General features: G+C 33.5%; 16 protein-coding genes, 2 long non-coding RNA genes, 1 other non-coding gene and 2 pseudogenes across 40 annotated transcripts; 9 read left to right on the top strand and 12 right to left on the bottom strand.

The window, feature by feature from the left end:
- Positions 1–7910: 7910 nt before the first annotated feature.
- On the bottom strand, positions 7911–13685 carry LOC105765230 (signal peptide peptidase-like 2). Its single transcript, XM_012584221.2, has 14 exons — positions 13010–13685; positions 12291–12449; positions 12076–12187; positions 11703–11822; positions 11291–11442; positions 10999–11181; positions 10793–10827; positions 10245–10401; positions 9613–9666; positions 9347–9439; positions 9070–9212; positions 8622–8692; positions 8327–8410; positions 7911–8241 (listed from the first exon to the last, which is right to left on the bottom strand). The coding sequence occupies exons 1-14, from the start codon at positions 13154–13156 to the stop codon at positions 8108–8110; spliced, it is 1644 nt and encodes a 547-aa protein (XP_012439675.1). The 5' UTR covers positions 13157–13685; the 3' UTR covers positions 7911–8107.
- A 5380-nt stretch (positions 13686–19065) lies between these two features.
- On the top strand, positions 19066–35233 carry LOC105765228 (uncharacterized). Of its 2 annotated transcripts, none has more exons than XM_012584218.2 (19): positions 19066–19294; positions 19584–19701; positions 19868–19970; positions 20112–20213; positions 21618–21799; positions 23923–24118; positions 25826–26083; positions 26855–26998; positions 28637–28715; positions 29908–30021; positions 30104–30276; positions 30917–31035; positions 32255–32378; positions 32489–32560; positions 32796–32922; positions 33021–33135; positions 34229–34419; positions 34519–34631; positions 34840–35233. In XM_012584218.2, the coding sequence occupies exons 2-19, from the start codon at positions 19622–19624 to the stop codon at positions 35113–35115; spliced, it is 2568 nt and encodes an 855-aa protein (XP_012439672.1). In that variant the 5' UTR covers positions 19066–19294; positions 19584–19621; the 3' UTR covers positions 35116–35233. The 2 variants fall into 2 exon arrangements, with proteins under 2 accessions (XP_012439672.1, XP_012439671.1); XM_012584217.2 differs by having other exon boundaries at positions 19865–19970.
- Positions 35234–38798: 3565 nt separating this feature from the next.
- Positions 38799–42482, bottom strand: LOC105765229 (UDP-N-acetylmuramoyl-L-alanyl-D-glutamate--2,6-diaminopimelate ligase MurE homolog, chloroplastic). The gene is made up of 6 exons (XM_012584219.2): positions 40548–42482; positions 40317–40433; positions 40046–40221; positions 39577–39722; positions 39127–39324; positions 38799–38998 (listed from the first exon to the last, which is right to left on the bottom strand). Exons 1-5 carry the CDS (start codon positions 42421–42423, stop codon positions 39306–39308), a joined length of 2334 nt encoding a protein of 777 aa, XP_012439673.1. The 5' UTR covers positions 42424–42482; the 3' UTR covers positions 38799–38998; positions 39127–39305.
- A 5445-nt stretch (positions 42483–47927) lies between these two features.
- On the top strand, positions 47928–52644 carry LOC105765226 (uncharacterized). 3 transcript variants are annotated; one of them, XM_052625752.1, is made up of 7 exons: positions 47928–47952; positions 48725–48970; positions 49149–49213; positions 49414–50983; positions 51064–51206; positions 51327–51516; positions 51607–52644. In XM_052625752.1, exons 2-7 carry the CDS (start codon positions 48784–48786, stop codon positions 52197–52199), a joined length of 2748 nt encoding a protein of 915 aa, XP_052481712.1. In that variant the 5' UTR covers positions 47928–47952; positions 48725–48783; the 3' UTR covers positions 52200–52644. The 3 variants fall into 3 exon arrangements, with proteins under 3 accessions (XP_052481712.1, XP_012439669.1, XP_012439668.1); XM_012584215.2 differs by having other exon boundaries at positions 47939–48060; XM_012584214.2 differs by lacking the exon at positions 47928–47952 and adding an exon at positions 48117–48617.
- Positions 52645–55136: 2492 nt separating this feature from the next.
- On the bottom strand, positions 55137–56388 carry LOC128035398 (uncharacterized). Its single transcript, XR_008191847.1, has 2 exons — positions 56022–56388; positions 55137–55570 (listed from the first exon to the last, which is right to left on the bottom strand). It is a non-coding gene; the product is annotated as an uncharacterized LOC128035398 (long non-coding RNA).
- A 6426-nt stretch (positions 56389–62814) lies between these two features.
- LOC105765225 (kinesin-like protein KIN-14J) lies at positions 62815–69932 on the top strand (annotated as a pseudogene).
- Positions 69933–70589: 657 nt separating this feature from the next.
- TRNAV-CAC (transfer RNA valine (anticodon CAC)) lies at positions 70590–70663 on the top strand. The gene has a single exon. It is a non-coding gene; the product is annotated as a tRNA-Val (tRNA).
- A 723-nt stretch (positions 70664–71386) lies between these two features.
- Positions 71387–73980, top strand: LOC105765223 (PHD finger protein MALE STERILITY 1). Its single transcript, XM_012584207.2, has 3 exons — positions 71387–71702; positions 72121–72409; positions 72514–73980. The coding sequence occupies exons 1-3, from the start codon at positions 71387–71389 to the stop codon at positions 73874–73876; spliced, it is 1968 nt and encodes a 655-aa protein (XP_012439661.2). The 3' UTR covers positions 73877–73980.
- Positions 73981–74121: 141 nt separating this feature from the next.
- LOC105765224 (serine/threonine-protein kinase BSK7) lies at positions 74122–79958 on the bottom strand. Of its 6 annotated transcripts, none has more exons than XM_012584208.2 (12): positions 79634–79937; positions 79452–79540; positions 78833–79042; positions 78526–78746; positions 78013–78148; positions 77630–77763; positions 77451–77556; positions 76957–77042; positions 76199–76387; positions 75693–75845; positions 75263–75376; positions 74122–74934 (listed from the first exon to the last, which is right to left on the bottom strand). In XM_012584208.2, the coding sequence occupies exons 3-12, from the start codon at positions 78912–78914 to the stop codon at positions 74689–74691; spliced, it is 1467 nt and encodes a 488-aa protein (XP_012439662.1). In that variant the 5' UTR covers positions 78915–79042; positions 79452–79540; positions 79634–79937; the 3' UTR covers positions 74122–74688. The 6 variants fall into 6 exon arrangements, with proteins under 6 accessions (XP_012439662.1, XP_012439664.1, XP_052481455.1 ...); XM_012584210.2 differs by having other exon boundaries at positions 79733–79808; XM_052625495.1 differs by having other exon boundaries at positions 79452–79937.
- An 8994-nt stretch (positions 79959–88952) lies between these two features.
- On the top strand, positions 88953–92606 carry LOC105765221 (AT-hook motif nuclear-localized protein 5). 2 transcript variants are annotated; one of them, XM_052625337.1, is made up of 5 exons: positions 88953–90102; positions 90207–90274; positions 91102–91233; positions 91634–91792; positions 91884–92028. In XM_052625337.1, the coding sequence occupies exons 1-5, from the start codon at positions 89664–89666 to the stop codon at positions 91899–91901; spliced, it is 816 nt and encodes a 271-aa protein (XP_052481297.1). In that variant the 5' UTR covers positions 88953–89663; the 3' UTR covers positions 91902–92028. The 2 variants fall into 2 exon arrangements, with proteins under 2 accessions (XP_052481297.1, XP_012439657.1); XM_012584203.2 differs by having other exon boundaries at positions 88971–90102; positions 92028–92606.
- Positions 92607–92804: 198 nt separating this feature from the next.
- On the bottom strand, positions 92805–95270 carry LOC105765222 (probable glutathione peroxidase 8). Its single transcript, XM_012584204.2, has 6 exons — positions 95108–95270; positions 94371–94447; positions 94187–94248; positions 93868–93986; positions 93443–93610; positions 92805–93318 (listed from the first exon to the last, which is right to left on the bottom strand). Exons 1-6 carry the CDS (start codon positions 95159–95161, stop codon positions 93292–93294), a joined length of 507 nt encoding a protein of 168 aa, XP_012439658.1. The 5' UTR covers positions 95162–95270; the 3' UTR covers positions 92805–93291.
- Positions 95271–95853: 583 nt separating this feature from the next.
- Positions 95854–101805, bottom strand: LOC105765210 (cysteine--tRNA ligase 2, cytoplasmic). Of its 6 annotated transcripts, none has more exons than XM_052625336.1 (11): positions 101531–101805; positions 101124–101327; positions 100340–100742; positions 100191–100254; positions 99593–99754; positions 98734–98904; positions 97640–97921; positions 97405–97530; positions 96756–96974; positions 96542–96658; positions 95854–96454 (listed from the first exon to the last, which is right to left on the bottom strand). In XM_052625336.1, the coding sequence occupies exons 3-11, from the start codon at positions 100567–100569 to the stop codon at positions 96185–96187; spliced, it is 1641 nt and encodes a 546-aa protein (XP_052481296.1). In that variant the 5' UTR covers positions 100570–100742; positions 101124–101327; positions 101531–101805; the 3' UTR covers positions 95854–96184. The 6 variants fall into 6 exon arrangements, with proteins under 6 accessions (XP_052481296.1, XP_012439641.1, XP_012439639.1 ...); XM_012584187.2 differs by having other exon boundaries at positions 100340–100641; XM_012584185.2 differs by having other exon boundaries at positions 100340–100576; positions 101503–101804.
- A 2022-nt stretch (positions 101806–103827) lies between these two features.
- LOC105765218 (uncharacterized) lies at positions 103828–104575 on the bottom strand. Its single transcript, XR_001124806.2, has 2 exons — positions 104476–104575; positions 103828–104214 (listed from the first exon to the last, which is right to left on the bottom strand). It is a non-coding gene; the product is annotated as an uncharacterized LOC105765218 (long non-coding RNA).
- Positions 104576–107544: 2969 nt separating this feature from the next.
- On the bottom strand, positions 107545–109443 carry LOC105765215 (probable phospholipid hydroperoxide glutathione peroxidase). Of its 2 annotated transcripts, none has more exons than XM_052625340.1 (6): positions 108897–109443; positions 108694–108770; positions 108489–108550; positions 108284–108402; positions 107863–108042; positions 107545–107776 (listed from the first exon to the last, which is right to left on the bottom strand). In XM_052625340.1, the coding sequence occupies exons 1-6, from the start codon at positions 109131–109133 to the stop codon at positions 107699–107701; spliced, it is 753 nt and encodes a 250-aa protein (XP_052481300.1). In that variant the 5' UTR covers positions 109134–109443; the 3' UTR covers positions 107545–107698. The 2 variants fall into 2 exon arrangements, with proteins under 2 accessions (XP_052481300.1, XP_012439653.1); XM_012584199.2 differs by having other exon boundaries at positions 107545–107763; positions 108897–109438.
- Positions 109444–109970: 527 nt separating this feature from the next.
- On the bottom strand, positions 109971–112707 carry LOC105765214 (glutathione S-transferase T1). Its single transcript, XM_052625339.1, has 7 exons — positions 112538–112707; positions 112368–112441; positions 112222–112282; positions 112080–112133; positions 111608–111687; positions 110975–111180; positions 109971–110413 (listed from the first exon to the last, which is right to left on the bottom strand). Exons 1-7 carry the CDS (start codon positions 112600–112602, stop codon positions 110201–110203), a joined length of 753 nt encoding a protein of 250 aa, XP_052481299.1. The 5' UTR covers positions 112603–112707; the 3' UTR covers positions 109971–110200.
- A 3386-nt stretch (positions 112708–116093) lies between these two features.
- LOC105765220 (serine racemase-like) lies at positions 116094–117906 on the top strand (annotated as a pseudogene).
- On the bottom strand, positions 117473–118727 carry LOC128035541 (glutathione S-transferase T1-like). The gene is made up of 5 exons (XM_052625341.1): positions 118580–118727; positions 118404–118477; positions 118196–118256; positions 118056–118109; positions 117473–117682 (listed from the first exon to the last, which is right to left on the bottom strand). The coding sequence occupies exons 1-5, from the start codon at positions 118642–118644 to the stop codon at positions 117667–117669; spliced, it is 270 nt and encodes an 89-aa protein (XP_052481301.1). The 5' UTR covers positions 118645–118727; the 3' UTR covers positions 117473–117666.
- A 105-nt stretch (positions 118728–118832) lies between these two features.
- LOC105765212 (serine racemase) lies at positions 118833–120932 on the top strand. Of its 5 annotated transcripts, XM_012584192.2 has the most exons (8): positions 118846–118982; positions 119064–119130; positions 119254–119439; positions 119513–119599; positions 119697–119927; positions 120011–120084; positions 120196–120382; positions 120574–120932. In XM_012584192.2, exons 3-8 carry the CDS (start codon positions 119276–119278, stop codon positions 120818–120820), a joined length of 990 nt encoding a protein of 329 aa, XP_012439646.1. In that variant the 5' UTR covers positions 118846–118982; positions 119064–119130; positions 119254–119275; the 3' UTR covers positions 120821–120932. The 5 variants fall into 5 exon arrangements, with proteins under 5 accessions (XP_052481298.1, XP_012439645.1, XP_012439644.1 ...); XM_052625338.1 differs by lacking the exon at positions 119064–119130 and having other exon boundaries at positions 118833–118982; positions 119196–119439; XM_012584191.2 differs by lacking the exon at positions 119064–119130 and having other exon boundaries at positions 118833–118982; positions 119192–119439.
- Positions 120933–121000: 68 nt separating this feature from the next.
- LOC105765211 (uncharacterized) lies at positions 121001–124246 on the bottom strand. The gene is made up of 6 exons (XM_012584188.2): positions 123806–124246; positions 123159–123727; positions 122492–122681; positions 122332–122396; positions 122039–122249; positions 121001–121948 (listed from the first exon to the last, which is right to left on the bottom strand). Exons 1-6 carry the CDS (start codon positions 123977–123979, stop codon positions 121580–121582), a joined length of 1578 nt encoding a protein of 525 aa, XP_012439642.1. The 5' UTR covers positions 123980–124246; the 3' UTR covers positions 121001–121579.
- A 3344-nt stretch (positions 124247–127590) lies between these two features.
- LOC105765217 (heavy metal-associated isoprenylated plant protein 39) lies at positions 127591–128373 on the top strand. Its single transcript, XM_012584202.2, has 2 exons — positions 127591–127994; positions 128076–128373. Exons 1-2 carry the CDS (start codon positions 127934–127936, stop codon positions 128300–128302), a joined length of 288 nt encoding a protein of 95 aa, XP_012439656.1. The 5' UTR covers positions 127591–127933; the 3' UTR covers positions 128303–128373.
- Positions 128374–130822: 2449 nt separating this feature from the next.
- LOC105765209 (cysteine--tRNA ligase 2, cytoplasmic) lies at positions 130823–137878 on the bottom strand. 3 transcript variants are annotated; one of them, XM_012584182.2, is made up of 11 exons: positions 137018–137878; positions 135768–136061; positions 135303–135556; positions 135154–135217; positions 134557–134718; positions 133699–133869; positions 132623–132904; positions 132387–132512; positions 131740–131958; positions 131522–131638; positions 130823–131432 (listed from the first exon to the last, which is right to left on the bottom strand). In XM_012584182.2, exons 3-11 carry the CDS (start codon positions 135530–135532, stop codon positions 131148–131150), a joined length of 1656 nt encoding a protein of 551 aa, XP_012439636.1. In that variant the 5' UTR covers positions 135533–135556; positions 135768–136061; positions 137018–137878; the 3' UTR covers positions 130823–131147. The 3 variants fall into 3 exon arrangements, with proteins under 3 accessions (XP_012439636.1, XP_012439635.1, XP_052481295.1); XM_012584181.2 differs by lacking the exon at positions 135768–136061; XM_052625335.1 differs by lacking the exons at positions 135154–135217; positions 135768–136061; positions 137018–137878 and having other exon boundaries at positions 135303–135446.
- Positions 137879–138950: the final 1072 nt, after the last annotated feature.

The raw sequence follows: 138950 nt of genomic DNA, 5'->3' as shown, positions 1-138950 counted from the left end.
TAGTGCTGCAAGAATGCAAGTATATTTCTCTGATATGTGGTATGCTATAATAATTATTATTTTTATTGACCCCATGTTTTTTTATTTTTGAGATTATCTCATTTTTCTAATTAGTATAGATTATATGAAATAGAGATATTATTCGCTTCCAATAATTTAATGTCACATCAATAATTTCATCTTAAATTTTAAAATTTTCAGTTAAATTTAATTTTTTCAAGATAAAATGTTAAAATTCTAAATGAAAATACTGACATTAAACTATTGTAAAATGATATAAATGATGTAATGTTACTGTTTCATATAATTTTTCTTGTAGTGTTTATGTCATTTTTCCCACTTTTAATGGTCCATAATGAAATTAATTTTAACAATTTTACATCAAGGTTATTTTAATAATTTTTATAATTTATAATAAAACCCTTAGTACTTTTTTTATTTCTGCCATTTAAAATTCAGTCTCAATGCTTAAGGTTATTTTTAAAAATATTTTTCACATTAAGATTATTAATAAATTTTAAGTTTTATAATTAAACCCTTTATAATTTTTACAATTAAGATTATTTATATTTTTAATATTTTCAAATTCTAAATGATCGACACATTACAAAGTCATTTTTAAAATACTTTTTCAATAACATGTTTAATTATTTTTCTATAAACATTTTTATAAAATCATTTTATTCTACATAATTACTTTTAAGTTTTAATAAACCTTTTCATTTTTTTCAAAATCAGATTAAAAATGTTTTTTATATTTTTTCGAAAAACATAATTCTAAAACTTTTTTTAAATTAGTAATACATTAAATATTCTTTTAATAATTAAAAAAGTTTTTAAAATATTTTAAAAATAACTATACAAATTATCATTTATTATTTTTAAATTAAAATAATTAATTATAAAATATTAGATATTAAATACAATTAACTTGTAAGTCTGCATGGGAAAGAAACTAGTTTTAACCCAAGACATAATAAATTTTAAACTTTTAATTTCACTATTTTAACTAAAACTACACTTGTTTTTGCATCAACTTTTAATGAATATATTTGTTGCATAATTTTTCAAACTAGTATTATTTAAATAGAAAAGTATTTAAATCCATGCTTAAAGTTCATTTATTAAATGAAATTTAAAAAAAGTAATTTTATCTTGGGTTAATATACTGCTTACCCTAAAGTTGCTCTTAATTATCACTTTGGTATCTAAATTTTTTTTGTATTAGTTTGTTATTTGAAGCTTCCAATTTGTTATTAGTTTGCCCCAGCCATTAATGATATTAAAAAGGTTATGTGGCGCACCACATCACCCAAACTTTAATTTTAGAAATAAATTAAAAACGAAAATGGGAAAAAAGAAAATTTCTCAATTTTGTTTAAAATCAGAAAAATATATAAAATTCCATAATTTTAAAAAATATTTTTAAAAGTACATAAAACACAAAGAACAGAGAAAATACAAAAAATTGCCAAACAAATTAAAAAATTAAAAAAGTTTAACAAATCAGAAAAATATATGGAAAGTTATATAAGATTTCCAGAAATTAAAAAAAATCTGTTTAAAAATACATTAAGTTAGAAAAAGAGAGCCAAATTACAAAATTGTCAAAAACTTCAAAAAATCTCAAAATTTCAAAAATAAGAAAAATATGGAAAGCTTTACAATATGTGAATGAAAATATAAAATTAAAAAAAAGGTGTGATTTTGGTTTTTCTCTATTTTATATCGAAAACTTTAAATTCGATTATTAGATTCAAAATCTTTAAAAATATGTTACAGTATGACTGTAAAAATAAAACGTCGGTAATGACAATATATCGCAAAGAAAAGAGAAATAAAAATAAAGAACACACAGATTTTTACGTGAAAACCCTTTCGGGAAAAAATCACGGGCAGAGGAGAAGAAAATTCACTATGTCGAATTCAAATAATTACAAGAGGAGTTTCGACTATATCTATTTATAGGTTGAAAAAAACCTAATTCTAATCAAAGTTAAATATATTATGTTAATAAATGCTAAATATATTATACTCATAAATACTAAATCTTCTAGAAAGAAGATATATTTTGTTTAACTTGACTTGCAAGCAATCTTTTAGAATTTGGGCCATACAACTCTAACAATGTCCACATTGACACGAATTCTCAACGAACAAGTTTTTCACCTCTTCCATAAAACTCCTTAAGGGTTTAACTTCAACAATGAACACCAACCAAGCCTAAGCAATGCTCAAACTTGGTTATAGGAAGTGACTTAGTCATCATATCTGCAGGATTTTTATGAGTACTAATTTTACTCACAACAATATCACCACGAGCAATAATATCACGAACAAAATGATACCGAGCATCAATGTGTTTTGTTCTCTCATGAAACATTTGATCTTTTGTAAGGAAGATGACACTCTGACTCTCACAAAATATTGTACTGATTTGAAGGTCTTCATTCAGTTTACTAAATAGTCCCTTCAACCAAATAGCTTCTTTACAAGCCTCAGTAATCGCCATGTACTCAGCTTCAGTGGTAGACAAAGCGGCTGTAGTTTGCAAAGCGGCTTTCCAACTGATTGCACAACCTCCGATTGTAAATATATAATCTGTGAGAGATCTTCTTCTATCAAGGTCTCTAGCAAAATTAGCATCAACATACCTAATAACTCCATCTCTAGTTCTTCCAAACTATAAGCAAACATCAGTAGTACCTCGTAAGTATCTTAAAATCCACTGAACTGCTTTCCAATGTTCTTTATCGGGATTCGCCATGTATCTGCTAACTGCACTGACTGTATATGATAAATCTAGACGTGAGCAAACCATAGCATACATGAGAGATCCCATCGCACTAGAGTATGGAACATGTGACATGTACTCAATCTCATCATCTGATTATGGAGACAAAGCCGATAGAAGTCTAAAATGAGCTGCTAAAGGAGTACTAACAGGCTTAGCACTCTACATATTGAACTTGCAAAGAACTTTTTCAATGTACCCCTTCTGACTTAGGTACAATTTACTTGTTTTTCTATCTCTGAAAATCTTCATACCAAGTATCTTCTTTGCTGATCCCAAATCTTTCATCTCAAATTCTTCACTTAGTTGGGCTTTGACCTTTCTTATCTCTCATTTATCTTTTGCTGCTATCAACATGTCATCAACATAAATGAGTAGATAAACAAAACAACCATCATTGTTTTTCTTAAAGTAAATACAACTGTCAAAACTACTTCTTTTGAGATCATGAGAAGTCATAAAGGAATCAAACCTCTTGTACCACTGTCTTGGTGACTGTTTCAAACCGTAAAGGGATTTTTTCAGCAAGCAAACTTAGTCATCTTTTTCTGAGACTGTAAAACCATCTGGTTGTTGCATGTAAATATCCTCCTCAAGTTCTCCATGCAAAAATACAGTTTTTACATCTAACTGCTCAAGTTCCAAATCATGCATGGCCACAATACCAAGTAAAGCTCGAATCGAACTATGCTTCACAACTGGGGAGAAAACATCTGTGAAGTCCACTCCTAGAATTTGACTGTAACTTTTTGCAACAAGTCTTGCTTTATATCTGGGTTCTTCAACTCTTGGAATTCCTTCTTTCTTTTTAAACACCCATTTACAACGAACAACCTTTTTACCTTTAGGAAGTTTCACAAAATCTCATGTTCTGTTTTTGTGGAGTGATTCCATCTCCTCTTGCATAGCAAACATCCATTTTTCTAAGTCTTCACAGTTAACCGCCTTAGAATAATTAGATGGCTCTTGGTTTGCATTTATATCTTCAGCCACATTTAAAGCATAAGCAACTAAATCAGTCTCGATATACTTATTTGAAGGTTTAATTTCTCTTCTAGTTCTATTTTTGGTGATAGAGTATTGTGGTAAAAAAATAACTCTATTCTGAATTTTTGTACTGGTTTGAGGAGTCGACTCTGTTATAGATTCTAGATTAATCTGATGTTCCACCTGCTTTTGATTTTCTTTATTGGAAGAGTCTTTAAGAGATAAGTTAGGTAGCATAGCAGTTTCATAAAAAACAACATTTCTGCTAATCACAACTTTTCTATTTTCAGGACACCATAACTTATACCATTTTACACCAGCTTTATAACCAAGAAAAACACATTTAATGGAACTCAATTCCAATTTTCCATTATTAACATGAGCATACGCAAGACACCCAAAGATCTTTAAATCAGAATAGTTAGCAGGATTACCAGACCATACCTCTTGTGGAGTCCTTTTCTCAATGGCAACAGATGGAGATCAGTTGATCAAAAAACATGCAGTAGAGGCTGCTTCGGCCCAAAACGACTTTGGTAAGTTGGCATTTGACAACATACATTGAACCTTCTCCATGATCGTTCTGTTCATTCGTTCTGTAATGCCGTTTTACTGTGGAGTATAACGAATTGTCAAGGGTCTCATGATCCCTTCTAACTTGCATAGTTTATTAAACTCATCAGAACAAAACTCTAAGTCATTGTCTGTGCAGAGGTATTTTATATGTTTTCACGTATGTTTCTCAATCATAGTTTTCCAAGACTTAAAGGCGGAAAACACATCGGTCTTCTGCTTCAGGAAGAACGCCCAAACTTTTCTGAAAAAATCATCAATAAAAGTTAGAATATAATTAACTCCACCTCTCCAAAGCACTCTGGATGGCCTCCACAAATCAGAATGAATATACTCTAATGTTCCCTTTGTGTTATGGATTTCTCTAGTGAATCGAACTCTCTTTTGCTTCTCAAAAATGCAGTGCTCACAGAACTTTAGTTTGCAAATTCCTTGCCCATCAAGAAGTCCTCTTTTGCTCAATTTTGCCATGTCATTCTCACTTATATGCCCTAGGCGCATATGCGAAAGTTTAGTAATATCATTATCTGACAAGAAAGAGGAAGTGACAGCTGCATCATCAGTAACAGTAGAACCCTGCAAAACATAGAACTTGACAGTCTTTTTTTGCCCTTTCATTACAACGAGGGAACCTTTAGAAATCTTTAAAATCCCACTTTCAGTTGTGTATCTGTACCCTTTTGAATCAAGAGTATTCAACGAAATTAAATTTCTCTTTAATTTTGGAACATGTCGCACGTCACTAAGTGTTCTGACAACTCCGTCAAACATCTTAACTTTAATCATTCCAACACCTGCAATTTTACACGAAGCATTATTTTTCATCAAAACAACACCTTTAGACACTGTTTCGTAAGTTGTAAACCAATCCCGATTGGGACTCACGTGGAAGGTACAACCTGAATCAAGGATCCACTACTCGCTCACTTTAGAATTGTTGATAGAAGCGACTAGAGGTTCACCATCGTTGTAGTCTTCTACAACATCAGTTTCACTGGAATTTTCTGGTTGTTTTCCCTTTTGATTCGCAGCCTCCCTTTTGATCTTGTTCTATAGCTTATAGCACTCAGATTTAATGTGTCCTTTCTTCTTGCAGAAGTTACAAGTTTTATCTATGTTTGAAGACTTCGATCTACCCTTAGATTTACCACGAGGATTTCATTCCTATGTCCTTCCATGATCGTCATCAACATTCCGATCTTATCTTTTACGAACAATGAGACCCTCTCCCTTAGAGTCGGGTTTAACCACAAGATGCTTCATTTTATCATACGAGGTCAAAGAATCATAAACCTCATTAATTGTGAGAGACTCACGGCTATATAAAATTATATTTCTAAAGGTTGAATAAGACGGGGGCAACAAACAAAGTAGAATAAACCCTAGATCTTCCTTATCATACTGAACCTCTATGGCCTCCAAGTTTGAGAGAATTTCTTTAAACACTGTTAAGTGTTCGTGCACAGACACACCTTCTTCCAAACGATGAGCATAAAGAAACTGCTTCATATACAACTTGCTGGTTAGAGTTTTCGACATACATATTTGTTCCAGCCTCTTCCATAATGCAGCGACGGTCTTCTCCTTCATCATATCCTGCAAAATTTCGTTAGACAAATGCAGATGTAATTGTGTTAATGCCTTTCGATCATTACGCTTCTTCTCTTCATCTGTTAATGTCGAAGGCATTTTATCTATCCCTAACAGGGCATCCTCCATATCCATTTGAGCAAGAACTGCTTGCATCTTAATTTGCCACAACACAAATTTGGTGTTGCGATCCAACAGCGGAATTTCATACTTCAAAGACGCCATTACTGTGATCGAGATGAACAACCCGGAAGCTCGGGTACTAATTTGTGAAAATAGAACGTCGGTAATGACAATATATCGCAAAGAAAAGAGAAATAAAAATAAATAGCACACAGATTTTTACGTGGAAACCCTTTCGGGGAAAAACCACGGGTAGAGGAGAAGAAAATTCACTATGTCGAATTCTACTAATTACAAAAGAAGTTTCGACTACATCTATTTATAGGTTGAAAAAAACCTAATTCTAATCAAAGTCAAATATATTATGTTAATAAATGCTAAATATATGATACTCATAAACATTAAATCTTCTAGAAAGAAGATATATTTTGTTTAACTTAACTTGCAAGTAATCTCTTAGAATTTGGGTCACACGACTTTAACAATGGCAAAGTGAAAAAAATGATTTTCAATAATTTAAAGCTTTCCATACTTTTTTCGATTATATATATATTGAAACTTTTCTTAAAAAATTTACACTTTTGTATTTTTGAACTTTTAAACTTTATGTATCTTTTAAATAGAAAAATATTTTTAATTTCTAGAAATTTTATATAACTTTCTATATATATATGTTTTTGTTTTGTTAATTTTTTTAGATTTTTCTGAATTTGTTTGACAATTTTTGTATTTTATCTCTTTTTTGTGTTTTATGTATTTTTAAAAATAAAATAAATAATTTTTAAATTCTACGATTTGGATATAATTCTATATTTTTATTTAAAATTGAGAGTTTTTTATTTTTGCTATTTTATTTTTCTTTTTTTGATTTTTTAATTTATTTTTGAAAAATAAATATCAACATTGTTAACAGGGGGCAAACTAATAACGGATTGAAAACTTCAGTACCAAATTGATACAGAAAAACTTTTAGGTACCAAAGTAATAATGGGGTGTAACTTTGGGGGCAAATAGTACATTAACCTTTTTATCTTTTATTAATTTATAATTTTATCTATTTTTTATTTATCATTCTACTATTTATTTTATTATTTTTAAATTTTATATTCAATAATTTTTAATTAAAAATAATAAAAACTTATTAATTATAAAAATATTTTAATTATTCTTTTTCCAAGTAGTGGCCATGCCGTTTAGTATTTGCTTGTCAATAAATTTTCGTGTTCTTTGGATGGTTTGCTTCTCTAGACTGGAATCAGATTTTCAAAACTCATCTTTGCCAAAAAGAAAAAGGGAATTGGTGATCAACGCGGAAGAGATACAAGAAGAGGAGATCAACTATGAACTTTGTTTAGTCGGTAAATTTTAGGTTGAAAGAGTAATCAATTTTGCAGCGATGGAATGTAGATTGTAATCCTTATGTAGAGCTATACAAGGAGCTAGTATCAAACCGATTAGGGGCGGTCTATATCTGATTCAGTTTTAACCATCTTATTGATCTGAAGAAGGTGATCTCAAATGGGTCTCGGTCATTTAATAATTGTCTACTGCTAATTCACAAATTAGTGAAAGGGGAGAATCCTGAAGGCATGATTTCTTTTTCGCTGATTTCTGGGTACAAGTCCACGATTTATCACCGGATTTTACGTCAGAGAACTTGGCTTTCTTCATTTCAATTCCAGAAAATCAAGAACAAATTTACTCTTAAAAAAGCATACTAGAGATGATAATTGGCATATAATGGAACCCCATTTCAACATTGCCGCAGGTCATCCTTGCCATTAAACTTGTAAATGAAAATTTTAGAAAGATTTATTCTTCAGATTCTATTCTACGGTTGCAATTCTTTGAAGCTTATCAATGCACACTTTCTTTTGTCTTTTTTTTTTTGAATGATACATACTATTGTTAATTGATAACATACCTTGTCTTGTCTTCAAAGGTCATCAAGATTTATGCTAGAGCTAAAGTAAGTTTCCAAATGAACAGCCTCAGCCACACAACAATTTCTACAATATAAATTACAGAGAATGGGTCTTACTAATGGTCGTTGTCGTCCAGCTCTTCACGATGTTGGTGTTCAAGTCGAATATGGGGACAGGGTCTTTCTGGTTCTCCTCTTGTCCAGAGAACTCTTAGATCACGTCTCTTTTTTCCTAGGGTTAAAAAGGTTCCTGCAACAAGGTATAATTAAATTTTCGTAAACGAGACTGCAGCTTTCAATTTCGAAGAAAACTGTCTTTTAGTAACAAATATTACCTAGTGTAAAAGGGACAATGTAAAGGAGTGCTGGTTGACCATGTCCATCCATTAAATTTAGAGCCACATATGTAATGAGAAGACCTGCCATGAGTGAGAAAGGAGTTGAAAACTGTCATTTGTAAAATCCAAGTGAATGATGGGTAATGGCTACATACTGAAGGGAATTTTCACAAGTTGTATTTTAATTCACTTGTCTACAAACAATGTTTTAACAGTCACAGTAACAAGAAAATTACTGTTTTTTTTGTTTGTTTGTTTATGGGACCAATATGATTTCATTGTCGACTCTTACCTAAGCCATAAGCAATCATTGCCCACAAAAAGTAGCCAGCTCGAAGAGTCTTGTTAGCCAGCCAATCATACCTGTTACACGAGCGATTCAAGTGAGTTCTAACTTCTCGGTGAATAATAGAAAGGGAAAAAAAAGGACCGTTGTTTCCGATTAATGAGATGAAGAGATAAATAAAATTTCAGATAATCCTTGACCAGGAAATTGATGCATGAATTTTGTATTTGTAGCCTGAAACATGAAATACTCTATAAAGTATTCCATCAGTGGACATTGCACTTGTTTTCTTGACATGCTATATTATAGAACCAATTAAAAACACATTGTTTGAACGGGTATGGAAGAGCATTTTTCTCGTAGAAGAAAGGAATGAATATTTAAGGGCCAAGTTTGCATGAACAGAACAGCAACATGAATAAAAGATTTAGCAAAAGAAGAAAACAGTTGAGACCTGAGTGAAAATGTTATCAACAGGCCAGGTAAAAGGATGTCACCAAATCCTATTATGCTATAACCGCCCCATGGATCAAACATGCGTGGGATCTTCAGTAGCATTGGGATGCCATCCTCTCCGCTTCTATCCCCACGAGCTACCTATGCAATAGACACGAGTAAATCAGTATTACTTTCTAGCCTTTCATATTTTGAATATCCTTAATAGTATAAAGACTAACCTTCTAATTCTGATATAGCACATGGACTAGAGTTGGATAAGACGGATTACTTACCACAATCATCACGCTTTCATGGAACAACTTTTTTGAAACAAACACCCAAAAGATGTCATATAAGAAGGCACAACTGAGTAGAACTGTTCCCACCTGATTCAGAGATATGTCAGAATAACAATTTGTTTCCTAGATATAGTAGAATTGATCAAAATCATTGAATATTTGATTATTTGGGGCGTCCAAAGAGAAAACTGAGGAATATAATGGCGATTCATACAAGTCTAAAACATAACGAGATGGAGTAAATAAAGTTGTAATGCTACCTTGAGATTAGGTACATGGACAATTTGCAGAACTGTGATTATAAGAGCAATTCCCTGAGCAAAAAACAAAATTATAAATTGAACTCCGCCATGTTAATCTTGCATCAACATCTTATTAGAAAAAAAGGAAGGCGAGAGAAGCACAAGAACTAGGAATAAGCCATTTGTCTCATATCCATCCACCTAAATGATGGTAGAGATCATTACTCGTTAATGTGGTGTTGGAATACAGGATACTTAGATAGCTCCATATTGACTGGTTAGAGAATTCTAAATTTACTTGGAGTGAATATTCTAGCAAAGCCATAGGTTTAGGGAAAACAAAAGACATTGTCTATTAGTTGAAGCATAAACTTGTTTTAAACCTACTCTGCCATTTATGTGAAAGAAAAATGTTACTCCACGAGATAAGGTACAAATGGTGCACTAAGATAGGCACATTCTATTGTTGAAGCACATAGCAATCGAACTCACTCTCATGTATGGTTGCTAAACTAACCCAAATTTTAGGGCATCAAACAATTGACAGTGTAAAAATCTAGACTGAGAAAAGGATTTTTGATCATTCACATAACTGAACTTCAACAATCTTGAACTATATTAGGAAAATTAACAAGAAAGTATATCCTTACTAGTATATCTTGACCTATCCAAGCAAAGGAAACATTGCGGTAAACAGCCCAAACAACAGCAAATGCTATGCAGAAAGGGGAAACTGCCAATGTAAGGTATGAGAGAGTTCCAAAGAAAGGCACTTTAATGTATGATTTTCCAGCACGCTTGAACCACCTGTGAGATATAAAAATTTATTCACAATGTTGAAAAGGCAAGTCAATTTACTTAACTAATGAAGGTTGTAGAAATAGAGATAGAAACTAATAAATCATAAGCATCCATAGCTACAAACTCCAACCATTTTTCTTTATCTATTGATGAGATTGACCCCATTGCGAACCGATAAAGTTTTCAAACTAAATCCTTCCATTCAACTTCCCATAATACTTTGATGTTATCATCATCCTCACCATATCATGCAAAAAATAAAATAATAATACATGCTCAGCAGTAAATATTCAAGAATCAAGCAACAATAAACCAACAAGTGGATGACTTGGCAGAACCTTTAATGTAAACTTCTCATAAGATACTGAGTTCATACTAAGAAAGAAATATAAAATACCTTGACAGTAAAGCAACCGAGCAAGTTTGAAGGCCCTGCAAATATATTAGACTTTAGAGTTAAAAATTTCATTGAAATATATGGCAAAAAGTGAGAATAAAAATGGTAATGTTATAGAAACACGTTGTGCATGTAAAACTATAACATGAATTAAGCGAAGCTTCGTATGCATGCATGCGTAGATGAATAATGAAAGGAAGTTGTACCTCCACACCACCTATGCAGAAAAGAACCACCAAGAGCTCAACAAACCAATATGACATAAGTTTGTAAAGCATAACCAAGAAGCAAGAAGCAACAAAAACAAATAAGATGGCTGATGTAGTGTTGATGTCCACAATTCCACCAGAACCTACAGGTCTGGTGTCTGGAATTTCATCCAAGGCATCCTGCATTTACAAGATAAGGTCTACAAATTAATAAGCATAATATGGCCATAAACATGACACAACTCTGGACATGCTGCATGGGAAATACGTAAATTTAACTCATTCTGACCTTTAATAGTTTGTCCTGCTCAATTGCGGCTTCTCTTGCACTCCATGCGGACCAATATGAAGCACACAATATGGTACCAACAGCCATCAACCATAAAAACACTTCAGCTATGTCAACTAGCGGTCGTGTCGGAGAGTAAAGCTGTACAGACACTGCAAAAGCACAAAGCATTTAGAAAGAAACATTTATTGGTCTTAGGGTGAGTTTGGATGGGCGATTGGGTGCGGTGCGGTGCGTTTAGCTTACTTTTTGTCTCACGCTACAGTATCGCTACAGTATCTAATCTCACCGCCACCACTATTTTTACATTAACCGCAGGTAAACGCACCACCCATCCAAACTCACCCTTAGTACGGTGATAGTATATGCCGGAGAAAATTTAAAGAAAAACAAATACAGAATGGAAGCTTACCTGATGAATTACTAATCAGCATTTTCTCCAAGCTTGTACCAGCATCTTGTGGGAGCATGACAGCAGGTATATGTATATCTAGATCAGTTTCATCAGGTTCACATACCATCTTGTAGAGTTCTGCATGGAAAGTACGAGTTTGACCTTTAGCAATGTACTTGTCCTCCAACATGTCATCTTTATAGGTCAAACTACTCATCCAACAATTATTTAAAAAGTGAGTTCTGCCAACCACATTTTTCCATGACAATCCAAAAGGGTAAATTTTGGAAAAACGTCGAAAGTCCATTTTTTTCCAGTTTATACAACAATGCACTTAAGAACCCCAACTAATTAACACATGAATCAAATAATGACCAAAAGCCTTGATTACCCTTTTGGTTATTTATAATGAGAATAGCTGAAGCATGAGCTGCCTGTGCATAGTTTGCCTTGGTTGTGAATTTGCAGTGACCTCGGTCCACCATAATGACATCATTAGCAAGCTAAGAAAACCATTGATATTAGTAACTGAACTTACTACTATACTTGCTTGTTGTGCATGTCATACAAAGATGTAAGGGTAAATCAGTAACAAAATAAACAAACCTTATTCTTTGGGGCACTACAACAATCGCGAGGGTCAGAAAGAATGAGGCGTCTTTGATTTGCATTTTTCTCCTTCGACACTATAGTAGTACCAAATCTGGCACCTACACCGACAAACTCGGCATCCTCTATGCCATCAATCCAAGTTTGAACTTTGACCTATCAATTTTGAGACAATTGACTGTTAAACTCTATTGACAAAAGATAAACAAGGATAATGCTCAACAAGATACAACAGCTGCACAAATCAGTTCTGAAAAAACAACTCCACTCCAATAACATGGAAAGCCCTAAACTTAAAAAGGGGAAACAAAATGACAGTTGACAGAGTGCAGGAAATCCCATATGACCCATCTCATTCCAACTTGTAGAATTTTTGTAAGATAAACCACAAAGACAAACAGCAAGTAACTATCAATCTCGAAATGTAATATACAATAAGCAAATAGAAATTCCAAGGGGAAATAACTGCATAAAAATCAGCAAATTACAATTGTATCAGAAAAGAAAAAGACACAGGGTCAGCCACCTAGTTAAGACTATAAAAGCATGCTGTATCTACTAATAATTTACCAAAATGGAGCTAGTTTACTTTTTACAGACAAATTTGAGTCATTCAAGAAATCAAAAGCCAAAATTCAAGCAAAACCCAGTTGAGAAAACGAGGAAACAAGAACTGGGTAGTAGCAAAAGAAGCAGCATTCTCGAAAAATTAATACCAGAACGAAATCGTTCTCACAACCGGGCTTCTTTGGAGCTAAATCATCGTCGTGCACTATATCACCGGCTGTAACAGAGCATACTTGACAGACAAGTGAAATCAGGGCTGTAATTAAGAATACTCTGCAAAAAAACTGCAAATCCATTGATGGGGTTTTCGTTCTACTTCTTCTAGTTCAGGGACTGTTTGAAGTTCCCTTGTTTCTACGCATTTCAGAAATCTTTGCTTTATGGTATTGTTGGCCTTTTGTTTTCTTCTTAGTATTTAATAAAATAATGAACAGGAGTAAGAGCTGTAGTAGTTAATAAATGAGCAATGGATCTGCTAGTTTTGGGAGAGAAAAATGAGCTAATAAGCTAAGCAACCGTCAAAAGCCTCGAATTCTCAAAACCCAATATGCATTATTTGGCCATTTCTCAAATGGAAAGACGATTGTGATTTGTGAAGGAATCACATGACAGTTTTTCTCCAAAAAAAAGTTTCTTCTTTTCCATTTTTGTAATCTGTTCTTGTATAGTACCCTTTGAATATTTGAGTATGTAGTGTAAAGTTAAAATTTATTCACAAATTCCAAACCCATTCTTTTCCAAGTTACAGAGAATCCAATCAAAGTTGAATTCATTCCCCTTTTTAAAATCTTCCATTCAGTGGAAGAAAGAAATTCTTGATTGGCTAATCTAATTCATATTGCGACAATGATTCACTACAAATGAAATACATAAAAGGGATCACTTTCAATTACGATAAGGCAGAAATCATTGAGATTTTCTCCCCCAAAAAAAAAACAAGAAAACTTATTATTTCTCCATGTGTCGGTTGTCTATCTTTCATGGCTTCAAGTGTTGGAACATCAAAACGTTGGGGACGCGTTTTCTGTTGTTTATTATTGGACCATGCATGTGGGTATGTTTTACCCTAATTAATAAGACCACACTTTCTCATTTATGATCACTAACGTTGTAATATTTTTTCTTTCCCCAACAAAAGTCTCAGCTTGGTTGGAATAAGTAAAAGGATTCAAGCTTTAAATTTAGATTCTTTATTTTGATTTTAATATTTAATTTGATATCCAAAATAAATATCACATAAACGAATGAATATTTGATGTATATGTTCCAATTAAAAATATAAGTATTTAATTGAGAGAAAAGCGCTTAAATGGACAAAGAAAATAATTAATATCTCATTTGGTATTTGAGGATATTTTCTTTTAATGTGGTACTTATGTTGTTTTTTTATCCAATTTGGTACATGAGTATCCAAACATAATGAGATGATAACCTTTTAGCTAACTTTTGTATTTAATTCGAGTTTTAAGGTTGATTTGAAGAAAATTAATTGTTAATATTATTGAGTTTGAAATTTTATGATTTTATTAGTATAGTAAATTTATTATTAATTGTGCATTTGTTTAATTTATTAAATACAGATTGACGGATGTGATTTTATTTAGGTTTCAAATATAATTTGATAAAAATTTATAATTAGCACTAAAATTAATACCAATCGACGAAAATATATATTAGCCCTAAAGTTTGTTAATAAAACCGATGGCATTAACCAAAACAGACAGAATCCGGATTCACAGTTGTAATAGGAAGTGCTTTGAAAGATGAACAAGGTTCTAGCTATTAAATTGAAAATGATGGTGGGATGTCATTGTTTAAATTAAAAAAGTACTAATAATTATCCAAAAAGTGTCCAAACTCCAACATGAGGAAGCTAGGAAGATCCTCTGTTTAATTATACAGTCACTTATGGCAGACAGATGAGATTTTTTAAGTGGGGAAAGAATCATATATGGAATTTCTAACTTTAATGGAACTGATTAGAGTCAATATTTAGTGATTCCATCCACATTCAATGAACACCCCCAAGTCAAACAAATACTTTCTAGAAGCAATACTCATTTTCAGTTCCTCACACCATTTGGTTTCTGATACATTCATCAATATCCAACAGGTTGGAATGTTTACTGCCATGTTATAAAAAGAACATCAATTCAGGTTTATAAAGATCAACGGATGAGGAAAACAAAGAAAATGCTGATGATGAACATCATGGAAATGAAAAGAGACTTTGTTCCTGGTTTTGAACTAAATTACTGTAGGAAAAGATGACCATCTTTAAGGTTTTGCATCTGATATGATATAAGTCTTCCATGGCTATGGTGATTGTGCGCAGCATTATATTCTGGTAAATTATAGCTTCCACTAGAGAACTTTGTAGCTCCACCATTCATCTTCAAGCCCAGGGGTTTGTTAGTTTCTTGTGAAAGATTTTGTGGGTTGACTTGTTTTGGATTTGGAATGCTTAAACCAAAATCTAGACCCTGATGAAATGGGAAAGGAAATCCAGTTCCAATACCAGAAGTTGGGGTGCTGGATCCCATCCATGCGAATCTTTGAATGGTTTCGTCTGGTGGGATAATTGGAAATGATCCTTGATTAGAACCTGGTTCCAGCATTTGGTTCACTCTTGGTACCACATGGTTGCATGATGAAGCATCAAGCCCCTGATTTGCAAATTTTGGGTCATTTAGAAGAGTTGGTAACGTGGGATATATTGCCCAAGGTGCCTGACCAAAGGGACTAGATAGAAAATGTTGAACAACCGATGATCCCGGCTTTTCTATGTTAGTACCGGCGCCTATGGTTGTAATGCCTTGGCCATGGCTCGCTTGATCTTCAGGTACTTGATGGTGATCGCGGAGATCAACTGTCTCCTTACCTTTCGCACTCCTCTTCATAGATCCACTCTTGGCTTTTTGAGCTTCTATGGCTAAAACAACACCAGTATGACAATGGACTTGAACATTTTGATCAGTATCACTTGTTTGAAGATTCGGATTTGCAGCAGCTATCAACGAGCTATCTCCTTTCCTTTTTGGTGAAGTAATAAGCTCAACAACTTTTCCAGACCCGAGTCGATCTCCTAATGTATTGAAATAATCAGTAGAACCAGTAGCAGTATTACCTGTAGGAAATCTAGTTAAAGATCTATCCATGCCATATCCGAAACCATTCTGATGCTGCTTGTTATTGTTCTCCTCAACTCGAATTGGTACCTGCAGCTTGTTTTGCTGTTGGACTCGAGTACATTTGTCAGTCTTGCTCGAGTGTCGAAATCGCGTGCTTTCCATGTGAAATTTTCCATTTCGATCTTCAACTTTTTTAGATTTTTTCCTTGTCTGCAATTGAACCTTGTCATCTCCAGGTTTTTTCCCCCTTGGATGATCAGTCACCAATTTTTGCATTTCATCCATCATCCATTTCAATAAACTTTCTCTTGTAACTTTAAGATCTTTTAACAATGAATCCATGAAGTTTTTAAGATCATCCAATGGGGCATGGTGATCATAAGCACTTGTTTCACCCTTCTGCAAATCAACTTTTTCAACAGAATCCTTCTTCATTTTGTTCCTGCTGCTCATATTCCTAGTTTTCCTTTTCTTAACCTTCCCAACATTAATTTGATCCTCTTTTGCAGGATTCTCATTGTCCTTCTGCTTAAGTCTACTAATTTCACTACTTTCATCATCACCAAGTGAAATCAATCTTGAGACCAGCTTCTGCTTTCTGATAAGTGACCCGTCACTTGATACCGAATCATCGAATGAAGAATCGAGTTCATCATCGTTCCTCCTGAACTCCCAACGCTGCTGAAATTCCATATCTCCCATTTATACTAGGGGCATCACTATAAAACTGAACATTGCAAAAAATTAGGACAATAGTAATGAAATGAACATATCTTTGAAGCTTCAACATGCCACCAAATCCATCCCCCCGTGTAAAATTAGACAGCTATCCCCATTTGTCCCCAATGTAAGAAAACATTCATACAACTATGATAGCTGTTGTGCTGCTCATATCAAGACCAAATCTGATACTTTTTTTGGTACAAAACACAATAAAAAATCACAATAAATAAATGCCTAGTAAAAGAATTTGAAAACAGTATCAGCAATAGAGAAGAAGCATGTAGAATAGAAGATTTGTGTTCTAACCATATATCAGTCGAAAACACAGGGTTGAATCCAGGATGATACGTCGTTAATAAGTATTAAACAATGCATATATTTAAGCTTTTAAGCAATCAAAACCAAGGGCAGAAGTTGGCTTTTTTTCTTTTTCTGTTTTTTTTACTTTCCTGTTTTGGATTTTCACCAAACTTTCTATATAGTTTTTGATCTGTTGTGAAATAAAAGATTTGGCTTACCATGTATAGCCCATGATAGTTCTTTGTCCTTATTTGGAGCTTCTATCCCTTACATTGATTTCCTTTTACAGAACTTGGCCGTATGCCAAGTTCCAGCTGTTACAGATTGTTCTTTTTCTTACATCAATGTTTCATGTGTGAAATAAATGGATTTTTCCTATTTCATGATGATTTTCTAGCTGGTAATGGTTTTATTTTTCTTCTCAAATATGTAAAAAAATAAAATAAAATCTTTTTGCATTAATAAGAAGAATTTGCTTTGATTATCTTCTAATTATGGCCTCTATTTACATATCCAATTGATAGAAGATGATAAGCTCCAAAATCAAGATTATCTAAAGAATTTAGAAAGAGAGTTATTGCATTAAGCCAAATAAGGGTTACCATAACAAAATATGAGTATGTTTACTTCTAAAGATGATTGGCATCTTATATAGTCGACAAATGAGGGAAATAAGTGGAATTTGGGTGGTAGGTAAAGAGATGTACCAACAATTAAAATTACACTGCAAGATATATTGCAGGTTGCGCATTCATTGGCATTTTTCACAAAACCACTGTAATAATAAAATATTTTCATAACAACTAATAAGTGAATTAACCAAGCAAATGTAGAATCATTTAATTTGAACTGGAAACCATTATTATAGTACTAGCATTATACCATGAAGTTTAACTCTCCCTCGATCGAATACTTTTCTCCTTTTTTTTTTTTAACAAAAATTAAAGAGAGCGACTAAAGTGTTTTAAATAAATTATAAACAGTAAACATCATCATGTTAATTCACTTGAATTAAGATTTGAATATGTAATTAGATAAATAACATAATAAATAAAAAAAACTAATGAGATTTGTTTCTTTTAGTAATAGCAATGACGGATTATAACTATTAGAGGCATCTGTCTAAACTTCACCATGCTCATTAAGTTTATTGTCTAAAAAGACAGAAGCATTCACTTGAAAAACCTATATACATCTCTCTTATCCCCATGTAAAAGAAAACATTTGCCCAACTAACTCTTCATAGATCTTTACTCTCATACTTTACAATTACTTAAACATCATCATGTTAATTCTAAACAATATCATAATAAGATCTCAAAATGTAATCAGGTAAATGACATAGTAGACATAAAACTAATGAGATTACGGACTATAACTATTAGAGGCACATGTCGAAACTCCATCATTACTCATTAAGCTTATTGTCTAAAAGGATAGTTCGCAACATAGGATCCACTTGAAAAACCTATATACGCCTCTCTTGTCCCCATGTAAAAGAAGACATCTGCCCAACTAACTTTTCGTAGATCTCTATTCTCATACTTTACAATTGATCAAACATCATCGTGTTAATTTTAAGCAATATCATATTCAGATCTCAATATGTAATCAGATAGGTGACATAATAGACATAAAACTAATGAGATTTACTCCCATTAATAGTAACAATGACGGGTTATAGACACGTGCCGAAACTCTACCATTACTCATTAAACTTATTGTTTAAAAGGATAGTTGGCAACATAAGATCCACTTGAAAAACTTGTACACACTTCTTTTGCCCCCCATTTAAAAGAAGACATTTGTGTAATTAACTCATAAATCTTTACTCTCGTACTTTACAATTCCTCACATAACTACAATGTGAATTGTGATTAACTATCACCTTCTATTATTTAAATCAACAAACCTTAATCATAATTACAAACAATACAATTCAAGTAATTATAACATGAATCAACAATATAAAACATTGAAATCAAACGAGTGAACATAGGACTAGTCTAACTCAAAATCAAATATTATCATATTAGGTTAAAAAGCCCGTCTCTAGTTTATTTTTCTTTTTTTTCCTTTTCCCGGCTTGATCTTCTTCTCTCTTTTCTCTATTTGCAGCTTTAATTTTTTTTTTCTTTTCCAGTGCTTTTATTTTTCTGATCGGCCACCACCACTTGTTTGTCGTCTTATTCTTCAACAGCCAATAGCAGTTTCGGAAGGATCGGACATATATCCCGTGTCCTTACTCTCGTCGTATCGACACGAGTGGCTGCCGTTCGGGTGAGTCCGAGCAGCAGAGGATTTTTTTCCCAAATTTTCAAAGAACATGTTTTTGAAACTGATTGATACTTTCGCTGGATCAATAAGATGGCTGGATATTAATTTATTTTAGTTCGACGTGGTGAATGAACTTGATGTTCTTTTCATTGAGCTTGAGTGATATTTTAGTATTTACAATGCAATTATCTGATTCTTTATCTTAGCACCTTTTACCCTTTCATATTTTATAATTTGTGCGTTCTATTTGAATGCTTACACTTTATAATCGTGCCTCTATGTTCATCTTCAGTTTTTGTTTAAGCCATTGCTTGTTTTGGTCCTATTACAATGTCGGGTTCCGGCAACCTTCCTCTTGACTATGAAGCTCTGGCGGAGAAGAAGCGCAAAGCACTTGCCGATATGCAGGGGTAATTCCGTCAAATTCCCTTTTCCTCTCTTTTTTTCCCCTCAAAAGGCTAGAATTGTACTGGCTGACATATTTTGAATGCATTCCTTTGATCGGATAAAGAGAAAGGGAAAAAAAAAAAGAGGTGATTCTTTTACATGTTGATTTCAAATTTGTTTTTACAGCAGTGAAGGATCATCAAAGAAGGCTAGAAAAGAGGATATTTCGGAAGGGATTATGGATGAAATAATGCAAACTTTGAACTGTGGTCGTCGGAGAAAATCAAGCAAGGTTCATATTTTTTAAGCACTTATTCCTTCCTTGCTCTTTTTAACTCACAATATGATAATAATCATAATTACGGTTGTTTTGGGTGGCTTATCAAATTCTTTTGCATGTCTTATTTGTTATTTGCAACTAATGCGGCATAAGAAACGAGGTAGGCGAAAGGGAAGAGGGAATAAACTGAGCCCCCAAATTCAGAGAATTGTTGGAGATGCTACACTTCACTATGGAAATGGTCGTTTCAAAGAGGTATGATGTTTAATTAACAAGTCCATCTCTTTCTGGGGGGTATTCATGTCAGTTAAACAATAATTTTGTGCTCCTAAACACTCACTGCTGAATGTGATATTTTACTTATTATTTTTTGCTGGAATTTGGATTGAGTTGGTGAGAATGATTTTGAAGCGAATATCCTGTACTTTGGCAAGTCCTTGTGCTAGTTTACACGCTTGGCTTTAAGAAGTATGTATAGCAGTTTATAGTCTGCCAGAACTTACATGTATGATCCTGTCTTTTTTTTGTGCCCTGAAACATATGATCCTTCTAGGAATGGTTTCTAATACATATCTTTACTATTATCACCTTTTGTGTTTGCTAAAATGTTGTTATCTAGGTTGTCTGATTTTAGTTTCTTCTTGTACCTAAATGTAATTTTATGTTGTATCAGTTTATGGTCTTTATTTTGGATGGATTTTGACATCTTCAGCCATTAAGCATGAAGAAATTCCTGCTGATACAAAAAGTTTTTTTCTTCTTTTGTTAATTAGAAAAAAATATACTGAAGTCTTTTTCCCATGTGGTGAATTTTTTTATTGATTTTGTAAAGGAAAAAAACAGTTATATTGCTTCTGTTTTTCTACTAGTTGCCCTATTTTTTTCATTATGTTTTTCTGCTTAGAGCCTGCTGCATCTTCTGCTTTTGGCTAGGTTGTACTTAATGCTTTTAATCATGTTCTTTTCTGTGTTTAAGTCCTAAGATTGTTGAATCTCATTGCTTATATCAGAAAAAATAAATGCGAATGAGGAACAATCTTGTTGAAGGCTGAAAAAGGGAAAAAAAATAGTAAAAATGTTTCACATGGTTTCTTGCTTTTTTGTTTTGCCACATGCTCTTGCATCGATGCCCTCTTACTAGATATTCAAAGTGTCACCTTGGATTCTCTCTTTTTGATTAAACTCCGGATCTCTTCACAGTTTTGGTGATTTTCACCAGAAAATATTTATATACATGTAACACCGTCAGCATTGATCAAGGCTTCTGGATTGTCCTTGTATGTGCTACATTTGTGTTCTTTATACGGTTTTGTTTGCCCTTTATATTTTCTCTCTCTTTTAATTTAAACACTCTTTTATCTTTCTCATTTTTAATTCACACACTTGCTGCATGTTATAAGTTGGCAGAGAAACTATTTGCTATGATGCCCAGTTCAATCTGTGTTGGTTGAGCTTTGGAAGATGGTAGTCTGTTTACTTGTTAGAATGTGCTTGTACTTCACTTCATTTTAGAGTTAGGTTCCTGGTGTAATAATTGTTTGTTGGATTTGGTTCAGTTAAACAACGTGTGTATGGGTGTTTTTTTCCCCCCACCCCTTCAAGTCTTTAGTTTTTTGTATTCATCCCTGCTAAATCTTTCCCAAATATTTTTGTTTACAGGCCATAACTGTTCTGAAGGAAGGTGTTCAACTTGAACCAAAATTTCCTCATTTATATCATATGCTCGGGCTTTCTTATAAAGCCCTTGGTGATAATAAAAGAGCTTTTCAATTCTACATCATAGCTGGACTTCTTAAGCCAAAAGATCCTGATCTGTGGAAACTGCTTTTTACCTGGTCCATGTAAGTTTCTTGTCTTTTTCCATTTTATCACTCATTGTTGCTTGATCCAATGGAATAAGTTCTTTTCACCTTTTATGATGTTACTGTAGTTTTGTTGAATACTGACGAGATTAATTTTAAAACTATTATCTTGTCTCTTAGTTAATGCTCAATATATTACTAACTGGTTTCTTAGTTAATGCTCAATATGTTACTAACTGGTCTTTTCTTAGCCATTGATTCATTCTTATTTTAAGGTCTTACTGGAATAAAATATGCTTAGTGTAGTTGTTCTTGGCTCCTTTCTTAGAATGTATAAAGAATACCATCTTTGCAATTTGTTGTATCCTGATATTAGTGCTTAAATGGATATGCCCATATGTTTTTCTTTATAAAGTTGAAGTACAATCCAGCTAATTCTGTTGATATTAGGAGCTCTAATTTTTCATATCAGTACCAATCTTGATTCAATCCAATTAACGTCTATGATCAAGATAACTTTTAGTTCTTTAGTTACATATGGATGTAACTATACTAGTGGATTATGGTGTCACTTAAAAATGTCAGATTTACCATGTCATTTTAAGTACCTCTTAAATAGAGAAAGTATGTCTGTTATCTTTCCCATTTCCAGTGATTTGGAACAGATTTTGGGGAGGTTTGCCTAATTTGCCTCTATGGAGGGTTTTGGAATTGGAAGTTAGGGATTTTATGCTTGTTTGTTTTTACAGAATTTTACCATTCATTGTCCATAATCCAAGCTTATGCTTTATTCAAAGAATGGGTTTTCCTTGGAATAGCCATTTAGTCTTTGTTCCTTAGAAGGCCTGAATAGCCATTTCAGACATCTTTTAAAGCGGCTATTTGGTGCACTGTTAGTAATGCCTAAAAATGTAGTTTTTCCCCAGAAACAACCCTTAACGATTTATGAAAGCACAACTTTGACCTTCGGAATATTTACAAATCCTGACCACCTCAGTCCACAACCTCCTGTTTGTTTGTTTTTTCCCCTCTCTCTCGCTCTGATGGCACCCCTTTCCATTCAAATGTAGTGGCCAAAATTGATCATAAAAGCCCTGGATCTTGAGGCAGTCTCTGACTCCAATCACTGAAGTGTGACTTCAGGGCAGCAGTGCCACCAAATATAGTTCAGTTAAATGATTGTGTCTTGGTCAGTGATCGAAGCTTGCCACTTCTTCCTATAAAGCTGGCCACAACTGCCATATCTGGTGTAGGGAGAGCATTGTTCACTAGCCTATAGAGGAAAAAGGGGAAGAAATGCAGAAAAGAAGAAAAAAATAACATGCTTGGGGAGTGATAAAGAGAAGAGTGCACTGGTGGCAACTACTTTGGCATCGGGGAATAAAGCAAAACCAAGGTGTCTAGAGAGAGAGAAAGGAGGAAAAAAAAAAAACAAAAGAATATTTTTTTAATAAAAGGAAAATTAAGTAAAGAAAAAGAGAAATAAAAATTGAGTTGAAATTTCTTCTTTTTTCTTGTATGTTTATAAGATATTTTAATTAAATTAAATGATGAAATTATATTTTCATTAGCAATTAAAAAACAATTTTAAAATTTAATTTTTATAAAAAGGTAGAATGGCATTTTCAAAGAAATTTAAAAAATAATTTTGAACTCTAAATGCTATATTTGAATGGAAAAATAGCTTTTCATAGGTATTCCTTGTATATTTGAATGGAAAAATGCTTCGAATCATTTCTCCTGTATGTGTCATTACAAGATAGAGGATTTAGACCACAATAGAATGTACCAGCCTCTTTTCATGTCTGTTGTTAAATGGTCAAATATTGAGAAGTAGAGAGTTTGATACTATCCCCTTTCTTGCTAGTAAAGGCACATTAATGAGAAAAAGCTAAAAGTAAAAGAAATTAAAAAGAAATTCAATCAGGCAGTTTTTTTTAATGTCTATTGCCTTACAAAAAAGCACACCTAAGTGCACCAAGTGTGTTAAATGCACCTGACCTAAAAGGATATGAGGCTCATTAGTAAGAGGATTTAATTCTTCTACTTGTTCTCCAAAACAATTTGAGATTTGCTACACATTGACATATTTCAGTTGCCGCTTTATCTTGGTTTAGTTTAATGTCAATTTGTTTACGATCTATTACATTTATCTGTTACAGAGAGCAAGAGAATGTTAGTCTGACCTGCCATTGCCTTTCTAAAGCAATAATGGCAGATCCTACAGATATTAGTTTAAGATATCTTCAAGCATCACTTTATGATGAGCTCGGTGATTACCAGAAAGCAGCCGAGTCATATGAACAAATTCAGCAAATCTCTCCTGACAATGTTGAAGCATTGAAAAGTGGGGCTAAGGTGAACACTGTTTTGCTCCTTTAATAAAATATTAACTCCCAATAATTACCCAGTTCTTAGCTTTTCCACATCTTTTGTCTATTTAGATTGGAAAAATTCGTGTATATTTTCCCTCTATATGTTCTTCAGAGTCAGTTGATTCCATTGATTGCAATGGTTCTAATGTTAATTGCTAGCAATGTAGAAGGTAGTTGAGTTTTGGGCTGGAAACGAATGTACATGGCCTTTTCGGCAGCCAAAGGGGGTGTGAAATTTTAAGATTTTCATTCTTATCTATTAATGTTCATCTTCAATAATATCTTTCATTCTTTCATCACGTGTGTGTATTTATAAGAAAAATTGCATCAGCAAAAATCCTGGATTTTCGGGAGGGTTATACCTAGGGTATGGTCCAATTGTGGGAAATCTTCGCTGCGGATCTTCAATTATTGAGCGTGCAGATAAAAGATGAAAAGATAGACTGATCTTTTAGGGGCTTGGCTTATAGGATCTAAGTAGATGACCTTGTTTTTGGAAAGCCATGAAAAGGGGAAAATGAAAGAAAAAGCTGCAATACTGCAGCGAAGAGTACATATTTAAAAGCATGCCGGGCATGTAAGCCTTTATTCTGTTCATAAATTGGGGTTAGGCTTGTAAAAAGCCATTGTCATATGGTAAGTACTTACGTGTACTGATCTGTTTATGTGGCTTCTGTGGCTAGTTTTAAGAAAATAAGTGAATTACAAATAGAAAAGAGTGTATTGGGGAAGAGGGACAAGAAGAGGGAGTAGGCATCCATGAACTGGTAAATCAATAGGTAATAGTTTTCATTAGTTGATTATCTATATTTAATCAGGTTTATAAATTAAAGGTTTGGTATGGAATAAAATGAAGCTTATCGAAGGATTAAACTATTTTTTTTCTTTTTTTGTTAAATTGTTATATTTCTATCATCAAAATTTTAGTATTTATTTAGTGCTTCAGATTTATATTAAGATATACGGTGTAACCTAAAAGTATGTATTTTGTTCCAAGTTTTAATAGTTTTGAATTTTGTGTATTGAGATTTTGAGTAAAGAGTTTGGAGATTTCCTTCTCCCTTGGTTCTACCAGTTCCTTTGCCGAATTTTTAGGTCTGTCTCCTAAATTCCTCTTTGTCTTCCCTATCTCTTTTATTTCCCCGGTATTTATTGTTTCATTCTCCCTACCCTTGTTTTAAATTAAGAAGAGGGAACAGAGGGAGAGGGAGGTAGTCTGGTTGGGCACAGGTGGGGTGGGGGGTTAAAACTCCCTTAATTTAAACTTTGTTCCAATGATAAATTGGTTTAAGAAAAAACAAGAAACTGCGGTATTTTGTTTTATGTCTACATTGTTTAATTATAATTTTCTATGCTTTGATGTTGACCGATTCATTCTAAATCATGCATGGGAGAGGCCAAATATTTGGTTCTGCAATGCCTGTCTATATAAAATACTGAATGTTTGCCCCTTGGCTGTTATTTATTCATTTGTTTTTTTACTCTAATTCCTATATAAAATTTTATTCCATAACTATGTGTGAATTGTGGGGACACAGTATGCCAAAAGAAAGGAAAAGGAACCTCTCTCATTTTCTGGAATAGGCTGCATATATCTCATTCAATTTCCAACAGTCTCAGCTCTTATAGAATCCATCATCATATCTTCTCTAACCTGAGATGTCTAATTTGTTGTTTCATTCCATCTCAGTTATACCAAAAATGTGGTCAGATTGAACGATCTTTTGCTATTTTGGAGGGCTATCTTGAGGGTCATCAAGATGAGGCTGATTTGAGTGTTATTAATCTTCTTGTTTCTATGTTAATGCAAAATAATGCATATGAAAGGGCTCTTCAGCAAATTGAGCAAGCCCATGCTATCTACTATTCAGGAAAAGAACTGCCTATCAACTTGAAAACTAAATCAGGAATTTGCCACATTCACCTGGGAGATATAGAGAAAGCAGAGGTATACACATTTTTATCTTGTGCTGGTATTTTGTTTTCTCTTTTAATGGCAAGTGCCCAATAAAACTTCTTTACATTCTGCATGCTTCATGGGTGTATTCTTCTGGCTTATATATACAACGTAGCATCCCTAATATCAAGATATTGCTAACCATAATGGAATTAATGTTTCTATTCAAATAACGGCTCAATTAAGCCTAAATAATTGGTGAAGGGCTCATTTGATTGCAATGAAAGCATATGGGCTCAAATGATAAAGTAATCAAGTAGAGAGTTTTTTTTTATAAGCCAAATTTCAAAGATGTTCATAGTATTAGATATCTTGTAACAGGATGCACAAAGGTAATCTTCAGGTTTTCAATTCTATCTCACTTCAATGGTGTTAGATTTTCAGTACTGTTTTTGTTTACTTAAGCCTTTGCTTTGACTGGAATCCTGTTAAAGTCCATTATCTTTCCCATGTCAGCATCTATGTGGCCACCATCTTTTCCATGTAAGCATTCACATGGAAAAATATGAAAGTTCATGTGGTATGCCACATTAGCATCGACTGAGACTTTATTTTGTCATATAGGTGCCAACAGCCATGTAGATGTGGGAAATTTGACTAAGTGTGAGGGCTCTTTGAGCATTTAGCCTTGTGAATACTAGTTCTCCATATCATTGAAATTCAGGGTTTTAGAGGCATGCATTTGGAATGTATATGTTAGAAGTTTGAATTTGATCTGTCATACTCCTTAGTTGTCTCTGAATATTCTTAAATGTCCTCCAGGTGTTCTGCAGTGTTTTGCAATCCATGGCACATGATCATGCTGACTTGGTTACTGAGGTTGCAGATACATTTATGACTCTTGGGCATGTTAACTCTGCATTGAAGTATTACAATATGTTGGAGAATGATGATGGAATTGATGATGTAAGTCAACCTATTGTTTCTTTCATTAGCTCAAATCTTGTTCTCTTTCTCTCTATATTAGCTTTCTTCAAACTGTAAAAGGTGATTGTTTGTCTATTTTTCTATAATCCTGTATTTCTTTGATATAACTCCAGATTTATTTAATTATATCATCTGCTATTTTTCTCTAGATGCAACACATTCTTTTTGCATATTGGTATATTTGAGTTCCATATTTGTTATAGTGCTGATTCCTATAGTTATGGAATCTGTATGATATTTTGGAAAACTGGTTATTTTTTATTTTATTTTATTTTAAAATCAACAGTTGTCTAATGCTGTGTGTTTGAGTTTTAGTGTTCTTAACTATGCTTTCTGTTTAATATATATTTGTGTGCTTTTAAAACTTTAACGTGGTCTAAGACATTTTGCAAGAGACGAAAGGATTAGGACTTTGCTTGCCCGTGTTTTGTAGGAGTTGGAATTATTTGAATTAGAAATTTTATACTGATGCTTTATGCAATTTCTGGGCGATTGTTTGGAGTGCATCGTGTTAAGGTCCCAAGCTCCCACCTTTGTGTCCCATCACTCTTCTTTGCTTTCTTATATTTGCTTTGATTATTGACATAGATGGAACTATGCCTTTGGTTGCATTAATAATGGATCTGGTGAAGTTAGCTGCATCTGTTCAGTCTGTTCTTGGTGTGTGACACCTTTGTCATAGAATGTGGATACCTATGCACATAATATGGAGCATACCTGTAATTTTTGCATGCACATATAAATCTGTTTTATTTGGAGTAGGACGAGCCCTAGGTAGCAAATCAGTGTCTTTAGTTTTCGTTTTCAAAACTAATCAGCAGTTTTGAAATTTTCAAGAAATTGTTGTTGCTATAGCATGAAAATGTAGAGTGCTTGAACTCTTGGGAGGGGCTTACCTTTTTAAGGAACAAGAATTACTCCACATATAAATGATATTAGATGTATCAGCAATCAAAAAGTGCCCTGTCAGCTTAATTTTAGGGTTAGTACTTGGGTATCCACTGTTGAATGTTTGTAGTTCTCTATCGATGAGGAGTGAGGACTGTTGAATGTCCCTGCGTGAATTTAGACTGTTTACAGACTCTATCAAATTTCTCGACTTTTGTTTTGGTATTTGAATAGCTTGTTTAATAGAAAATTTGTGTTGGATTCAGGACCATATTCTTGAGCTTAAACACAGATGTAGAAACTTGAAGGTTATGAACTTGCAGATCATATGGGGTTTAGTAACAAATAGTAAACCAGACCTAGTAATGAGGCCTAATAAGGTCTAAAAATAGGCCTTGCAATTTGGCAGTTACATTGCAGTTGCATTATGGATAACTACTCTAGTTTGATAACAGGGGGTTAGTTTTGTTGCCTATCTTCTAGGTTTCCATTACATAATTGTTAAAGTGAAGTTTCATTTCCCTTAAATATTTTTCCATGGATGTTGATGAGGCTGTACGTTGCTTCTCTCATGCTTGTGGTCCTTTTGGTATTAATTTTTATAACTTGTGAATATCTGTTTGTTTTCAGCTGAGCAGGTTTGTCTTTATATTTCCATGCACCTATTTTATTTTTAGAACACTAGAGTGCTGTTGATTTCTTATTTTTATTTCCTATTTCCTTCGACAGGACCATTTACATCACAAAATTGCTCAGTGTTACATATCCACGGGAGAAAAAGTGCTAGCAATTAAGTTCCTTCGAAAAGGTATGTGAACACATAATTCTTTGGAAGCATTTTTAGCCTATATGTTCACCTAGTAGTTGCATGTTTGTTCCAACTTAAAAAGGGCTCAGTTCAAAAGTCTTTCCCCCAAGTTGTACTTGATCAAAATAAAAGTTCAGGCACCATTTTAGGTGTCTCAGGCACACTTGCCTTGGTGGAACATTTTCCTCGGAGGATAAGTTCCAACAATTCAGGGTGCATGTGTGGAGAAATTTTGTTTGGATGTTTAATAGATTGTTATGAGGAATTGAGGATGATGGATCCGGTTAAATTAGGATTCTTAGGGTCTAATGAAGAGTCAGATTCCAAGATGAAATAATTGTGGAAAATAACAAGTAAAATATAAGAATAATGCAGAGAATTTAGGAGGAAAAGGGAAAAAAATGGTGGGTTTTTTATTTTTTAAGTGCAAAAGGTGATACTCCTATAAGTGCTATGAGTAAATAGCAGAGCTGGAATCATAAGTGTGTGTAGGTCTGCATGCATCTGTTTCCTGAATCTATGAGATTTGTATGTATCTGTAGTAGAACCTGTAATGATTCCTATTATTCTTCTTTGTTATATTGAGGTAAACCTATTGTTTTGATTGCTGTTCCACTTGAATTGTGCATTATAGTCCCAGTTTAATATCTTGACTGTTAACTAGTGTGGATGGAAAAATTAAGAGAAGCAAGATTGCAAGAAATAACCGAGGTTTGACCATGTTAAATACTGAGTGTGAATGTGTGTGGATGGAGAATGCTAGAACACCAGAACACAATATATATATATATATATATATATATATATATATATACATGTTTCAGCCTTGATCTACTGCCACCAGAGAAATACCCAAAGGGCTATGTTGTTGATGCTCTTGACTTCTTGAGAAAGAGCACAGAGGAACCTTATTTACACGGGTCTTGAGACAAAATATGAAAACAATACTAAGGATGATGATTGATTACATTTGATTCTAAACATATGATTTAAATCAATAATTGCTTCATCAATTCCATGGTAGAGTAAGTGAATTTTTTAGAAAAAATACTTGCCTTCTGCATGTGGGAATATCATCATAAAGCCTGATGATAGTCTTAATGAGCTGCCTATTGGAACATCTCTTTACTAGCAAGTTCATTTTTGCACTCAAGTTCTCTCTTTTTAATGGTTGATAATGGATGTGATTCAGCTCTGGAACGACTAGAGAACAACGTCGATGCTCGTTTAAATTTGGCTTCCCTGCTTATTGAAGATTCTAAAGAAGATGAAGCCATTTCTTTGCTTTCTCCTCCCCAAAGTTTTGGTAAATTTTCTCATGATTTTTCTCATCCTTAGCGCGTAGGGCAATCCATAATAATCCTTTCTCTTTAATTTGTGGCATGTAGATTTACAGAATATTAACAAGAATTCTGATACATCTAAATCGTGGTGGCTCAATGGGAAAATAAAATTGAAGCTATGCAACATTTATAGAGCTAAAGGGATGATGGAGGATTTTGTCAATACCATTCTTCCGTTGGTACAAGAGTCCCTTTATATTGAATCTCTTGGGATAAAGGTAATGAGAAGTCTTTTCTAAATCTTGTACCATTTTCTAGAATCTCTTTTGACCAAAACTTAATATGGAGATCCACAATACATCCAGATTCTAGCCCTGAATCACCAAAAATTAGTTTGACTTGATGTTCACATTCAAGAGTACTTTGGAATCAATGTGTGTATAACTCTGATTTGTACATATCTACTGCCTAAACATGTTTACAGTCTAAATTTGAATCTTCTAGGGTATGTGTTCATTTCGCTTCCCTGGTATATTCTTTGAAGTGTAATACACTTCACAATACCAAATGGCACATACTAGAGTATATATCAGCTCCTCCTATTAAAGCACTTCTAAGTTAGTACTCTGGAGCTTTGGTGTTGAGACTTAGGGTGCATGTTTGATGTGTGCATATATCTAACATGGGTAACTTCAAACATGTCTATGACTTTACTTGTGGAGGATCCATATCCATTTTTGTTGAGGGTATCTGTCACTTACGGGTACTCCAAGGCATGAAAAGTTGTGAGGGACATCCATCGTGTGTAGTGATCTGAGCACATTGGATGTATAATCTAAGATCTAAATTCCTGTTTCTTTGTCTTTAAAAGAAATCCATGTGTTCCGGCTTTCTCATTTACTGGATATTCTTGGTCAGATAAAAGTTAGGCGCCGCCTAAGAGATAGTGATCTATTTGAAAGAGTCAAAAAAGTTGATGATCGGCAAACTGATGGTGTATTTTGTGGGTCAAGACCAATGGTAACTGCAGCAGATAGGTGAGTAGTGAATTTCATTTTCAATTCTTGGTGTGAGCACCTCCCCACCCAAACTTTTATACTTTCATAAATATTCCTATGTATTAATGGGTGGCCTATAGAATTATTGTTTTTCATAAAATTGCATATCTCGCTTGCTATTTTTGGTGGTACTTATTTTGCCTAATGAGATTGGGGGAAAAAGATATCTTGATGTTCTTTCTTATAGATGTTAGATCTTAAGTCTTTAACAACATGCAAGTTAAACAATGGAACTATTCTTGGTTATTAGGACTGCTAGTGGTTGAGCTCAGCAGATTACCTTCATTTTCTAGCCTTGCTTGTTTGAGCTTTTATCGAACTCAAGCTCTAATTCAATTTGAATTTGTAAGTATTTGTCAAAGTGCCAAGTTGACTTGAGCTAATTTGCTCCAATTTTGTTTAAATGAGAAGAGCTTTCTCTTAATTAATCTTTGCTTCTTCTTTATTTTATTAAATGAGCCTAAATACAAGAAGAAAGTTTTTTCTTTAATTGAAAAAGAAAAAAAGATAAGAAAAGACCTTGACATCTATTAAACTTACTGCGAGATGCTTGGTTTGTTTTTAGTCCTATTTAATTTGGCATGCCGAGTATTTCTATATACTTCCATTTGGATGGTATCTTCAATCATCCGCATATAACTTGCTTAACACTAAGATCCAATGAAATGGAAAAAGTAAATGAAGGGGAAAGATGGAAAAAAAAGTCTACCAATTTAAATAGATTTTATTTAACCTAATTTCAGGAGCAGTTTTGAGTATTTTAGATCTTAACTTCGTCTTTTCTTAGGAAGGGGCAGTTCTGACTCAACCTCGGTTCTCCATTTGGCAGAACAGGAAATCCATTATACTACAACTTTTTGTCCTATTGAGTCAGACTGCAGTCATTTCCTACTGACCCTTTTATCCTAAATATTGGAATTATGAAACAATCTTCTGAGGGAACTTATTTCAAAGATAATGATATTAAGGTTTGTGTCAAAGCTTGTGTTATTTTCATTTAAAATTAGTACATGACTTAAAGATTTCTTGTTTCTTTTTTCGAATCATCAATCAAAGTATTCTCATGCAGTCCCCCCTTTTCTTTCCCTCCGAATATATTGTATATCCTTTTCCTGGAATCTGTTGTTTTGGGGATGTGTTCCTTCTTTCTCTTCCAGTGGAGATGAACTAACTTTTTGAGAGTGATGTTGGAGGATAGGTTGAAAGCTTCCAGAGCAAGAAAGCTGCTACAAAAGAAAGCAGCTTTGAAGGAAGAAAAGAAAGCTGCTGCACTTGCTGCCGGACTTGATTGGCATAGTGATGATGCCAATGATGAATCTGAGGTAATCCTGATGTGTATATTTATTTAACAAGAATTTAAAATTTTAAACTAACGAGACTGTGATATCAGTCTTACCTACTTGTACATATATTTTATTGTTTGTTGCTGCAGGAAGAACATTTTAAAGAACCACCTCTGGTTAATCTTCTAAAAGATGAGGAGCAGCAAGACCTTATCATAGACGTTAGTGCACTTCTTTTTATTTCTCTCTTTCTCTGATATCTTTGAATTTTAAATCTTTTTCCTCACTTCAGGAAAAGTTTATGACTCTGAAGCTGAGTGTTACAATTTGGATTTCTTTTGACCATAAATTCTTTTACATGATTCCTTTATTTCCTTGGATCTTTCAGACAGATAGAAGATATTTTATTCTTTCTTTCTTTTTTCATACTAAATAAAGGTTCTTTCTGCTAATTAGTTATGCAAGGCATTGGAATCTTTGGAAAGGTATTATGAAGCATTGGATATTATCAAACTTGTATTAAAATCAGGTCATAACTTTTTCCCTGTTGAGAAGCAGCAGCAGCTTCGATCACTTGGAGCACGTAATTCCTCACTTTACCTAGTGTTCATTCTTTTAGATTTGGCCCATTACATGTTTTCTTCATCATTTTAGATTTTTGAACTTCATGTTATTTTACAGAAATGGCATACTACACCATGGATTCCAAGCATGGGTTTGACTGCATAAAGCACATTGTTCAGCAGCACCCTTACAGTATTACTGCTTGGAACTGCTATTACAAAGTACTTCCAAGGTATTCATCCCCCTATGTTTATTCCATTCTTGGACGTTTTTTTGTCAATTTTTATGATTTATTGTTCTTTCTTGGGAGGAGAAAATTATGAAAAATTTCTTGGTTGAGAAAGGTTTAAATTGTATGCACTTATATATTTCTATATATGGTAAAAGAAATTATAGATAATATGCACATTTTGCAACATTTATATAATTTTAATCAGATCTTGGACCTTTTCTAGAAATTTGAGACAGATTTAACAGTTATTTAAAATTGTTGTGGAAGTCTCTTAGGCAAGCATACAAAATGATGAAATAATTTAAGGGAATAGTAATAGCAATTTATATGCTTGATTGTTACTGAATTATTTTCTTAACAAATATTTTCTTAACATTTAGCTACAGGAATGCTTTTTTTTTGTATTGCTTTAAATTTCAAATTCATATCATAGATCCCGTAATATTATGAAGTTGGAGGTTAATTCTTATTTTCTAATTTAACAGGTGTGGGGTTTCTTAGGTTAATTAATTTTGCTCAAAAATAGTAATCCCAAATATTAGGAAAAGACGAGTTGAAAAGAAAATTTAAATTGAATTATAGTACTGTAAATTTAACAATAAATTATTTGTCTATGAGAAGTGAGAACGCCATTTATGGTTCTGAATTCTGGTTGTGGAAAAACCTTAAAATATCTTAAATAAAGTTGAGTATTGTTATTTCTAAACCATTTACTAATATTCTACATCACACTTTCCATTCACTTGCATGCGCAGTAGCATATTGCTGAGTTGCTATCTGTGCTAGGTTAGCTGTTGTTTTTGTTTGAAATAACTGTAATATATATGTTATAGAAAGTTTTGAGTAACATAGCTTGCGACTTTTGCTATCAAACTAGTCATAGTAAAAGGGACATTCAAATGATCTTGGACCACTTTTTGAAGCTTATAAGCATACCTGGTCATAACTTTTAGTTGCTAAGCATCACTTGAATATAATTTGTATTTATCATGTGGCATCATATGTTTTGCTTTTATTGTCATCTTGACTTGTGCACATATTGGTCTTTCTGAATACTCTAGTTACTAATTTCGGTTTACTTCTACTGTCTTAGATCGGGAAAATGTTATTCAAGGCATTGTAAGTTTTTACGTTTTTTCCGTAGCAAACACAAAGATTGCATACCACCTATTGTCATTTCTGGCCATCAGTTTACCGTGCTTAGTCATCACCAAGATGCTGCTCGAGAATACCTTGAAGCTTATAAGTTGTTGCCAGAGAATCCTTTAATTAATTTGTGTGTTGGTATATTTTCTTCTCTCTTTTGGTAGTTCCCCTAGGATGCTTATATAAAAACATCTTATCACGTCTTGTTGATGTGAAAATTTTCATTTTACCTTATAGGGACTGCATTGATCAATTTAACCCTTGGACTTAGACTCCAAAACAAGCATCAGTGTATTGCACAAGGTTTAGCTTTCCTCTACAACAACCTTCGTCTTTGTGAGAACAGCCAGGTTTGGTTTTCTTCTCATACTTTATCTTGCATTTTCCTATTATAAATAAAACTTGTTCAAAGGAATGTTTTGGAATTCAGTCATCGAAATGAGTATGTCCATGGATTACTTCAGTTAGTCAGTTTATCTATTTTGCTCTTTTACTAATTCTTGTGATTCAATTGGTTGGATGCAAAAGAAATGCCTCTGCTGACACAACATTGTGCAGGAAGCACTGTATAATATCGGACGGGCATGTCATCATGTCGGACTGGTGACCCTGGCAGTTTCATACTATGAAAAGGTGTTAGCGATGAAGGAGAAGGATCATCCAATCCCAAAACTCCCCAATGAGAACTGGGATCATGCGGTAGAGAACCACAAAAAAGATGGGTATTGTGACCTTCGCAGGGAGGCAGCTTTCAATTTGCATTTAATCTATAGAAAATGTGGAGCAATGGATCTTGCTCGCCAAGTCTTGAAAGATCATTGCACCTTTGATTGATATATGTGTATTAGTGTGTATATATATGTATATAGATTCATGATCTGTGGAGTAACATGATACTCATCAGCTCAAAATTTAGCTGTTAATATATCATAATATATAAATTGTTCAATTATATTTTCTTGTATTATATTGTTTCTTTATCAATTCGATATTAACTCAATTAACTAAAAGAATTCTGTAAAACAAAAGAATGAATATTAATATGGCGGTGCTTTGTCTTTTACTATTCTTATATAAAACAACTAAAGATCTAATGTTCAAATATTGGACTCAAATCCAAAAAGGTTTGTTCATTAGTGGTTTACCATTTTACATACAATTCAGTTAGTAATTCTTTATAATATAATTTTAACTCATATCGAAAAATATAGTGATAAAATTGAAATTTAGAAAATAATTTCTCTCTGGTGATGGATTATGGATAATTTGCTCATGTGATAAGTAGTAATGATTATAAATCATAATTAAGTTTTATGTTGAAGCCAACAAATGCAATTATCTGCTATTATTTGAATAGTTCATTCTTATTAAATATCTCAATTCTTGAATTGAATTATCTAATACACTATATTATCTTATTACTTTTCTCTTAGACATTAGATCCTAAAATTGGGATTTTCTTATCTTATGAAAATATATTTCTTGTGATGGGTTATGGGCAAATTGTTTGCAATTAAGCATGTGTATGTTTATTTAATGCTTACTCTTATTTCTAAAAAATCTATTTAAAAGCTTTATAATATATTTTAAAAAATTAGAACTTTATAATTTGTTTAAAATTTATTAAAACTTTATAACGTTTCAAATTTTTAAAAATTATATAACATGTTTAAAACTAATTATAACATTTTCAAAATTTTATAAACTTCATAAATAATAGTTATATTTTAGAATTTTCAATTAAATTAACTTAGAGGATACCTAGGTTAAAAATGGGAGACCTAAAAATAGGAGTATTTTGGGTACTTCTAATTGGTTTAATTTTTAAAATATTTAGTTAAATTTAAAATTTGAATTTAAAATCTTAAAACAGAATTTGATTAGTAATATAATACAAAAATTATAATTTTAAATAATAGAATTAAAATCTTTAAAAACAATGATTTTTTCCTTAGAATATAGTTTTAAAATTTTACACACTATTCATACAATATTTTAAAAATTACAATATATAGTATTTAAATACATTGTTTTTACAATATGTTTACGGTATGTTAAAATATTGTTTAAAATTAAAATAAATATATTTTTTATGAAATAATATAAATTTATTTTTCACAATATTACTTATTTTTATTTTTTAAATAATATATTTTAATTTATATATAAAACTAGCTTGTGCATGGCATGATAAGAAAGCTAGTTTAGATATATTTACATGTATATATAATAAATAATTTATTTTATTAAAATAATATATAATTTATTAAGATATAAATGAAAAATATTTAAATGTATAATTTATAAAGAAACTATAAATATATATGTGTGAAAAATAAATAAAAACAACGATAAACTTAAATTGATACACAAACATGTTAACACTGATACGTATTATCTGAAGATAAAACAATACACAATATAGTATTCACTACAATTTGCTCATGTAACAGGTGGTATAATAGATTAACAAAATGACTGATTTTGGGATGGCAAAGCATGTAAAAGTACTTCTCTGTTGTTTTAGAATTAATGGTTTACTTGCAAAATTAAAAAGATTAATATATCCTGACGCTTTTAACTTAGCAACTTTTACATATTTTGTATTTAATTTTTTCTTTATTTAATTGGTACTTAAATTTAGAAACCATGAGTCAAGTTAATATTTTTATTGGTATTTAATTAACACGATTAAATTTTGAATTGACAACTAATGAATATTGACAAGTGTCATAAAATACATTTCTTCAAAAATTAAAAATTAGGGATTTTTATTTTTTTATTTTGCATGTATAATAAACTTGAATAAATGATTGTTTAGATTCATTTTAACTTGTACAACCATTTATCTAAGTTCATTCTAGATACAAGCTTTGGTTCTCAATTTGAGTGATTATCTGATCTAATTAAACATTAAAATAAATTATTGCCTAATGTGGTAAAGATTTTCTCATGAGTAATTTGTTAATTTTTATGAGTCCTAATTATTAGTCGTTCCCTTGATATGTAGAAGAAGAAATATATTGATAAAGAAATTGTATCTTTTCCAAAATCAAAAGAGCGTTCAAAATCAAAAGAGTGATTGGATTGAAAAATAAAGGATTTTTAATTGTCTTCTTATCCTATACCGAACATAAATAAATTAGATGAAAAAGATAGGATAAAGAATACATTGATGAATCCGTGCATTTCAAGTATCTATTCTTTTCCTACTATAATACTTTGTTGTTTTAGTAATTTTATATTTTATAATTTCAAAAGAAAATAAAATAAAATCTTGTGTTTTATAAAATGTTCAGCTTTTTAACAAATTAAAGCCTCTATTTACATATCCAATTTAAAAGATGATAAATACAAAGATTAAGTTTATCTTAAGAACTTAGAATGAGTAATATAATTTTTTGTCCTTGAATTTTAAAGTTAGGTTGATTTTTGTCTGTAAACTTGGATTCTGTTAAGATATGATGTGGTTAGTGTTCTTGAAACGTGCTTAGATTAATCGATTGGATCGAGAATCAACAGGCATATTAGTCCAAACAAAGAGATTGAATTAATTGAATAAAAATGGCTTGAAAATGGTAAAAATTGAAAACCAGGACATAAATCAGTAGTTGAATAGATTGAACCAATTTAATATATATTTTTATTTTTTTTATAAATTTTTAATTTTTGTTGGTCTAACATCTGAACCGATCAAACCGACTGAATCAGAATGGTCTGACCGGTTCAATCACTAATTTGATTATTAAAACATTGTGTGACACTCTAAGATTGTATCATGTAATTCTCTGAACCTTTATATAATTTTTTTAATTTTCAAGTGATGATGTGACATAATCTCAAAGTGTTACGTCATAAAATATTTATATTTTCAAGTTTAAAGATGAAAATAAACCTAGTCGTTAAGTTTATGTGCTAAAATAGATAATAATAAAAAATACACAAATGTCAAAGTAAATTTAATTGTCAAATTCAGAGTTCAAAATTATATTATCCCAATTTAAAAGAGAATTACTGCATTAACATAACAAAATATAAGTACGTTTACTTGTAAAATTGACATCTTATATAGTAGACAAATAAGGAAAATATTAGATGATCAAATCATCAAATGTCCCTCCTCTAAAACATCATGCTTACAGCAGATTTTGTATCCTTACATTTATATCCGATGCATATAACAATATAATCTTCTAAATACATGAACACATGATGTGAGACAGACACGTATTTATATCCAACAGTAACTTCTGTAGGGGTCTTCCAAATGCATGAACTAGTGTTATCCTAACAATATCAAACCCTGAAAGTGAACGTAACATGCTTGCTTTGGTTCTGTAGTACAGATGCGTCTATATATCACAATGACGGGTTTCTCTCAATTAGATTAAACTTGTTATGCCATCATTTACTTTCTCTTCACCATTGGCAACAACAATAACATCAAATCATTAAGAAGCCTATCCTTTAGAGCTTTTTTTTTTTTTAATTCCATCAGATTAAACAAGAACATGCTGTTGCACCAATCCAATCCGTAACACTATTTAGAAAGTGTGGCATCAAGTTGACAGAATCTGTCATCATTTCACAATTTCAGAATAGTTATTTTACATATACACAAAAATAGTCACTCGGCATACAACGGCGTACATTCATGTCTGTTAAAGGGCGCATTTCCTTGAAGCCGTCTTTGAAATGACATCAAAACTGGCAAAACCTGGACAAAAAGAGTTTAAATCAAGAAAAAAATAAAGGGCTAACTCATAACTAACATTCACAAGGAGTCCTACAAGACTTCAAGGAAACTACATACAAAATTACAAGATTGCGCGGTGGAGCTCTTACTGTTCTCTTTTTAGCAATGACTCTGCAAACTCATGCCCTCAAACAGCCTATATGAGTTCCTGCACCAGATTTGTAGCAGTGTCATGTTTTTCAGTACGGACCAAAGTGCAGGATTTTGATCTAAGGGTACTATTCCCTGCCATAGTATTGACATCAATTTATCTGTACACTCGTGGAAATTAATGACTCTCTGGTAACCTGTTCACATAGGAAAGGAAGAATCATTAGTATTATAGTCCTTATCAAATAAAACCATGTCATACCATTCTTTTCTTCCATTTCCTGTAAGCTTGCATTGTACACAGCATCACATGTAATAAAGACATGATCCTTATAATTTGCCGACCATGAAACTCATTTCCACATAGGAAATTGTCCAGGACAAGGCATACTGATCAAAACAGAAGTATTCTTCGTTAATTAAGCATAAGTAATAGAGAATAAACCTACCGCCATGGGAATTCGCTGGTGTCTATTCCTGCTTGATGGAGTTCATCAACATATTGCAATGCTTCCCGGCATTCCTCGCGGTCATCAAAGAACTCTTTTTTGTCACCTTCAATTTGATATGTTTCATGGCCTTTGCCAGCAATCACCTGCAACACACAGCATCATTTTAGCAAATATACATATCAACTAGTACAAGCAGAGAAGGGCATGATAAAGGAAAGGCATAAATTACATGATTAACACAAGAAACCTATGAGCATTAACTAATTTAAATTTTCAACAAATTATATATATGTAGGTAGGGCAACTCATTTGTGGTGTGTGAGGCTGTGAGCACTGCAGTTACATTAGGTCAATTGTAGAATAGTAAAACACTCATTTACAAAAACATATGACTATACTCATGAAGATTTAGGTTTTCTAGATTATTGGAATATAGAAGCAAACCAATTCACTTCAAGAAACTTACAACCATATCGCCTTCTTCTCCCATAGCAACAGCACAACGTACTGCTACCCGCCTAATATCATGCAGAAAAAGTCGATGACCATTTGGGAGAGGAGGATAGTAATCATTTTCTCCATATTTCAAATAATCTTGCATTGTCCACCCCACGCCAGCTAACATGTCATCCAAGATGTCCACTGATCAAAAGATGAAACATGTAAGTAAGTAGGTTTGCATTTCTAAGCAACTGCCAATGCAGCTCATGATAATTATACCATTTTCTTATACTTACATGGATCTTCACTCTTCGGATTATCAGATGTCAGCATTGTCACTTCACTTTTATCTGTTGCGATTTTTGCCATCATTGGTCTCTTTCCTCGGTCACTCTCCCCAGGACAACCGATAACTTCATGTAGGACGATCTTATTAATAGGTTGAAAAGAGGGGGAGAGGGTAAAAAATGGTAATGACTTAGAGGAAGTACGGTTTTCTTAAGGAAAAACATAAGCAACAAGCATACCAGTAATAATCCTCTTTGGTCCAAGCTCTCTTGCAGAATCAAGCAGTCTAGATAAGGCATCAGGTGTGTGAGCATAGTCCACAATGACTCCAAATGCCTGCTCCTCGTCTATTAACTCACACCTGCCAGGAACAGCGTCAACCTCTTCAATCCCTCTAACAATATCCTCCAAGGGTGCCCCAACAGCAATTCCAACAGCCACAGACGCAAGAATATTATAGATATTATGCCTTCCGAGCAAACCTGACGAAATCTCCAATATCCCATGAGGTGTATTAACCAAGACCTGTGTCTCAAATAGTGACAACTCAAACTTCAGGGGATGAACATCTGCATTCTTATTCTCCATTGCAAATGTCACCACAGGAACTTCAGGGTTACCTTGTGCAACAAAAAAAGGTGCATGAGGATCATCAATGTTAACAACTTTCCTGTGCCTCTCAGGGTCCACCATCCTTGCAAACAACTTTGCTTTAGCATCCCTATACTCCTCCTCAGTCCCATGAAAATCTAAATGCCTAGTCAAATTGGTGAACACTGCAATATCAAAATCAACCTCATTACACCTCCCTAAAGCTAGTCCATGGGAAGAAGCCTCCATAACAACAGCCTCAGTTCCATTATGCAACATCTTAGCCATCAAATTCTGAACCAAAACAGCATCAGGGGTCGTATTTGGCGATTCCAACTTATTATCACCATGTATATAGTAAGCAACCGTGCTTAGCATCCCAGTCCTCAAACCCATAGCCTCATACATCCCTTTTATCAAATAAGACGTGGTTGTTTTGCCATTGGTCCCAGTGATCCCAATAACAGCCATATTCCTTGAAGGGTGCCTATAAAACGATGCAGCTAATGCAGGCAAAACTGAATTAGTATCCTCAACAATAACCAATGCCTTGCATCCCAAGGTATCCTCAATATCAATCTCTTTACTCGCTACAACAGCAACAGCTCCTCTCTTATCAGCTTCACTCAAATACAAATGCCCATCCGTTTTTCTCCCAACACAGCAAACAAACAAATCTCCAGCACTAACCAACCTAGAATCATGTTGTATCCCTGTTATCTCAACCTCTATATCCCCGTAAACCGAAACTGGCACCACTTTACTTTCATCTAAAAGCTCAGCTAAACTCATTTTAAACTTAGGTTCCACAATTCTAACCTTACTCTTTCCAAAACTATCTAAATCTAAATCAAATGATGGATCCAACAAATTAAATTTATCATTACCTCTTTCTTTACCTTCAGAGTCACTCAAACCGACATCGAATTTCGAAGAATCTTCATCATCTGAATCTTCATTTTCTCCCTCGTCCGAATCAGAAGCAACAGTCAAACCTCGTAATTTGTCAATTTCTTCCAAGTCAACGACTTCATCAGGGTCCAGCTCATCAATGGCTTCCGCCTTTTTAGGGGCTTGTTCTAACAAACCTTGCTTGACCATCTCTTGCCGTTTCATGGCAATGGCTTTATCGATTTCACCGAACAAATCATCCCCGTCGTCGTTTCCCGTTTTCTCTTTACTCAATTCGTCTTCGTCCACGTCAGCAATGGCAGAAAGGTAATTTGACTTGTGCTTGTTGAAGTCTTCTTCTTGGAGCTTGCGGGCACGAGCAGCTTGGCGGTGAATTTGCTGAAACTTGTCCACGCCGTGCATGGAATCCTCGGGAGCTTCGGGAGGGTCTTCGTCGGAGGGAGTCGGATAATACTTCCCGTCGGGGCCGATAGCCGGAAGGCGGCGGAGAGAAGGAAGACGAAGAGGCTTAAAATGGACACCGCGGTGCCGGTGATGGCGGTGGCCTTTTAAAGAGGTATAACTGGGGTGAGGAGGGAGAAATTTGGGAAGAGAAAGAAGAGAGAAAGCCATTGAAGGGTGGGGAGAGAGAGTAACAAACTGCAGTGAGGTTTTAGGACCGTGCAGGGGATAGAGGTTTTGAGATTGGGAATTTTGTTGCTGCACGGCGTCGTTTAAACCGTTTAGACATGGAACTGTTTCGGTTTTTCGATTTCAGAACCGCGGGTAATTTTGGATCTCAGGCCCATGTAATAATTGGGCTTAAGCCTTAAAAAAATTTTAATACAACGATTTACGTTGAGTCTAATTCTGCTCCCAACACCTATACTCTTTACATTTTTTAAATTTAGTCCCTGTACTCCTTTTATTTAATAATTGATAACACCGTCAAAAAAAATTCATTAAATTGGGTTATGTGAAACTCTTAAAATTAAAAATTTATTTAGGTGGTAAATATTACATGAAAAAATAAATATTGATTTTGGAGTAGTAAAATATGTGGTTTTAAATCTAAAATTGTAAAATTTTTCAACATTGTTTCAGAGAAGCAGAGCAAAACTTTTTTAATTGCATAGCTTCCTTGTAATGTAAGTAATATTTGCACAGTGCTATATAATTGAATTTAACCCAAGAATTTTTAGGTTGTTATCAATTCCATTTTAATCATTAAATTAATTGAATATGAATATTAAATTCCTGTTACTAAAAGTATATAATACTGAAACTTAAAACATAAAGAACTGTATAAATTTAACTAACAAATGCCTTAAATTCCACAGCGGTACTTAAAAGATTTTGGTGGGGCACATTGACTCTTCTAATAAATTCATTGATATTTCGAGTTCTTTAGTTTAGGTAGTGGTACTTTATTAGCATGTTAACAATGTACAAACAAACTGAAACGGACATCATTAGATCTACAGATTCAAATTCAAAATCCAAATGCCAGATTTCAATGTCAAAACCTAACTTAATTACCTACCAGACCAACAAACATAACCATAATAATTTATTTCAATTTGTTATGTCTAGTCACACTGTAATTAAGTGAACATTATGCTGTAATTTTAAATCATACTAGTTTTTCTTTTTGTTATATAATTGCTGTTGTTGTATAGATGGCAGCGGATTGGGTGCAAGCAGCAGCGGCGGACCACCAGTGGTCCCTACGGTAGTTATGTCGGGGCCCGATTCAAAACGGTCCCCAAAGCCCAATTGGTCGAAGATATGGATAGTTAACGGAAATTGTATGGAGTTGAATTTATTTATTTTCTATAAATTCGAATAGCAACCAAACCAGAAACCATCCACAAAGGTTGTTTTTAAGCTTTGTTTGACTGTCCCCAAATCTTATTTGGTAGCTCAACATATTGGAATAACTAACATATCTTTATTGTATTGAAATTAAGCATTTAAACTTGTTCACAGGCAAAATCAACGAGGAGGATATGGATATAATGGTGGTGGTTTACTTTTGATTAAAGCGGAGAGCTATTAGTTTTCATGGGTTGGATGGTTGTTTGGTGGAACTGGTCTACATGAGTTGAGTGTCTTAGTTTCTCTCTATCACTATGCTTTCTTAGGTGTTATGGTTTAAGTTGGATTGCGTCGAGTTGAATTGAGTAAAAATTTTTAATTAATCAAATTGACGAATTTTATTTTAGTAATCAAATTTAATTTAAATTTTTTTCGAATCGAGTTAAAAAAATTTTAGTCGAGTTAACGAATCCTATTATTTATACTTAATGTTACGTTTACATGGATTGATTATTTAACTAGTAGACAAAGTACAAAATTATTTAACTACATAATTAAGGCTGATGGGTAAACATTTATCAAAACAACATAGTTTTACCTTTTCTTTTTCAGATTTTCAGATAACTCGAATTGTGTAATTCATATTCGAGTTAAACTGAAATTTTTGATTTTTTTATTTGAGTTTATCTGAATAACTCAAACTATTTAATTTAAAATTTAAAATTTTTATCAAGTTTTTCGAATCAAATCGAATTGAATTTTGCTCAGCACTATAATATAGTTAGACTTATTTATGGGAGACAATGGAGTCCATGTGTTTCTGAATTTACTAACAATAGAGCTATACCTTATCTAATTGGAGTCACAGTGATGTAATGTCCATATGGTTTCTTAGCACATGTGCTCAACATAGATTTGTTCTTGATATTTTTGGGACCATAGGTTAAATAATAAAATGGGGTTTTAAGTTCCTTAAAAGTTGGAGAAAGATTTTTAAGTCCTTTAAAAGTTGGTAAAAAAAATTTTGGGCTCTTAAAAGCGAAATATTTTTTTTGAGCTCGTTAAATGTTTTTTTTTTATCTTTAAAAGTTACAATTTTTTTTGAGTTACTTAAAAATTGAAAAATAATGTTTTTGATCCCTTTTAGCCTTGAGCCGTGGGCGGACACACCTCCAGACGACCCCCAAGACCGACCTTAGCACAACAAAGATGGTCTTGTAAAGGTCTGCCATATGTGGTTATGAAAAGATAAAATATTTAATATATTACGAGTTAATTGGACATTAACTCAATCAATATTTATTTATTATTTAATTAAAATTATATGAGATTATTTTAACGTATTTTAGGGGGGAAAAGGAGAGTATGTTTTGCATTAAAAAGATCATTTTGAATTAAGTGGGTAAATCTACCAGTAGTGGTAAAATAAGCATGCTGAATATTTTAGGCCATTCATCATTAATAGGCATGAATGCTAATACTAATTGAGCCTACATAAAGAATGACAGCAATCTTTGATGTTTGTCCATATTTAGAATTCCAAATCCATATAACGTCACTAAGCTAGTTAAAAAAAAAAAAAACTTGAGCTTAATGTAATTAAATAGTTGATTTTATAGAATTTACAAGTAAAATACAATATAATTATAAATATATATTTAAATAATTATAAAATCAAATCAAATTAATATAAAACATAAAATGTGAAAACATAACCCACCTAATATTGAAATAACTCTAAACTTTGTTATGATTGTATCCTATAATCAATGGAAGTTATTATTCATCAGACTAAGTAGGTAGTATTATAATTATACTTTATTTTTAAAATAATATTATTTTATTTAAACCATCATAATTATATCTATTTTATTATCAAAAACAATAAAACCAGACCCAGAATTTTTAAATTGAATTCACCATTCGTAGTTTGAAATCATCTGCAAGTCAAATTGAGCACTTATTATCCTTTCTTGTGCAAGTGAAAAAACATATAATAATATCTTGACCAAAAAAATACATATAATATAAAATTGAAAATATTAAAAATAATAAAAAAGTTCAGCTGAGCCCAAAAGCCGAAACTCCAAAAAAAGAGACAGCAAAATTCAAAAACGAAAATCGGAACATAGAGACAAATAACAATGTCTCTGCACCTTCCATCAGACAGCAACGCCTCTGCCAAAGTTTGTAGTTTTTCTAATTTCTTACACCAGAACGTCCAAGATGCTGCCGTTTTCAAACACGAATGCTTCAACTCCTTACCATCAAACTTACTTGCCATTTTAACCAATTTTCTTTTTTACATAATTTAATATATTAATTATCATTTCAACGCAGCAAAATGTTATTTAGCTATCTCTACTATTAATTCAATGTACATCAAAATGAGATACATGTGATGTGCTACATATAACTGTATGATTATTCTGTTAACCAAGCTAGCTTTTAACAATAAAATTGATGAAAATTTTAACAGAAAAATCAATTTTCTCTTTGAACTAATATATAAAGATTAATTTACTCATTTTTAATAAATAAGACAAAATATAACATATCTCCTAATACAAATACCTTGTTATACTTTTACGGTCAAAATCTCATTAACTCCTACCATCAAAATTACTTGTCATTTTATTGCCCGATTATAGGTTGCCCAAAAAAATTACCATTTTAACTTTTTAAATTTAACTTATTATGTTCTTAATCCTTATATTTTTGTACATTTAAAATTTAATCTTTTATTTTTAATTTCAGAAATTTAATTCTTGTTCTCCAAGAAATTAATAATTGAAGTCTAATTAATAACATCTTTCGTTAAATTAGATTAGGTGATAATTTTAAAAGATAAAAACATTTACTGGCTAATATTATATGCATTGAAGGTCAAATGAACAAATAAAAATATTAAATTTAGAATTGTGAGGTTTTTTTATTTTTATTTTGATTCCTAGATTGTAATATTCATCAATGTTGTTTTAAAGGAGCGGAGTGAAAGTTAATATGTATTTTCCACTTTAAAGATACTATATAATTTAATTCAAAAGAAGTCATTTGAATTAAAAAAATAAAATGACTTTCCGAATGATATTTTCCGTTTGGATTTTGACTATTACTTTTAAGCCAATAATTTTATATTCTCAATATTTTAGTAATCGAATTACCATCTATTTCTTAAATAACATAAGGCTCACAAAGAATGATATTCATATTTTTATGCTATTTTTAATCATTTATCGAATAAAAATAATAATGACCAATTCATTTTGTATATCGTAATGAATATATGCAATCTCTTACATATTTTACTTTAATCATAAAATACAATTATAATCTCAACATTTATTGACCAATATGAATTATAGTTGTAAAAGATCAAGGCAAAGCTAGAATTTATATATGTTTAAGATGTAAGCTCATTTTGTTTGCAACCTAATCAAGTACGATAACGACAACCTTAATTGTTATTAATCGATAATTTTAATATTTATCTATTCTATTATGTATATTTTATAATTAAGGCATCTTTCAGATTTATTTTACGATTTATAAATACTAAATCTTTTGGAGATTTGTGATTGTCCTTTTTAATTATGTTGTCACTAAAATTTAAATTGTATTCTCCGTTAATTATATATTTATATTATATTAGTCGTAAAATTATATTAATTTTAATTTATTATAAACAAGTTTTCATTATTTTAACATTTTATATATCATTATTGTATTGATTTTGTTCATATATTTTCATAACTAATTTTCATTCCTTATTTATAGTTAAGGACAAAATGGTAAAACAAGCTTTTAAATAATGTTACTTTTGTCAACCAAATAATAAAATATTATATTTCAATTGAATGAGTCAAATAGGACAATATGGCACACCCATAATATGCTAAATAATATTATTATCAAATACAAATAGTTGTATTTATGCTACATTTTGTGTAGGAGTTTTAGGAATAATGGTGAGATATAATCTTTTAAGGTATAATAAAATAATAATATCTAAATAAATACATAATAAATTTGAGAAATTAAATACTTTTTCAATTACAACACATTAAATATTAACTCATATTTTAAAATTTTAAAAAAATATTGACAAAAAATAAATTATTTCCTTTTAAGCCAAAAAAAAACAAATTTGTAAAATATAAAAGAAAGTAATTTTTTAATTTTTAAATCCAGCCATGCATTATGTGGAAAACAAGCAGTGATGATGGTTGAAAGTTTTAATTGCAGAGAGAGAAGAAAAAGAGAGGGAGCGCGATAAAGAAGACAAAGGATTCAAAGATTTTGCTTCATTTCAAAGTTTATAAAAACTTTACCCCATTACCGTGTGTATGTAAATATTTCATACATCTCTCTATCTCCAAACCTTATTACTATGTTACTTGTCAATGTCATATTAAACTCTCTGCCATTCTTGTTTCTTCATCCTTGAACCAGGTTTCCCACAAATTTTTTTATTTTAATTTATTTGTTCCCTCTCCTTTACGGCTTTGAGTTAACTCTCCTCCTTTTTCTTCTTCTAGTCTATGGTTTGTCTTTAATGCTAAATTGACTCGTGATTATGAAATCAGTGCCAGAATAGCACTATAATAAGAACTGGCAAGTGCTCATGTGGTAGATGAAGATACTAAGTTTCTTTTTCTTTTTGTTTTCTTTCTTTTGGGTTTTGATTTGACTTTTGGAGATGATGAATAATGCATGGAATGGGTTTTTCTTTTTCTTTTGGTTCAAACATTAAGAGAATGATATAGTTTTTACTATATTTGAAACAATGCTGATTGATTCTCTCTCTCTCTCTTGTTCTGAGTATTTCTCTGTTTAGCAGATTTTTACTTTCTCCATTTTCATTTTCTAGGATCTTAAATGGCTTTGAATGTTCAACTTTTATTTTCATTATCCTCTACATTTAATTGCCAGTGAGTCTCATGGTTGCTTCACTCAGGGTCTTTTGCTGGGTTATGAGTATGAGATGATGAAGATTACATCAAATTCAAGTAGATTTACCTCTGCAAAACATTCAAATTCAAATGTCTTGTCGTTTTTTTCTTTGTGATGTCATGTGCAATATTTGACTGACAACTTCACTTGATTTTTTTTCCAGGTTCTCATGCTTAGATTTCTGAATAAACACATAAAAATGCCTCACTGCTAGCACTCAAAATGGATAGGAGATTGCCTAGGAGCCCAGTGCTTAAGAGCCCTTTGCTGTCACCTAAAAGCCCTGCAATCTATGAAAAGTACAAGTCAGGATGTGCCTGGGGGTTAATTCACTTCTTCGATTTTCGCCAAGCTCATTCACATGGGAAGCTCATTTCCGATAAGAAGCGTGCTAACAGGCAGGCTAAATGTAAAGAAGCCCTTTTATCTTTTGTTGAGAATGAAGTATATTTTCATTTCCATGCAGATCATATATATATATATATTCTTTAAAGTAGGTTAATTATTCTCATTCTTGATCATGTCACATGCATTTTTCAAGTCTTACAGCTGCCAAATACACCTAAGTTCAATTATGTCATCTGCAGGTGATGGTCATGCAAAGAATAAGACTAGATTTCTCTCTAATGAGGAGAAGGGTCAACACATAGATGTGAGTTTATTAAGCTGCTTTTATGATAAAATTCAATGCATTTTCTGAGTACCATTTGTTCTTTCTTTGGTACAAAGTTTGCCACAATACTGAGCTACAATTTTTGTTAAGCTTATCATGGATTTCCATTTTTGCATTTCATGGTAGCTCTTTTCTTCTTTGTCTGATGCTTCACATACATCTGTTTTGAACATTTTCAGGATGCTGTTGATAACAGGAGTGTTGCAGTAAATTCTAGGAAGACAGAAGTTAAAAATGATGTAGAAGAAGTGATGTCTGTGAAGCATCTGACAATGAAGAAAAGAGTCATTTGTGAATTGCAAAATCAACAGGTTAACCCCAAACTTGTTGGCCATTCAAAGAAGAAATCCAGTCGCTTTCGTGCTCGTGGTTGTAAAGCAGCAATTGAGGGGTATAGCCAACCTTCAGAGCGAAATACGGCTGAGAAACCTTCAAATAACAACTTAGTATCTGTGACAGAAGCATCTGATAATGATGTGAGTACTAGCAATGGAGGAAACCACAGCTGTAAAAACATTGGAGGTAAGAAGCATGGCCATCAGACGGAGATTAATCTTCGAGTTGAAGCTTTCGTAAATCAGAAGTTAACTGATGGGGAGAACCTTACTATAAATGAGGTAGCCAACCGACCTAATGATTTTATAGAAGCATTGGAGGTTTTAAATTCCAACAAGGAGTTGTTCATGAAACTCCTACAAGACCCAAATTCTCTGCTAGTGAAACATATTCAAGATTTACGGGATTCTCAGACGGAGAATCAACCACCTCAATCTTCCTCCAACGCCAAAACATCACAGTGTCAGCCAAAAGGAGCAGAGGAGTGTGAAGGGTCAGTAGATGCTGAAATGGTCATTTCTAAGGGAAGTGATATGCCCCAGACTTCTTATGCCACAGTAGTCTTGAAATCAGGCAAACAAAGTTATCCTGATAAAATCAGTAATTGGCCGTCACCACCGTCTAGTCATAGCTTGAGGAAAAAGGAGAAAAGTGTTAGGCAGACATTCTTGTCTTTTGAGCACATGAAAAAGAAGTTGCGGCACGCTATGAAGGTGAACAAAAAGGAGCATCGCCAGATGTCCCTAGATGATATTCGTAAATCCCTTCATGAATTCAAACAGTTCAAAGATGATATTAAAGAAACGAGCAGGCGGGCAAATGAAAGCATTTCTTCTAGTAAAAGCTATCAGGATGTTGGAAAAATGTCTGAATTTTTCCGTGAGGTCAACAGAAGAGATGGGATAGGCCAAACGGAGAACATTGTTACAGGCATTGGAAGCAAAGCTGCTTCATCCACAGAGAGCTGTCATAGAACCTCAAATATGTTAACTCAAAGGTATCTCAATGGAAAATTTCATCCTAGTGAACACCTTTCAGATATGTTAAATAGAGGAAATGAAGATTTATCGAGACAACAGAAACTGAGGACTTTAACGTCATTGCCTCAATATGACTTGTTGCCTAGACTTGCACCAGTAAGAGACAAGGAACACCGGTTTGCATCACCACAAATGAGATTTTCACCATACAACAACTATTCAACTGTTAATGGATACAAGTGGAGGGTTCAGAAAGAAAAGAGCAGCTACTTAATTTCTCCCATTAATACTTTAGGCACGCAGCTGGTGTCTGATAACAAGAAGCCAGATAATCAACTGCAAAATGCAAAGAAGAGCATCAATGGTGATTTATCTCCTGCCACCAAAGTGCTTCGAACTGTGTATTCCGTCAGTGATGATTTTAGTCACAAAGGTACTTCTCGGTTTTGAAAGAGAAAATGAAATCCCAATCATCATTTGTTCCTCAAATAATAATTTATCTTATCTGCGCAGGTAATGAAACCTCTGTATGTCCTGGGAAAGTCATGGAAGGACATCATGCTGTCATGTGGGACGAATGCAAAAGTAATGCTTTAGGTGTCATTTCGGAACCAAATGGTGTGCAGAATTCTGACATGACCCAAAGAACCGAACCAGTACAGCAACTATTCATCTCTTTCATTCATGTCTTTTGTTTCTCTTGTTCTCCTTTTGTTTAATTTTGTTGTCTTATGTGCTAAAATTATGTTCTATCTTGGTCACTCTGGTTTTTCCAGAATTCACCATCAGGGGATCGAACATCATCTTGGTCAATAGATGTTTACTCATCAAGCCCTTCAAGCATTCAAAGAGCAGAAAATTCTGATAGCACAGGTGATAGAGAAGAGCAGCCAAGTCCTGTATCAGTTCTTGAACAGTTCTTTGTCGAAGAGAGCGTTAACTCTCCTAGCACTGTATCTCTAGCAGGTGAATGAATTCTTTTGATAGAAATTGCTTATTATATATAGGGCATATGTTTTCTTTTTGATGGTGAATTAACATCTGAATCTTGTGCAGCTGAACCACCGGTCGAACCATTTTGTATAGATATTGAAGAACACAATGCAACTTCGATATTGGAATCCCAGTTGGATCTGAAGAGTACTGCAGGTACTTCCAAGGATAAGCAAGGATCTTTGTCTGAAAGCATAAGAGCAGTTCTCCAAGTTTCTGGTCTCAATTGGCGTGAGCTCTCTAGGAGATGGCTTTTGTCAGACCAAATGCCTGATGCATCCTTGTTCAATAATGTTGAAGTATGGCCTGAGAAGTCCTATACCGATCGTAGGCTGCTTTTTGGCTATATTAGTGAAGTCATTTTGGAGATATATCAATGTTATTTTGGATGCTCCCCATGGATTTCGCTTGTCTATCCACGACTTCAACCGGCTATGTTATCAAAAAATCTGGTTCATGAAGTGTTGAGACATGTCGATTGGCAACTCCTCTTGGAGCTGCCCCAACAGACATTACAGCAACTTGTTGAAAAGGATTTGCACAAATCTGGAATGTGGATGGATAACCGACTCGATATGGAGGAAGTTTTCACAGAGTTAGTTGACAGCATTTTAGAGGATTTGGTAATTGATGCTGCCATTCGACTGCAAACGTAAAGCAGCACATGCTGCTTCATGCACTTCTTGCCAAATTGCATCTGTGAAAACAGAGGCAGTTTTTGCAGGGCAACACAACCAGTGTTCCGTGTTTATCGAGACATGATTGGCCTCATTCAGTGTTCTAACCTTGTATTCACGCTTAACTCGCTATTTCCTCCTCGGAACAGCATGACGGCCCTAGAAGAGGTGTTTCTTGCTGGTTTTCAAGTGGTTATCAGTCCAGTGCATGGATTGAAACAATGGTGTTGACACTCCTACATACATTGTTTACATTAAGCCCAAACAATAATAATCATTTATAGGTTAATTTTTCAGTTCCAAATAGATTTCCAGTGGGACTGGATTAGACAATATATAGCAATATTGGCTTTACAGCTTGTAATTACCAAGTAAATCATTCAGTCCACTATTTATATATTTCAGATAGTTTATCTTCATGCCATTACCTGTTCTCTTCTTCCTCTCTGTATGAATTTTCTTTTAAGGTGAAAATCCATTCTTCCTCTCAGGTTGAAATTTTATTCAAGTGTTTGATCTTTCTGGTATATGAGTTGGGTACTATACATGTAATATGTAAAGGATACATGATTAAATGCATCCTGAATAGTCCCCATGGGCTGGGCCAAAGATCGATTATAAAAGATTTTTCCAAATCTGGTTTGATGCGCCTAAAAAGATCATATTATTATTTAAATATTTTTATAAATAAAATTAAATAAAAATATTTTAAATTTTAAATTTAAGTTAAATTGGCTTGTAAACAAATTTTTTTGTTCAAGTTCGACCAAGCCAGATCAGGTCCCTTAACACACTTCATAAATATATTTTAGCAATCTTATTATAATTCAGATTATATCTGCTCTTTTTTCACACAATGCTTAAAAACACCCATAACTACTCCCTAATCCATAAATAGGAGGATAATGCACTTTAGCGTGCTTGGACCCATATCCTTCTATATCGAAAATAATACTCATTCCAATCGAGCTAAAACTCAATCAACAACTTACTCTACGGTTAATAATAAGGCTTCCTGCTTTGCAACAAAAATTGACTTTTTACTGTACTAATGCTAACAAAACAATTTCAAATATATATTTTTTACAATAATGATTTAAATCAGGCTATTCTTGGAGCAGACAAACCAATCAATAAAGCACAATTTAAAGTTATTAAAATAATTTTCTTTAAAAATAAATATTATTATAAAGATAATTATGACATTTAATATTTTTTATAGAATATGTATGAAAACAAATGCATGAAAAGAACAATCTACTTTGCACATAAATTATTTATGTAATAAATTTATCTTTTAGTGATTTAGGTTAAAATATATCATAAGTCTACTTTTGGAATTTAGTTTATATATATATTTTAGGAATTATTTCTTCTACTTTTCAAAATTAAAATTAAAGTCAATGTTAACACCGATAAAATAATTTTGTTAAATTCTCATTTATCACAATGCTATTTTTTAGTTACATAAATATTAAGTGAGTATTTTTTATTTCAAAATGTCACACCAACAAATTTCACAAAAAAATATTTTAACAATTAGACCTGAATTTTGAAATCTGAAAATTAAAAGACTAATTTCTAGAAAATAAAAACACAAGGACTAAATTCTAAACTTGTAAAGTGTACAAGGACCTATGACAGATTTTAACCAAATTATTAAGAAAGTCACAAGAACAGAAAACCAAACGTACGAAGGCGGGAACTTTACTCCAAAGTCGCTGAATTAAACAAAAAGACAAATAAATTTAAAAATGTTCGTTATTATTATTAAAAAAAGCACACACAAAATCAAGCCAAAGAGAAAATTTAGAATTACACTCTCGAACACTTAGCCTTCCATTTTCCAACGCAACAAAAAGTTTCCTGCCTTACCATTATTTTCTATTTGTTCCTTTGCGGAGTACAAAAGTAAATACAAAAAGCTTGTGCGGTTCGAGATTTCGAAATCCGCTTCGGTTTTCATTTTAATTCTCTGTTTAATGTTGGAAAACACTTCTTTTTTTTCTTCTGAGCTGTCAAATGCGTAGATTCAGTTGGATCTTCAAGACCTTGCTCTAGGCTTATGTTAGATTCCTTAGGTTCGTCCTTTACCTTACTTTCTATTAATACATGTTATTTTTCTGTAGAATTTTTTTTAATCTGAATGAGTTTCAATTCTTTTCTATACAGTTTTTCTCACTTTTTTTGTTTAAATAATTGGTTAAGAAACTATACTAAGCATCGATAATTCAGCATGATGTTTGGAAATTATGCTTGGTTGCTAAGAAAACGGTGAAGAGTTTTTCCTTTTCTTTTTTCCTGAATTTTATTGTTTGTTCGAGAACTATTACTGATACGGGGTTGCGCGCGGACCAAGATCGAGTTGCCAAGTCACGGGAAACTCCTACGAAAAACCCTAAACAATCGATCCAAACAAACAGAAAATTAAAAGATTAGAATTTTGAATTTCAGATCCGAAATAAAATCCCCAAAACAAGAAAGAATCAAATTGAGAATAGAAATAAGTGTTAATAAGGAATCTTGAAACCCTAGAGGAGATTGCGATTCGCCCAATTGAACACCAAGATAGTTTTCCCAAATTTCGACAACTGATTTTACCCAAAAGAGTATGGAAGAACTCTAGAAATTGGGGATTTTTTTAATGATTCCTTAAGATAGAAAAAGGCTGAAAATACAATAAAAACAAAAAAATTAGATAAAGATTCAAAGTAAGCGTAAATAAAGAAAGAATTGATAGTAAGAAATTAAAAGATAAGTCCTAAGAAGCCTTGAAACCCGAAAGATCTCACAACTCCTTCAAACGGCTCTAATCTCCCTCCAAAGAATATCAATGGCAAGAAGAAGGTTGAAGATGGCTCCCACAATCAAAAAGATTGTTAAAACAACTTCTAAAGAAAACTCAAGAGAAAATCCTTGGAGAACTCAAAGAGAATTTTCACTCAAATTAAATCTGAAATTTTCAATGTAATTGTAATGTAATGTAGGGTGGCTGGCCAATCCATATAAATAGGCCTTATAACTAGTCCTAATCTAATTAGAAAACTAAAATAAAAAAAAACTCCTAATTATTTTAATATGGAAATTCAGCCAAGGGTCTTTATTTGGGACTCTGGGACTGAATATTTACATAAAAATTAAACTAAGTAAAAATAAATAAATAAATAAAAATAAAAATATAACTTTACAACTTGAGCCACTTTGACAATTTGGCCTGATTTTCAACTAAGTATGGGTGGATTTCTTGATTGGGCTTGGAATCTTCTTATTGGGCCTTGCCTTCAAGAATTTGGGTTGGGCCTCTGTGACTCGTATCATTCCCCCTTCCTCAAAAAGATTCGTCCTCGAATCTGAAAAATCAAATGGGGACAAGTCAGCCATATTGAAAGATGGACATGTTTTAAAGCATTCAATCCTCTCAAATTGTTTCCACAAACCATGAATAAATCATGAGTAATAAATCAAATGGTAAACGTAATCGTCACAAGTAGGTATTTGAAAAGGTTCACGAGTTGCACAATCATACCGTGCATTAATTGACGGACTATAGATTCACTCACACATGCATCATAAAATTATCAAAAACAATAATCTTTTATCAACCATCAAAATAGATAGATCATCAATAAATAAAATAGGACAGTCAAGCATGTTTCGATCTAAGTGTTTTACAAAATTAAATCATCAACATGATCTTTGTCACTATCCGAGGAGTACAAAGGTGTTTCAAAAGTTTCAAGCATCTTACCTTTATAATGAGAAGAATAAGGGTCGATTTTACCTTTTCCATTTAATACAAACCTTCGCTCATCGGGGGCATAGTGTAGTCGAAACTCCGTTGTTGAGTTAACCTTTGTCAAATGCAACTCAAACTTCATGTATAACCACAGAAACTGTTTAAGGCACGAATATAAATTGAAAACAAATTTGGTAAATTTCGTTACCTTATTCAAAAACCAAGTATCAAAACAATAGAAAGTATTTGCACACAATAGATGATGCTTGATTTTCCAACAAAATATACCAAAATAGATTACAGGTTTAAAAACTTGATTTTGATTAGTCATGCCGAAGTGTAACAAAGATTTCATTAAACCAATCAAGTTAAACCATGAGGGTTTTCGCATACGTACCAACTTACATTCAAAACTTTTTTTATTCACCAAAATAGATTTGCACAAATTGCAGATTTTACACAAGGCAAATCAAGAGAATAACAACTCACGCTTCCTTTCTTAGTTCGTGGCAATCCTAGAATAAAATCCATGGATAAGTCTACCCATGGTGAAGTAGGAATCGGCAAAGGAGTGTAAAGGCCATGAGGCATTACCTTAGATTTTGCTTGTTTACATTTGATGCACTTAGAACATACCTTTTCGACATCCTTCTTCATATGTGGCCAATGGAAGTGTTCTATCCCACGTAAAGGTGGTAAACCTTTAGGGGACTCACTAAAAACATCCACATAATCCTGCAAAAGACATTGAAACACACTAGGCAAATATCCATTAATGTTAGATAGAGATAAATAGTTTTGCCTAAACCTCACAATGATACAAGGTTGTTTATTGAGTAGGGCTCTCCGCACATCTTTTTTTGTTCCAATCAATTTTTTCTCTCTAGTTTTGCCACTTGCGGATTCACTCACCTTTGGGCCATTTAAATTTTGACTTTTTTCACTACTAGCCTCTTTTCTCTCTGTCTTTTTATTTTCCTTTCTCCTCACCCCTCACAAAATTTCATCATTTTAATTGATCTTTATATACATCATTGGGATTTAAAGGAGCAAGAGTGAATTTTCGCCTTTAAACACAAGAGAGTATCTATTGAGCTTGCCTTGGTGTGTAACATCACGATCAAATTGCCAAGGCCGTCCAAGGAGCAAGTGTGCCACATGCATTGGGACCACATCACACCATACCTCATCCTCGTAATTCCCGAGCTTAAAAGTGATCAAGGACTGTTTTGTAACCTTAACTTCGAGCATTTATTAAGCCCTTTGAAGGTGATACTGCTTAGGGTGCTCGATACAATGTAACTTTAAGGAATCCACCAAATAACTGCTAACTACATTTGAACAACTCCCACTATCAATCATAAGTGAACATAAGTTACCTTTTATAAAACACCTAGAATGGAAAATATTGGTCCTTTGGTTATCACAATCGTCTCCCATTTGGATGTTAAGGGTGCGGCGGAGCATCTTATTATTATTATTATTTTTTTGGACTACCTGCAAAACAAACACTCAACACTCAAAAAGGAAAATTAGCAAACCTCACCGTTAATCACTCAAAAAGAAAAATTCAAATTCTCAATGAGGTAGAATTCAATCTTGTGAGTTCTTTATCGGAGTTTATATCAACCAATTAGAGAGTGTGAACCAAACTACCAAAGAATCCTAATTTGCACTAGGATGCCAAAAACTGACGAGACACCAATTGATTTGTGTTGCACCGAGGAAGGATTGTGCACACGTTTAAATCCTACTAACACAAGAAACAAGAAGGTGTTAGATATTGTAAAGGAAGAATAAAAGCAAATAAATGAAAACCTACAGCTAAGAATCAATAAAAATTGCTGAAAACAGAAAACCCGAAAAACTGCGGAGTAACTTGACAACTTCGTTCGAGGTGTTCCCGATCTCAAAAAATCATGAAAATAAATCTGGAATGTCCTTAAATATTTAATTTTTGATCTGGAAAGTTTGGGCACTAAACTCAATCCGCTGAATATTTTTTTTAAATTTTTATTGGATTTCATCTTTTTTCAATTTTTTGACTTTTTTGACTGATTTTTTTGCGGGAATAATTTTTTTATATTCAATCACAGTGCCACAAATATGTATGTAAAATTTCAGATCAATTGGACAACGTTTACCCACTCAAATGAATTTTTTTTGAAAGATTTTTCTGGGTAAAACTGCTGTTTTTGCTTTAAAAAATTGAGATCAGTTTAGAAATAAACCAAGAACACCCAAAACGCCCAAAATCTGATACCAAATGATACGGGGGTTGCGCGCGGACCAAGATCGAGTTGCCAAGTCACGGGAAACTCCTACGAAAAATCCTAAACAATCAGATCTGAAACGAAACAGAAAATTAAAAGATTAGAATTTTGAATTTCCAGATCTGAAATAAAATCCCCAAAACAGTAAAGAATCAAATTGAGAATAGAAATAAGTGTTAATAAGGAATCTTGAAACCCTAGAGGAGATTGCGATTCTGCCCAATTGAACACCAAGATAGTTTTCCCCAAATTTCGACAATCTGATTTTACCCAAAAAGAGTATGGAAGAACCCTAGAAATTGGGGATTTTTTTTGGGCTGATTCCTTAAGATAGAAAAAGGCTGAAAATACAATAAAAACAAAAAAAAATTAGATAAAGATTCAGCGCAAGCAGAAATAAAGAAAGAATTGATAGTAAGAAATTAAAAGATAAGTCCTAAGAAGCCTTGAAATCCCGAAAGATCTCACAACTCCCTTCAAACGGCTCTAATCTCCCCTCCAAAGAATATCAATGGCAAGAAGAAGGTTGAAGATGGCTCCCACAATCAAAAAGATTGTTAAAACAACTTCTAAAGAAAACTCAAGAGAAAATCCTTGGAGAACTCAAAGAGAATTTTCACTCAAATTAAATCTGAAATTTTCAATGTAATTGTAATGTAATGTAGGGTGGCTGGCCAATCCATATAAATAGGCCTTATAACTAGTCCTAATCTAATTAGAAAACTAAAATAAAAAAAAACTCCTAATTATTTTAATATGGAAATTCACCAAGGGTCTTTATTTGGGACTCGACCTGAATATTTACATAAAAATTAAACTAAGTAAAAATAAATAAATAAATAAAAATAAAAATATAACTTTACAACTTGAGCCACTTTGACAATTTGGCCTGATTTTCAACTAAGTATGGGTGGATTTCTTGATTGGGCTTGGAATCTTCTTATTGGGCCTTGCCTTCAAGAATTTGGGTTGGGCCTCTGTGACTCGTATCATTCCCCCTTCCTCAAAAAGATTCGTCCTCGAATCTGAAAAATCAAATGGGGACAAGTCAGCCATATTGAAAGATGGACATGTTTTAAAGCATTCAATCCTCTCAAATTGTTTCCACAAACCATGAATAAATCGCGAGTAATAAATCAAATGGTAAACGTAATCGTCACAAGTAGGTATTTGAAAAGGTTCACAGAGTTGCACAATCATACCGTGCATTAATTGACGGACTATAGATTCACTCACACATGCATCATAAAAATTATCAAAAACAATAATCTTTTTATCAACCATCAAAATAGATAGATCATCAATAAATAAAATAGGACAGTCAAGCATGTTTCGATCTAAGTGTTTTACAAAAATTAAATCATCAACATGATCTTTGTCACTATCCGAGGAGTACAAAGGTGTTTCAAAAGTTTCAAGCATCTTACCTTTATAATGAGAAGAATAAGGGTCGATTTTACCTTTTCCATTTAATACAAACCTTCGCTCATCGGGGGCATAGTGTAGTCGAAACTCCGTTGTTGAGTTAACCTTTGTCAAATGCAACTCAAACTTCATGTATAACCACGAAACTGTTTAAGGCACGAATATAAATTGAAAACAAATTTGGTAAATTTCGTTACCTTATTCAAAACCAAGTATCAAAACAATAGAAAGTATTTGCACACAATAGATGATGCTTGATTTTCCAACAAAATATACCAAAATAGATTACTGGTTTAAAACTTGATTTTGATTAGTCATGCCAAGTGTAACAAAGATTTCATTAAACCAATCAAGTTAAACCATGAGGGTTTTCACATACGTACCAACTTACATTCAAAACTTTTTTATTCACCAAAATAGATTTGCACAAATTCGCAGATTTTACACAAGGCAAATCAAGAGAATAACAACTCACGCTTCCTTTCTTAGTTCGTGGCAATCCTAGAATAAAATCCATGGATAAGTCTACCCATGGTGAAGTAGGAATCGGCAAAGGAGTGTAAAGGTCATGAGGCATTACCTTAGATTTTGCTTGTTTACATTTGATGCACTTAGAACATACCTTTTCGACATCCTTCTTCATATGTGGCCAATGGAAGTGTTCTATCCCACGTAAAGGTGGTAAACCTTTAGGGGACTCACTAAAAACATCCACATAATCCTGCAAAAGACATTGAAACACACTAGGCAAATATCCATTAATGTTAGATAGAGATAAATAGTTTTGCCTAAACCTCACAATGATACAAGGTTGTTTATTGAGTAGGGCTCTCCGCACATCTTTTTTTGTTCCAATCAATTTTTCTCTCTAGTTTTGCCACTTATGGATTCACTCACCTTTGGGCCATTTAAATTTTGACTTTTTCACTACTAGCCTCTTTTCTCTCTGTCTTTTTATTTTCCTTTCTCCCTCACCCCTCACAAAATTTCATCATTTTTAATTGATCTTTATATACATCATTGGGATTTAAAGGAGCAAGAGTGAATTTTCGCCTTTAAACACAAGAGAGTATCTATTGAGCTTGCCTTGGTGTGTAACATCACGATCAAATTGCCAAGGCCGTCCAAGGAGCAAGTGTGCCACATGCATTGGGACCACATCACACCATACCTCATCCTCGTAATTCCCGAGCTTAAAAGTGATCAAGGACTGTTTTGTAACCTTAACTTCTGAGCATTTATTAAGCCACTGAAGGTGATACGGCTTAGGGTGCTCGATACAATGTAACTTTAAGGAATCCACCAAATAACTGCTAACTACATTTGAACAACTCCCACTATCAATCATAAGTGAACATAAGTTACCTTTTATAAAACACCTAGAATGGAAAATATTGGTCCTTTGGTTATCACAATCGTCTCCCATTTGGATGTTAAGGGTGCGGCGGAGCATCTTATTATTATTATTATTTTTTTGGACTACCTGCAAAACAAACACTCAACACTCAAAAAGGAAAATTAGCAAACCTCACCGTTAATCACTCAAAAAGAAAAATTCAAATTCTCAATGAGGTAGAATTCAATCTTGTGAGTTCTTTATCGGAGTTTATATCAACCAATTAGAGAGTGTGAACCAAACTACCAAAGAATCCTAATTTGCACTAGGATGCCAAAAACTGACGAGACACCAATTGATTTGTGTTGCACCGAGGAAGGATTGTGCACACGTTTAAATCCTACTAACACAAGAAACAAGAAGGTGTTAGATATTGTAAAGGAAGAATAAAAGCAAATAAATGAAAACCTACAGCTAAGAATCAATAAAATTGCTGAAAACAGAAAACCGAAAAACTCATGGAGTAACTTGACAACTTCGTTCGAGGTGTTCCCGATCTCAAAAATCATGAAAATAAATCTGGAATGTCCTTAAATATTTAATTTTGATCTGGAAAGTTTGGGCACTAAACTCAATCCGCTGAATATTTTTTAAATTTTATTGGATTTCATCTTTTTCAATTTTTGACTTTTTGACTGATTTTTTGCGGAATAATTTTTATATTCAATCACAGTGCCACAAATATGTATGTAAAATTTCAGATCAATTGGACAACGTTTACCCACTCAAATGAATTTTTTGAAAGATTTTTCTGGGTAAAACTGCTGTTTTGCTTTAAAAATTGAGATCGGTTTAGAAATAAACCAAGAACACCCAAAACGCCCAAAATCTGATACCAAATGATACGGGGTTATGCGGACCAAGATCGAGTTGCCAAGTCACGGAAACTCCTACGAAAAATCCTAAACAATCGATCTGAAAGCAAACAGAAAATTAAAAGATTAGAATTTTGAATTTCAGATCTGAAATAAAATCCCAAAACAAGAAAGAATCAAATTGAGAATAGAAATAAGTGTTAATAAGGAATCTTGAAACCCTAGAGGAGATTGCGATTCTGCCCAATTGAACACCAAGATAGTTTTCCCCAAATTTCGACAATCTGATTTTACCCAAAAAGAGTATGGAAGAACCCTAGAAATTGGGGATTTTTTTTGGGCTGATTCCTTAAGATAGAAAAAGGCTGAAAATACAATAAAAACAAAAAAAAATTAGATAAAGATTCAGCGCAAGCAGAAATAAAGAAAGAATTGATAGTAAGAAATTAAAAGATAAGTCCTAAGAAGCCTTGAAATCCCGAAAGATCTCACAACTCCCTTCAAACGGCTCTAATCTCCCCTCCAAAGAATATCAATGGCAAGAAGAAGGTTGAAGATGGCTCCCACAATCAAAAAGATTGTTAAAACAACTTCTAAAGAAAACTCAAGAGAAAATCCTTGAAGAACTCAAAGAGAATTTTCACTCAAATTAAATCTGAAATTTTCAATGTAATTGTAATGTAATGTAGGGTGGCTGGCCAATCCATATAAATAGGCCTTATAACTAGTCCTAATCTAATTAGAAAATTAAAATAAAAAAAACTCCTAATTATTTTAATATGGAAATTCAGCCAAGAGTCTTTATTTGGGACTCTGGGACTGAATATTTACATAAAAATTAAACTAAGTAAAAATAAATAAATAAATAAATAAAAATAAAAATAAAACTTTACAACTTGAGCCACTTTGACAATTTGGCCTGATTTTCAACTAAGTATGGGTGGATTTCTTGATTGGGCTTGGAATCTTCTTATTGGGCCTTGCCTTCAAGAATTTGGGTTGGGACTCTGTGACTCGTATCAATTACTCTTAAGGCTAGTTTAGCTTTGTTGTTGGAGTTGAAGATTGCTTTGAAAAAATGAGGTTGATTTGGCTTCAAAGCACTTCTAGAAACATTTTGGATGGCAAAAAGAATTGTATAGCATTGCTTTTGGCTGCTTAGTAGAGTGGTTTTATGATGTTCACTTTATTCAGATGAAGTGTGAGAAAAGAAAAGAATCTCTGTCCTAATATTTTTTGTTTTAAAATTTTGAACAGCTTCGTTCCTTCACATTCCGCCAGACCGCCACAAAACAAAGGCTTGATATTGAAAATGGGTAATATTTTTTTCTTTCTCTTAGTTTCCATCTTAATGCGAGCTAAATTTGTTGAAAACTAAAATTTCGTTTACAGTCTCTTTGAGAAGTCACTGGACTTTAAACTAATAAGCAAGATGAGGGGAAATAGTACAGCTAACGGCTCAAATGGAACTCATGATGTAGATATTGAACAAATGGAAAGTTTTGATGGCCTGATTAGTGGTAAAAAATAAAATGTCTTAGCTCTTTCAGTATTTTTACTTATCTTCCTATATTAAACTTTGAGTCTTGATTTTGCTAGGTGACTGGCTGTCTTCATTGGTGAACTGGTTAAATGGCATACTTCCTGATTTAAGGTTGCCTTTGGATGCAACTGAAGAGGAGCTCAGACAGTATTTGATTGATGGAACCATCTTTTGTACTATTTTGAACAAGCCGCGTCCCAGTTCTGCTGAAATGGTTCGATCACTCTTTTTTAATACTTTGTTTTGTGTTTTCTTCAATTTAATTCACGTTTTTCTTCTAGAGTTAATTTTACTTGTTTGCATCTTTTTCTGGATGTTGTACTTCACTAACTAAGCATGTTTCTTCTCCAATTTCAGGATGGTGGTTCCAAATGTGGCCCTGTAAATGTCAAGAGGTTTCTGGTGGCTATGGATGAAATGGGGCTGGCCAGCTTTGAATTGTCCGACATAGAGCAGGTACCAACTGAATTGGAGGTAGTTTTTTCTGTAAACAATCATAGAAAACGGGTTGCCTACAAATTGATCTTAGCTTGTGCACGGTAAGGAGTAAGCTAAGGTTGGGTCAGGTCTGGGTGAATTTTGGTACAATTCTGTTTGGTATATACCTAGTAAAAGTGAATCTTGGTGCTCTTCGTTTTGGTTATACATCAATTGCAGTGAAAAGTATGAGTGAGTTAGCATGTAATCTTCCTATTTCAAAGTTCAGACCCTTGATCTCAATTCTGGACTGTTTCTTGGTTGGAGCAAATCTTCTTTTAAAATCTTAGATGGGTCTGATCATTTTCTCATGGAATGAAAACCTCTATCTGGTTTAAGGTGTATGATGTACCACTCTTTTTTCCCCAGAATGAACTATCCTAGTTGACTGGCCTTGGCTATGAACATAGTCAAAGTTTAAGTTACAGAGTCTGCTGCCATTTTCTTTTTACCTTCCTGTTAATATTTTGGGATATACACAGGGCCATATGATGCCAGTTATACAGTGCCTTAAGACACTTAGGGTATGTGTCAATTCTAATGGTGAGGTCAATAACATCCAAAATCCTTCAAGGAAGACATGGAATCTTTCCGGTGAATTTGAACGCATCCAATTGAAGCAAGGATTTAATGCTGATCTTTCTGATGCAACAATTTTGGAATTAATGAAACCAAGCAGTTTGGAAGTAAGACCCTGGACTCCTTCGATGCATGTATCTGTATTGAATTAGATTCTTGATATGAACTCTTAATTTAATGCATGCTCTTGCTTTTACTGTTGCACAGAATGCCTCGACTCAGTCACTATTCAGTATGTTGTACCGGATTATGGATGGAAGTATTGAAAGAAATAAGAGAGATTTGCCTCATGTATGGCATTCAGATTATATGCATATTCTGTATTTCCTTATCATGCATGGATATTTTTCCGCTTGTTTTCGTTTTCTGACACTGCTCTTCATTCAACTGTATTTCATTTCTTCCCAGTACCTTTTTTTTTTATTTTTGGTTTTCTAATGTTGCGTTTTTCTCAGTTTGTGGCATGTCTGTTGAGAAAGATTGTAGAAGAGATAGAGTGGCGAGTTTCAACTAGTGCAGAAAACTTAAAAAATGTAAATTGCGTTGGAACTTTTTCCCTCTTACAGAATGTTTTCTAATATATTGTGCATGAATAATGGATATTTATATTCTTGAAAAAACTCCCTACTGCAAAACAACCTCTATAGGGCTCGGGAGGAAAAGTATCAATCAAGGATAAGAGCATTTGAGACCCTAGTAAAGGGAACTCTGGAGGAAAATAAGGTACTTGACAATTAGTTTAGGGTATGTGTATTATTTTTTTGCGCCTTTTGTTGTTTCCCGTCTAAATAATTCTGGAACTGTTCTGTTTGCCGCAGGTTGCTTTAAACAAGCTACAGCATATAAAGGTGTGATTCTTATGTCTCTTTTACTTAATTTATAGCTTATTTTTATTCTTAATTTCTTCTAGTTATGTGCATTTAATTTTCTAAAGACTCCCATTGACATAATATTCTATCGGTTTCATGCATTTGCATCTTTCATATACCAGAAACTCAAAATTGCACCTAATTCTTCGAATTGCTTAACTTATATTTACTATTGTTTAAATTTCCTAGAAGGATAACATACTTTTTCTTTGCATGTTATTTCCACTTATATCTTGTGTGAAATTCAACTAGTGATCAAGAGTGATTCATTGATACTAGGGAACTTGATAGTTAAAACTTTCTTGTGAAGGAATAGCACTTCAGTTTAAGAAGAAAATTTGATGGATGATTTAGTTTGTATTATTTAATTCAGAAAATTTATAATAGGTTTGTTCTAATCTATCTAAAAAGAAATGATTTTGGGTCTTTTGCTTAAGTACTTGCCTTGAGCTGTGATACTTTTATGTTAGCTTAAATGCTTAATAAGGCAGGCTTTTGGAACTCCAGACTACAATTTAGAGAAGACTAAATTTTGTTCAGTTTGGTTGAAGTCAAGCTAAGATTGACATGGCCAAAATTTGACTAAATAGTTTTTTTTTAATTTTCATTGACAGCCTGAAAACCATGCCACTTTGTGGTGCTTTGCAAGGAATTGTTGTTTTTATACCAAAGGACAGATTCTGTCCATAGGCATTTTTATATAATTGCTTTGCATGTTTCTTGAGAATTGCAGATTGAAAAGAGCAAAGTGGAGGAGATGGGTAAAGTTGAAAAGCAGAACTTGCTTCAGCTTAAGAAGAACAATATTCAGAATGACCTTGAGATTTCTAGGCTAAGAAAGGAACTAGAAAGCAGAAAAGAGATGCATGAAAGGCATTGTCTACAACTGGAAGCTCAGGCTGAGGGTACTAAAGCGGTGTTAGAAGTGAAGTTAAAAGAACTTGAGTGTCTTCTAACTGATTCGAAGAAAAAAGCAGATGATCTTCAGTCATTTTCTGAATCCACACAAAAGAGATGGAAAAATAGGGAGTGCAGTTATCAGAGCTTCATTGATCAACAATTTGGGGCTTTAAAAGTTTGTTCTGTTGCCATGTTCCTTCAATCTGATGTTGATGGATGGCCCTCTAACACGAAGTTTTACACTGTTTAGGGATTGAGGGAAATATCTAAGTCCATCAAGCGTGAAGCGCTAAAGACAAAAAAGAGCCACTCAGAGGAACTTAATCACTTAGGTAGTGTTGGTTTTTCTTGCTGTTCTTTTGGCTTGGTATGCCATCTAGATTTCATGTTCTTTCTATGTTGGGTTTGAACCATTTCTCATTGTGTGAACCCTTTCCTCAAGTAGGAAAAAAGCTTAAAGGACTTAGAGATGCTGCCGGGAATTATCATTTGACTCTCGCTGAAAACAGAATATTGTACAATGAGATTCAGGATCTGAAAGGTATATTGTATATCTTAGTTGTTTGGGCTTTGTTGCCAAGCAGCTGAAGTGATTTCTTGTTTTGTATAGGAAACATTAGAGTCTATTGTAGGATAAGGCCATTTCTTCCAGGGCAAAGCTAGAGACAAACAACAATAGAATATATTGGCGAGAATGGTGAACTGGTTGTTTCGAATCCCTTAAAGCAAAGAACGGATGCTCATAGACTCTTCAAGTTTAACAAGGTCTTCAGTCCAGCAACTAATCAAGGTTTTAAATTTTTGTAACTTTCTTCCTTGTCAATAATCAATTTCATTGCTTAATTGCTACATAGTCTTAGCCATGATATTCAATACTGCACCTTATATGTGTACACTCTTCAATTTGTACGTCTTCAGAGGAGGTATATTTAGACACCCAACCATTGATTCGATCTGTTCTCGATGGGTACAATGTTTGCATATTTGCTTATGGTCAAACTGGCTCAGGAAAAACTTATACAATGGTTAGTTACTTAATTAACATCTTTCCATTTGAAATATGTAGTCTATTTTAAACTTTTATGCTAAATCTTATGCATATTTTTCTCTTTCCAGAGTGGACCCAATGTGTCATCTAAAGAAGATTGGGGAGTCAATTATAGAGCACTGAATGATCTTTTCCAAACCTCTCAAAGCAGGAAAAGCTCCATTATATATGAAGTTGGTGTTCAAATGATTGAGATATATAATGAACAAGTTCGTGATCTACTTGTCAATGACAGTTCTCAAAGAAGATATCCTTTAGTTGAATCTTTTGGATCTCATTTGTTCTTTAATTTCTCAGTTCTGGTCTGAACATTTAGTTTCATAACTTATCTTTTACCAAAATTTATCATTATGTTACCTTCCTGATTTACAAACCAGCCATCCTCATTCTTAATTTTATGTATTTGGTCTCATAGTTACGCGTTATTCTTTTTCACTTTTTTCCTGTTTTAAATATATATGTTTTTTGTTTCCTTTGACTTGCACACACTTGGGATTTGGAGCCCCAGCCAACCAAATGGGTTAGCTGTCCCTGAAGCAAGCATGCATTCTGTAAAATCAACCACTGAAGTTTTGGAATTGATGAATATTGGTTTAAGGAATAGGGCTGTTGGCTCTACAGCACTAAATGAGAGGAGTAGCAGATCCCATAGGTTATAGTTTCACTTACTATTTTGTATCTAATATGTCTTGTTATTTGGAGTTCTGTGCCTAATGGATTTCAGTAAATTATTATGTGCAGTGTTCTCACAGTTCATGTTCGTGGCACGGAAATAAAGACTAATGCTGTTTTGCATGGTAGTTTACATTTGGTGGATCTTGCTGGCGGTGAGCGGGTAGATCGTTCTGAAGCAACTGGAGATAGGCTTAGGTAGGCACAACATATAAACAAATCTCTTTCTGCTCTTGGAGACGCTATCTTTGCTCTGGTACAAAAGAATGCTCACGTACCATATAGAAATAGCAAACTGACTCAAGTTCTCCAGAGTTCTTTGGGTAATTTCATTTCTCAAATTTTAATTTCGCTAGTGTTTACATATTTTAAGTGATCTTTTATCTTATCTTGCTGACATTGTCCTTGTCTCATAATATCAAACTTTAGGTGGTAAGGCAAAAACCCTTATGTTTGTGCACCTTAATCCTGGTGTAGATTCGTATTCTGAAACCATAAGTACCTTGAAATTTGCTCAGAGGTTTTCTGGCGTTGAGTTAGGTGCTCCACAGACACACAGAGAAGGGAGAGATATCAAAGAACTTATGGAACAAGTAACCGTCTTTTCTCATTGCCCCCTTTTCCCAGAAGTTAATGTAGCATATGTGTTGGAACCAAGTAGCAATTGTTAGTACACAATGGAAATATTCTCTGTTTAATAATCTGCATTTCATTTCTGAACTTCTATTTATCTTTCAGGTTGCATTCCTCAAAGAAATCATCACTAAGAAAGATCAGGAGATTGAGCGTTTGCGGTTACTTAAGGGTAATGGCAATGGTATTAAGCATCGTATGAGCTCACTTAGGGGACACTCTAGGGGGAATCCTCAACAAAGCCAGAGCCTCTCTAGACAGCAAAGCTTAGAAAATTATGAGAAAACAGCCTCTGATGCGGACAAGTGCTCAGTTAACGGTGATAAGCATTCTGAAGCTGGCTCTCATTGGTCGGTAGATGACTCAAAGCTTAATAATGAATCTTCTGCTCAGACAAACCTTGCTGGAACAGATTTGGGTCAAAATACCAATGATGATATTGAACTCTTGGCCTTTAGAGATGGAAATTCGGAGGAGAGATTATGTGATACATCTGATGGTGATCTACCAATGGGTGGTAGCCAAACTGATGGCTCAATCTGTATTGCTGTACAGTTGACTCTTTTCCCAGAACCATCCAAATCTTCTGATAAATAGGAGAAGGTTGGCAAATCAGACAAAGCCGAAAAATCGGATAATACAAGGAAGTGAGTATCCTTCAATTCCTTCAGCTTTTATTTTGAGTAGGATCTTTGTTCTGGATTGAGTTCTAGGATTTAGTTTGTAATCAACTATTTTCGGGATCCTGGAAACTAAAATTGCTTATAATTTCCTGAAAGTAGTATCTAATAAGTTGCTTGAAAATAGGTCCACCATCCCACCAAAGCTTCCACAGCTGTCCCAGAAGGTGGTGCAAACACACGCCACTTGATTGTCGATGTCAATAAACGCCTCAAAGGTTTTACCGAGTAGGTAAATTTTAAATGGTATTCTATATTTGAACTGTTTTATTTGCCATTTTCTCATTATGTTAATTACTTGGCCTTGGTGCTTGAGCACCATCGGCACCAGCTAGCCTTGGTCCTCTTCATTTCATGTTCTTACTGTTTCGTTTTCTTGCAATGCAAATCAGGTGCTAAGAAAATTACTGCTGCAAGCACTGGCAGTTCTTTGACTAAGCCCCTGAAACGACGATAGTGATTCAAATGTATGATTATAACTTAGATGGTAGTAGAAATCTGAGTCAGCCTAATCTATAATTATAGTTACAGCTTTACTATGTTTTTATTGTCTGGAGGTTGTTAGTAGCTTCCATTTACGTTATTGGAAGGTAAATTTAGAGAATTAACAGTTCACTTGTAACACATTACAGACGTAAGGGGTCATCTTCACTTGGATTCTCATCATATTGCTTGTTTGTATATGTGTCTAAATAGGCTAAGAATTCTTAGTTAATAATTTAATTTTAAAATTTTAAGAATTATCTATGCATTTTAGGCTAATACCATATATATTAGTTGAGAAGAAAACGCCAACCATTTATTTCATTTGATATTTTTCTCAACTATTTTCTTCTCAACTCAACTCAAATGCAGGGCTTTTCTTTATAGAAAATTAGTTTTTAGATTTTATAAGTGGATTGAATATTTGACAAATGTATTATAAGTATATTAAAAATAAAAATTTAATTATATAAATAAATGTGACTTGTTACACTCTCAATCCGCTTGTGAACCAAAAACTTTCACTAGCAGTATATTAAATAATTACCTTTTATTTTATTACTTTTTGTAGTAGCATGAAAATGTCTTTTAAACTAGTTTAGAGATTATTACACGTCATATTATTTTTATTAATTAAATTTTTATATGTTAGCCGATTATTATGTTATTTGCTAATCTCATTTGCAATTTATAATAATTTATTGTAACAATAAATTATCAAAGAAAGCAAAATGAATGACTACAAAAATATCAGAAAGGCAAGGAAACGCCAATATGGGAAGATCAAATCCAGTTGAAAAGTTCAACATCTGAGTTAATGTCGATCAAGTCATCAAATAAGTCTGGGTGGTGTAGTTGGTTATCACGCTAGTCTCACACACTAGAGGTCCCCGGTTCGAACCCGGGCTCAGACATTTTTTTTAAATTTTTTTCTTTTATTTCAGTTGAATATGGTCCCACTCGAAAAATACACCAATCAAAATGGTAAGAACCTTTGCCAATGGGATTTTCGCAAAAGCTCATTTCATACAACCAAATACTCTAAAATAATCTAAGGCCAAACCTTCAATCCCATTTCCTTTCAGAATTGATATAATATCAACTATATAACAAGAAATCATTTGTCTGAAAAGAAACATCCTCCTAGCTACTTCCAACAACAAAAAATTGAGATTCTAGAACAAGGGGTATTTCTATTATCGTCTCTCAAACAACTTTGAATATTAGCGATAAGTGGAAAGGTGTAGCAATTTCTTAATTACATAAAGTAGTACAAAATTCCAACCTCTATTTCTGTTGAGAAAAAACTCAAAACTGGAAAGGGTAGTTAGCGAAGTAATATGGTGTTTATGTTATGGGAATCCTTAAAAGATAGAATCAACAACTTAACATGTTCCAGCTGAACCATAAAATTTGTCGGAACAAACAGCTGCAATTACATGATTCAAGCGTGGCACCATTTTAAAATCCCTTTGGCGATAGATTTGCATGGAGGGTTTTATGTTTTTCAAACAATTCATGCAGATAGTGAATCATCTCCAAATTTATTTCCCCAGCACAATCTGTGTGTGAACCCAAGCAGCAGTATATCAAAGGATGTAACCCCATACCTTTTTTTTCCCACAAGCTTCAAAAAAATGTCATCATATTTGGATTTGGGTGGTTGTAGGAAGAGAAGAAGAGGAGGAGAAAAGGTTTTCAAGTTCAAAACCTTTGGTGAGAATGGTTGTCCAGTTGAGTTTGATGGGTCATTTAGGGATAATGTCAAAGCACTTGTTGAATATGGGCATTTAGAGGTTAATCTCTGCGGCAATGGGGTTTTTAGCTGGTCTTTTCAGCTTGAAGTCCATCGTCATCCTCCTTTGCATGTAGTGTTGTTTATTGTTGAAGAACAAATCCAGGCATCTTCATCATCATCTATCAACCTTCATTGCAAGCATTGTCAATATGTTGGTGAAGTCTAAACTCCCATTTCCATCATGTTTGCCGGGAAAATTACTTGGGATGCATTTTGTTCCCTTTATTTAAAAAATGGGCAAAATCCCTATGCATTAGATTAAATAGTAAATTGGTCATTTTTGCTAAAAAATTCATCCATTTGTGTTGTTAGAAACTAGCATAACTGATGAAATAATCAGATAGTGACACATGACATACGACGTGTACTAATTTTTAATAGTAGAGATGAATGATATTTTTAACATAAGAATCAATTTGCTCTTTAATCTAAGTACAAGGACTAGTTTACACAATTTTGAGTTAAAAAAAAACCAAAATGCAATCCAACTCTTACTACAAAAAATTTTATGATGCTTTTACCCATGTTTGCTTTATTTGTTTGTTAGTGATTTCTTTTGTTGATATAGCACAGGCTGGGGGCACCATATGATGTGCAATAAGAAGTATCATTTTCTGCTACCATCTAAAGACACTGTAGCTGCTTGTTTCAACTGTGATGAAACCAGCTTTGATGACCCAAATCCAGAGAAGGGTAAGTTCAATTTAGTGGAATTAAAAGGCCATATAATGCATGGTGTGTTTCATTCTAATGGATTTGGGCATTTACTATGTGTCAATGGCATGGAGATGGGTTCGGATCAATTGGCTGGATATCAGATTATGGAATTCTGGGATCGTTTATGTACTGGTTTGCAAGCCAGGTTAGCTTGTTTCTTGATTTACAAGTTATAATTCAAATACCCCCCCCCCCAATTTGATTAGAGCAGATTCCAACATTTTTTTTTACCATGCATGATTTTCTTAGGAAAGTGAGTTTAAATGATTCCTCAAAGAAACGAGGTATGGAATTGAGGTTGCTTTATGGAGTAGCATATGGTCATCCCTGGTTCGGTCGTTGGGGATACAAATTCGGACGAGGATGTTATGGCATAAACCAACCGATTTATCAAAAAGCCATTGAAGCAATCCAGGGGATACCTTTGTGCTTGCTAAATCATCATCTCAGCATTTCAAATAATGACATTTCAGTCATTTTCTCTAGGTATCAAGCATTGTCTGACCATTCCATGGTGACCCTCGGCGACCTGTTTCATTTCATGTTGGAGTTGAGGTCAAGACTTCCGAAAGAAAATTCGATTGATTCATGTAACCCTGCAACAGTAGAGACTAACTGCCGATGGTCACCGAAGAGAGTTGAAGCGGCCACTCGGGTCATCGTTGAAGCTCTAAAAAACGCCGAGTTCAGGTGGGTTTCGAGGCAAGAAGTAAGGGATGCTGCAAGAGCTTATATTGGTGACACAGGGTTGCTAGATTTTGTTCTCAAATCACTTGGGAATCACATAGTGGGGAACTACTTGGTTCGTCGTTGCTTAAATCCAGTAACTAAAGTGCTAGAATATTGCTTGGAAGATATTTCCACTGTGTTTCCCAACTCGGAAGCCCTCATTATAAACAATTCAAAAGCAAAGCCTAGATGTAAGATCACAAAGGTTCAACTAATGAAGGACATTGCATATTTATACAAGCATATCCTGAAAGATCAAAAGCCAACATTGAGTACAGGGGTTTTTTCAGCAATACCAATGGCAACCCGGATAATTCTCGACACTAAATTCCTTGTCAAAGAATATACGGAAGAGCTTTCCATGAAGGGCAACTCAAACTGCTCGAATGGGAAAACATTCAAGCTCTTGTGTACAGTTATATCGAAAAGTGATGAGATAGATGAAGAGTTGAAGAAGCCGTTGCCCCCATACGAGTCTGTATGCTTAAAAGAAAACGCTACGTTTGATGAACTCAAACAAGAGGTGCAGAAGAATTTCAGGGAAGTGTATTGGAGGCTGAGGAGTTTCGTTGTGGAAACAATAGTGAATTTGAGTGTGAAAGGATTGGATTTGGTGATGGGGTCAGTCGAAATGGGTCAGAAACTTGTTTTCATTGGCAGCAACGAAGATCAGATAGGGATGGACGACGGAGGTGGGTCAGGGATTGTGGATTGCCTTTGTGGAGCTAAAGAGGATGATGGTGAAAGGTTGATATCGTGTGATATTTGTGAAGTTTGGCAACATACAAGGTGTGTTAGGATTCCAAATAATGAAGAAATCCCACATGTTTTCCTCTGCAAACAATGTGAGGAAAAGATTGTGTTCTTGTCTTCTTTACCCTAAAATTAACCATACGGATACATGTTCCTTAAGAATAGTTTATGTAAGCTTTGTTATCATGCTTGGCTAATGCCAATGCCCCTTTAAATAATATAAAAAAATGGGTTGTAATAATGATGAACCATCAAATTATTTTCAAACATGTGAACCACAATTAACAAAGCTTGCGCACAAAAATTGCATTTAGGTAAGTGAAGATTTCTAATTAAAAATATGAACCTGTTGGGGGGGGGGGGGCATTGAATAAGTTGTTGGTAGTGACACAAAAATTCCTTCCTCTTCCATGTAATGTAATACAAACAATAAGCTAACAACAACATACCAAAAAAGAGCAGCCAATTTCATCTCAAGTGAGCAGCCAGAATCAGAAGAACTATACATAAATTACAAGCATGAAATCTTCCTATTCACCCTTTAAAAAATGCAACTTTAAACAACTAAACCCTTCTCTACAAATATATATATTCTGTTCCCTAATTATTCCCCCTCAGGATCATCATTGTGTTGAGATATATCGGTAAGAGCGAAAACAACAGTAGATATACTGGATTTGTCCCAATACCTGTCAAACTGACAAAATCCAACCCACTTCCAGTGTCATGTAACAGAGTGTTTTGATCTGACCATGAACCAAACCAATCATGCAGTCGAGGAGCAACATTATATGTGCTCTTTATGTTTGAGGTTTCTTTTGAAGTTTAAAAGCTGTTCTTTATCTTACCCGAAAACTGAGAGCGAAAGGCTTTTTTTTTTTTTGCCAATGGATGGGTCATCTGGGTTGATTGGAGAGTGACTTATTTTAGCTTAGATCACTGTCAAGAAGTTGCATTCTTTTTATTTTCGAGCTCAGTAGCCTCCCTAAGAGCAGCTTGTGCCTCATCCTCCTTTCCTAGAGCAAGTAAAGCAGAAGCTTGCAAGTAGGATGCAATATGCCAAATAGGAGATATTACTTGTGCTTGCACTGCATCATTGAGGGCTTCTTGGGGCATGTTGCTCATGAGGTAAGACAAACTACGCCGAGCATAAACCGTTGGGGAAACCACAGTTCCAACATCAATGAACTGGGACATGAATTTAGTAACTGTCAGCTCAAAAATGTATTATCAGTATCATAATTTACACCCTTTTAGATCCAACCATGACACCAAAAGTACCAAAATTACTGTTCTCTATAATTTTCTAATGGCATTAACTCAATCCTAGTAGGATGATGATAAATATCACAATAGATAATATAAAGCACTGGAAAAAGATGCATTGATCTAAAAACATGATGTACAAAAGCAATTCTGGCTATTTCAATCTGCCTCCAATAAGTTCTACTTAGCAAGAAGACATTGATAGGTAAAGCCTTTGACATTGAGAGAAGAATCATAAACTAATTCTAACCTGGGTATAGCATTCAAGAGCAGCTCTAAAATCCTTATGCCTAAAAGCAACATCACCCTTTTTCTTTGATGTCAGTGTTTCCTGCATCTGGTTTGTCCACATCTGGAAGGAAAGCTGCAAACCATAAATATAGCAGTGAGAAAAGCACTCACTATACAGCTGAGATGAGCAACACAACCAGTAGTGATTATACATGAAAATTTTGAAATCGATACAATATTGACAAAATAGTATGGTACAAGATGTAAATAAGAATTCTGTCATATCCATGCATTATAATGAACAAGTCCAAGGGTGAAAGCGGAATTTGAATCTTGGACTTTATACCTCCCAAGGAGAGGTAAGAACAACTATGTCAAACCTTGATTTGTCAATTTTGAATGTCAAATAATACACAAAGAATGTTCACTTCTAAGACAAGAAAACAAACCTCAGTGGCAGCTCCCTCATCATCTTTATATCCAAGCTTTTCTAGGACATCATGAATGGCAGTCAAATCCATTCTTAAGCAGGCTTCCCCAAGTGGTGACAAAGGAACAGCATCAGCTCCATGAAGTATGCCCATTAATTCATGAGAAGGAACCTTCAAAATTAATTGAAAACGGAAACTTCTCATTAAAGGCAAAGTATTATTCAACTTTATTATAGAAAAGACCTAATAACTTGGCATATAAAATAAACATCTACATCTATTTGGAGTTCAGTAAGATTATATATGTAGGATGACAAGATGCACGCCTGCCCCCCCCCCTCTCTCTCTCTCTCTCTGACTGAACAAGAAAATCAAAGAAACTATAATTCCTATTTTCAAATAAATGTAAAGGCTTGAGAACAGAATATGACTTCCGATGGCAGCCATAATGTCCAAATGATTTTAGAAGTGTAAATTTTGAAAATTATAAAATGAATTTACTTGAGAAAGAGAAGACAAACAACCTCAGTGTCCCTCTGAAGAGGAATTAATGCAGCAACCAAAGACTTTGGATTTGGACGCTCACGGGGCTCATATTGTAAACATCGTGACGCTAGACGCACTAACTCAGTCCCATCATCATTTGAAAATTGCCCTTCCAAACAAGAATCTGTGAGCATCTGAATGTTCCTGTCACGGATAAGGTCCAGTGCCTAAACAAAGTAATACAACTAAATGTTAGGGCTACAGCAGTTAGTGTAACTACACCGTCCTAGAATGGAAATACGAGCAACAAAATTATATTATAACATTCCTTTGGCGGCATAAAGTGGCACTCCCATATGAACAAGCTCTGAAAATAACAATAACCAGAAGAAAAACTACTTAAAAAGTTTCATTCCATAACAAGCATATCTAGAGAAAAAACCAACTTAAGTGGTATCATTCACAGGTTTCAGCCTGAATCTTAACAACAGTCCAGAAATAAACTTATGATTTAGTATTAGTTCAAGAAAATTATCTCCAGAACCATTATTCAAAGTTTAGTTGTCTGTCTCACATTCTAAGGATCTCGAAACAGAAAATCTAAAATATCGACTTACAATCCTAAGATTGACAAGCACTATCCTAAATCACAAATCATGTTTTGAACAGATAATAAATAAAAAACCTGATACCTCTCTTCATGTTGGACTGATGAAAACTCCATAGAAAGATAATATAAAGAAACATGTATTCTGCAGGAAGTCTGTTGCATCAGAGTGGTTCCTAATATACTTACATGACTTGGAGGAATATGTTTTCCACTCAGAAGATCAAGCAGAAGGGTTCCAAAACTATACATTACACTTTCTGGTGTTACTCTTCCTGCATAAAGAACAAAACACAAGAATAATTTGGAATACTGAACTATCCAAAATAGGTGAACGATAGTACGCAGTACATCAGCTTAAGAACAGATACCTTCTTCAGCATAGTCTACTTCTCATATAAATCAACATATAACAATATAAAAGAAAAGTACTTGCATGAACAGAGGAAAACGATAGTGATCTATAGGTAGTCCACTAACGTATAATATATTCCATAAAGTAATGTAGAACATCAATAACTAAAAGAATCAAATAAAGGGAAGAGAAAAAAGGTCACAGGGAAAAATCTTATTTTAACAGCTGAGCCCATAAATATAACCATCAGATTTCCAAATATGATGCTAGTCAATAAAGATTGGCATGCATTTAAAGAACCTTATTGCTTGTTTAAGAAGATAAGCACCTGTCCTCAAATACTCAGGAGGAGTAAATGCCAGGTTTGTGCTGTAACTTTTCCCATCTCTACTGTTCTTCATCAGACCAAAGCATGAAAGTCTAGGATTCCCCTCCTGAAATTAATATGCTTAAGTAATGAACTCTACTAATTTCTATGGATAAAAAACAAGTAACTAACATACTTACATCATCAAAAACTATTCTATAAGCATTTAGATCATGATACAAGGCACGTCCCTTGCTGGTGCAGTATTCTAGAGCTTCTGCAAGATGCAAAGCAACCCTTAGTCGCATTACCCACTTCATTGGTTGTGCTTCCCCTGAAAACCCATAAGTGCAACAATAAGGTAAGTATGAACTAACATTTCTTTTTATAATAATCCAGTCCAGGCATAGGGAATGAAAGAATCAAAACTAATTGAAAAAAAGGAAAGAACCATAATTGAACAGATATTAATAAGTTCAAATTTTATTTGACCCATATATGGCAGCTGTTCAAAAGAGAGGGAAAAATGAAAAATATAAACCAAGTGCTGAAGCTGAAGCAAGGGAACCAAGAATGTACATACAATGGAATAGATGCTTTGCTAATGTCTCATTGGGCATAAATTCTGCAACAAGTAACCTCTCATCACCTTCACAGCAACAACCAAGTAAGTTTGCCAACCTGTGATTTCGGAGCTGACCAACAGCTTTTGCTTCTTCCTAAAGTTATAGAAGCTAAAGTTAGAAGGTACAAGTTTTACAAAGCAAACTTAAATTGCAGCCATTTACACAAATTTAATGACAGCAGGAAGAGACAGATTCTAGTTAGAACAAGTCTTCTTGAAGGTTACAATTACAATTAAGAGACATTAGATATATGCATGCATGTACAACCTATCAGCATCTTAACTGAAAGAGACAAATCCCTCTAAGAAGATAATAACCCTCAAAAAACCGAACTTAATGAGTCCAATGTCTAAAGCAAATAGAGAGGCTTCTCCTTTTCCTCTGTTCTTGCACTTTTCAGAGATGAGCAATTAAGGGATGACTAATAGGAAACCTTGAAAGAACTGACTACATTTTCAGCATTTGCTTACCAAGAATTGTCGGGCATCAGGCCATGCAGACCTATTAAAACGTTTAACAGCAATACGCCTTTGATTTTCCAACTTGCCCTTGTAAACTACATTAGGAGCCTTCTCACCATGTTCTGAAACTATATTCTCCATGGCAAATCCAGATGTAGCCATCTGGAGTGTTTCAATTGAGTATTCACGGAATGCAGGCAAATCATCAACTTCACCCTTGTCTTCATTTTCTAGAAAACAACATAATTTTAGTATTAAAACCACTCTCTGTTAGAATAACCACTAACCATAATCCATTCCTCACAGTCACACTTACCAACATTATCAGCTTCAGGAATTGATCCATTCTGATCCAAACTCCAACAACATGCAGATAGGTTTGAACACCCACACCCCATCCCAATACTTCGACGGGTCTCCTCCAACACTAACAAACCGATTGAGGGTCTAAAGTTTACCAAACTTTTTCTATGGTTTCAATGTGTATGCTCAGCTTCACAAACACGCTTCATCCTAGTAATTTCCACTGAATCAATGTAAAACAAAAATCCTTATTTTTCCAAAATGTTGTTAAAAGCAAACTCCCAATTCACTTGCAACAGTAACAAATTGGATTACAATATTCCATTTCAGCAATTCATTAGAAAGAATAAAGAAACTGAAGATAAGGATTCGAATCTCATATGTCGCATTCAATTCTATTTTTCCACTACGAATCTAAAACCTATAATCAAATAAAAATATATTGATTCTAGTTAAAACCATGCCCGTTTCACTCAGCTCAATTTTCCACTTCAATCCACCGAAAAAATAAAACCAAACAATATATTTATTTGATTTAATTAAACATTATTTTCGAAACACTTTTCTTCAGCTTAACTTTCTCAACAATCAAACAACCAAACGAAATAGGAGAAACAGAATATTAACGTTACCTTTAGCAGCAGCGAGTTCTCCATCGAGTCAACTCACTTTCTCCCCTTCTAGTCAGTGAAAGCTTATCTTCGTAAAGACTTCAACTTCTCTGTAATCTCGAGACAATTCCTCTAATCATTCAAAGCTAAGTAATACAAACAAGAAAAAAGAAGGGGCAAAGAAACAATTTTTTAAGAAGAACCTGAATCAGTTAAAGAGAATCTCGATTCTTTCAAAGTGAATTAAGTAAAAGAAAAAAAAAGTTTTATTTTCTTTGTTAATTTGTTCCTTTAAGATTTACTTTATCTTTGAATCTGGGATCCTTTGAGCCTTTTTATCAGTGTTCAGCTCTCTCTTCCTCCATTTCTCTGAACTTTGCGAATGATTTTTTTTTTTTTACAGAGCACCGAGATTTGGATTAGAAAAAATAAAATATGGGATATAAAAACTTATTCAATTTTAAAATTAAATATTTTTTATCGGTTTTTAAATTAAAATTAAAACTAAAGAAATGTGGTTTTTATTTTCATTTTTATTTACTTCCACCGACATGACCTCTTCTCCCCACAATCAATAGCCTACCCATTTTCTCCTTTGAAAATTAAAATAAAAACTCTTTTTATACTTTTTTTCCTATTAAAAGACAAATGATAGCAAAACCTTTTTCATGAATCATTGAAAATGTATATGATTTAAATTTTAATTTTAATCATTTTATTTTTAACTTTAATAATATAAATTTAATTATTGGTATTAATAAAAATTATAGTTTATTATAATATTATTTTCTTTATTTATAATAATTTAATGTTTATTTTTATTTTAAAATGTCATATTAATAGATTTAACAATATCAATAATTAAATTTTTATTTTATTTTAAAAATAAATTATTTGAAATTTAAAATAGAAAATCAAATATTAAATATAAAAAATGCAAAATTTGAAGCAAATTTAATTTAAAATTTATTTCTCCTAGTTGAAAATTCAGATAGGCAGCCATGCTGGATTTCAACAATTCACACCCCATTTTAGAAAAGTTTAAAAGAATATTGTTTTAAAATTAAATGATGAGATAAAGATTAAGACCAAGATGCTAAAGTCAGATAAAAGTTATTTTTTTAATATTAATCTTTATCATATCTATTTTTTATATAATATTTAAAACTATCCATAATCTTCTCTAATCCTTAAATAGGAACTCATTTCCTGCTAGACTGATAATAGTGTCAATGCTATCTAAGGTAAGACTCAATTGACCAAAGTTAAAATTCTTTTAAAAGAATTTGAAAAAAAGTTAAATTTTTTAAATTTCCATTAAATACAATTTTTATATTCTCTATGTCCATTTTAATATTTGAGATTTATGGTTACCTATGTTGTCTCCAAAATATAAACTTATATTCTTTCATTAAAAGTATAATATATTTTATCATTACATCCATCATAATAGATTTCCCATTCTGTTTTCTTGCTTTACTTTTAAGTGTCTCATTTTAGATTCCTATTATATTTGCTCATTTTCAACCCATAAATAAGAAAATAATGCGCTTCAGCGTTCTCAAACCTATGTCCTTCTCTATTGACAATAATATTCATGCCAATTGAGCTAACAATATAATTTTTATTTTTATTTGAAATTTTATGTTATTTTACAGTTGTTTTTTTCTTTTGATTTTGGATTCCAACGATACGAGGAGTATGTGCATATTAATTATCTTTTAACCATGAAAATAAATCATGTGATTATCAACGTACAGAACGAAACTTGGTGGTTAAGGTTGATTCATAACTTTAAGCAGGATGTCTAGATTCCATGTCTTGTGTGGCATTTTTGTGGTTGCTTATTTGTCTTGACTTGCTTGCTATACCCTTTGTAACTTGAATATGGGATCCTTAATCAAATGAAAGTTCATGTGATGATTTTTTATTTTAATGCATTTAATTATTAGTGTTTATTTTGTGTTTAGAAAACAAATAAATCATATTAAAACTACTTTATTGGAGGTAACTTTGCTGGATTTCATAATACATGTTTCATAAGTGTAAATTTTATATTGTTGTTAATTTGTTTTGAGTTATGGTTTTTGATTAGCGCGTCCTTTAACAGTTGAAAAGGAAAAGCACCAATGAACTGAAGTTGATGCGAGTGATGTTCGTATGTTAAAAGAGGTGAAGCTGATAACGAAAGGTGAAAATAAATAGCAATATATTTCAGCAAATGGATTACACACTTATATTTATTAATAAATTTTGTAATCCTCAAAACACACCGCCAATTATAGCAATGCTAATTGGTCTTGCATTCATATTATAAAAGTTGCTTCCACGCATCACGGATGTATTTGTTTTATTGAAATTATATATATATTTTTTTTATGTTTAAATCACAGTTTTCTCTAAAACAAATACATTTATATTAAAATTGAAGGTAAAATTTTTAGAATTGGATTATTAGTTGAATCGGTCGGATCATCGATTCAATTAAATAAATCATTAAAATTTTTATAAAAAAATAAAAATATTAAAAAAATCTGTTCAACCGCTCAATTTAACCGGCCCATACTAGTTATCGAGTCAATCAGTCTAAGGCTCTTCTTCATATTAATACCCTGGTTGGTTCCGATCTAACTAGTCTAACTGATCAGCCTGATTCGATACAAACAACTATTGATGGAAGAGATCAACGAAGTTAAGTAGGATTTTAACAAATATGTATATTTATAAGATTAGTATTTGGTACGCTAAAAGTGTACTATTTTTATTCCACAAGCAACTTTAAAAAATTACTAAGTCTTTTTTTTTAAACATTTACTATACTCTTATTGAACATTTGTCTACTCCTAATCTCGCTTATAGAATCTAAAACTCCACAAACATTATGCTAACTATTTTCTCATAAATGATAACAATTGAACTTACATTTTAAATTCAAAAATAAAATGACTAAATTTCTCGAAATAAATATAAAGAAACTAAAATTTAAATATACAAAGATTGCAAAACTTAAAATATTGTTGAGAGATTTTCGACTCCTTAAAAGAAAAGATTTCAAAATATCATTTATTCGGTACTAACGAGTACCTCGACACATTTGTGTTACTATGTTTTAAAGCTAATTTGTTATTTATTAGCATTGTTGAATAACACAACTCAAAAAATAATAATTAGTAGTAGTATTAGCGTTGGTATTATTAGACACCATAAAATGAGGTTTGACAAATATTGATCTGTTATTGCATTGTCTTTGTGGGTAGATAATGACAAATAACCCAATCACGCGAGGGGGGCTTTACAAATTAAACCTCCATGAATCCTTGTCTTCACTCTTCGTCTCTTTTCTCTCTCAATCCATTTACAATGTTAACGGATGTCTTGTCGGTCTTCTTTTTGAAGGGTTAAGGTCATAAATAGTATTTATATTTTATCAATTGTTTTTTTAATATTTATTTTAGTACAGTTTTTGAATAATTTATTTCGGTATTTAAAGTATCAATTATTATAAATAGTCGGAGCCAACACCAATACTAAACCGCAAGTCAACCAATTAAATTTCAAATTTCAATATACATTTTTTTATCCATCTAGCCAATTTTATGTGACAAAAATAATAACACGTGGCATTTATGATCATTTTTTTAAGAAAACGAGTTACTTTTTTCTTTTCTTTTTTTATGGTATTACATCCCGCAGCTACCGATAGGGAATGCATATAAGGCGGTTAAATGAATTTTGCTGATAAACTCGATTAACTTAATTTCGGTTTAAATAGTTTTGTAGATTAAATCAAATGTAGGGAGAATTGGTTAATTTAGTTATGTTGGTTGATTATCAATTATTAAAATTTAAATATATTTATATTTTCATTATTTTGAATATATTTATTTTTAAAAAACCATAATCATGCGAATTAAAAAATATTTATTTAATTTATAATTAATTTTTATAATTGGTATTAAAAAAATTCTAGCAAACAAGAGCGAATCTAACAGGCAGGTAGAGCCGTAGAAGCTTTGACCCTCAAATTGCAAAATTGCTTTTAAATCTCTTTAAAATATTGCAAAATTGCTTTTAAATCTCTTAAAAAATAAAAAAGTATATAAATTAATATAATAGTCAAATTACTTTTGACCCCAAAAGTTATAATTGAAATTTGACCCTAAAATTTTCCAGGCCTTCGCCTGTGCCGGCGAAACTCGCATTTAGGAACCCATTAGATTTTCATTGAATATACTATGGAGGCCATTAAAAGAATTTAATTAGGAAGCCATTAAAGCATAATTATTTATATATAAGATAAGGCTTGAGGCTGAGCCTTATAGGATTTGCAAGATTGTTCCCTCTAAAAGTTGAAAATCCTCAATTTGCATTGCATGTGGGTTGCTTTTACTTTTCCTCCAATAACACAACCCATTAATCTTTGTGTTTATGCTGATATGCTCAGCTGTCAGCTCCTTGTAATAAAAGGACGATTTAAATGCTTTTTTTTATAATTATTTACAATAAAAGGACATGGAAATTCATTAGACCTATTTGGACCATGAGAGGTATAGAATATGTTATTTTTTGCATCTTGATCGGGAAAGTTTAAATGTATATTAAGAACTCATTGTTTTAGATCAGAACTATCCTTTTAAATACATATCCACAATTTCTCAAGTTCACTACATAATTGCTTATTTTTTAATGCTTTTGACGGATGTCCATTCTCTAAATTTGTGAAACCAAACCAAGAATGGGACCAAGATCTGCTTACATTAATTGCTTTAGCACATATTAATCATTTCATTCATTCAATTGGTTTTTGTAGCTTAAGCTATATATTTTTTCTCGCTAAATAATCAATAATGGGCAAAAATTTTAAGTTCATGATGGCTGAACAACCTAGTGTTGTCGTTTATATCTTAGCGATCGCCTCTTATCCCGCCTCATCGGGATAAGTTTTTATTAAGGGTCTCTAAAGCTTCAAATTTAAAAAGAGGATAGAGCAAGGCAATATACAAAGGATGCATGATTTTTTTTTTTGTTAAACATTGGTATCACATTATAAAATAGAAGAACAATTTGTTGTTGTAAAAATCTTACAACTTTTATAATTAAAATAAGGTAACAAAGATTAAGACACGAATTAGATTGTTCTATTGAGATGATAGCTCCTTCTCAAATAAGTTTTATTACACACTATCTCTCAAGATACAATAAATCCAATCATCCATTAAACACCTTACGAACTTGCAAAAGTTAAAAGTGAGAAGCTCCACCAAATGGCACCTAATATTCAATGACCTCTACTATGGAGTTAATAGTGAACTAACTCTTGAGCTAAGGCTACTTTGAGAAATATATTACTATGTCGCATACATAAGTTTCTAGTACCCTACAATGAGTTTTGTAAGCTAGCACGATTTGGCCATGTACTTTATCTTGGCTATAATGAGTGTTCTAGAGAATAAAGTGTGAACTCACTTTCACACTCATATAAGCAAGGCTACAATGAACTTTGTAAACTAGCACGTTTTGGCTATGTACTTTATCTTGGTTATAATAGTTGTCAAGAAATTTATCTCATCATTGATGATTTTTTTTTTCAAAGGTTAGAATTAGGATAAGATAAAACCTTATATAAAGTTTTAAGATCTTCTTCAACAATAAACACATAATAATCAGGGTCAAAATCTTTTACAGTTCTTTTACCTCTTCTAGGTTCACTTATAAATTCATTTCTTTTTTTGGATTTGGAAGTAAATTGTTCAAGAGTTTGTGCATTATCTCCAAGTTCAAAGATAATTGTCAATCTAGATTTAACTCCCCACTATTTTTAGTTTTAAAAGAAAATGTGCTTTCATGAAATATGACATCTAAGGATTCAACTATAACATTGTTATTTAAGTCCAAAAACTTGTATATCTTATTTGCCTAAACATAACCTAAAATGTACATCTAGACGTTATAATCTCAAATTTTAATCTTTTAAGTTTTGAAAGTCTAACAAAAGAAAGATAACACACTAAAATAATTCACGTTTGGCTTGTAACTTTTTCAATGTTTATAAAATATTTTAATGAGTGATTTCGTAGTACCTTATTAAAGACATAATTAATATTAAAACTGCTTCTCACTATGAATTTTTAGGAGCACCAAAGCGGCGACTAACATGGCATTAGTCAAATCTAGTGAAGTTACGTTTTTTTTTTTTTTTTTTGTATGTTTTGTCACTCGAATTGATGTAGGAGAGTGGGGGAATAATTTCATGAACAATCAAAGGATTGCATGAAAACATTTAATATGAGGTTATCATACTCACCTCTTTTGTCACTCTTAAATATTTTGATTTTCCTTCTCAAAAATTTTCTTTTTTATAAAAGTGAAAATTTTCTCTAAAGCTGCACTTTAATTTTTCACAATAAGTAAACGTATATATATATTAAAAAAATCATCAATAACGGTAAAAAATACCTTTTCCCACTCCATGTTAGAAATAGAATCCATTCAAATTCAATTTTAACAATTCTGGATTTCTTGCCACACTTCTGAAAGGTGTTGTGATTAGTCATGCTACATGATTCACATTTTTCAATTTCATTATTTAGTTTAGGAAGAAAACTAAATTACTCGCATTTTTCACGTATTGTTATAGTAATCAACCTCCCAGCCTTTGCAATTGTCTTTTGCGCTTCTTTAGCCTTCAAATCCTGCAACTTGGTTATAGTAAGCAACACCCCAAAACGCTAGCTTGCACCCAAACAAGATGATATGTTCTGTTGGAAATTTTGGTGTAGAAAGCAATTTTGTCGCACATTGAAAAATTATAATTTTTCTAAAATTGAATTTTTGTGCTATTTATAACAATAAATCTTTATCAAATCAATATTTGTCTTTTATGCTAGGCGAACTTAGTCATTTTGGAACTTTCTACCAACATTTTATTTTATACTATTTTCAAACCTTCAGTTTGTTTAAAGTGTGGACTTTAAATTTATGAAATGATAACATAATAGAAATTTATTGATATTCGAGAAAATCAATTACTCCTATAAGTTAGAAATCAAAGCTAAACTCTCTCAAATAATAGATTTTATTAGTAAAATAAATCTCACTATAAAATGACAGAACGATAACTTATTGTATTCTACTTTTGACCTAATTCATAGTCTTTATTTATAAATAAAAATATAAGAGTTCTAGTTGAATAAGAAGATACAAAATAATAATATTTTAATAGAAAATACTGAGTCATTTTAATGCTACATAGAGTGGGTGGCGACAAACCCCTTTGGGAATAGGGTTTGTCACCCAACACTCTCTAAATAGGCCAATGGGCTTATCTCATATGTTAGGTATAATTATATATGTTATTTGAACATTTAATCAACCAATATAATTTATCCAGCCCAATAAACAATTTTTTGTTCCTAAAGTATTAATTTTTTAATTAAAATAAACTCAATTAATTCACTCAATTCTAATTTTTTTGAAGTCATGACAGCTTTATTGTAGTAGAATCTGTAAGTAAATATATTTAAATTTCCTATTCAACAAAACTACAATGACTAATTAATTTAATTTCCACTTCAAACTTCAATTAATTAATTACATTCAATTAAATAACAATTCAAATAAATTAATTTAATCTCTAAGTCATCTATTGCTTAAAAGCAAGAAAACACATTCACTATAAATGGTGATACATGCAATCTATTTTTCTAGATCGTCGCTTTCATTTATTCATAATATCGGTTCAAATGCAATCCATGTAGGGTTGTGACAAACTAGTGAAGAAACCAATTGAACATATATAATTAGGGCTCAAATAATTGTAATTAAGCTCCGATTCTTCGTTTATTAAATACAACAATATTTAGCCATTAAGTCAATCCACTAAAAGTACTATGATTGAACTCTCTCCATTATATACTATTACTACACCAACTAAAATTTACAATATAAGCCTTTACATGGATTCAATTCCTTTACATGGTTTATAATTTTTATTTTAGAGATATGGGTTTGCTTTTAATATGAAAAGAGAAGTGAAACTAAAATTTATAATATAAGCCTTTAAATATTTTATTCTATTTAACATGATTTGGTAGTTTCCAACAAGTCTAAGAAATTTGGTTTCTTTATTTTCATAGTACTTGTTAATGTTTGTAACAATGTATTTTGTTTGATAATGTAAGCTGTTATAGTTTTATTTGTAATTTTTTATAGGATAGAAAAAAATGAAACTTTTATTTAAAAACCATAAAAAATTAGTAATTAAGATTAATCAAATAAATTCAGGTTTATGGTTTAGAGCAACATCAAAATTTATAAAAAAATCATTTTATTATAGTATTCTAGATACTACAAACAAATTAAAAAAATAATTACAAATTCTTAACAATCAATTCAATAAATTATAAAGTAGTACGGAGACAATCGGTACATTTATCTTATATTTCAAATTTCACCTAAAATTTTAGATTATCTAAGAAAGATGTTATCTTATATTACGATATTTTAATATAAGAGTGTGAAAATATGAGATGGCTAAAATGTTATGAATTTAAATATCGTATCTTATTCAAGAAAATAACATTACAAACTGTAATATAAGATTTGACAAATCAAACATTAAAAAATCAAGATAATCTTTGAAAAGGAATAGAAAAATAAAACGAAAAAAAAAGATATAATAAAAGTAAGAAAAAAAGTCAAATAATTTGTGGCATCAGTTTAACTTCACACTTTTAACAGAAATTAACTACTAAATGACTATAATGTAATAAACCAATAACATTAATTAATATACAATAATATTTTAAAATTCGATAATCAATGTGAATTTATTTCCTTAAAAAAAGAAGAAGTAAATTTATTGGCACAACCTAAGATAATAGACTGAAAATTGCTAAGGGAAATCAAAGGAGGGTTGTCTAGCTTCGGGCATTCCAAAATTAGATTAGGGGTGTTCTGAAAGTGGTAATGATGGCCAATGAAACTAGTCAAACATGTAAAACGACATCACTCAGAGAATCTGAAAGAACCAAAACAAAGACCAACGTCATTTTTCCCTGTCGTGATTCGTGAAGCAAAAAATAGTACCTTGGTAACATCACATCACATCAAAATAAATATTTAGAAAAATTATTTCCTCCCCTACTCTCTGTTAGAGCCATTGTTTAGATTCCTTGACCATCTCGACTCTATCTTGCTCCTTGACTCTGTTTTTAATCAGTGTAATAAAGACTCAGTTGTACAACAGAGCGGGAAAACCCCGAAAGCAAACAAACTGCAAACAGACACTCATTGAAACAGAGTGATATAAAAACAAAATAAAATACAGCTACTAAATGCTCATTCTTGATTCAATGGAAAAAATAAAAATGAACGAAAAGGAAAAGAAAGAGCTTACTGCACTTGGGAAAATGGCAATTTGATACGGACATATACACTGTAAGAGAGGGTCTTTTTTTTTTTTGAGGGGTACTTTTTGTGGGTCACTTACTGTCCCTCCCCAATACCATCACTCAACTCTTTTCTAAAAATGGTTTTTAGTCAGAATACTAGTAACACTCTCCCACTTGACTCTTCACTAAACAATAAGGGATCCCTCCAATAATTTTTATTTATTTTACAGAAAATGATAAAGTTTTCTACTACATGCATTTTGATTCAAGAAGCTCCTCATTTTTTCAAATAAATTTTCCTGTCTTTTATTTACTGTCACTTTTGTTTTCCCTTTTTTCTTCTTGGATTTCTGATTTCTTTTTACAAAACCCTAGGTTTTTCAAGTCTAGGGTTTTGTTTTCCTTGATGAATTCATGGCTGTGTGTGCTACAATTTCCTAAAAGCTTCTACTTTGTTTGGGTTTTTGAGCTTTTCATAGTTCATCTTATTTTCCTGGGTTTCTGTTGAAGCTCCTTGGGGTACTTAAGTTTTATTTATTTTGAAAGGAACCCCATCTTTGAACTTCATTATGTTTGCTTTATAGCATTTATGGTTAAAAAGGGGAGTCCTTTGAAGCAGATATTTCAAATTCTGTAGTTGTTTTTGTTGGTATATTTTTCTCCACTTGTCGAAAAACCATGGTAAAACCCTTTTCTCAAAACGTCTTCTTTGTTTCAATTTTGAATCAGTTTAGTTCTGGGGTTAAAAGGCTTTAATAAATACACAAATTTTTGGTACAAAAAAAGAGGTTCTTTTTTTTTTTCCTACTTAAATTGTGTTTAATTCCTCACTAGTAAATGCATGGATGGGAGAGAAGCTATGGCATTATCAGGCGGGTCATCTCCTTATTATATTCATAGAGGGGTTGGTGGGCCTAGTTCTGGATCTGTGACACCCACTGGCATATCTGCATTTTATTCTCAACAAGGGTTCAGGCCCCCATCTAACCCCCAGGTTCAGCTTCAGTCAAATATTGGATCAACATTTACAGGGGAGCCTAAAAATGTCAGTTTCCCTCATGGCATTGAAATGGGTGTCTCCTCTGGGATGCCACCGGGGGAGCCGGTGAAGAAAAAGAGAGGAAGGCCCCGGAAATATGCTCCTGGTGGGCAGGTTTCATTGGGACTTTTGCCATTGCCTTCTAAGCCTGAGTCTTCATCAGGCTTAGATGCTACTGGCCAAAAAAGAAAGAAAGGCCGTCCTCCTGGGACTGGGAGGAAGCAGCAATTAGCAACTCTAGGTTAGATTTTTGTTGCATTTTGATGCTTAGATAACTACCTGTATTGCGAATATATGCTGCTTGTTTTCAGGATATGTCTTTAAAAGTTCAGTTGTTTCTGATAGGTGAATGGATGAACAGTTCGGCAGGGCTGGCCTTTGCTCCCCATGTTGTCACTGTTGGAATTGGAGAAGTAAATGACATCCTTCTAGTTTATCTCACATTTACTACACAATACAAGTGATGTTGAATTTATATCTTTTGCAGTTAAATAGGTGCATGAGAATCTCTTTAATATAGCGTAGCTGTTGAGCTAGATGATTTGGAAACAGGTCCTTTCCATTGCATTATTGGTGTGTAATGTTTGCTTTCTAGGATTTTGTTGGAGCTTGTAATTCTTGTGACTTTAACGTGGATGGAATTGTGATCTCCTCCATATAAATTTTGAGAATAAGAAGACGTTGATGGATGGGAAGTATTCTTGACTAACCCTATGATCATACACTCAAATACAGATCAGACTAAACATGCATGGGGATTACAAGCATGCCCATATCCGACAGATGTGTTGCTATGGTGGTATGAGTTAGAAAAGTATAGGAGGAGACCATTATACTTGCCACATTTGCATGCTAGTCCACTGCTCCATCTTTGTTTCTTGTGATAAATATTGAATTTCTCTTCTGAACCAGCTTTTAATGATTAATTTGTTTAGTGGAGTTAGCCTTAGAGATGACAGTGTTCAACTTGTTCAAAAGGACACTGATCTATGCATAATGGTAACTTTGGCACAGCCACTTCACGCTTTGAACTGTCTGTGAGTATGAGTTACCGTCCAACTTTAAAGACACATGTGCCTTTATGAATTGGCATACAAGGGACATGGGCAATCATATCTGTTTCAAATCAACTTAATGTGTTTTACCTGTATGATTCAGTTGCAAATAGCATCAACAATTTCCTAACCATGTAGATTGTATATCTTTAATTTGACAAGGAATATGCAATCTTCTTTTCCAGGACATTGTAGCAAAAATGTTGTCCTTTTCACAACAAAGGCCAAGAGCTGTCTGCATCTTATCAGGCAGTGGTACAGTTTCCTCTGTAACCCTACGTCAACCTGCATCTTCTACTCCTACTGTGACATATGAGGTTGTGGCACTTGCCCTTCTTTTGGCATTTCTTTCTCTTAAAAAAAAAAAAGAAGTCTTTATGCCATGACTCCTCATGACCAAATGTCTTACTAGCTTCTTTATTTGAGTTCTTAGAATGGCAGTTTGAAATGTAGAACATGAAACCAATGTGCTTCTTTCCTCCGGATGAAAATGCATTTTGTGAAACCACAGTATGGTGGCCTGAATTATGTACTAGTTCAGTCAGGGATTTTTGTTGTCGTCATTGTCTCTGTGCTTTGTCTGTCAGGCTTTCTGCCAATGAAACTGTCGTGTAATGTTTAGTTTAGTTTATAATCATGTAATATTTGATCCTTCAATTTTACATATTTATCCTTATCTAGGTGGGAACTTATTTGATCTGTTTTAGCTTTTCTTAGGGCCAGTTTGAGATATTATGCTTGTCCGGTTCTTACTTACTAGCCGAGGATGGTGGACCACGCAGTCGAACAGGGGGCATAAGTGCTTCACTTTCTACTCCTGATGGTCATGTCATAGGCGGTGGCATCGCAACATTGATTGCATCAAGCCTAGTTCAGGTATCCTTTTCATTTCTCCAAATTTAACTTCTATTTTGATGCTTATAAAATCAGACGAGTCTGACTAGGGTCTTATTTGCATGCGCATAAGACGTGCTGGTTGGAATGAGTGGGTTTGAATAAGGGTGTGATATGTCATTGAATTGTATGTCTGCAACCCGGATAGTGTTTTCGGTGGGTTAAAAAAATGAGAAGCTTATGCATATGATTTTAAGGTATTATACACTTGCTGCAGCTGGTAGTTTGCAGCTTTGTTTATGGGGGATCTAAAACAAAGAACAAGCAACTGGCTAGCCCAAAAGCAGAGGAGGCTGTGCCCCAGCGCTGCGGTGACTCAACTATGCCAACAACTGCACCTTCAACTCAACATTTCATTCCCCCTTCTATGAGTGCTTGGCCCGGTTCACGGCCAGTTGGTCTGAGAAACCCTCACGCAGATATTGACTTGATGCGAGGATGAGCACTGCATTCGCGTACATACTTGTTGTACATGTACTGAATCTTTGAGAAGTACGAAAAAAATTAAAATCTTCCCCATCCGCCCAATAGGTGCAACAGGGTTGCTAACTTAGATTGTAACAAAGCCACTGTGAGTTTGTCTAGTTTGTAGGGCGAAGATATATTGTCTGTGGTAACTGTGAAATCCATCTACTATTATCTGCAACATTTCAAAGTTGGATGAAAAACAAGAAAACTGTCAACACACAGCAATGAAGCTATTCTACATGGCTGTCAGGCATGATAAAAGGGTCTAAAATCCGGAATCCATTTGTAACTCAAAGCTTCTGTTAATGGTATTTTTTATTTTCTTTCATTTTAAGTATGAAAGGAGGCAGTGCAGGAATAAGGACTGGAAAAGCAAATTTGTGATGGTCTATTACAAATGGATGATTAATCAATATAAAGCTGCAAGGACAAACTTGAAAATTCATTCAGATTTCCATTAACTTTTCATCAATTTGCTTAAGTAATTTAAATAATAAGTCAACACAATCATTAAGTACATAACTGGTAAAAAAGAAGATGTAAAGGAGTATATGAATTCAGTTCATACATGTCCTTTGAGCATGAACCTTCCACTCTTTGTAGTTTACAAGGAATACAACTTTTACATTATGTTGCTCAAATTCGGTTCAGTGGGTGCATTCAACAAAGATGAATTCGGTTTTTTATAAAAAGTTATTTTATCTCATCTGGACACGCATCAAATACTGATTAAGCGGGTTTTGGGACTTGACTGTTAAGCTCAAGCTCCTTGAGCTTGATCTTAAACTAAGGCAACTCTTACACCCAATATATAAACATACATACATACATGATGATGGTCCAACATTATTCTAACACAGTATTTTGCAATACAAATCATACAAACCTGAACTAAACACTCGTGGATGAGAACAAATATTTTATGCTCACATTCTGATCAGTTGATCAGTCTTAGCCTTTACCTCTCGGCACTAACCGGCCAGGTTTTCATCTTACCTCCTCTTTGTCACTGATTATTCCAGTAACTTCTTTATATCATACTGCAATAACACCATATAATTCAAAAGATCAAATTCACTTCATAACAACAACACCGCAATAAAAAAAGCCAAAATCAAACTTTTAAGCGTAAGAATTGGGAAGGCAAAAAAAAAAGTAGTTCACCTCAAGACTAAGTGGAGAAGTGGTGGGGTAATAACGATGAACAACTTGACCATCCTTACTGACCAAGAACTTGGCGAAGTTCCATTGGATATCATCTCCGAAAATTCCCCATTTCCCCAACTTTAAGTACTTGTACAGTGGAGAGGCATTATCACCATTTACTTCAATCTAATATCACAACAGCAAGACGAGATGCTTCAATAAAAAGTTACACATTATATTCATACGGTTCATGAGCGGTGTTCTTAATGCAATCATGTTAGCAAAATTGTGCCTAAAGTATGCCCATCGGGGTAGATCCTCAACTATAGGAATCCTGGTTAAAAAAACTGTAAAGTTCAGAAATGCTAACAATGATTGTGGCAAAATTACCCAAGTTTTACTAAGCTTCAACAGTAAAACAAGTACAGTATGGTTCTAGTTACCTTATCAAAGATAGGGAATTCCGATCTAAAGCAGGTGCAAACAAATTCAGAAATCTCAACATTTGATCCTGGTTCCTCCTCTCCAAATTGATTGCACGGAAAAGCAAGAATCTCCAAGCCTTTTACAGAAACAAAAGCAGATTTTAGTCCATGCAAGCAATGTAATGTCAATGTATCTTTCAAAGTGGAATTCATCCCGATAAAAGTTAAACAAATATATGCACACACAAGGAAACAGTAGAGGCTGTTGTATTACATTGTTCTTCTAAACACATCAATAATGAAGGTTCAGGCAAACTCAAAGGTTCAAAATGCAAACCTTGATCTTTATACTTCTCGTATAATTGGTTCAGTTCTGTGTAGTTGGAATTTGTCATTCCACTGTCATAAAATAACCGAAGAGATAGTCATAAAAATAAATTCATGGCTACAAACTGTCGTCAATTGGCTCAGTTGCAAATATAACACATTAAATATTGATCACAGAAATAGAAAGAAGATACCATTTGGAAGCAACATTAACAATCAACATCACTTTTCCTTGGTAAATATTGAGATCCACATCGTTTCCCTCAGCATCCTATCAACAGAAGCAGAGGATCATATGCATAAAAGAGAAAATATATACACAAAATGCTCCTTTTAAATCCTTTTCTGTAAAAGAAACCAGGACAATACCATTTACAACCATTTGATTGGTTAGCAATGAAATAGAATATTACAATTTAATTTCACTACCTTCTTCTCCTCCATCTGATGCTCAATAAAATCTCATTAGATTAAAAACCATTAAGAACCCTTGTTAAGCATTAAGAAACTGAGAAAGTTTCTGCATTTGGCGTTATTTTCATACAAAAAAAAAAAAGATTATTTCTCCACTGATATCTCAGGTCAGCATCTCCGTATCAAGTTAATTTAGTTTCCTTTCTATTGCCCCGTCAATAGTAAGTAACTAAACAACCTTAGCAAAATGGGTAATCCGCAAACAGAAGTCTTACTAGTGATAAGTTTAGAACCCAAAAAATACTGAAAAGGTGTCAAGCAACCATCAAAATTTACCAAATTTGCTATTTTATAACAAGATATGATGAGTTTAAAGAACAAAACAACATAGCCTAGCAAGATTTTACTTTAAAAAGGGTAAGTAAGTGAACTTAAAGCTCTTAAGGACTTAAAACTTACTGAAGAGCTTAAACAGTGATAAGAAAAAAAGGATTAGAGCAAAGAACGACAGACCAACCTTAACAGTAAAAGCATAGACGGAGTCTGGGTTATTTGGAGTTAGGGTCGTCATTGAGTAATACTAATCGTTGTCTTGTTTGTCCCAGACTGGAAAACCATTCAGCCTTTTAGATTACCCTATTCCATCTCCATGGCATGAATCATGCTGTCTCCACATCTGATGCTTTAATCTGCTTACACGTGTACAAGTTTTTCACCCTCTGAGCCCAATTCAGTCTTTAAGAAGTTGCACGTAAAAGGTGGGTCGAGCTAAGACGGGCTTCAATACGATAGTAACATATTTCATATTTTTTCAGATTTAGTCCGCCTAAAAATTTGAGAATAAATTTTTGTTCGAACCTCTGGTATTTACAAAAACTAACTCAATTTCATTTTAGATCCATCCATATTATTTTCCATTTTCTTAAAATTATTTTAATATTTAATAATTTTATATATTTTTTATTTATTAAAAATACTTATATAGTCATATTAATACTTTTTTAACTGTTACATTAAAATAATTTTCTATATTTAGTATAAATTTATTTTTCTTAATGTGTTCTCAATTACATTATATATAAAATAACATAATATACAATATTAAAACTTAAAACGGATCACACCAAACCAAGCTCGAACCTTAAACAATCAAGCCCGATCCTAAAGGGCCTAATCTTTTGCCCGAACCCTCTCAAATTTTGAGAATACCATCGGGCTTAAGCAGGTAACCTGACCCATAATCATGCCTAATCTGAACCAAACTTTAAAAAGGACAATATAACCACCATATTCATGCCTGTTATTTACCAGTATACAACACTACTAAAGTACAGTATTCAGAAAAGAAAAAATCCGGCTCACTGTCTGTGCAGCTGAAGGCCAAATAGAAGCAAGGCAATCAATCCAATCGTGAAAGAACTTGGTTCATTACACAAGTTTACTAGGTCAGAAACGGGAAGACATTTTATAAATTATGAATCAAAACCGTCTAGAAATTTCCTTGATCCCACCAAATTGTTTTGACAATAAAAACCACCATACGAAGCAAATTCGATATGTTTTTTTTGGTGAACTTGAATCAAGATCTGCATTCTTATGCACTTTCAGGCTTGGGAGGGACCTTCTGGCCCTCTGATGGCACTATTTCCGAGTCTTGTTGAACAGGAACACAAGGTCTCCAAATTGTTTCCGTGCCTACATCCATGAGTGCAATGCCCTGTGCTTGCAAATGAGCTCTCATCTGATCACTTTTCAAGAAGTCTTTGTTTCTCCTCACCTCAGCTCGCTCTTTAATTAGACGAATCACATCATCTTCCACCAACCCCGCTCTCGTTAATGCTTTCTCCTTTAATTGCAGCAAAACCTGTTTAGTAGAAATTCATCATCTTTAGTGTTAACTTTTACAGAAGGCATGAATCCGTACCATCATTTAATAAGTAAATCCCGTCACCTCGTTATAAGAGAAAGGTGGCTGCAATCCCAGAACATCCAAAACTTTTGTAACTTCGTTCTGAATCTCTTTAAGGGATTGAATTACCAATAATCTTTGTTGCTTTTGCTGCTTCTTCTGTCAAATTACAAGAGAAAATATATTTTTATCTTCCTTGGCATAGACTTATATATATAAAAGAGAGTTACTAGCATTCGGAAAGATAAGCAAATACCTTTAGCATGGTCAACAAATTGTTTACCAACTTCAATGCTTCTAGAAAGGCTCCAGTCAGTATAAGTGAAGTGCTCAAGTCATCTGACATTTTCACCTGGAACTCATTGCGGAGCTTGCTAATGCATTCCTTGGCGTCCGGACTAATCCGAGCTGGTTTGCCATCGTTGGGCATTTCTTCTTGTAGTTGCAATAGAGCATCTTGACAATCTTTCAAAGTCTGTACAACAAAGCAGGTAAGGATACTTTTCCGAAGGACTTGAATCTAAACTAACTCCAGGTACATTTGCCCGGAGTCTGTGATTTAGAAAAAAACTTGGGATCTCAGGTCGACTCAGCAAATAATCTGGTCACACTTTTTGAGTAATTTTTAACCTAGAAGCAACTCTACTGGTAGCGCAAATCTAATCAATTATAGAAGAATATTAAGTGGTAAAAGGAGGCGAATATTAAAATATAGCGGAACTCCAAGAAATGGAATGAGGCACGCTCCTGCATCCATGACACCTCACAAGTATACAAGCCCTAGACAATTCATATAACCAAGTTTTAAGCCTAAAAGGCCAGATCACTGTCCGTACTACGACATCTGAATTCTGACCAGCATATGCCTATTGCAAGGTAAAATAGCAGTGAAATAAGCTTTAAACCTGATATATGTAAAAAACAGCGTCTGATGCACCTTCCAACTGAACAACAGAGTAATTGAGAGGAGAACGATAGTGTGCATTTATCAAGAAGTATCGCAAAGCCAGTGGATGATATCTCTCAGTAATCTAGAAGAAAACAAATAATTTAACATAAAAAAGGAAGCTCTATGAGAATACTTCTGCAACTAAAACCAGAGGGGAGGAAAATAACATAAATAATAAGCCCCAACTTCACCTGGCGAATTGTGAAAAAGTTACCCAAAGATTTTGACATCTTCTCATTGTTATTAGTAACATGCCCATTGTGCATCCAATAACTTACGTCACTCTCTTTGCATGCAGCACAACTTTGAGCAATTTCATTTTCATGGTGAGGAAAAATCAAATCAAGCCCACCACCATGAATGTCAAATTTGAAGCTTAAATAATGTGCACTCATTGCACTACATTCTATGTGCCACCCAGGTCGTCCAGGTCCCCAAGGGCTGTCCCAAGATGGCTCACCTGGCTTTGCAGCCTGAAACAATTATTCAACATCAGAATTTGGAGATGATGCCAACATTATAAATGGCAGGTAACTGATGCAAATAGAATGAATGAAGAAATTTTGACATTAGAATTTGTGCAACAATAGTTTCAATGAAATGTGTCATTATCATTGAAGGGGGAGGGGTATCTAAATTGCAAGTCTTAAATTTTGGTTTTCTTGTAATTAGGGTTTGTCATCCTTGAACTCTATGTAACCTAGAGTTCAGATGAATGTTGGATAATGAGATGCGTCTTATGCAGACAGCTCACTGTTTTTTTAAGTTTCCATATAATTTGAGGATAAGACCTCCGTATCTAAATGTGTCGGACATAGATGTCGAACACAAGTACTTTAGAGAAAATAAAAATTTCAGGTAACTTAGCTTGTACTTTAAATATAGTTGCCTATTTAGAGTCCCACCCATAGGGTTTACGTGGTAGTTTTTTCAATCAACAGCTAGACATTAGAAAGCAATGGTAATTTGAGTAATTTTTTTTATAGCTTGACCAGATTAAGCACAGTACAGCAACTCTGGGAGGGGCAAATTTTAGAATTTAGATCAAAAGTCGCAAGCATGAACACACTATAAATACCTACTCCTTAAATAAAGTTAATAATAACTGAACCTAATTGAAGGGAGCTCAAGTAGCTTTATTTTTTTCAAAACAAGCTCAAGCAAAATTAAAGCTTCCCCATGATCAAGCCTCAAGATTTCAAAAGGAAAGAATCTTGAGCCCCTATAGGCTAGACTCAGCTTGATTACAACCCTAACTTCACTAGTAAGTTAGTAGGTTTTGCACCTTCCATAATGCAAAGTCGGAAGGATTACGCTTCCTTGAGTCAACAGCAACACGTTCACCTGCTCTATTGTTTTCCAGCTTCTGCCCAGATAACTTGCCATAATTTGAGAATTTATCAACAGTAAAAAACACATCGCCTTCAACAACATATCCAAAGTCTTTGTTTATAATCTGCAAGATGAAATTATAGAGAAAGTTATGAGAGGAGTTAAAAAAAGGGATATGAAGTAATTGCCTTCAGCCCCTTCACACGTTATACTAAAGCAATATATGTAATAAACTTCATGTTCAGCAGTTCAACAACACTTAACAATTAAAATGGGCAACTTCAGCTCAATATGAAGTGGTGCAAGTTAAAAACTGCTCTTCTACTTCTTCATGATCAATATTAGAAGGAAACATCTTAAACACCTTCTAAGACCAGAGCATGGGTCCTTGCTACATCATTGATTATCATTGGGCAGATGTAGATAAATTACCAGTATACAATACATGACAATGACATGCCCAATAATAGCTTTTTATCACAATGATAAGGTAACGGTCTGAAAATATAACTACCAACTATAACCCATTTAAATGAATCATACTTTTGTTAATGCAAATACATACATCTGCACATTATACATGCATACATAAAAACATAGTGCTATCATGAGTTTTAAATGTGCATAAACCTAATTATACTAGGAAAATTCCCCTAAAGTAGCAATAGAGATGCAACAGTGAACTCGACCATAAATATGTGCACTACATTTTCCACAAGGGAGAGAGAGATGCACGATTGCTAAAGGGAGAGAGGAATCACGGTATTCATATTTCTACAAAATAAAACCAGCATATTAAACAGGAAGGAAACCTGAGTTATCATATCTTTGATCTGCTCCATGTGATCAGAAACACGTGGCTCATGTGTTGGAGAAAGGCACTGTAGATCACTCATATCTATATTATATTCTTTACAGTACCGGTCACTCAAACTTATTGGATCCTCTCCAGTCTCATTGGCTCGACGAATTATCTGAAAAAGTCCAATCAGTAGCTCTCATAATATGAGAAAGACATAATTGTTGTTGAGATATGAGAGATGGACTATTAGTCAGAAAGTAAAAGTGGTAAACCATAAGCAACAAGAGAACGCATTCTGGCTATAACATCTCCAGAAAAAATGCTCATAAACGAGTTCAAAACAGATAAACAAATCAAATAGAAGTCTTTAAGCTCTTGTAACGTCAATTGTTGACATAATTATTCAATAAGCTCAAAAGGAGAAAACAATTATTAAGTTGAAGTTTCAACTCCCCACCCCAATATTAGAAATACATCAGTTGAATGCATCAGATTCAAATGATAAGTATCATTTCAACATAAAAAAACAAAAAAACAAAATACGTCATTGCTCTCAAATAAATCACCAAAAACCGAAAGCAAAGAGCTGCTCAGATAGAAATTCAAACCTTATCATCAACATCAGTAAAATTCCTGACATAAGTAACCTCATAACCCAAATGCTTAAGGTACCTGTATAATTCCAATAGTCAGCAACCAATTTTAAAAATAAAGGGGGAAAAAAGCATAAGGGGTTTCTCTAAGACAAATTATGCACCTGTAAAGGACATCAAAGGAAACGGCAGCACGAGCATGGCCAAGGTGACTGAAATCATAGGCAGTGACACCGCAGACATACATGCGAACTTTTCCAGGGATTTTGGGATTGAAAACCTCTTTTTGCTGAGTCATGGTATTGTAAACAACAAATTGGAATTCTTGGGTTTCCTTCCTAGCCATCGGTTTAGAAGCTTTTTTTTGGTTTGTTTCTTGCTTTGAGGGATCCATTCTGACCCTAAACAATTACCCATTTTTCTAAAAACTTAAATCACATGTAAATTAGTATGAATCTCCAACACCCTACATCAATGGCAAAAAAAGAGTTCATAGCTTTTGAGACGCTTTAACAGTGAATTCATGCTTTAATAACTGGGAACCTTTAAACAGTGAATTCCAACACCCTACATCAATGGCAAAAAGAAAAGTTCAAGCTTTAAAAAAATTTGTTAACTCCAGTAAAGTTAAAAAAAATAACTTGGAATTCAAGCTTTTGAGACACTTTAACAGTGAATTCAAAACTTAAAATCCATGTATCTCTCATTCAAAGAATAGTCCAAAGAAACAATCTTTAACAACGAATTCAATATAACATTAAACATCAAAGAAACAAAACGATGCATTAAGTGATTGAAGAATGAAAAGATCTCACCAATTAATCAAGAAATTAAAGATGCAAAAATCCAAAAAGAAAATTTGATTTAACGGCAACTTCGAGGACAAGTAGGATTGAATATAGAAGGGATTGAAAGAAAATATAGTTTCTCTTGAAGCCATGGAGATACCTGGAATTGGATGAGATTGACAAGCAGCACCGTAGTGAACTCCGGCGACAGAGTAAGCAGCAGCTTCACCTGCTGGTGAGCGGCACACAACACCTAGGGATTTTTGGTGAAAATAGGAACTGATTTGGGGAGGCAAAGGTATAGGGCTGCTGTCTTAAATTTGTTCTGTCATGTCCTTTTTATAAGTAAAATTCTTTAAAGCTGCTACAATGAACACAAAAAAGCTATGTCACTACTAAGTACTTCCCCGTGATTAGGGGCAAAACTAAAAATTTTGTGAAAGGTTTTCGATAAAATTAAAAGAATTTTGGCATAAACCCAATCCTAAACTAATCCCCAACAATGTCCATTTATCAATAAACAAGGCAACTAATTACACCTTGAAAATCCGAGAACCCAGAAAGAACCTGAAGGTAAAAGGGGTTCCAGCGATGATGAGCGACGACAACGGAGAACCCAGAAGAGTGCAAGCTGCTTGAGCCTTGAAATATTGGACGGTGGTGAGTGAAGTGACCAGACAGTGAAGTTGCGTCACTGCGTTGGGTTACGGTGGTCGGTGGTGACTGGTGGCTGTCGGCACTCGGTGGTAGGGAGATTTCGGAGGAAGCAAGATATTTGGGGAGATACGAACATTAGATTACTGATTAGGGTTAGTGGATTGGGGATTTTTGTGTTATTTTTTATTTTAGATTAGGGATTTTCGGGTTGGGTTAAGGATACTGGGTTAGTATCAGTGGGTTATGGATTTTTAATATTGAATTGGTTTATTGAGTGGGCCGGTGGTGGGGGCTTGGGTGCGCAATACATATCAATTAACCCGATTCTAAATAGAATTAAAATTTGAAAAGATGTATAAATTTTAAAAAATTCCCAATTCAACAAATTGATTAAAAATTTTCCACACTAAAAATATGGTTAAAAATATATTTATGTAAAAATATACTTTAAAAATTGGGGTAATTTATTTTGTTTTATAAAATATTGGAATAATTTTGTTATTTTTTTAAAGATCTTATGATATTTCTAAGTTTCCTAATTTAACTGCCATATTCTATTCCAAAAGATTTTATTAAAATTGCGAGGCTAATTGGCCAAGCTTTCATGTACAGTCAGTGATGCATGGAACGCAAAGATTTGCATGGGTATCTATACTATTGTAATAACTAAATTTTACCTGGCCCTTAATAAGCAAAAATAATAATAATAAGTCCAGTGTTTTTTGTACAAGTCCAGAACAAAACAAGTTGGCCCAGACTACAAGGCCCAAAATACAAAAATAGAGGCCCAAATCTAGTGGCCCAAAGCAGTGGCAAAAACCCTAGGGTTTCTTAGGTAAGCTTCAGCCGCCGCAACCAAATCTTCCACACAAGCCGAATCTCCACGCGCACACCTTCACCTGCACAGCAAGAAAAGAAACAAGGTAATACAAGCAACGAATATGGCAAGAAAATCAAGAAGATCGTGGATCAACCAGATACGAGTGGATCTTCTTTTCATTTTTTGTTTCATTACTATTATAAAAGCAGATTAGATATACTGTAAAAAGGATACGAAAATCAATACAAAAAAAGCCTATTATTTTCACAAGCAAACAGAATATCAAGAGTACAAAGATCAACCAAGAAATCGAAAGGTTGATATTTTAGCATCGTTCTATCTCTCTCTCTCTCTCTCTCTCTCTCTCTCTATATATATATATATATATATATATATTACTTTACTAAAATACAATAAAACAAAAAAAATAAAGAACTTACTTTTGTTTACCTATGAAAAGCCGTTGGGACGGCCGAGGTTCATCTCCGAGGATAGACGGTTAGAAGCCGAAAGGTTTCTAGGGTTTTTGAGGGTGTTCTTGTGGTTTCTTGAAAATTTTGAATCCAGATTTGGGCTTGGAAGGGTCGAGAGAGACGAAAGGGTAATTTTCCCATTTTTTTGGCCACCGTAGACGGCGGTACTGGCGCCGGAGATCGGCGGCTGACACGGTGGCCGATGACCGACTGATGGCCAGACTGGACGCCGGAAAACTGAAGGGTTGAGAGCTTTTTTTTTTTTTTTTTAAAGAAATGATTTTTTTGAAAGGTTTTTGGCTTAAATAGCCAGCTAAAACGACGCCGTTTTGGGCATGGGTCGACCCAGAACCGACCCAACCCGGCCTAAGATCCCCGTGTTTTTGAGCAGAGGGGAAAATTGCACTTTTAGTCCCTCCGCCTTTTAAAGTTTTTACAATTAGGTTTCTTTTATTTTTTAAAAATTATCCCTTTAATTTTTCTTCGATTTTAATTTAATCCTATTTGAACGATGACGTTTTGAATGAGAAGGGATAATTTCCTTTCCAGCCCCTCTGAATTATTAGCGTGTTTAATAGGGCCCCCTAATTTTTAATTATTTGCAAATTTGCCCCAGATTTTTGTCTATAGTTCAATTTAGTCCTTTTTTATTTTCTTTATTTTTTAATTAATTAATGATGTAATTGTTTTTTTATATATATGTATTTTTTTTTCAAAAATCTATATATGTATATATTTATTATTTATATATGTGCACATGCGTATATATATATATTTCTAACAAATATTTTTTATTTATATATATACACGTATATATTTATGCACAAATATATATTCTTTTTTACACATATTTTATAATATATATGTTTATATATTTCTTGTAATAGGCCATTTTTGCCCAGGCCCGTAATAAGTAACCCAAAATTAAAAATTAAAAATTAAAGTCCAAAAAATAATAATACAGTCCATTTTTTTACAGCAGGCCTAATGGCCCAAATCCATTACCCAAACCTAATTAGCCCAAATCCACTACCCAAACCCAACTAGCCCAAATGCCCATGACCGAACACTAAATCTGATTGGCCCAGTTACAGTGGCCCAACACCTAACCCAAAACCCTATTCAGCCCAATTAGCCTATTTTGAAAAAGTATTCCAGAAATCACTAGGGTTTCTGGAACCCTTCAGCCGCCGTTGCCACGTACGGGCTCCCCTTCGAGCCACTCCTCACGCGCGTGATGCCTTCGTATGCCACGCATGCCTCCGTACGACCACCTCCATACCTCTAGGCTGGCCGAGTACCTGCAAATACAAGCGAACACACGGAAGCAACAACAAATAGAAAAAGAACAGCATTTTTTTATTTTATTTTTTATTTTATTTTCTGTAAATGGGGCTATAAAGAAGCCATTCGAACACTGTAAACGATTTACACGCATTTTCGGAATACAGAAATCAAAAAAAAGTTCCAAAAGGTGATTTTCGCAGATCGTTTTCCTTCTTTCCTTTTGTTTTTACATACATTAGTCATCTGCTAAAGGAGAAAAGGGAAGAGGGGCATACCTGAGGGCCATATTTTTGCTCACTCCGCAGCCATCGGAGTTGGGGCGAAGATTAGGAGTCTTCGGAGGCAATGAATCCCCAGAGCGGCGACGAGCCTTTCTTTTTGTTTAGGTTCTGCTAATGTAAACCCTATGTTTTAGGATTTATGTAGTTTTTAAGTGCAGGAATTAAAACGACGCCGTTCAGAGTCAATGCAATGGCACTGAAACGACATTGTTTTGGAGATTCGACCCGAACGGTGACCCGATACGGGAAGGATCCGCGCAATATGGGTCGAATGGTTTATTTGCTAAATAGGTCCCTGTGTGTTTACTGAGATTACGTTTTTTTTATTTAATTGTAATTTGTACGGCACATTTATTTTTGTTTCCATTCACATCCGACTTGATACGGTACCGTTCTGCGGTTGATTGTTATTGTTTATAATGCTTGCGTTTAATTGTTGGTTTAGTCCTCCAAGGTTAAAACGGATTTCGATTTGATACAAATTTAGATTTTTTTTACTCAAAATGTCTTTAATTATAATTAATCCTACTTTTATAAACAGATTTCATTATTGTTTTAATTTTATCTAAGCTTCGATTTAAAAAAAAAAATTGTTGATTATTATTTTCAATGTCAAAAATGCCTTTTATGTTAATTTTGATTTAAAAGTTTTTAAATAAATCAATTTATAACATTATTTTAATAGATATTGTTTTCAAATTTATTATTAGCACAAATTCTATTTTTAAAAAATATATATAATAATTATAATAATATATTTTTTAATTGTTATCAATATGTTTTAAATGTATCAATATTATTTAAAATACATATAATTTAAATTAGACTATTTTAGTATATATGTACATAGGGTATATCGTTAACTTCAAATTAACCTTTTATTCACATAATTTTTTATACATAATTGTTTTATTTCTTAAACCTTATTTATTTTATTCGTTTTGGTCGGTTGTCAAATTATTAATAAGGATGTTTGTATAATATAATTAAGGTCGATGTTAGTATTTGCCTATTATTTGTTTAATTGTTTCTAGTTTAAGTTTAAATTGTTATTTATATTTTGCATTACATGTTGTTATTCAATTATATTGGTTGTAAAAAATTCATTTCGTTAAAATATTATAATCGTTTCATTTCAAAAGTTCAAAAAAGAGGCTTGGTGTTAAATAATTCTCGAGAGAATTGTGTCCTAACTTACTAGGCCTCAATTCTTCTCGACGGATTTATATCATTAAGTATCCCTTTCTTTAAGACATTTAAATAATAATAATAATAATAATATTCTTTAGATTTCAAAATGTTTGATCCTAACTTATTGGATGTGACATTTTGTTATCTCGTTTTTTAATAAAAGAAATATTTGGTGTTTAAGGATTTGAAGAAAATTGAACCCTAACTTACTGGGTTTTGATTTTCTCGATCGATTTAAATAACCAAATATCCTTCTCCAAATGTATGAATTTGTTTTAAATTTTAAAAAGGGACGAATCTAACTTCGAAGATTGAATCGTTGCACTCTAACTTACTGAATATAACGATTTATTTCTTTAAAGTAGGTTAGTCTTATTTCCCAATCCGATTACTCAAATTTTCTCTTCAAAGGATCTTATTTTAAAATCCTTTCAAGGTTTTGACATTAAGATATTAAACAATCGATTCGGTACCAATTTTGGGCGTTACGAGGGTGCTAACCCTTCCTCGTGCGTAACCGACTCCCGAACCTTATTTTTTTCAAAATTCGTAGACCTAAAATTATTTTCAAGGTGATCCGATTACACCACAATAAGAGATCGGTGACGACTCCCATTTCTGTTTTCATTTTAAAAGTCGATCCCCGTTTTTTTAAATATATATTCTTTTTTACACATATTTTATAATATATATGTTTATATATTTCTTTTTATAAATGCATTATATATAATTTGTTATATAAATTCTATAATCCAAATTTTATATGTAAATCCATGTTTTTTCCATAATTTCAACATTTATATTCTTTATTGTTTACTTTTTTTATAAGCTTTTATTTCCCTCACTCGTTTATTCATTTGTGTTTTCATTTATATTCTAAAGAATGTTTTATTTTGTTCATTTATTTGATATTTCGCATGTCATTATTTTTTATTATGTACATTAATTTCGTTTATTTAATTGTTTTATCTTATTTCTACGCCATAGTTGTATTTATTATTGTATTTTCCATTTAATATAACATTACATCATCTTTTTACTCAATTTAAAAACAAAAAATTTTCAAAATAGAGATAATACTCGTATTTAGGATTTTTCATGAAAATTGAGCCATAACGTATTGGGTTCCAATTTTCTTCGATAAATCTAATAATCGAGAATTACTCTTTAATCAAAAATAAAATGAAAGGCTTGTCGTCGGGAATTCAATATGTTGTGTCCTAATACATTGGATGTGACGTGTTGATTTATCGAGATAAATATTTTTTTAAAAAAATTAAGAAAGGAAATATTCAATGTTTGAGATTTTAAGAGATTGTGCCCTAATGTATTGGACTGTAATTTCTTCATAAATTTTAAACAATTGAATATTCTTTTTAAATTTTATCACGCAAATGTTTTGGACAAACTCATAAACTCATCTTGAAAAAATAAAATATCGTGCCCTAACGCATTGGGTGTGATATTTTCTATTTCAAAATGAGAGAGTCTTAATAAATAATTTAATTTAATTTAATTAAAGATCGTACTTTTAACTCTCAACATTAAGACATTAATTAGTCAATTTGGTACCAATTTTTAGGCGTTACGAGGGTGCTAATCCTTCCTCGAACGTAACTGACTCCCGAACCCGTTTTTCTAAAAACTCGTAGACCAAAATTATTTTAAGTGATCCAATCACACTTTAATAAAAGATTGGTGGCGACTCCAAATTTTCATTGACAACTAATTTTTATTTTTTTTTTAAAAATAAAAATAATTTCGACAATGATGAAAGAATTACAATTCTCAAGGACATGAGCTTTGAGCATGAAATTCTTGTAATTTGTCGCTAAGTTCTAAAATTATTTCTATTATTGATAAATTCTAAAATTTGTAAATATTATATAATATGTATATATATATTAAGTTATAGGGTTCAACTTGTAAATTCTGGTACAGTCTAACCCATCTTAACAGATGGAAGGAAAAAAGAAGAAGAGAGAAACACCATCGTAATAGATTTTATTGGTAAAAACATTTAACTTTATTCACTCAAAGCCTGAGGTGACGAAGCCCAAAACATCAGCCAAGCAGTTTCTTTATATCCTTCTGCAAATATCAACTGAAATCAATTAGGAGCTTTGATCATTGAATGGTGTGATGGGTATAAATGAAGCAAAAGAAAAGGCAAAAATGGAGGTGGTTTACCTCGATGCTAATAGGGGAAGTAGTGGGGGCATAACGATCCACAACATGTCCCTCTTTATCCACCAGGAACTTGGCAAAATTCCACTTGATGTCGTCCCCCAGAAGTCCACCCAGAGCTCCACCTTTGCTAGCCTTCAGGAATTTGTATATCGGAGCTGCGTTCTCGCCATTCACATCCACCTGCAATCCATTGAAATGAAGTCAACTCCAACATGCCTAAAACCATGTGGACATGAGGAGAAGAGCTCGTTATCTTAATGTCACTGAAGCCTTTACAAAGGCTTGCACACCATATTATCACATAGGCAACCGGAATAAGGAGTTTTGCAGACCCAAAAAGACTAGTTATTAAGCTAAGAAACATTAACTATATAAAGTAAAATTAGCAACATCATTCATATAAAGTCAAAAGGATATATACCTTATCAAATATGGGGTATTCAGCTTTAAAGCGAGTGCAAGCAAACTCCAAGATTTCTTCATTGTTCCCTGGCTCCTGACCCCCAAACTGGTTACATGGAAATGCCAGAATCTCGAAACCTGACCCGACAAACCAGCAAATCAAATAATCAAAGGCTCATGAATGGTCCTCAGAAACAAGAAGCTACAAGGATGCTAAAACAAACCTTGATCTTTATATTTCTCATACAATTTACTCAGCTCAGTGTAGTTGGAGTTGGTCAAGCCACTGCATCAACATTTTAAGCACCAAATTCAAAACTGTCCAGAAATTAAAGCTAAAAATCCAACAAGTAGGCCAAAGAAAAGCATCATCTAAATGTGCAATCAATCCACTATATCCTTGTTACACAAAATTGAAATTAGAGGTACCATTGAGATGCAACATTGACAATCAAGAGGACCTTGCCCTTGTAAATGCTTAAATCGACGTCATTTCCTTTTGCATCCTGAAGAACCAAACCCATATCTTAGGGGGGGGGGGGAGGGCTGATTGAAAATTGAATCAAAGACAAAACTAAATTTGAATCAAATAAACTTCGTCTGTGGGGGTAAAATTTATACCCAAAACCAACCTTAACAGTGAAGTCATGAACTGACCCCTTGGAGGACTGAGCAGCCATAGTATGATCAAATCTCAAACTACCCACGAGAGACCTTGGAGACCCTGTTTTGATCGAGTGAGATACCAGATAAACTGGTGAAATCTGTGGAAAACTCAAAAGGGTTTGGTTGAAACTCGGTGAGGAACGCTTTCCTAAAAGTAGAGAAGCAGACACAGCAAGTGCACTTAGATTTCGTCGAACGAGCATATTTCAAGTAAAACAGGAATCTTTTGGCGCCTTGTGAAAAATCTTGGCCAGGGGGTGGGGGTTAGTAGGATTGTGAAGATGGTGTCTACACGAGGACTTTTCTTCTCTTAACACGTATGATAAATCAGGGCCATCTGTCGAGTCGTTGAATGCGGAGAAGTGAGTAAGGATCAGGATCTCTTGCAGCAGAGAATACGTAATGGAGGCAGCCAATTTAGCAACTTTCTGTGGTTCTCCAGAAGGGGTTTTCGATACAAGGAAGCTATGTGTGGATGAAAACACTATTCGATCTTGTTAAGCAGTTTAGATTCTTAAATGTGACATTTATGATATAAATGGAAAGTGATATATGCTCAAATACGTGTAGAACTAGATAAATGGTCGAAAAGATAACATAAAACCCAGTCCTAGAATTCATTCGATTCCATTCACATTGTTAAGGAAAATGCGTCTTTGAAACTTTTCAGGCTGGGCATTTGAGTCCCCATAGACCAGAATAGTTAATGGTTTTTCACTATAGAGCACTTTATCAAATAACTGTAAAACATTCGCTTGTAATAAGGTAAATGACATGAACATGACAGCTCTGAATGTTGATACAGTTGAGCTTCAGGAGCCAGCTAGTTCATATATCTGTGTAAGTCAAATAGCTAGAATTTGGTTATTTCTATTTTTGGTTTAAAGTAAAAACTTCTTTATGACAAGCGACCATATGGGATTTTTGTAGCCTTTTTAATGATTAAGGTACAGTTTTTTCAGCAGGCATTTTGGCTGCTTGGTGTACCCTATAGAGATCTGCTAGTGGTAGGGTAGGGGGACCAAAATACGATGCAAAAGTGCAAAACCCTTAGAGCAAGGGCAACAAATAATATCCATTAGTGATACTGATCAAGCAACACAGCTTTTGAGAATGAAAATTTGCAACAATAGATACTAGAGTTAGGACAACAGTATAAATCTAACCATAGGACTTGCAGTATAAACCATAGGTAAAACATGTATCGTGTTTATACAAGCTAATAATTGCTTATCATCTGGAAATAAGTACTTGGTAATACGGTTTTCCCTCACATTCTAGAAACCAACGGCTTTTTCATGTTGGATCCGCCTTCATTTTTTGCTGCCTTTAACCGCTGATGTTGTTGTCTTTCTTTGGCCAGCATGATCACTCTATGTACTTCATCAAAGTGAGGATTTGTGGCATTTCTTGTGTTCTCAATCCATTGCTGCACTTTCTTGTGCGGACCCAATAACCTAGTGCGATCCTTCTCATCCAAAACCTACGTCCAATAAACTTTTATCAAATTTCAATGTCTTTCAAAAGATTCTGAGATTAGCAATCAATCTTGAAGTTATAATTTATAGAAACAAAAACTTTTGTCACTGAATAACATATACCGGAGTGGTGTAGGTCACGGGATGCACTGCAAGTAATAAAATATATGTTGGGTTTGAGCAGAAAGGCAAATCTCAGGACTAGTCTTGAGCTCTGTTTTAAAACAGATGAAACATGACAATCTTTTCTGCTGAAATGTAGGCAGACAAGTCTATAAAACTAAAACTTGCACTAGTGCAACCCCATTTTATGATGCTTATAAAGGAAATGGTCCTAAAAAGTACACAACGGGGAGATCCAAGAAACAATCTATGTAGTGGAAAAAAGGCTAAGGTTGTTGTTGAGATGATTATGGTGATGAGTGGTAGCACATGAGTGTCTTTAAGGAAAAAGGTAATCTAAGGAGGACAATCCTGAACCTATATCACAATATATTATGTTCCACCAGAGAAGGCACCAACAAAATATTGAAATTTGGACAAAAAATCAAGTCACAAAAAGGTACCTCAAGTTGCGTTAACTCGCAAACAAGGCTAAGATCTGCTATGGATGGTTGGTTCCCGCCTAGCAAAAAACGTCCATTACCCTTGAGCCAAAAGGACTCTAGCTTCGAAAGAGATGAGGACAGAATTATCTCAGCTTCAGCAGCTGCTTGTGGATTCAATGGACGGCCAAGTATAGGTGCAATTGTAGTATTGAAAACATATGGGGCTGAAAAGAGAATCATCGAGTTCAAACACCTATCTTACCCAAGGAAGGGAACATTTATATGCATAACAACATAGCCAAGCATATGTCATAGGAGTTGATGCAACCACATAGACGACGAAAAGTGAATTTGAGTTGCACACACAGTCAAGCACAATCATTTATTGATGTGAAGATGCCAAAACTAAAGAATGGAAGGAATTTAGCATCCTGATAGTCTAATATTGTAATTAAGGGAAAAGAAGTGCACAAATCTGATGCTTGAAATGCCAATCCAGAGAAAATGTTGTTATAGTAATGGGATTGATCCAGAAGGGGTAACAACATGTCATAAAGCAAGAATTGTGATAAAAGCAATATTGTCCTACACTATCAATCACCATTCATCAATCATTTAAATAGTTTGATTCTTTCGGTGTTAATTATACACCTGCACCACGACGTAAGTTGGAGTGATGCCAATCCAACACCGAGTGTATCTTACTTCTCTTGAAAACATCAGCTGGATACCTTAAAACACGGATGAGCAAATTTGTTAAGAATTGAGTTGCAGATCAAACTGAACGTGGAATGTGCCAAAAATACATTTGAAAATCATGTGGTTAGATTTAGAAACCACATAAGTTCAAGTAAAACAATAATCCAGAGCACATAGACATCAGCAAGTAAGTCAGATGTCATAAGATCCTTCTAGCATTAACACTGTATAACACTGTGCCATTGATATACCACTTATGTTATTCAACTATCCATGTGAAAATAGTGATGTAGCACTGTATGTAAGTAATAGTATAAAGAAGCTTAGCAAGGAACTCCAAAAAGTAAGCATGGAAGAAATTGTATCAACAGACACTATCCCTATCCATAGAATGTAAGCTGAAAGAGAAAGCAACTGCACTTACCATTGGTCTGCAACTCCAGGAAATGCGCAAGCAAGATAGATAAGAATGGCATGGCTGCAAAAATTTATATATTCTGAATATGTAGGAAACCTTTGAAATGAGGGGGATATAGCAAGGGGTAAACTAAATACTCTTCAAATACCTCTCAAACAACTTAAATCTTCCATCAGCAATGGCAGGCAGCTGTTTCATGGGATTTATTTCTGCAGCAAAATCATTGGAATAATTTCATGACACTAATAATTAATTATAACTCGAATGGTGAATTAATTAAGAATGGAACAATACCCGCGAATTCAGGAGTTAAATGCTGACCCTTCGAGATATGTACTTTGATCTCCTCATAGTCTATACCATTTACCCTAAATATACAAAAAAGAAAAAAAGAACAATTTTGAAGAAAGAGAAAAACACCCAGAATCAGATAGTTGAAAATCAGTAAAAGAAATTAAATTTACTTGCAGAAGATGATGACAGCACGAGATGGCTGAGACATTCGATCTGCATATACTTTGAGCTTCATTCCACCCCCCCCCTTTTTTTTTCTATCTATTTTGGGTTTCTGTGCCTTTGTTTCTTTACCCTCCTCCCTCCCCTCTCAGCTGCTGCCTTATTGGGATTGGCTATGGATAAGAGTTGGAATTTGGGCTTTAGCCATTTTAGTACATTTCCTTCATGAGGACAAAAACATGGTGTAGGCTTTTGTCCTTTACTAACAAGCTTAGTCCAAAGCGTCGTCGTATGATCTCTACCGAATTACATTATCTCTAAGCAGATCTAGGCTTCTTTTAGTTTGCTTCAGCACGTAATTAAGGTGCAGTTGAGGGTGTGAATCTCACTTGGTTCAGCAGAGCAGTCCACTGAAAAGTAATCTCACCACGCTGGATAGTTGATTTTCTGCTGGAGGTTTCAGCAGCAATTGAAAATTAAGGGTGCTATTGTATTTTTAACAAACAAAAAGTACCATTACTTTTATTTATTATTTTACCATTTTATCCTTGAAAGCTAAATAATATTTATCATTGTTATAAAAAAATATTTAACTATAAAAATTAAAAATAATTATCATTTTATCTAATAAATAATTTAAATTGATTATATAATTCATTAAAATATTGAAAGATACATTTTAATATTTATTAAATGAATTTATAAATTTACATATTTTAATAATTTTTAAAAAATAAAATAATTTTAAAAAATTCTATTATATATCAATTCTAATCTGATGTCATTAATAGTTATTTTTTATTCTCACCTCACCGCTACAGCTGCGTTTGAATCCAAGCACACACTCCACCATTGTTTCTAATCTCACCGCTACATTATCCAATCTCACCGCTACAGTAATTAATCTCACCGCCATCGCTATTTTTAACCTCACCAGAGATAAACACACCACCCATCCAAACTCACCCCTAATCTCATTAACATTTCTGTCTCAGGCTTTCGGCATTTGCTTACTCTGTCAAAGTCATATTTTATAAGTCGTTGAAGTTTTAATCTTTATCTTCCTTCTTAAAGTTTATGGCTTCATTCTCCACCTTTTCTTTCATTATCCATTAGACCCAGTTTACAGTAGCCAAATTCCAAGTGTTTGCATCAATAATTTTGCATCCTTTTAGTTTGGGTAGTTTACAGTTATATTTCTTAATTGGATGTTGCTTTAGCCAGATTATAGCTGTAACACCCCCAACCCTTATCTGTTGCCAGAATTAGGTTATGGAGCATTACCGGATATATCGGATAACTTATCACTAGTTCACAAATAAATAACATACATAGTATAGTTTAATTAATACATTACCTAAATACATGCCACAATATCAAAAGAAAGGCACATCACTAAAATTTATCTGAGGTCGGGATTGCTCTGGATGCTGGACCGGACACTGGCTTTCTACTAACCTGCGCACGGAGACAACCGTACGCTGAGTATATGAATACTCAGTGGTATTACCATAATTCAAATTAATAACATTAATCGATAAATTATAGACATTTAAATTTATGTCTACAATTATTCATTAATTATCTCGTACTTTAAATCAACTTGATAATTAATAACAATAAGCAATATTATTCATACCTTATTTCACTATCTAAATTTTTATTGGATTTTTCAACAACAATTATAATAACTAATTTTATAAAATTTTATTCAAATTAACTCATACACTATTTCTTAATTCAATTTATGCCGTTAATCTTTCAATAAACATTTAATACATTAAATCAACTTGTTTCAACAACAACAACAACAACAACAACAACAACAACAACAATAATAATAATAATAATAATAATAATAATAATAATAATAATAATTATCTTTTAATTCAATCCGTTCATTTATAATCAATTTACACTTATAATCTTTTAACACTCAATTTATTCATTAAATCCATAAATAAATTTCAATAACTTGTATTCAATTAAATTCGCATATTATTTCACAATTTCAAATCATTTTATTTTCACTTCTCATTTCGATTCATATTCAAGATCATTCAATAAAATTTATATTATCAAAATTATTCATTTACCCCTATTAACTTGACTCGGACTCTGACAGATACGCGGATTCCACCCAAACACACCAGAATATCCAACCAAAACACACCCGAAATAAATATAATTCCTCCATAACACACCAATATATCATATCCTCCCAAACACACCAATAAGACATTAAATGCCTCTTCGGATAAACCGAAGCATGTAATAACATAATCATCTTCTCGGCCGAGCTACAAATCTCCTCATCACATCACAAATCCTATGGCATGCCATTTGTATCCAATCTAGTCCGATAAGTTAATAGGGTATTCGAATCACATTTCAATTCAATCATTTTCTCATATTTTCAATTCCAATTTAATCACAATTTAATTCAATACATTTTTCACCTTCCAATCAGTATACCGTCAAATGCTCATACATATTTATACTTCATTTTAATTTCATTCAATTCACAATTTCTCATGATCACAATTCAAATCAAAATTTTTATCCAATATGCATTTCAATACTACATTAATTCAATATCGATATTCACCTTATTTTTATTTACTAAACATATTATTCAAAATTCAATAATTGCTATTAATAAATTCAATATCAATACGTATTTATCATTCAATTCAATCATGATACTTACTTTAATTTGCTTATCATGTATATTAATTTAAATTTTTAATAATTAATAATTAAATTCGAATTATAGTAATACTAACCGTAAATTTTCTCGAGTCACTCTTTGTTCACCTTCTCCGTTCCTTCTTTCCTTCTCTGTTTCGTTTGCCTATTCTGTTTCTATTCCCTTTTTCTATCTTTTATTTCTTTTATTTAATTAGATTAATATAATAACAATAAAATAATAATATAATATTACTTACTTAAATAATAAGTAAATATGTAATCATTACTAATATATATGTATTTTATTTTTCCACATGTCATCATATACACCATGCATTTGTCAAAATTTTGTTTATTTGAAATATAATAATATAATATAATTTACAATACAATAAAATAATAATATACTTAAAAAAATCTAAAATTTTATCATGTATATGCCGACTCAACTTTAGAAAAGGCATAATTACCTATTTGGCCCTTTTAACTTTTTTAATCTATTATTCAACTTTTCCCTACTTCAATTTAGTCATTTTTTACAATAAATCCTAATTAAGTCAAATTCACCTAATTAAATAAACAACTAACTTCTTAAATATTTATAATAAATATTTACAAGTTTGATTTATCGAAATAAAGTCCCGTAAATCTATTTTTTAATTAGATTCTTTTAATCAATTAACCATCGAAACATTAAAATTTTTTAACGAAACTTTAATACTACCTAATGACACTCCATAAATATTTATAAAAATATTTACGACTTAGTTTATAATATCGAGATCTCAACACCTCATTTTTGACCCAATTTACCTAATAATTTATTTTAAATCACAAAATTAACTAAGTTTAGAAATATTTCTAAAATCACGCTTAACTTATAATTATTAATTAATAAATTTTCTAACTTTTTTATCGGATTTAGTGATCTCAAATCACTGTTCTGACACTACTGGAAATTAGGTTGTTACAATAGCTTCTGAAATTGTTTGGTTTGTTCCTGTTTCTCCCAAATTTGGAATTGAAGTGTTGGATTCAGTGGCTTAAAGATGGAAGTAAACAAGGAGAAGTATGCTGCTGATCTCTCTATGCAAGAAGCACGGGCGCGCTCGGTTCTTTCATACACAAAACTCCACTTCTGAACTAAGAGTCTCTGCATGCTATTTCTGGAAGGAGGCTGTTCTTCAAGTGTAAATGTTTTCAAAAGGGGTAAAGGGAATCATCTCTTACTTGTTTTCATCTTATTCTCCAAATTAACACTCTTCTATGAGTTGCTTAACAGGGGAGTATCCATATTCAGAGGTGCTCGCAATGCTATATTTTCACTTGATGATCAGCAGGCTGGTAAGGGAGTTGTAACTCATAGCAGGTTTACTTAAAACCCATCTATGATCCATGTATACCCTTCATTATGTTTCCTTCCCTGGCTATTTAATTGGGTTAGACCTGATCACATCCTCCAAAATTAGTGGTAACCATGCTGCAGAATTGGCATTGGCTGCAAAGTTACGCCGGATCGCTGCATATGTAGTTATACCGAAGACTGCTCCACAGTGCAAAGTTCAGAGTGTGGTACGGTGGTCAGGTTATATGGAGTGAGCCAACGATGCAGTCAAAGGAGGAAACTGCAACCAATGTGTTGCAAGAAACTGGGGCAGCTCTAATACATGCACATGCTGATGGGCGCATTATAAGGTAGTACATTTAACACTTCTAAGCTGTGAATGCTGTAATTTAATGTTATAACGGGGAATTAGTTGATATGGAAATCTTTTTCAGTGGGCAGGGTACCGTATCCTTGGAGCTTTTAGAGCAAGCTCCTCATATGGACACTAAAAGAGTTCCCATCAGTGGTTTACGTCGCAGAGTTTTTTTCTGTCAATTTTATGGTTATTATTCTTGCATGATCGATCACCTTTTTGTCGTTTTTTTTGTGAGTTTTTTCTTCTCAAGTACAAATGGTTTCTGAAAATCTGCAGGAGGTGGCTTGAAATCAGGGGTGGCATTGGCTGCCAAGTCTTTCAATCCTGCCATTTGAGTTTTGGCTGCTGAACCAAAGGGAGCAAATGATGCAGCTCAATCAAAAGTGGCGTTAGAATGTAACCTTACCTGAAACAAATACAGTTGCTGATGGCCTGAGAGCTTTCCTTGGTGAATTCACCTGGTAAATTCATTCCCATGGTGTCTTATTGATGTGTGAAGGATATATTCACCGTATGTAGATGTTCTCTTTTATCAGTTAGTGCACTAGCTATCAGCAAACAGCACTGTGTCTTAGCTTTCAGTAAGTCTCATTCTATGCCTTATGATTGATTAGGCCCATAGAACGTAATAACAGTGGACGATACAGAAACAATCAAAGCAATGAGACTCTGCTATGAAATCCTTAGAGTTGCAGTTGAACCAAGTGGAGCCATAGGGCTTGCAGGTGCCTTATCTGATAGCTTCAGGAACAACCCTGCCTGGAAGGAATGCAACCAAATAGGAATTATACTTTCAGGAGGTAATGTAGATCTTGGAAGTGCTGTGGAATTCATTTAGCAAATGAAATTTACCATTGTTATTGCTACTCCTATTTAAAACTTTTTTTTCCCTTTTAAATTTAAGTTTGATCTCTAAATGCTGATATGTAAACCAACTACTTTGGTGGCAACTATTAATCCTAGTATGATGATATGTCATTCAACCATCCATGCAAATAGAGATGTAGCACTGTAAATTAGTATAAAGAAGCTGAGCAAGGAACTCCAACAAATAAGCATGGAAGAAATTCAATATCAACAGACGCTACTATCGCTGTCAATACTCTCCGAAAGAGAAAGAAACTGCACTTACCAATAGTCTGCAACTCCAGGAAACGCATAAGCAAGATAGATATGAATGGCATGGCTGCAAAAATTATATATACTGAATATGTAGGAAACCTTTGAAATGAGGGGAAAAAGCAAGGGGTACATGAAATACTCTTTAAATACCTCTCAAACAACTTAAATCTTCCATCAGCAATGGCAGGCAGCTTTTGCATGAGATTTATTGCTGCAACAAAATCATTGGAATAAAAACTGAACATGTCCAGTTTCCTATAAATAATTTCGTAACACTAATTAATTGATTATAATTTGAAAGGTGAAATAATTAAGAATGAAAGAATACCTTCGTCGAACAAAAAAAAAAAAAGAATACCTTCGCATTCAGGAGTTAGATGCTGACCCTTTGGGATATGGACTTTGATCTCCTCATAGTCTATACCATTTACCCTAAATATACAAAAAAAGAAAAAAGGAACAATTTTGAAGAAAGGGAAAAAAACACCCAGAATCAAATAGTAGTTGAAAATAAGTAAAAGGATTGAAATTTACTTGCAGAAGAAGACTACAGCACGAGATGGCTGAGAAATTCGATCTGCATATACGTTGAGCTTCATTTTTTTTTTCTTTTTCTTCTAACGATTCTGGGTTTCTGCCTTTGTGTTTTTAGTTTATTTCCGCCCCTCCTATTTGGGATGGACTATGGATAAGAGTTGGTCTTTAGGCTTTAGCCATTTTACATTTCCCATGAGTACAGAAAAAACATGATTTAATCCTCGTCCAAAGCGTCGTCGTATGATCCCTAGCTAATTACATTGATAGCATCTCTAATTTAATCTCTCATTGACATTTCCGGGGCTTTGGGCATTTGCTTACTCTCTCTCACCAGTTTTGTAAAATCCGAACAAATAAGAAAACAGCACTCAAGTTTGTATCTTTCTCGAAGTCATATTCTGTAAGTAGTTAAAGTTTTAATCTTTATCCTCCATTCTTAATGTTTATGGATTCATCCTCCTCCTTTCCTTTCATTTTACAGTAGACCCATTATACAGTTGCTAAAATCCAAGTGTTTGCATCAATAAATTTGCATCCTTTTTAGTTTGGTTAGTTGACAATGGGACTTCTGTATTTACAGTTACATTTGTTAATTGGATGTTGCTTTAGCCAGATTGTAGCTTCTGAAATTGTTTGGTTTGTTCCTGTTTCTCCCAAATTTGGAATTGAAGTGTTGGATTCAGTGGCTTAAAGATGGAAGTAAACAAGGAGAAGTATGCTGCTGATCTCTCCTCTATCAAAGAAGCACGGGCGCGCATCAGTTCTTTCATAAACAAAACTCCACTTATGACCTCGGAGTCCCTGGATGCTATTTCTGGAAGGAGGCTGTTCTTCAAGTGTGAATGTTTCCAAAAGGGGTAAAAGGAATCATTATTTACTTGTTTTCATCTTATTCTCCAAATTGAGACTGTTCTATGTGTTGCTTAACAGGGGAGCATTCAAATTCAGAGGTGCTTGCAATGCTATATTTTCACTTGATGATCAGCAGGCTGCTAAGGGAGTTGTAACTCATAGCAGGTTTACTTGAAACACATCCATGATCTATACCCTTCATTATGTTTCCTTTCCCTTGCTGTTTAATTGGGTTATATCTGATCACATCCTTCAAAATTAGTGGTAACCATGCTGCAGCATTGGCATTGGCTGCAAAGTTACGTGGGATCACTTCATATATAGTTATACCGAAGAATGCTCCGCAGTGCAAAGTTCAGAATGTTGTGCGTTATGGTGGTCAGGTTATATGGAGTGAGACAACAATCAAGTCGAGGGAGGAAACTGCAACCACGGTGCAGCAAGAAACTGGGGCTGCTCTTATACATCCATATAATGATGGGCGCATTATAAGGTAATACATTGAACATTTCTAAGCCGAGATACTGTAATTTAATGTTATATCGGTGAATTAATTGATACGGAAATCTGTTTCAGTGGGCAGGGTACCATATCCTTGGAGCTTTTAGAGCAAGCCCCTCATATAGACACTATAATAGTTCCCATCAGTGGTTTGTGTTGCAGCCTTTTTTCTGTTATTATTCCTGCACGGTCGATCACCTTTTTTTGTTTTTTTGCGAGTTTTTTCTTCTCAACTACAAATGGTTTTTGAAAATATGCAGGAGGTGGCTTGATATCAGGGGTGGCATTGGCTGCCAAGTCTATCAATCCTGCCATTCGAGTTTTGGCCGCTGAACCAAAGGGAGCAAATGATGCAGCTCAATCAAAAGCAGCCGGTAGAATTGTAACCTTACCTGAAACAAATACGGTTGCTGATGGCCTGAGAGCTTTCCTTGGTGAATTCACCTGGTAAATTCATTTTCATGGTGTCTTATTGATGTGTGAAGGATATATTCCCTGTTTGTAGATGTTTTCTTTTATCAGTTAGTGCACTAGCTATCTGCACACAGCACTGTGTCTTAGCTTTCAGGAACTACACATATTTACTTATTAGTCCACAAATTTCAGTAAGTCTCATTCTATGCCTTATGATTGATTAGGCCCATAGTTCGTGATCTCGTCGACGACGTAATAACAGTAGACGATACTGAAATAATCAAAGCAATGAGACTCTGCTATGAGATCCTTAAAGTTGCAGTTGAACCAAGTGGAGCCATAGGCCTAGCAGCTGTCTTATCTGATAGCTTCAGGACCAACCCTGCCTGGAAGGACTGCAACCAAATAGGAATTATACTTTCAGGAGGTAATGTAGATCTTGAAGTGCTGTGGAATTCATTTAGCAAATGAAATTTACCATTGTGATTGCTACTCCTATTTAAACCTTTTTTCCTTTTAAACTTCGCTTTGATCTCTAAATGCTGATGTGAAATCCAATTACTTTGGTTGCAACTATTATTAATCCTAGTACTCCCAATCTTTACATGGACAATCAAATGTGAGATTAGCATTAACAGAGAAAACTGAGAATTGTGGTCAAAACTGAAATTTGTATGAGAATATTTGTGGAGACAGTAAAGAATCAAGGGAAAATTAACAATAAAGTGATCCAAAACACCAGAAACAGGCCATTTATTGGGAGGTAGAATCAACAGAGTTCCACATACCCAAAAATACCCCTACAGGCTGCAAGAACCCAATGGTGCAACCGTGCAAGCTTCTTCCATCTATTTTAGGCCTCTTCCTGTTTCTCTTACTCCTCCATCCCCATTTGATAGCATAGCTGAAGGTACCATTATTTAAGGATTCTACAACTGATCCACCTTAATCTGTCTGAATGATCCGGCCGATTCAATAGAAGCCAGACCTGTCTGAAATCACCACTTTATTTATCTATAGTCCCCTTTATAAATTGATGGATCTTGGTCTTAATCTTGGTTTCAATCGAAGCATAGTTGACTCGACAAATTCACTTGATTGATCGGGGGTATTCTTCCATGTTGCTGTAAAGGGTTCAGCCATGTATTTCTTAAATTTGGACATAAACCAAAAGTATAGTTGTCTAGATTCATCATGACAAAAAGAAAACGAGAAAAAACCAGGCATCAACTACTGCTTGTTGAGACTTTCCCAATAACCTTTCTCCCATTTCTTCACTTGCAATATTGAGTTATTTTTTCTTCTGAGAAATACTGCAAGAGCTCGACTGTCATAAGGAGGTGGCAAGGTACACGGATTTGTGATTGAAGGACCTTTCACCAATGATTCCATCATGAACTTCTTTTTTCGCCCTTCGAGCCCTTCTGCTTGACAAGCCATTACCTCTGAGCACAACTCCATGGCTCCTTCAGGTATTCTTGGCTTAAATTTCAACAACTTGGCATACTCATTTAACAAATGATACATGTAATCATAAATGTAGTCCATTTTTAGCTGCTCCTGCATAAAGCTACTGGCTGCTTTTCCTATTTCATGTGCCTGCCAAATCCATTAATATTCTATCAGGTTTAACAAAGGCAATGCCAAAATACAACATCACATAATTCAAATATTAAGTACAATTGGTACCTTCTTTTTGTGATTGTTGCCCCAGTCCACAGCAAACTTAAGGGATCTGCATTTGTCATCATTCCTTATAGGCCAGTAATGCTCCACAGGCTGCATGCTTCTCATGAAGAAATCATAGAACTCAGGCTGTACAATCAATGTAACAGAATCACAGGCCAGAATGTATTTTTCACTAACAGACCATGCATACCCTTCAATGTAGATCTTGTACCTACATAAACACCAAAGAAAAAGATTTACAAATTGATAGCTAAAGAGTTTACAAGAATGTTGTTCTGGGTCCAGAATTAAACCTATATGTGCATTGATCTGCAACGTTGGATTGTTTAAAACCTTGCTGGCTTTCAAGGATCCAGTCCTGCAAACCAGGCCTGTTAATTTAAAATTTGTTTGAACAAAAGATCAAGGCTTTATGCTGAGAAATGTTAACAATGATAGCATTTTGATTTCCACCTGGATAAACAGGCGAGCATTCCAGTCCTGTTGACCAGTGACATTGCATTTAAGAAGGTCCTGCCTTTTCTCGTCCACAAATGGATTCCCTTTCCAGTAGGCATATGGTTCCCTATCTATCCATTCCCTCTTCTTTCCCTCTTTAATATCTTTCAATATGCTGTCCCATGGCTTTATATTTATCTCAGCCCTGAAGTACAAAAAAAATACCCTTTAGTTAATTAATACAAAATTGTCTTAAAAACACACATGCAGAAAAAATAAGGTTTATTTTGGTTTAATTTTAAACTGACATGGAAATTTATTGAGTGTGTAACTGACATATTCTTTTCTGTTCTGTATGTACAAATGAATAAAAAATAACTAATGAAATTGGGACAAGGCGAAAGCAGGCTCAGCGAATAGTTAAATTCCAAGGCATTTCAAAACTTTACAGGTGTTGTCAGATGCCTAAAAATGGCAGACCACTTGTCAATGAAAAAGGGGACCCCTTTATAAGCATGCAACCGAAACTACCTTTAATACCATTTGGCATTCGAATTACAAGTAGAACTGACGAGTGTGATTTTCTGTATTATACCATGCAAATGGCAACAAAGAGGAAAAACAGGACGGAAAAAAACGACAGGAGATGAGGCTGTAAATTGTAAAAAAAGGGAAGCGTTACCATCCCCAGAAGGACCAATCAGGGAAGACTATATCCAAAGTTTCTTTATCTCCACAGTAGCGAAACAATGGTGGTGGGGCTGTTGCATTCGGTCCTTTGTAGTCCCTTGATTTAATCACCGGCCTATCTTCAGTGTCGAACATGATTTCAAGGTCCGGTAGCTTTCCGGGGTACTTCCTGAGGAGTTGTAAGATGCCCCAGATGGTGAAAACATCTCTTGTTTGAATGGCTTTTCTGAAGTTTTTAACGTAGGCTTTTCCTCCTTTGACTACGAGGTGAAATGTGGCTGTTCTGTTAGCTCTTTCCACCATGTCCCGGGTGATCCCCGATGTTTTCCAGGGCCGTAAATCTTCGTGGATCCATCTGAAATAATCAGGGCAAACAGGGTTTGATGAAGGGTCAATGTCTTCTGCTCGGAATGTCTTGGGGTAATAATTCTTTGGACATGTTTGTGTCTGGTTTTTATTTTTGGTGCATTTCAGTGGGATTTCAATCCTCCGTACTGCAACTTTTGGTTTCTCTGATATTACCACAGTCTTGTCCGTTGAATGCTCGAGAAAAACCCCAGACTGCAAAAAAACAGAAAAAAAAAAAAAACTCAACTAAACATGAAGTAAAAACATTTGCAGAACCTAACATGAACTTACAGTGTCAATCCATGAGGAATATGTAACAAAAGCAGCCATGAGAAAAACGGTTAAGACAAGAAAAGCAGTGGTAGTTGGAGTTTTTCTTTTCAATGGAGGAGGCCGCCATGAAGGTTTCTCAAAGAAATGTCTAGCCAGACCAGATCTCTGCAGCATGGATTCCTTACTGAACATTAAAAAAAAAAAAACCAAAGAAAATGCTGCTTCTTTCACCAATTTGTGTGTGATTATTAGTAGAGTAATCTCTTGTTGATGAAGGCAAAGAGGAAGGGTAATGAACAAGTTCCAAGTGAACTGTGGTAAAGATCAATGTGAGTTAAGGTAATGGACAAAAGAAATGTGCAGGAGATAATTGAGAGCGTGAGATAAGAATGAATTTCCTAGATCCCTCCATAAAAAACCCATGGTATCTTCTAGTGGGGGTTTTGCTTAAACGTTAAAATTGCCATAATGGTATTCCGCATTGACAATTGCCCGACGGCTGAAAGTAATTGGAGGTGAGTTGGGGACCATTGGAATTTTCCTATGCACATAATGGCAAATGCTTCTCCATTACTTTTAATTTAAATAATTGGTAAATTTTGGTTTTGGTCTTTTTACCATGCTCAAATATGGAATATAGTCCTTGTATTTTAATATGCTCAAATATGGAGTATAGCCTTTGGGTTAAATTATGCTATTAGTCCCTTACTTTACGAAAATTGTGGATTTAACCTTTATATTTTAATTTGGTTAATGTCAATTTGTATTTTCGAATTGATCAATTTTAATCGTTGTACTTTCTAATATTTATCCAAATAGTAACACTAAATATGATTGGTTAAATTCAAGTACTAACCTTGTAGTATGTGAACAATAATAGGTTTTTAGTCTATAATCTCCAATCGATCATTTCAAGTCATTATACTTTTCAAATTTTAAAATTTCAATTTTGATGTAAATAATAGTTGTTAATCCATTAACTAGATTTTTAGTGAGTGCTAAGTAATGTGTGAGCACATATGATAATATGTTTACCGTATGAGATATTCTAGAAATAGTAAAACTTAATAAATTTAATAGTTATTGTTTGGTGATGGTTGAAATTTTAAAATTGAAAAGTACAATAGGTAAAAACGATAAATTTAAAGTATATAGATTAAATTCGTAACTTTTGTAAAATATAGGGACTAATAGTAAAATTTAACCTAACATTTGTATTTTAATTTGGTATAATTTAGTGCTTTATTTTTATAATTCCCTTAATTATTCAAGTTAAACCTTGTGATGAATTTTTTTTTCTTAAAAGTATTATTTCCAACTATGTTGTTTTTGAAATGTAGATATTTTATAATGTCATTAGCACTGTTTTCATAATTGAACTGACCGATTAGATTGATAATCGATTTGGGTATCGGTCTGGAACAATGGATCGTATCGGTTGATCAACAAACCAATTGAACCAGGCAATCGGTCCAATATTTTTTTATTTTTTAAATAAATTATTCAATTGAATTGACTAAATCGATTAAACTAAGAATCGATGATCTAACCAATGCAACCACCAATCCGATTTTATAAATCTTAATTGCTAATTAAAAATATTTTAATAAAAATTTGACATAAATTTTATAATTAAAATAATTAATCATACTAATTATTTATATACAATAGATGGAGGAGAACTATAATTTAACCCAAATAATTTCAGTTCTAACTGAACTTCCTATTCCGTCTACCTAGTGTCTATGCCTCGAACACTATGTGTACCTAGTAGAGCTGTCCATGGGCCGGGCCGGGCCCAGAAAAATTTTTGGCCCGACTCTTAGGCCCGGCCCAGCCCGAAATATGGGCCTGAAATTTTGCCCAGGCTCGGCCCGGGAAAAAAAGAGTAAGCCCGAGCCCGGCCCGGCCCGATTTTTAATAAACACAAAAAAATATTTTAAAAATAAAAAAATTAAAAAATATTTTAAAAGTATTTTAAAATTAAAAAATAAAAATAAAAATATATATTTATTATATTGGGGCCGGGCCGGGCCGGGCCAAAAAAGTTGAGCCCGAGCCCGGCCCATTTTTTAAACGGGCCTCGTTTTTTGCCCAAACCCATATTTCGGGCCTATATTTTTACCCAAACCCTCCCATATTTCGAGCGGGCTATCGGGCCGCCCGGCCCATGGACAGGTCTAGTACCTAGTGGCAGAGCCAATTGACCCCACCATAAAACTTTGTTAAAAAAATTACTTAATAAAAGTTACTCAAAAATTAGTATTATTGTGAATCTATATTACAATATTGTGGCTAGTCGCATAAAATATATGCAACTTGTTTACTTTTTTACTTTTTATTTTTTAAAAATCAATTGAAATGATTATCAGCAGTGGCAAAATCAGAAAAGTACAATACATTTGATGTTATTTTGGTAATTGACACCTATACTACTTGGATAAATATTTTTATTTTTATTTTATTAATATATATTGAATTATTATTTTTAAAATAATATTATGCATTTATTTCTCAATTGAAAAATAATCTTAAATAACACTAACACTAAAATAATCTCTTGTAACAACTTCAGTTGATTGTGTGATTTTTCAGAACCGCCATTATTTCTTGATATCTAAACTAACCTCACCATCCTCTGCCAGTAGCTGCCTCAAAATTTCACCACAAATTGATTTTTTTTTTCTCAATTTTCCAATTATCCACTCATCTTTTGCTAAATCAAACTCTAAAAACCTAAATCTAAGTCTAAAGTTTGCTACCAAAAATCCCAAAAAAGCTGTCCTTTTATTGTATCTTTTGGTTGCTATTGGCTTTTGGGTGGTATTCTTTGTGTTGCCACCTTTTGTCATCTTTACCATTGTTCACTATTTCGATGACGATGAATGGAACTCTTCGTGGCAACAAGGTGAGCAAGGGTCATTCTAAAGTATCTTGAAGAAATAGTTTTTTTATTTATTATCTATTCCTTTTGAGTAGGAAACAACCATTTTAGGGAATGCTCAAAATTATTGTCACTTAGACTTAACCGAATAGATTATTCTTTTAATCGAACTAAAAAATCACCTTCGAAAATTGAATAAATTATTCAGTCCAACCAAACATATTGTATCACGAATCTAAAGGGCCTAATTATTAATCTTTGCAAATAAAGTTGCCCCAAAATAGTAAAATTGTTATATGGTTGAACTCTGCAGAAAATTTATAATTTAAATTCGCAGGAGCAAAAATTTACTGGGCCCCTATTTACAAAAGAGTACGTTTGGTTACCATAAGTTTGGGGGTCCTGAGGGCTGAGGGACGGAGAAGAGCCCAAGTTGGCTAAAAATATTAGTAAGGTGACAACAACTTGAAGACATAAGGTAGCCCAGATTTTTTTAAAATAATAAGAGAGAGAAATTTGAAATTTCAGGTGGGTCAATACCATATTTAATGCAAGTCTGATGAAGTCAAGCACCTACATTGTTTTCTAGATTAAAATTAATTCATTTCCAAATCACATTAATCCAATCTAATAACAATCTCATTACTTCATCTTCCTGATTCAGTGTGAATACTTCGACTCATTCGACCCGTGGCTACAAAGAGTCAGCAAATGACAGCAACATCTTTGTTGTCATGTTCGGTGCAATCTTGTTTCTATGATTCATTTTGTTAAAGCGTTGTGTGTTTTTAGAGGCTAAGCTTACTAAGCTTCCAATAACGGCTTCAATGGATGTCGGTTTGGACTACTGCTGGCAACACAGAACCTAAGCCAAAATAAAAATAATATAGAACAGTTCTAATTATTAGTATGATGGCAGCTATGGCTTGAACAGCAACAAATACTATAGAGAAATTAAGTGGGATGTTTTAAATTCATACATCACTGGATGAATAGGATCAACATTTGTAAGAAAAGGACGAAAAAGTCCAGTCATTGTTCATCATGGCTGATGTAAGCCATTGTTACAGCAGTCCTACATATAAATATGAAACAGGCTTAGTTTCATTAAAACCGTAACTTAGTTTTGTCTTGCATATCCTTGAATTCCTGGTTCAGTACTTTGGTTTCCCTTTAGAATTAGTTTTCTCATCAGAAATGTATTTCTTTTTTTGGTTAAATGCTTTTAGTCATTGAATTTGCAGAAGGTGGTATTGAAAATCATGACCATGAACGACGAAAAGACAAAAAAGAAAGCTATAGAGGCTGTTGCCGACATATATGGTAATAATAATCAAGAAAACACCCCCTTTTTTTGGGTCTAAATTGATTTGATGAAACATCACGTGTTTGGGTGATGAACAGGGGTTGACTCAATCGCGGCAGATGTGAAGGAGCAAAAGTTGACAGTCATAGGGGAGATGGACACGGTTGCCATTGCCAAAAAACTCAAGAAAATAGGGAAAGTAGACATTGTTACGGTGGGACCTGCTAAAGAAGAGAAGAAAGATGAAAAGAAGACGAAAAGAAGGGTGAAAAAAAGAAATGATTATCAAAATTTGAAGCTTGTATTGTCGGCTTTTTTTTTATAAAAATAACTTTAAAAGTTTCATTATTTATAAAATGTCTCACCTTCAAAATAAAATACATTATTTATAAAAAATATCTCACCTTCAAAATAAAATACGAAAATAATTTGTTTCAAGCACTAAATGGGTGGTGGAGCATCAATCCATCGCATCATGTATTTACATGATTAGCATTTTGAGATTAGTAAATGGGTGGTGGTGCCGATGATTACCATTTTGAATTAAAATATATATTTTTAGGTGGTGTCAATAAAATTAGTCGCCCGTATTGATACATGTATTTACTCGTTTAAATTATTTGTATTTTTAAAGAAAAAAAATTTAAAAATTATTATTTTATTAGATCACGCCAATCCAATAGTTTTTGTCCCCTCCTCCAACTTTTTTAAACCCAAAATATTTGATTTTTTTTTGGCAGTAAAAGCTTTTTTTAAAATCTCTCCTAATCTTTATTTTTCACCCACTCACCTTAATTATTTCTTTCTCAAAATAATTTATTTTTTTAAAAAGTAATTCAAAAAGTTTTAAACCCGAAATAAATCTTTATGTTTAAAAAAATTCTTTCTCAAAATAATTTATTTTAAAAGAATACTTCAAATTTTTTATTTGAAGTTAATCTTTTATTGAAAAATATTTAAACCCAAAATAATTATTTTAATGATGTTAATTAAATGTTTAATTACACATAAGAAAATCGAGATTCTAAATAGAATAGATAGTATAATAAAAAAAATTTGAGAAAGAAAGAATTGGGGTGAGTGGGTGAAAAAAATAAAAATTAGGGTGAGATTTATAAAAAAAAAAAAAGAAAACTGACATTATGGGCCAAAAATATACTGGTGGCGCCAATCATATTGATACCACCAGAAAAAATCAATCCTTGTGGGTTTAAAATAAAAAATCTGACACTAGGGGGGAAAAATATTGATTGGCACTAAAAAAATCAAATATTTTGGGTTTAAAAAAAAGCTGGAGGAGGGGGCAAACCTAATAAAATAATAAATTTTTAAAAAAAATTATTTGGAAAAACACGAGTATTTTAGAAGAATGGATATGAGTATCAATACGGGTGATGCCAATTTCGTTGGCACCACCCGAAAATATATATTTTTTAATTCAAAATGCCAATTATTGGCATGATGTATGGGTTGATGCTGATTTCATTGGCACTATCTCATTTATAGCTCAAAACAAATCATTCTCGTATTTTATTTTGAAGATGGGTCATTTTCATAAATAATGAAACTTTTAGAGTTATTTTTATATAAAAAAGCATGCATTGTTTCTGAATACTTTATCTTACCAATAAACATGCCAATAATATTACCCGCTTTCATTTTGCTTGAATCTACTATGGCCTGTTTGGCAATTAGTTTATAGTTGATAATTGATTACAATAACTAGTTTGATCAATTGATTCTATTAATTGATTGACCAACTGGTTCTATTAACTGTTTATTTAAAAGTGTTTGGTAAAACTTAATTGATAGTTGAAAACTGATGTGTAAAATGATAAATAAGAGCGTGACGCATTTTATTGTTAAATATTTATTTGTTTATAATGCTTAGTCTTTATTGGGTAAAATTATTCAAAATTTTTATTTAAATAATTGTATTATTAAATTTGTTACTAAATGGGTTTTTTTGTGCCGCTTGTATTAATTGAAAGTTTTATTTCCTTTACTCTTCTCCAATTTAATATTTTATATAAAATAATTTTAGGTGTCATGAATATGCAAATCAAAATTCAAATAACTTTATTCTCCAATCTTTAACATTAATCGTCGATTAACTTGGATCTAATGTATGTTTCTCTATTTGTTAATGAGTATTGATTAATTGCATCGATTGTTGAATCATCGCTTGAAGCTCACTAGGTACACTTTAAAAAAGAAAACTTGATAATCCAATAACTTAAATAAAAATATCGAATAGTTCATTGACTTAAATGAAAATTTTTAAATAATTTAATGACTTTCGTATTCGATCTGAAAAAAAAAAAAAAACAAATTTTAACATTTCAATTAATAATAGTTTGATTCTACTATTAACCGAATCGACTACAGTTTGAGCAAGAAAAGAGAGAAGAATTCTGAAAGATAAATTGCTTAAGCGTAGTAAAATAGCCACTACATTTCTGCAAGAGTTCGTCTGAGTTGACCTTTGTGATAATCCTGGGGTAATTCCATCTGTACCAAACTTTTAAAAACTGTTACGCACCGGTATACAACACTATTAAAGTACTGTTTTCAGAAAAGAAAAAAAAAATCTGGCTCACTGTCTGTGCAGCTAAAGGCCAAACAGAAACAAGGCAATCAATCAAATCGTGAGAGAACTTGGTTCATTATACAAGTTTACTAGTGTTACGGAACAAACTAGAGAAGCAGAAACTGACATAGAAGGAAAGAACGAGAGAAATTCGAGAGAAGAAAAGGAGGAGAAAAGAAACAGAAGAAGATAATTGTGAAGAAAATAGAGAAGCGGTGAAACAGAATAGCAAGAGGAGAAGAGAGAAGGGAGAAATGAGACGAAACAGATTCAATTCACCAAATATTGAAAAGAAAACTATCAGCTAATTAGCTGTTACAGCTGTTAGTATACAGCTGTCAAAACTGATCCTAGAGCACCGTTTCAACTTGCTGCTAACTCTCTTTGCTAACCTAATTCGCTGTTAACCACCTTCATTAGTAAACAATTTCTCCCGTAACAATTAGGTCAGAAACGGAAAGACATTTTATAAATTATGAATCAAAACTGTCTAGAAATGGCCTTGATCCCACCAACTTGTTTTGACAATAAAAACCACCTTACGAAGCAAATTCAATATGTTTTTTTTGGTGAACTTGAATCAAGATCTGCATTCTTCTGCAGTTTCAGGCTTGGGAGGGACCTTCTGGCCCTCTGATGGCACTATTCCCGATTCTTGTTGAACAGGAACACAAGGTCTCCAAATTGTTTCCGTGCCTACATCCATGAGTGCAATGCCCTTAGCTTGCAAATGAGCTCTCATCTGATCACTTTTCAAGAAGTCTTTGTTTCTCCTCACTTCAGCTCGTTCGTTAATTAGACGAATCACATCATCTTCCACCAACCCCGCTCTCGTTAATGCTTTCTCCTTTAATTGCAGCAAAACCTGTTTAGTAGAAATTCATCATCTTTAGTGTTAAAACTTTTACAGAAGGCACGAATCAGTACCATCATTTAATAAGTAAATCCCGTCACCTCGTTATAAGAGCAAGGTAGCTGCAATCCAAGAACATCCAAAATTTTCGTAACTTCTTTCTCAACCTCTTTAAGGGATTGAATTACCAATAATCTTTGTTGCTTTTGCTGCTTCTTCTGCCACATTAAAAGAGAAAATATATTTTCATCTTCCTTGGCATAGACTTGTATATATATAAAAAAGAGAGTCACTAGCATTCGGAAAGATAAACAAATACCTTTAGCATGGTCAACAAATTGTTTACCAACTTCAAAGCTTCTAGAAAGGCACCAGTCAGTATAAGTGAAGTGCTCAAGTCATCTGACATTTTCACCTGGAACTCATTGCGGAGCTTGCTAATGCATTCCTTGGCGTCCGGACTAATCCGAGCTGGTTTGCCATCGTTGGGCATTTCTTCTTGTAGTTGCAATAGAGCATCTTGACAATCTTTCAAAGTCTGTACAACAAAGCAGGTAAGGATACTTTTCCGAATGACTTGAATCTAAACTAACTCCAGGTACATTTGCCTGGAGTCTGTAATTTAGAAAAAACTTGGGATCACAGGTCAACTCAGCAAATAATTCGGCACACTTTAGAGGAATTTTTAACCTGGAGGCAAATCTACCAGTAGCGCAAATCTAATCAATTATAGAAGAATGTTAAGTGGTAAAAGGAGGCCAATATTAAAATATAGCTGAACTCCAAGAAATGGAATGAGGCACGCTCCTGCATCCATGACACCTCACAAAGTATACAAGCCCTAGACAATTGATACAAACAAATTTTAAGCCTAAAAGGCCAGATCACTGTCCGTACTAAGACATCTGAATTCTGACCATTATATGCCTATTGCAAAGTAAAATAGCAGTGAAATTAGCTTTAAACCTGATATATGTAAAAAACAGCATCTGATGCACCTTCCAACTGAACAACGGAGTAATTGAGAGGAGAACGATAGTGTGCATTTATCAAGAAGTATCGCAAAGCCAGTGGATGATATCTCTCAGTAATCTAGAAGAAAACAAATAATTTAACACAAAAAAGGAAGCTCGTATGAGAATACTTCTGCAACTAGAATCAGAGGGGAGGAAAATCAAATAAATAATTACCCCCAACTTTACCTGGCGAATTGTGAAAAAGTTACCCAAAGATTTTGACATCTTCTCATTGTTATTAGTAACATGCCCATTGTGCATCCAATAACTTACATCACTCTCTTCGCATGCAGCACAACTTTGAGCAATTTCATTTTCATGGTGAGGAAAAATCAAATCAAGCCCACCTCCATGAATGTCAAATTTGAAGCTTAAATAATGTGCACTCATTGCACTACATTCTATGTGCCACCCAGGTCGTCCAGGTCCCCATGGGCTGTCCCAAGATGGCTCACCTGGCTTTGCAGCCTGAAACAATTATTAAACATCAGAATTTGGAAATTATGCCAACATTATATATGGCAGGTAACTGATGCAAATAGAATGGATGAAGAAATTTTGACATTAGAATTTGTGCAACAATAGTTTCAATGAAATGTTTCATAATTATTGAAGGGGGAGGGGTATCTAAATTGCAAGTCTTAAATTTTGGTTATCTGGTAATTAGGGTTTGTCATCCTTGTACTCTATGTAACCTAGAGTTCAGATGAATGTTGGACAATGAGACGCGTCTCATGCAGATATGCTCACTGTTTTTTTTTAAGTTTCCATATAATTTGAGGATAAGACCTCCTTATCTAAATGTGTCGGACATAGGTGTTGAACACAAGTACCATAGAGAAAATGAAAAGTTCAGGTAACTTAGCTTGTACTTTATATATAGTTGCCTATTTAAAGTCCCATCCATAGAGTTTATGCGGTAGTTTTTTCAGTCAACAGCTAGACATTAGAAAGCAATGGTAATTTGAGTAATTTTTTTTATAGCTTGACCAGATTACGCACAGTACAGCAACTCTGGGAGGGGCAAATTTTAGAACTTAGATGAAAAGTCACAAGCATGAACACACTATAAATACCTACTCCTTAAATAAATTTAATAATAACTGAACCTAATTGAAGGGAGCTCAAGCACATAAACTAAAGGTCCACCACGATCAAGCCTCAATCCTCAAGATTTCAAAAGGAAAGAATCTTGAGCCTATAGGCTAGACTCAGCTTGATTACATCCCTAAAGTTTACTAGTAAGTTAGTAGGTTTTGCACCTTCCATAATGCAAAGTCGGAAGGATTACGCTTCCTTGAGTCAACAGCAACACGTTCACCCGCTCTATTGTTTTCCAGCTTCTGCCCAGATAACTTGCCATAATTTGGGAATTTATCAACAGCAAAAAACACATCGCCGTCAACAACATATCCAAAGTCTTTGTTTATAATCTGCAAGATGAAATTATAGAGAAAGTTATGAAAGGAGTTAAAAAACAGCATATGAAGTATTTGCCTTCAGCCCTTCACACGTTATACTAATGCAATATATGTAATAAACTTCATGTTCAGCAGTTCAACAACTCTTAACAATTAAATTGGGCAACTTCAGTTCAATATGAATTGGTGCAAGTTAAAAACTGCTCTTCTACTTCTTCATGATCAATATTAAAGGGAAGCATCTTAAATGCCTTCTAAGACCAGAGCATGGGTCCTTGCTACATCATTGATTATCATTGGGCAGATGTAGATAAATTACAAGTATACAGTACATGACAATGACATGCCCAATAATATCTTTTTACCACAATGATATGGTAACGATCTGAGAATATTACCAAATATAACCCATTTAAATGAATCATACTTTTGTTAATGCAAATACATACATATGCACATTATGCATGCCTACATAAAAACATAGTTGTATCATGGGTTTTAAATGTGCATAAACCTAATTATACAAGGAAAATTCCCCTAAAGTAGTAATAGAGATGCAACAGTGAACTCGACCATAAATATGTGCACTACATTTTCCACAAGGGGGGAGAGAGAGATGCAAGATTGCTAAAGGCAGAGAGGAATCATGGTATTCATATTTCTACAAAATAAAACTAGCATATTCAGTAGGAAGGAAACCTGAGTTATCATATCTTTGATCTGCTCCATGTGATCAGAAACGCGCGGCTCATGTGTTGGAGAAAGGCACTGTAGATCACTCATATCTATATTATATTCTTTACAGTACCGATCACTCAAACTTATTGGATCTTCTCCAGTCTCATTGGCACGACGGATTATCTGCAAAAGTCCAATCAGTAGCTCTCATAATATGAGAAAGAGAAAGACATAATTGTTGTTGACATAAGAGAGATGGACTATTAGTCAGAAAGTAAAAGTGATAAACCATTAGCAACAAGAGAACGCTTTCTGTCTATAACATCTCCAGAAAGAATGCTCTTAAACAAGTTCAAAACAGATTAACATATCAAATAGAAGTCTTTAAGCTCTTGTAACGTCAACTGTTGACATAATTATTCAATAAGCTCAAAAGGAGAAAACAACTATTAAGTTGAGGTTTCAACTCCCCACCCCAATATTAGAAATACATAAGTTGAATGCATCAGATTCAAATGATAAGTATCCTTTCAACATAAAAAAAAGAAAATACGTCATTGCTCTCAACTAAAACACCAAAAACCAAAAGCAAAGAGCCACTCAAATAGAAATTCAAACCTTATCATCAACATCAGTAAAATTCCTGACATAAGTAACCTCATAACCCAAATACTTAAGGTACCTGTATAATTCCAATAGTCAGCAACCAATTTTAAAAATAAAGGGGGAAAAAAGCATAAGGGGTTTCTCTAAGACAAATTATGCACCTGTAAAGGACATCAAAGGAAACGGCAGCACGAGCATGGCCAAGGTGACTGAAATCATAGGCAGTGACACCGCAGACATACATGCGAACTTTTCCAGGGGTTTTGGGCTTGAAAACCTCTTTTTGCTGAGTCATGGTATTGTAAACAACAAATTGGAATTCTTGGGTTTCCTTCTCAGCCATTGTTTTAGAAGCTTTTTTTTGGTTTGTTTCTTGCTTTGAGGGATCCATGGCTTGATGCAAAAAAACCTAACCCTAAACAGAATTTGCACAAGCGTTATGTCAGATTTAAACTCCGTCCAACACCCCAAATAGCAGTGTAACATAAATTAGCAGCGATAACAGTTCGCCATTTCCGCTAAACCGATGCCTTTTAAAATATTAGGATAAGAGAGAGTAAGATAAGATACAGAAAATCAAATATAGCAGAGTGATGCAGAATCAGACAACACAAACCGAGCCATACCTCAAAATCTCATGACTCATTAAGTTTAGGGTAGAGGTGATCATGGGCCGGGCCAGGCCTTGATAGAATTTTGGGCCCGCATGTTAGGCATGGGTCTGGCCCAGCCCAAAAAGGGCCTAATTTTCTGCCCAAACCCGCCCCAGATTATACATGCCAATCCCGGGCTCGACCCGGCCCATATTAAGTTTTTTCTTCACTTTGTTGGGACGGGAATGCTGTATTGGCTCTATGTTGTAACTCAGTCAAGTGATTGCAGCTACTAGTGGCCTTGTACTGCAGGTACAGTGAATGAGCCTGACAATGGCAGTTAGATTTAATGTGTGGGATTTGTATGTTGTAATGTTAAAAGACTTGCATAATGAGGTAAAAGAAATTATTTTGGAGGGGAATTTTAGGTTAAATTTGCTTTGCCATGATGTTTGGTTTCATGTTTAAAAAGGAAATAATCAGACAAAGGTTAAAATGAACATTGATAACAAATTTCTTCCCTTTCAATTTTCATTTCTGTTGCCATTCATAAAACAAACGAAAACAAATTGAAACACTGAAACAAACAAAAGATCACCAAAAGATAGTAAAATGTAATCAACCAACCAAACGATCACCAAAAGATAGTTGAACAAAGCATAAAATAAATTTAAGCATTCCCAAAATCCATGATTGATTCAGCATTTCCATATGGGAGGCATTTCCATGATTGATTCAGCATTCCCTAAATCCATTTAGCCCCAATCAACAATTTTTTAGCTTAAAATACAACACAGATATGCCTTTTCTGAGCATATAGGAGGCATTTCACAGAATAAATAACAGACTACTAAATAGAGACACATTTTCCCTTGACAACTATGAATATTCCTCTTAGCTATCCCACTGGGGTACCCGTATCTTTGAAATTTCATACAAATTTTATTTATCCAATTAAACTTCATTTTCATCTCAATTATATATGCTCCATTTTCTTCTCAATTAAACAATTTCGAAAACTTGGGAATGCATAAAGAAGGGGAGGGTCGATGAAGGAGCGTGGGGCTTTTGAGTTTTTCAAATTGGAAACTGTGATATTTTGCCTATTTTACTATTTCTAATCACTTTTATTGGGATTTTCTCTCTTTTTCTTTTACTATTTCAGTTAGTGGTCTAATATTGTAATTATATAAACTAAAGCTTAAATAGAGAGTTTCTGCAGATCTGAAATGCATGTGGGTTACATGAAAAAAGACGATTAGAGGGAAAGGGAGATTTCTTACCTACTGCAACAGTGGAAGCAAATGGCAGAGGAAACAGGCGACTGGGATTAGGGCTGATGAAATTTGGGGGAGACGAAGTGGCCGCCGGAGTGGAGACGGCTGTCCACGGCAGCGGCGCTGGACAGGTGGAGGTGGTGAGCGGCAGGCACTTAGGGATTTTTGTGAAGGAATTGGTTTGGGAATGAGGGGGAAGGGAGTATAGTATCTAAACTTTCTTTTTGGGCTTACCTTCTGGTTTTGGTTGAGTTGGGTACCTTAAGTAAAGGGGCTTTATTTATTTAAGGTTTTAAGGCTAAAATATCCCAAGTTAAAATTTTGCTTTGACCGAACATCCTTGAGTTGGCTCAAACTTAAATTTACCGCTTCATTTTAAAGGGTTCCCACCGAGCGGAAGAAACAAGAGAGCAGGAGAGAATTAAAGGAAAAGAGGAGATTCCACCGCCGCCGTCCGAAGAGGAGGACGATCTCCGTCACGACCATGAGCAGGGCCAGAGTCAGAATAAAGACACCTCGTCGGCGATTGTCGCGCTAGCTGACGATCTTAAAAACCAGTTCATCAAGCAGATAAGAGCACAAGTTTTTCTCTTTTGCTTTGAAATCTAAACCCTAGATTGCTGCTTTCTGCCTATTTTGTTATCCTATTTTTTTCATTGTTTTTATGTTCTTTTAGATTACCGTTCTTTTTATCTTTAATTCTTTATTTGTATGTTCAGGTTCTTGTAGCTGGAATATTATTGTAGCGATGAAAACGCGCGTAAGTATATCAACAAAAAAGGTTTTAGGGTTTTATTTACTTATTTGTTAGCATTAAGAATGTAGTCAGTGGGGAGCTAAGGGTGAGAGGGCTGCACTCAAAATAGAAAATTTTACATTTTGGTTCTTAAAATTTTTTAAAATTTTAAGTTAATAAAATTAAATTGTACTTTGATCTCTCTTAAAAATGATAAAAATTTAAATTAATTCTTTAAAAATTATAAAGATTAAAATAGTAAAATTCTAAAAATTTCTTTCACCCCTAGATGTAGTCGTGCTTATACCATCCTCTAACGCCTCTAAGCTTGCAGCCTTGATTAGATTTGCTGCATGGAAATGATTAGTGCATATACCATAAAAGGGTTTAACTTCAGTGATAGAAGATTTAAGAAACTGGGCTTGGATTTGGTGATTAAGTAACTTATGGATGAAGACAGATAGTATGAAAATAAGTTTTAGCTGATCTTTTGAGGAATTAACTACTGCACATAGGTATGTCGTCGAATCTTTGAATTTTGTAGCTTTAAGTGAAAGGGCAGTTTATCATAAACTCTTGTACAAGTGAGAAGCGACATGGTAAGAGCTTGTTAACTAACTGTCCAAATTTCTCTTTGTTTCATTTATCTTGACAGTATTTGTTTGTTAAAAAAAGAAAAATGTAGACAGGGGCAGTGCCTTCACCGTGCCTTGTAATTTTCTCTCAAATTCAATATTATATCAGAACTTTTGAAATTTCCATTGAAGAAAGTAGAACTGATGAGGATGGTATTTCATGCGAGTGGAATTAATTGCACGGTATAGCAGCCAACCAGTAAATTAGTTAGGTTAATAACTTCAAATCTATCACAAGCATTCACCTATGGAACCCTTTTCCTTATTCTGCTGCACATGCAGGAGGGATTGTCGATATTTTGTTGTCTTTTCATTAAAAAGCTGTAAAGTTTTTAAGCTTGCAACCTCTGCTATTTTTGTCTTTGAATTAATGAATTTATTAATCTAAATTAAAGGCTAAACTGTACAGGAACTTTATTTTTTTGTAACCAATAGATAAAGAGAGATTGTCTTGAATAGAGATGAAGGTGATGAAGTACAGCAGGTACTTATGACCGGTCTCAGCCTTGATGTTTTCTTGGTGCAGCGAGTTTGTGCTGTGCCGAACATCTGAGGGGTTGTTTGACCG

This window comes from Gossypium raimondii, chromosome 12 (assembly GCF_025698545.1).
Source record: "Gossypium raimondii isolate GPD5lz chromosome 12, ASM2569854v1, whole genome shotgun sequence".
Classification (NCBI taxonomy): domain Eukaryota; kingdom Viridiplantae; phylum Streptophyta; class Magnoliopsida; order Malvales; family Malvaceae; genus Gossypium; species Gossypium raimondii.
This window is presented reverse-complemented; position numbering and strand designations above follow the sequence as displayed.

Bases quoted from the DNA above. Each gene is read 5' to 3' on its own strand.
- LOC105765230 (XM_012584221.2), bottom strand. From the start codon at position 13,156: ATGGATTTGCAGTTTTTTTGCAGAGTATTCTTAATTACAGCCCTGATT. The intron at 11,182-11,290 runs GTCAGAATGAGT...TTGTAAATGCAG, and splicing joins AGCAGGACAAACTATTAAAG to GATGCCTTGGATGAAATTCC. The intron at 9,440-9,612 runs GTAGCATTACAA...TCTCTGAATCAG, and splicing joins TCCATGTACCTAATCTCAAG to GTGGGAACAGTTCTACTCAG.
- LOC105765228 (XM_012584217.2), top strand. From the start codon at position 19,622: ATGTCGGGTTCCGGCAACCTTCCTCTTGACTATGAAGCTCTGGCGGAG. The intron at 20,214-21,617 runs GTATGATGTTTA...TTTTGTTTACAG, and splicing joins GAAATGGTCGTTTCAAAGAG to GCCATAACTGTTCTGAAGGA. The intron at 28,716-29,907 runs GTATGTGAACAC...GATGTGATTCAG, and splicing joins AATTAAGTTCCTTCGAAAAG to CTCTGGAACGACTAGAGAAC.
- LOC105765229 (XM_012584219.2), bottom strand. From the start codon at position 42,423: ATGGCTTTCTCTCTTCTTTCTCTTCCCAAATTTCTCCCTCCTCACCCC. The intron at 40,434-40,547 runs GTATGCTTGTTG...TCCTACATGAAG, and splicing joins ACCAAAGAGGATTATTACTG to TTATCGGTTGTCCTGGGGAG. The intron at 40,222-40,316 runs GTAAGTATAAGA...TCTTTTGATCAG, and splicing joins TCCGAAGAGTGAAGATCCAT to TGGACATCTTGGATGACATG.
- LOC105765226 (XM_052625752.1), top strand. From the start codon at position 48,784: ATGGATAGGAGATTGCCTAGGAGCCCAGTGCTTAAGAGCCCTTTGCTG. The intron at 49,214-49,413 runs GTGAGTTTATTA...GAACATTTTCAG, and splicing joins AGAAGGGTCAACACATAGAT to GATGCTGTTGATAACAGGAG. The intron at 51,207-51,326 runs GTACAGCAACTA...TGGTTTTTCCAG, and splicing joins TGACCCAAAGAACCGAACCA to AATTCACCATCAGGGGATCG.
- LOC105765223 (XM_012584207.2), top strand. From the start codon at position 71,387: ATGTCATCATATTTGGATTTGGGTGGTTGTAGGAAGAGAAGAAGAGGA. The intron at 71,703-72,120 runs GTGAAGTCTAAA...GATATAGCACAG, and splicing joins CAAGCATTGTCAATATGTTG to GCTGGGGGCACCATATGATG. The intron at 72,410-72,513 runs GTTAGCTTGTTT...TGATTTTCTTAG, and splicing joins TGTACTGGTTTGCAAGCCAG to GAAAGTGAGTTTAAATGATT.
- LOC105765224 (XM_052625495.1), bottom strand. From the start codon at position 78,914: ATGGGGTGTGGGTGTTCAAACCTATCTGCATGTTGTTGGAGTTTGGAT. The intron at 78,747-78,832 runs GTAAGTGTGACT...GTTGTTTTCTAG, and splicing joins TCCTGAAGCTGATAATGTTG to AAAATGAAGACAAGGGTGAA. The intron at 77,557-77,629 runs GTAAGTATGTTA...TATTAATTTCAG, and splicing joins ATAGAATAGTTTTTGATGAT to GAGGGGAATCCTAGACTTTC.
- LOC105765221 (XM_012584203.2), top strand. From the start codon at position 89,664: ATGGATGGGAGAGAAGCTATGGCATTATCAGGCGGGTCATCTCCTTAT. The intron at 90,103-90,206 runs GTTAGATTTTTG...TGTTTCTGATAG, and splicing joins GCAGCAATTAGCAACTCTAG to GTGAATGGATGAACAGTTCG. The intron at 91,234-91,633 runs GTTGTGGCACTT...AGCTTTTCTTAG, and splicing joins CTCCTACTGTGACATATGAG to GGCCAGTTTGAGATATTATG.
- LOC105765222 (XM_012584204.2), bottom strand. From the start codon at position 95,161: ATGACGACCCTAACTCCAAATAACCCAGACTCCGTCTATGCTTTTACT. The intron at 94,448-95,107 runs GTTGGTCTGTCG...TTCTGTTGATAG, and splicing joins TCTATGCTTTTACTGTTAAG to GATGCTGAGGGAAACGATGT. The intron at 93,987-94,186 runs GTTTGCATTTTG...TTTCTGTAAAAG, and splicing joins CGAGAAGTATAAAGATCAAG to GCTTGGAGATTCTTGCTTTT.
- LOC105765210 (XM_052625336.1), bottom strand. From the start codon at position 100,569: ATGGATCCCTCAAAGCAAGAAACAAACCAAAAAAAAGCTTCTAAACCG. The intron at 98,905-99,592 runs GTTTCCTTCCTG...TTCATCTTGCAG, and splicing joins TCAAAGATATGATAACTCAG to ATTATAAACAAAGACTTTGG. The intron at 96,455-96,541 runs GTGACGGGATTT...TCTACTAAACAG, and splicing joins CACCTTTCTCTTATAACGAG to GTTTTGCTGCAATTAAAGGA.
- LOC105765215 (XM_052625340.1), bottom strand. From the start codon at position 109,133: ATGCTCGTTCGACGAAATCTAAGTGCACTTGCTGTGTCTGCTTCTCTA. The intron at 108,771-108,896 runs GTTGGTTTTGGG...TTGGTTCTTCAG, and splicing joins TTCATGACTTCACTGTTAAG to GATGCAAAAGGAAATGACGT. The intron at 108,551-108,693 runs GTACCTCTAATT...ATGTTGATGCAG, and splicing joins GTCAATGTTGCATCTCAATG to TGGCTTGACCAACTCCAACT.
- LOC105765214 (XM_052625339.1), bottom strand. From the start codon at position 112,602: ATGAAGCTCAAAGTATATGCAGATCGAATGTCTCAGCCATCTCGTGCT. The intron at 112,134-112,221 runs GTATTTGAAGAG...AAATTTTTGCAG, and splicing joins AGATTTAAGTTGTTTGAGAG to CCATGCCATTCTTATCTATC. The intron at 110,414-110,974 runs GTACCTTTTTGT...TATTGGACGTAG, and splicing joins GCGAGTTAACGCAACTTGAG to GTTTTGGATGAGAAGGATCG.
- LOC128035541 (XM_052625341.1), bottom strand. From the start codon at position 118,644: ATGAAGCTCAACGTATATGCAGATCGAATTTCTCAGCCATCTCGTGCT. The intron at 118,257-118,403 runs GTATTCTTTTTT...ATTTTGTTGCAG, and splicing joins TCTAACTCCTGAATGCGAAG to CAATAAATCTCATGCAAAAG. The intron at 118,110-118,195 runs GTATTTAAAGAG...TAATTTTTGCAG, and splicing joins AGATTTAAGTTGTTTGAGAG to CCATGCCATTCATATCTATC.
- LOC105765212 (XM_052625338.1), top strand. From the start codon at position 119,276: ATGGAAGTAAACAAGGAGAAGTATGCTGCTGATCTCTCCTCTATCAAA. The intron at 119,928-120,010 runs GTAATACATTGA...AATCTGTTTCAG, and splicing joins AATGATGGGCGCATTATAAG to TGGGCAGGGTACCATATCCT. The intron at 120,383-120,573 runs GTAAATTCATTT...ATGATTGATTAG, and splicing joins TTCCTTGGTGAATTCACCTG to GCCCATAGTTCGTGATCTCG.
- LOC105765211 (XM_012584188.2), bottom strand. From the start codon at position 123,979: ATGTTCAGTAAGGAATCCATGCTGCAGAGATCTGGTCTGGCTAGACAT. The intron at 123,728-123,805 runs GTAAGTTCATGT...GTTTTTTTGCAG, and splicing joins ATTCCTCATGGATTGACACT to TCTGGGGTTTTTCTCGAGCA. The intron at 122,397-122,491 runs GTGGAAATCAAA...CCTGGTTTGCAG, and splicing joins ATGCTCGCCTGTTTATCCAG to GACTGGATCCTTGAAAGCCA.
- LOC105765217 (XM_012584202.2), top strand. From the start codon at position 127,934: ATGACCATGAACGACGAAAAGACAAAAAAGAAAGCTATAGAGGCTGTT. The intron at 127,995-128,075 runs GTAATAATAATC...GGTGATGAACAG, and splicing joins GGCTGTTGCCGACATATATG to GGGTTGACTCAATCGCGGCA.
- LOC105765209 (XM_012584182.2), bottom strand. From the start codon at position 135,532: ATGGATCCCTCAAAGCAAGAAACAAACCAAAAAAAAGCTTCTAAAACA. The intron at 133,870-134,556 runs GTTTCCTTCCTA...TTCATCTTGCAG, and splicing joins TCAAAGATATGATAACTCAG to ATTATAAACAAAGACTTTGG. The intron at 132,905-133,698 runs GTGCAAAACCTA...TAATTGTTTCAG, and splicing joins CCGACTTTGCATTATGGAAG to GCTGCAAAGCCAGGTGAGCC.